The 120,657-nt window shown below is 40.9% G+C and overlaps 2 protein-coding genes across 5 annotated transcripts; one reads left to right on the top strand and one right to left on the bottom strand.

Moving 5' to 3' along the window:
* Window positions 1-14,721: 14,721 nt before the first annotated feature.
* Window positions 14,722-79,196, bottom strand: reck (reversion-inducing-cysteine-rich protein with kazal motifs; the record flags this gene model as incomplete). Its single annotated transcript, XM_083995234.1, has 21 exons — window positions 79,028-79,196; window positions 52,958-53,016; window positions 47,163-47,237; window positions 41,935-41,971; window positions 41,223-41,308; window positions 40,368-40,415; window positions 39,292-39,325; window positions 38,141-38,338; window positions 36,277-36,541; window positions 35,157-35,330; window positions 30,905-31,117; window positions 29,001-29,137; window positions 28,042-28,185; window positions 26,824-27,012; window positions 25,066-25,185; window positions 24,163-24,334; window positions 22,448-22,637; window positions 21,085-21,298; window positions 20,267-20,340; window positions 18,880-19,035; window positions 14,722-14,952 (listed from the first exon to the last, which is right to left on the bottom strand). The coding sequence occupies exons 1-21, from the start codon at window positions 79,098-79,100 to the stop codon at window positions 14,722-14,724; spliced, it is 2,889 nt and encodes a 962-aa protein (XP_083851360.1). The 5' UTR covers window positions 79,101-79,196.
* A 25,284-nt stretch (window positions 79,197-104,480) lies between these two features.
* On the top strand, window positions 104,481-112,003 carry hccsb (holocytochrome c synthase b). 4 transcript variants are annotated; one of them, XM_083995460.1, is made up of 8 exons: window positions 104,481-104,601; window positions 106,453-106,580; window positions 106,668-106,715; window positions 107,314-107,441; window positions 107,604-107,755; window positions 108,824-108,943; window positions 109,189-109,275; window positions 111,304-112,003. In XM_083995460.1, the coding sequence occupies exons 2-8, from the start codon at window positions 106,472-106,474 to the stop codon at window positions 111,500-111,502; spliced, it is 843 nt and encodes a 280-aa protein (XP_083851586.1). In that variant the 5' UTR covers window positions 104,481-104,601; window positions 106,453-106,471; the 3' UTR covers window positions 111,503-112,003. The 4 variants fall into 4 exon arrangements, with proteins under 4 accessions (XP_083851586.1, XP_083851588.1, XP_083851587.1 ...); XM_083995462.1 differs by having other exon boundaries at window positions 104,503-104,601; window positions 106,458-106,580; XM_083995461.1 differs by having other exon boundaries at window positions 104,503-104,601; window positions 106,448-106,580.
* Window positions 112,004-120,657: the final 8,654 nt, after the last annotated feature.

Raw genomic sequence — 120,657 nt, 5'->3', positions numbered from 1 at the left:
CACCTGGACAGGTCAGCTGCCCGTCACACGGAGGAAAAAACAAAACAACCGCTCACACCGACAGTCGACAATTAACCTGCATGTCTGTGGACGGCTTCATGCTGTGTAACCACTGCTCCACTGTGCCGCCATGAATTATTCATAAACTCAACTATTACATCTAAATGTTCTCATTTACATGAAAATATTTCTCTCTCTGTAAAAAGGACAAAAAATAAAGAGCTCCCTTGTCACTTCTGTGTAATTACAGACTGACACTAACGAGACGAGCAGCAGCGACGTGGCCTAAATGTCAGATTATCGTTATATATTCAGAATATTTACAGTTTATCACTGAAACAGCACTGAGTTTCACCTGAAGAGACGATCACGACCGGTCCCTCACTTTATTGTGACTGGTGAGCACGGCTGACATTGTAGCTGCTGCTGCTGTTTACCTGTTGTGGAAGTCCCACAAGCGCCGTACAACGTCAAGCCGGCTTTGCTCCGCCGGACCGGTGGAGCTGTATTACGTTTCCATGATTTCAGTAGTTGTCATAGTTATGTATAGATTACAGCAGCCAATCAGCGCTGAGCGACAAGCGACTGACGGCCAGAGAGTTGGGATTTCTCATCTCGAGCGACAGAGCGAAAAATCGCTCGGTCGCTGTCACTTGGAGCCCCAGTGATTTTTCGATTTTACATTGACTTAATATGTAAACTTATCGCCAGGGACAAAAATAAAAGGTCCAGTGTGAATGCACCTTTAGAAGGAGCATGTTGGGTCGGACCGGGTTGAGTCGGCTCCAACGACAGGAGCAGCTCCTGCCTGCAGGCGGAGCTCTGAGCTCTGAGCTCTGACTTGGCTCGTTACCAGCGAGAAAGAAAACTGGTTCTTTGGAGGCAACAGAGTTGGACCAGTTCAGAACTGGTACCAGCACCAGGTTCTTTTTGCTGGAAAAGAGTTTTTGACTGGTACTGGTGCCAGACCTGGTGGTGAAACAGAGGCTGGTCCTGGTCCTGGTCCTGGTACTGGTACTGGTTCTGGTGAACTTCTGACTAGTACTGATACTAGATCCATCTACCAGAAGCTTTGACTTGTAGTCCTGGTCCTGGTCCTGGGACTGAAATTGGTACTGGTGTTGGTTCTTGTGCTGGTACTGGTGTTGGTTCTTGTGCTGGTACTTGTGCTGGTACTTGTGCTGGTACTTGTGCTGGTTCTGCTGCTAGTGCTGGTTCTGGTACTGGTTCTGGTACCCACTTTGGTAATGGCACCAGTACTGGTACCGGTTCTGGTGCTAATTCTGGTACTCGGTTTGGTACTGGTACTGGTACTCGGTTTGGTACTGGTACTAGTACCGGTACCATAACTAGTACCATAACCATAAGGTACTAGTGCTGGTTCTGCTGCAGGGTACTGGTTCTGACAAGTCACGGGTGAAGCCTGTTGGTAGATGAAGCAGTTCTTCTCTGGTGCTAGTTATGGTACCGGTACTAGTACTGGTTCTGCTACTTCCTGTGTTGGTGAGCCAGACTAGTGCTGGTGCTGGTGCTGGTACAGGGGCTGGTGAACTCCAGACCGGTCCTTCTCTTTATCGTGTCCTGACAAACACTTCCTGTTGTGTTGAGAGTTTCTGTTATTTTCTGTATTTGTTCAGTGTTTTGTGCCTTCAGAGCCACCGTGACTCATAACCTTCTCTTTTCTCTAAATCATGAATATTGAATCATACTAAATTATACATTAAACACTTAAAGCTGATTTTAAAGCTCCTCCGTGTCCCTCTGTAAACAAAGAAAAGGACACCAGGAACTGATTCATCTCATCATAATCTTCTTATTTGCTACGACTCATTGATCATCATCAGCTTGTTGAGTCTCTGACATCATCTCTGCAGGAAACCGATGAAAACAACCGACAATAAAACAATAACCACAGTTTGTTCTGGTGGTTCATTGATAAGAAGTTCAGTCTCTGACTCTGACTCTGACTCATCCTGTCACTCACACGCTCTGTGTTGTTTCCTTGTTTCTATATTTAAGCTTCATTAACGCTGTTATCTGGTATCTCTGGTTGGTTGGTTGGTTGGTGTGGTTTCCTTCCTGTCAGGATCATCAGTGTTTGGACTCAGACTCAGACAGAGTTCATGTGAACAGAAGTAAAAACATTAAAGGGATAGTTCACCCAAAATTCATTATCTCCATAGTGCTCGTCTGTAATGTCCCTCTTGTATTGAAGCCCCAACATGAGAAACTGTTCCAAAAAGCATTTAATAAGTCTATATTTTAAGCTTGTTTGTAGCGGAAACTCCCAGTGTCTCAGTGCACTGCTCTTCCTGTGTCAGTGTAAATCTCGCGTGATTTGCACTGACCGGCGGAACAATTTCTCATGTCGGGGCTTCGATACAAGAGAGACATTACAGACGAGCAGTATGGAGGTATTTGGATGTTTTTTGGTGTGTCTTTTTGTTACAAAGAAAAGTGGTATCCATTCATAACCATTATATGGACAAATACTGCTGCTAACTCAGAGAAGCCACGGAGGACTCTGAAACTTCTCCCAGCCCTTAGTCGACATGAGGGGGAGGAGATAATGAGTGAAATTTGAACTTTGGGTGAACTATCCCTTTAAGGAACTAATTCAGTCGCAGCTCTAAACTCATCATGACTCATCAGACTTCGCACTTCGTTCTCTTTCTCTCTGTGTCGTGTTTTTATATTCTGATGATGATACAGAACAATATTCACTCTGCAGGTTTCCCTCGTTAAATATTTATCCTCAGAACAAACCTGAAGCAGCAGCAGCGTCTTCCTCTCAGAACTGATCCAGGGTCAGATCCTTTATTGATCCTCAGGGGGAATCGGGTCGAGCTGCAACTGTGAACGGGGTGAGAAAGATCAATATATACAGATATGAGAATTTATATACATATTTATGTACAGAGGGAGAGAGACAGATATTAGAGCTGCACAATATGTAATATTTATAGGTATTATTGTTCAGATATTGCGAATTCAGTCATAGTTTATTCATTTTCACCTACAAGAATATAAAGTTACTGAATATAAACAATATATAAATATTTATCAGCCTGTATCGGTGTATCTATGAACAAACTAAAGAAATGTTATTTGTTATCTTCTATACAACATTATTATGACTTTTATTAATAAAAGAGTTTCCAAACTACAGGAAAAAGTTTTTTACTGTGAAATATCAAAAGGTAAAATGTGAATTTTAAGTATTAATATAATAAAAGTGTAATAAAAACCTGTTTTCTCTGTCGTCACCTGAACTCCTCACCTGCTCCTCCTCCTCAACCTGTTTTATTCCTCTGTTTTCTGGTTTTTCCTCCATCTGACTCTTTGTTCTTCATTTTCCTGCATGGATTTAAAAAAATAAAATAAATCTGTTTTCTTGTTTTTGTGAAAAAGTCTCGTCACCTCTCGGCTCCTCCGCCTCCTCCTCCTGCTGCTGCACGTTCACCTGAAAGCAAAGTGCAGGTTTAGAAAATAAGATAATGTTCATACTGCAGAAAGAAAGAAAGAAAGAAAGAAAGAAAATATACAGAGAGGCAGAAACAGGTCGGTCCTGCAGCTCCACCTCACTGTAACACGGCCGTTATAAAGGATTTATAAAAGAGTTATGTCCAGTTTATTCATGAGGTTGGTAACAATTTCTGACAAATACAAGCAAAACATTAAAGCCATCCAATCCACCACACATTAATCATATCATATCATTATCATAATTAACCCTCATTATTAACTCTTAATTTGTCATTTATAAGCTCTTGGATGAAACACTTCACTTGCAAAATAGTGAGCCCTCATGTGTTTACACTGCTCCGCCTCATATCTGTGCGTCTGCCAAATTGTGAACTTGCACCATTTATGAAAACTGTTTATAAATGTTTTAGTTGTGATTAATAAAGTGAATTAATGACTCATTTATATAATCCTCAAAGAGTTTTCTCTCTTTATCTCCGTTACAGTTTGTTTGTTTTTATATGTTTAATAGAAACAGGAAGTCGTTATGAATTAATGAGCAGTTTTATTTTCAATGCAGAGTTTAAAATAATAGTTTATTTGCACATGAGCATCTGTGTGTGTGTGTTGTGATTGTATCTGCTGTGTCAACGCCTGAGGACAATGCAGCAGCTGTATTACAGTGTGTGTGTTTCTGTGTGTGTGTGTGTGGTATCTCGTGGCCTGAGCCTGCAGGTTTTTTTGTTTCTTTTTTCTACCCATAAATCATTGCAGCAGTTGATTGGAGAGGGAGGAATCGGCTGCTGTTGTGGGGTTTTTGGCAGGAAAAGCTGCTGAGTCATGTTTGCAGTCGCTGCCACGCTCATTGTTTCACATCCAGCGTCGTGTAGCAGCGAGACAGAAGCTCAGAGGAGAGAAGATGATACACAGACATCCCAGAGGTGATGGTGGAGAGGTTTCCATAGACGCTCTGCTACGGCGCCGATCGGCCCAAACGCAAAGAGATTCTTCACTACGGTCGATTTAAAGAGCTGATGAAGTGGTTCACTCACCTTCACAACATCATCATCTTTAGCTGCTGCTGGAAATAAAAGAGAAACTGTGACAGAGGTTTTTATCACTGAGGAGCAGAGGAGGTTATTGTGTCTTCTCTCTGGACTCTAAACCTTTGACCAGTCACCAGTTCATCACTGTGTTCACACATCGGTTTCTTGGAACGTTACCACACAGAGTTGTTTTAGAGGGAAATTCATGCAAAACCGCTGATGCACGTTGCCTTCAGGGACAGTTTTTCATCAACAGTCTCTGTATTTCCCTCTACAACAACTCTGTGTGGTAACGTTGTGTTATTATCTCATAGCGTGGTGAATGTGCAGCTCACAACTTGTCCACCAGAGCGTTGTGGAGTTGTTGGATTGTGTATTTGATGAGTTTGATGAGGGAAACCAACCGAGAAATCCCATAATGAGCCTCCGTAGCGTAGCTCTGAGCAGCTCACGGCTCTGCTCCGCCGTTCTAAAAACAGCTTGCACCGACAATTAAAGGTAACAAACCTACTGCTATGACTATAGGGATTATGGCAATGGGCCAGTTTGATAAAATGTTGAACTATCCCTTTAGACCCACTCACCTGTGTTTCCTGTCCGGGAGCTCAGAGTGTTTTCAGTTCAGGATCATTTCTGAACAAACAGCAACGTGCTGCAGCATCGTGTGTGTCCATGCTTTAGTTGTTGTGTTGCTGTAGGTGTTTTGTGTTTACCTGTGTGGCCCAGGTGTGTGTGTGTGTGTGTGTGTGTGTGTGTTGAACCGGCTGACTAATCAGTTTGTTTGATCAGTGTTTCCTGAAGCTTTAAAGGCCAAATAATTAATTGGATAAAATAATCAGGAGTTGCAGTCGAGTAGAAAATAATTAACCTGCCTCTGATCCTGGACCAGCAGCAGCGTTTCTACATCAGAGAGTAGAGGAATGACTGACAGCCGGTGGTCAATCCTGCACCCCTTCAAAGTAAAAGTCCCAAACAATATAAAAGCACACATTTCAAATTAAGTTTTATTAAGTCTTGCATTCAAAACAAAAAGAAACCCTGAATCTGAAAGAATCTGGTTAAGTTGAATTAACAACAAAAGAACCAGATGAATGTGTTCATGAGAGAGTTCAAACAGATTAAAACACTAAACATATGACAATATCTATAGTTATCTATAAAAAGTAAATATAGTTATAAATGACTAGATTAGACTGTATCAGCATCAGTTTAATCCAGTTTCCAGCTGAAGGTCCAAAGGGCGACAGGTCGACCTGAGATGATCAAAGGGACAAAGACAAGGAGGTTGATTTGATCTTTAACAACGTGTAAAAGATGTGAAAAGAACAAATTTTTATCTGCAGCTCCTCTGGTTCAGATTTTTAATCACATTTAGATGAATTGCTCAGTTTTATTTTCCGGCAAAGAGCAGAAACATTTGTTTTTATTTCAGTGACAAAACTGAAGCAACGACCCTGATGTTTTTCTTTCTTTTTAACGACGCTGCTTTAATTATGTAGAAGACGAAATGTGCAAACTTGGAAATGATAAAACTATAATAATCCACAGTGTGAATATAAAACGTCAGAGCAGCGTCGGCTTTCATCTGACAGATGAGTCAGGAAGAAGAAGAAGCTGCATTTAATTGGAAAAGAAAATGACACGTGGAGAGAATCAAGGTGTTTTGATCTTTAATATTTGTTTTCTTCCAACCTGCAGCTTTCAAAGGCTTTTAAAGGGATACGCCAACATTTTTTTCCCCGTGTCTTGCCTCATTCCCGAGTCCATGACCAGCAGATAGACACCATCCTTTCGACTGTGCTTGCAGTAACCATGGAGATAGAGCCGTATCGCCCATAATTAGCTTAGCTCAAACACTGGAAGTGTATGGGTAGTGTTAGCCTGCCTCCACCTAAAGTCGCTAATTAGCTTAGCTCAAACACTGGAAGTGTATAGGTAGTGTTAGCCTGCCTCCTCCTAAAGTCGCTAATTAGCTTAGCTCAAACACTGGAAGTGTATGGGTAGTGTTAGCCTGCCTCCACCTAAAGTCATCAGAGAAACTCTTCAGCAACTCTAAACAGAAACCGGTGGGCCGATCTTCGTCTCAGAGCTGACAAAACTCTCCGGTAAGGCATCTTGAACGGGACGAGATCGGTCAAAACGGAGGGTTCAAGCAAAGACGCTTTATTTTGGTTCAAGCTAGCTACATCGAGGGTAGGTTAGCTTCCTGTTTCAAAGTAAAAGCACAAATTCTATCGTCACGGTTTTCTGTATGTAAAGGGCAACGGGTGTTTTATTTTGAAGTGCGTTGGTCACAACAGCTAGCTTGAGTAGCGCCAAATTCGTCCGAACAAAATAGTAAACAGCTGGTATTTAGACAAATTAACGACACACTGCTGATCTAAACGGCTACTTTCTCACCTAAACATGTTTGAAATGTGGATAAAGTGAAATATTTACAGAGTTTAGAGCTAAAATGAAATCAGCTTCTGACTGCTGATTTCGGCTCGGGTAGGAGGCAGGCTAACACTACCAGAGGAGGCTGGTCCATTGAGGCAGAGGAGGTTGGTCCTCCTCTATTTTTGAGAGGCAAAAGGAAAATTTATTTTTTATTTAAGAAAGAGTAACTGGTTGAAATAAATCATTACCAAATCTCAGTATAATTTGTAAAATATTATATATGTATTTTATCATAAAAAAAGTTTGTTTTTTGGAAGAAAATCCACTTAAAACGGCTCAACTGCGCCGCCAGCAGGCTCAGGAGACAGAGCAGGCTGTGTGAGGAGCAGGGAGCAGGAAGGTGGGGGCTCTACGGAGGTGGCAAGATTTTTACTTCCCTAACTGGCCTCGGGGCGGGATCTTCTTCCATTGACTCAATGCATTTGGGATGTCTTCATCCTGACCTGTGATTGGCTAAGACACGTAAAATGACGTCATGACGGAGGAGGCTCTTCTGTACCAATCAGCAATCAGAACACAAGATTGACAGCAGGTTGGTCCAATGACAGTTCTCCAACCCCCCTTGGTTACTGTTGCTATGTGCGCCAAACTTTCACTCCCAGCCGTGCTGCTTATGCTGCTCCTAGCACAAGAAATACGGAGTTTTCAGAGATATTGGCATCGATTTGAAAGGAAATATCAGCAGATTTCTGGATAAACTGTTAGGAGATATCAGAGAGAAGCAGTCAGAGAGATTGTTAATAGTTCTCAGTTACGTGACCTGGGCAGCTGGAGGGTAAACAAAGACACGACCGGACTTTTTTTTTTTTTCTCCGCCATCAGCTCAGGTAAAAGTATAGCTATATCTAAGAGGTAAAAGCCAAATATGTATGTAATTTGAGTGGAACACTTTGTTTTGTTATTAATAATTACAGATTTTCATGGTTTTTGTTTTTCCTTTTTAAATCAGAGGGTGTAAATCCCCACTGTGGCATTTACAGGTGTTGAACACTGGCCTGCTTTTTTTTTTTTTTTACATCCCACATCCAAGATCATGGCTCTGTCTTTTTCATTAGGCCTGTGTTAATCTGAAAACAGTAAGATTTAATAAAATTATGTTGTTTTTAAGAAATCTTGTAAGACATTGTTTTACTGTTTAATTTTCATTGAATATAATAAAGTAGGGAGAAGTAGTGCTATAAAATAAAATGAGGCCGTGGACTGGTGTTCCTCCTGTCCTCCCTAATTTTTTCAGTCACCAGCCGCCACTGAACACTACCCATACACTTCCAGTGTTTGAGCTAAGCTAATTAGCGACTTTAGGTGGAGGCAGGCTAACACTACCCATACACTTCCAGTGTTTGAGCTAAGCTAATACGGCGATACGGCTCTATCTCCCTTGTTACTGCACGCACAGTGGAAAGGATGGTGTCTATCTGCTGGTCATGGACTCAGGAGTGAGGCAAGACACGGAAAAAAAAAAGTTGGCGTATCCATTTAAAGCTCCACCGCCGTTTACGAAGAAGCAGAAGAGGAAGAAGAAGCCTCCTGGGATCAGTTGCTCTTCAAAGACGAAGGAGTTGCACCGGCAGCAGTCGGGACGAGCAACGTGATCGGATGTCGGAGCGTCTGCCAGGGAAGTGATGTTGTGCCATAAAAAGGTGTTAACGCGCCGGCTGAAGTCTACTTTGGTCCAAGACCTTTTCCCGCCGCCCGATACAGGATCACACACTCTGTCAGAGCGGATTAAATACTGCAGCAGCTACTGTAACAGGAGCGGCGATAAAATCCTGTAAACAGCTTCTAATAATAATAATGAGAGGAAGAAGAAGAGGAGGAGGAGGAGGAGGGTAACAGAGAAGGGGCTAGGGAGATTAATCTGAGCAATAAAATAAAGAAACAGACATGAATCCATTACATCATATAAAACATTATATGAATTAGTGGATTATAATAACACAGCACGGTTTAGAAACAAGAGGAGTCAGTTTCCACTCTCTCCTACAGATACAACCTCCAAGTGACTCCTGAGGAATCTCCTGTCGTCATCGATGCCATCCCATCCGTCACCTTAACGCTCTTTAGGAACATACATCTGCCTTTAATAGCTGGACAGGTATCTCATCTCTCCCCCCGACTCAACTCAACTGAACTGCACAGATGGAAAAATCTGTTTCTCATCATCACATCCCCAAAAGAACAGTAGCCTAATAGAAAAATATGTGCTTTATTCCAAACTGTTTATTGGAGTCGCTTCACCAGTAATATGAATGGAAAAAAAGTTTGGATGTTCCCTCAAAACGCTCTGGTGGACAAGTTGTGACCTGCACATTCACCACGCTATGAGATAATAACACAACGTTACCACACAGAGATGTTTTAGAGGGAAATTCATGCAAAACCACTGATGCACGTTGCCTTCAGGGACAGTTTTTCATCAGCAGTCTCTGTATTTCCCTCTAAAACAACTCTGTGTGGTAACGTTGTGTTATTATCTCATAGCGTGGTGAAAGTTGATGGATTTGATGAGTTTGATGAGGGAAACCAACCGAGAAATCCCATAATGAGCCTCCGTAGCGTAGCTCTGAGCAGCTCACGGCTCTGCTCCGCCGTTCTAAAAATAGCTTGCACCGACAATTAAAGGTAACAAACCTACTGCTATGACTATAGGGATTATGGCAACGGGCCAATTTGACAAAATGTTGAACTATCCCTTTAAGATGAGGGAAATTGACTCTTCTACTCTTCACTCTGTGATTTTCAGCTCTTTGTGTTTGTCTCCTGTGACTCCGACTCTGCAGGAACTTCTCTGTTTGTTGTTGTTGCTGCTGCATTGATGAATATGAAATATGAAATATATGAAAATAAATTCCCAGTTTTCTGTCTCGGTGTCGAGCTTCTGAGACAAACAGGTAAAAACCCTTCAGGCTGCGAACTCACTGTTTTTATTTAGTTTTTGAAATCTCATTAAACATTCATCAACTCAACTTATTTCTCTGGTTCTTTTTTCTTTTTAAGTCGATGAGTCGATCAAAGATCAGTCAGTCGGAGAGGAAACTAAAATCTGCAGTTTGACGAGAAAATTAACGGTGAGAAAATCCTGTCAGCTGATTGGATGACTGGTTCAAACGCTCTTCTAGCCGAGACTGTAACATGCGGCCGGTCCCTGAACGCAGCACAGAGACAATATGGCAAACAGATTTAACATTTAAAAGCTAAGTTTGACTCTCTGGAATTAACACTGTAGATATCAACAACGTCTTTCTGACTGGTCGTAATTACATTTGATTACATAGTTGGATTTTTTATTCAAGATATCTGTAATTCAGTCCAAAAGAACATTTCAGATCCACAACTACGTTCTTCCTAGGACAAATGACGTCACTTTCTTTAACCATTCATGTGTATGGGGTTTGTAATTACAGATATCTACAATTCAGTTGCAGATATCCACTATGTGAATTACAGATATCTGTAACTGAATTACGACTAGTAGCAACTAATTCCAGTTACAGATATCTACAACATCATTTCGCCTATAGTCAAAACTTAATTACAGATATCCGAAAAGGGACATGTAGATATCTGTAATTGAGGTGAATAAAGATATCTTGAACTGGAATTATGACTAGTCAGAATCAAATTGTAGATATCTCAAACTGGAATTAGTACTAGTGGTAATTCAGTTACAGATATCTGTAATTCACATAGTGGATATCTGCAACTGAACTGTAGATATCTGTAATGACAAACCCCACACACATGAATGGTTAAACGACTGATCGCTTCCTTCCAACGACACTCAGAAGAGACTTCAGAGAAAAGAAATAATCCGTGTTTGATCTCCTCGTTTCGCTCCGACAAAGAAAACAAACCGTTCCCTGTGAAAATGTTCTTTATGAGCTGAGGAATAATTCATCAATAATCAATAATTCACCAGACGACACAGACACAAACATGTGAAACTCTTTTATCTTTAGTTTTGTTTCCCATCGTGACATCAAATCAAATCAAAATAACACTGAAAACTGGTTTTTGTTTTTAAAAAAAAGTAAAGAAATCCTTGTCGGCTCCAGAAAAAACACAAAAGTAACAATAAAATCATATGTAAAATAATATTAATAATAATAATAAAAATAATACTGATAGTAATAATGACATAATTACAATAAAAATATCCATAATATCAATAATAATAATAATACTACAGGTAATAGAGGAGCCGTGGTGAAGGTTCCCTGCTACAGAGCTGCCTAGCACAGTAATACTGTTAGACAATGGGACACGTGCTGTACAGGCAGACACACACACACACACGCACACACACACACACACACACACACACACACACACACACACACACACACACACACACACACACACACACACACACACACACACTTGTACATTCTGGAGTAAAAACACTTCATAATTGTCATCATGCAATAAAAAGATCAAAAACTATTGGTGTAAAAACATGGCGCCGGTCGTTTTCACCTCGATACAAAATATAGAAACATTTTAACAAAATATAAAGTTATTGCATTTTTTATTATTATAATTATTATTACGACTTCATATAAGACACTATATGTGAGGAGGCAGAGTGTGAAACTCGACTATAGCTGATTGTCCTGTAGGTATTTAAATGGCTTCTAGTTCATTTATATACAGAGAGAGGAAGCGCGTTCCCTTTTAATTACTGTAACACTGTTAACAGAGCTACTGGCCTCAGGAGGGGGGGTGATGGGGAGGGGGGGCCTGATGGGGCTTTACCAGACCTGGTGCTGCTGATTCCGATCAATAACCTGTCGATCCGTCTAATCGTTTCATTTCTAGTCAGGATTCGACAGAGAAAAGAAGAGAAATTTGATCTTCGGCGAATCGTAGCTCTGATTTCCGAGGCACTTGAACGCAGCACGAATGGAATGTGACGTAATGAAATGAAATGAAAAGGCCGATCGTGTTGCATTATGGGAAATGTAGGAAACCGAGGACTAAAATACGTAGTTGTCGTCGTTGTTTAGCGCCGAGCCGAGACAAGCGAACACGTTTCAGAGACTAAATCTAGTGGTGCGTTCGAGGACGCTCTGTGATTATCAATCATCCTCTTTCTGCTGCAAATTATAAAATAAAAAATATAATAAAAATAATAAAGAGAAAGTCTTTTTTTTCGACTTTCCAACAAAAATCCTTCAACTCCGGTCAATTTTCAAAATAAAACACCGCGATTGGCGAATACGAGAGGCCATGTGTGTGTTTGTAGCTTATTTAACTAAACAGAGAGAGATGAACACACACACACACTATTATTATAGATTTTGTGATGACTGCTCAAAGTGAGAATGTTAATGTGAAATATAAAACTACACATTGTTGTTTTCATTAAAAAACATTTGCACAAATCAAGCCTATTATCCACTTCTCCATGTTGATAAGAGGATTAAAATGATAATTCAAGGGACATTTAGGCTATAATAGATAAAAATGTGAGATTAATTTTTTAATTAATTAAGTTAAAGCAGATATCAGTGGAATGTTTTTGTTAATATAAGTCCTAAATAGTCCTATTTTCCGTCAGCAATCACTTACATGAAGTATTTCAGCCTAAACACGAGTCTCTCCGTCACTCTGCTCTGCTGTAACCCGAGGAGAAAATTTTCCTTGTGGGATACAAGTGTTATCCAATGAGGAGAGAGAACGGCATGAAGGGCTGTGTGTGCAGCCAAGGGATGCGCGTGAATGTGGTGACGTAGCACGAGGACCAATTGATGCCTGACAAGGGCGGGGGCTGCTAACTCATGGTGCGTTCAAAGAAACTCGTACTTTGTGTTTTTCCTTCCTGTGAAGTCATACCAGTTCGATCTGGTACGAGTTCACGGGTCGGAAGTTACGAGTGGCCGTTATAGGGAACTTTCACAGACAACAGGATGGTAAAAACACGAGCTACGGGTTACCTGGAACGCTACCAAGTCGTGTTGTGACTTGAAGCTGTAACTTACGGTTTCAAAAGCCTGCCTTGAACGCAGCATTAGCCAAAACGGCCGTGAAGCTGATATCTGCTTTAACTACGACATTCATGAGATTAATCACGATTAAATATTTTAATCGAATGACAGCACTAATATTTATATATATTGATGGTGTATTGATTCTGTATTGATTCTGTATTGATGGTGTATTGATGAGCACCAGGCCCGGTGAAGTGGATCAGGTTTAGTTTTGGTTTCTTCCTGGAGCTTCAGCTCTGATTGAGACTCAGTCGAGACTTTGGAGGCCCACGAGCAAGGCACTAACACTGCTGAGGTTTAACACTGCAGGTACACACACACACACACACACACACACACACACACACACACACACACACACACGATTGTGCATGTGTGTGTGTGTCTGAGGGAATTTGGGGTAATTTGTTGGACAGATGTGCTGCCAGACGAAGACGTTTTGTCCTTGTCTGTCTCCAAAGTCCAACTGAACACACACACACACACACACACACACACACACTGATACACGCACACACACACATGCACGCACACACACACACACACACACACACACGCCTCAGAACCAGGCAGTGAGTCATGAAGTGTGTGTTCTCTGCTCTGAGGCTGATGGAGCTGGAGACACGCCAAACACCTCTTAAAGGTCACACACACACACACACACACACACACACACACACACACACACACACACACACACACACACACACACACACACACACACACACACACACACACACTAAAGCTCACTCCATGGAGAGTTAACACTGTTCATCCGTTGATACTTTTCCTCCTGATTGTTTGACGCAGGTGAAGTTCATTGATTGTCAGAGGAAGACGACGTCATCATCATCATCATCATCATCGCCACCGTCACACACACTCACCTCGACACACCTCCGTCGTCCCGGGTAAAAAAAGGGGGCGGGGACTTTGGAGCTTCAGCAGCTGGTGAGGAAAAACTCTACATCTTACCAAGAATATTTGTCTTATTTCTTATCAAAATGTCTCATTTCTAGTCAAAACTAATCTCTTTCCACTTAAAACAAGACTTATTAGCTTGTTTTTAGACACTTTTTACTTCTTTCAAGCAGATTTTCACTTGAAATAAGTAGAAAAATCTGATAGTGGAGCAAGTTTTTGTTCCTTATTACAATAAGTACAGAAAACTTACTTTTACTATCAGATTTTCTACTTATTTCAAGTGAAAATCTGCTTGAAAGAAGTAAAAAGTGTCTAAAACAAGTTAATAAGTCTTATTTTAAGTGGAAAGAGATTGAAATTAGACATTTTGACAAGAAATGAGACAAATATTCTTGGAAAGATTTTGAGTTTTTGCAGTGTTCCTCCTCTTCCTCCTCCTCCTCCACTGCAAAAACACAATATCTTACCAAGAATATTTGTCTTATTTCTAGTTAAAATGTCATTTCCAGTCAAAACAAATCTCATTCTACTTAAAATCAGACTCATCACATAAAAAATAAATTGTTTTTAGATCATTTTCACTTTCACACTCAGTTTCAAACAAATTTTCACTTGAAATGAGTAGAAAAATCAGATAGTGGAGCAAGTTTTTCTTCCTTTTTTCGATTTTTCTACTTATTTCGAGTGAAAAGTGTCTAAAAACAAGCTACTTTTTAATGTGATGAGTCTTATTTTACGTAGAATGAGTTTAGTTTTGACTAGAAATGAGACATTTTGACAAGAAATAAGACAAATATTCTTGGAAAGATTTAGAGTTTTTGCAGTGTGAGGAGGAGGAGGAGGAAGGTGATGAAGACTTAGAGGCGGAGGATGACTGCGGGGGCGGTGGCGATGAGGAGGCCGAGCAGGAAGCAGGCGCCGGGGGGGAGGGGCGAGGCGGTTGCCATGGCGGCGGCGGAGGAGTGGATGGAGGAGGTCTGGATCTGGGAGGCGAGCAGCGCCGACAGAGGAACCTGGGAGAAGAGGGTCGGGCTGGCGTAGGTGATGAGGGCGTCGATCTTCTCCGCCTCTTTACTGCACGCTTCAATCTGGAGGAGACAAACACATGCTTAAAGGGATAGTTCAACATTCTGGCAAACTGGCCCATTGCCATAATCCCTATAGAACCTTCCTCCTGCTTATAGAATTAATCTCCTTGTTGTTTACAACTACTTTCTGGTAGAAAACCAGCATGAGAACAATAGTGACGGACGAGAGTTTCACTATATTTATCTCATTGTTCACGTCACTATATCACCGTTTAGACTAATCTGATGTTTGTAAAGTTTATAATTGGACAAACATTACTATTTATGTGTGCACGTTTTTGTAATTAGTCATGGTTATCATAGATTAGCAGGGCTAATGGTTAGCTACCTGTTTAACTTTAATAACTCAGTGACTCAATAAACGCTCCATGAAAAAATATTTTCTCCAGCGGATATCTGAGTTCCAACATGACTGAGCTAACTGGAGTAGTTTCATGTCGTGTCCCACAACGGGAGGGTTTTAACAGCTGACGTCCTGGTGTTAGCTTATGGCGCATTTCCACTAGCACGGCTCGGCTCGGCTCGGCACGGCTCGGCTCGGTTTGGTTGTGTTTCCATTACAACTGAGTATCACTAGTGCCGCCGTGACGTCATTTACACGTCGCCGAGCAACGCTCTAAACTCTGTAAATATATAACTTTAGCAACATTTGAAACATTTTCAGGCGAGAAAGTAGTCGTTTAGATCCCAAACATGTTGAAAATCTGACAAAATACCAGCTGTTTACAATTTTGTTTCAACGAAGTCGGCGTTACTAAAGCTAGCTGTAGTGAGCAACGCACTTCCGGTTATTTTCACAAAATAAAATACCCGTTGCCTTTTATCATAAGGAAAGCCATTACGATAGAATTGGTGCTTTTACTTTGAAAACAGGAAGTGAACCTACCCTCGCTGTAGCTAGCTTTAAACCGCCGTTTTGACTGCTCTCGTCCCGTTAACGGCATTTAACCGTTCAATATGCCTTACCGGAGAGTCTTGCCAGCTCTGAGATCGGCCTGGTTCATTGTAAAACATTTATTTATTGATGTAAATGTGGTGTTTTCTGTGCGTACAGACCCCAAGGCAGTGCTGCTCTTCTGTCTAACCACAAACAAACTTCTGCTACAGCCACAATTGTTAGATTTCATCAATGAGACCAACATTTAAGAGTTTAACCAGCCGGTGGTAAACCTCTAAAACAGTGATTCTCAAACTGTGGTACGCGTACCACTAGTGGTACGTGGGCTCCCTCTAGGTGGTACGCAAAAGACTCACCGAATTAAACATAAATAAAATGAAATAAATTTCAGATGCATCAAAAAATCAGGCAACCGCATATTTTCGGCCGAAAATGACCAAAAATGCATTTGCAGGATGTTGTGATGATACCATAGAATAGAGACTGTATAAATACAAGCAAAAACCTGCCGAAAATGCCGACATCATTATCAGCAAAGGAGTCCAGGCACCGCTCCGACCACACGTGTATCTGTTTACCTGTTAGCTCCGTTAGCTCTGTTAGCTCGGCTAGCTCCGTTAGCTCCGCTAGCTCCGTTAGCTCCGTTAGCTCCGTAGCTCCGTTAGCTCCGCTAGCGCTGTTAGCTCTGTTAGCTCCGTTAGCTCCGCTAGCTCTGTTAGCTCTGTTAGCTCTGTTAGCTCCGTAGCTCCGTTAGCTCCGCTAGCTCCGTTAGCTCGGCTACTGTCCAACTGGAGCGGCTCGTTGAGCAGCGCTTCAAATAACCTGCGTACTTGTGCACTGCGTACGTGTGTCTTTGATGTTAAAGTTTAGTGTTACTTCTCACTCAGAGTTTTATTTTTACGATCGGGGGTCATATAAACATGAGGCACTGCTAATCTTTTCCGGCCAGTCGTCATGGAAACATGACGCTCTGTCAGTGCTGTGGCTTTTGGACCCGACTGAAAACAAACGTGTATGAGCTGAAAAATGAAACGACGTATCATTGTATACCGCCATTATAATTAGTAATTAGTAGGCTAATTATTATTATTATTATTATTAGGGAAGACGGGGGATGGTTGTAACAGCATCACTTTCACCAATAAGGGATAACAGTGTGTAAATGTGCTCGAGAACTTCCTTCGGGATCAATAAAGTTAATTCAATTCAATTCAATTCAAATAATTACTGTACTAGCTAACCCTCTAACCCCCACTCTGAGGACAAGTTCTCATTTTAAAACCAAACTTCTGTGCTGAGTTTCACAGAGTTTTGTCACAGTTGTGTAATTTTGCACTTGAACGCATCGCAGAGATCAACATCAGAGGACACACACACACACACACACACACACACACACACACACACACACACACACACACACACACACACACACACACACACACACACACACACACACACACACCTGAACGAACTGAACGACCTGAGACGAAGCCTCAGCATCAACATCACATCACAGGTGAGGAGCTGTTGCTTAGTAACAGCTAAAACTAAAATCCTGCCAGAAATTAAGCACCAGAGCTGCCGAGTGTGTGTGTGTGTGTGTGTGTGTGTGTGTGTGTGTGTGTATGTGTGTGTGTGTGTGTGTGTGTGTGTGTGTGTGTGTATGTGTGTGTGTGTGTGTGTGTGTGTGTGTGTGTGTGTGTGTGTGTGTGTGTATGTGTGTGTGTGTGTGTGTGTGTGTGTGTGTGTGTGTGTGTGTGTGTGTGTGTGTGTTCGGCTGCTCTTCTCTCATTTCTCTGTTTGTATAAAAACCTTCATCCTCTGTTTCTCTGGTTTTTCCTTCACTCAGATGTTAAACAGTCTTATTCTCTCTTCCTTCCTCTTTTGATCCAGTTGACCTGATCTGTTCCCTCCCTCCATCTTTCTTTCCTTCCCTTTTCCCTTCCTTCCTTCTTGACCCAATCTGTTCCCTCCCTCCTTCTATCTTTCTTTCCTTTTTCCCTTCCTTCTTTCCTCCCATCTTTCCCTTTGTCCTTCCTTCCTTCCTTCCTTCCTTCCTTCTTGACCCAATTGACCCAATCTGTTCCCTCCCTCCCTCCATCTTTCTTTCCTTCCCTTTTCCCTTCCTTCTTGCATCTTTCCCTTTATCCTTCCTTCCTTCCTTCCTTCCTTGACTCAGGAGGAGCCCCTCCCCCCTCTGTTGCTACGGAGACGGACGCTCAGCTCTTCACTTCCTGTGGTGTTTTATTTTGAAAAGTGAGAATAAAGTTTTATTTATTTCAGTTAAAAAACATCTGGAGGTGAAACTTCTCTCTCTTTCTTCTTCTTTTTCATTCATTCGTTCGTTCGTTTGTGCATTTGTTCATTCGTTCGTTCATTCATTCATTTATTCGTTCATGCGTTTGTTCATTCATTCGTTCATTTGTTCGTGCGTTCATTCATTAATTTGTTCATTCATTCGTTCATTCATTAATTCGTTCGTTCATTCATTTGTTTATTCATTCATTCATTCGTTGATTCATTCATTTGTTTATTCATTCATTCATTCGTTCATTCATTCATTCGTTGATTCATTCATTCGTTCATTCATTCATTCATTCCTTTGTTCCTCTCTCTGTCTCAGACTCTGCTGCGAGGCGTTCAATGACCGTGGGAACAAACTGACTCTGATCTGCTGAATCAGAACCAGTCGGTGAGTTTCCTGTTGACTTTTCTGTCACCTACAGTAGTAAACAACTGGATATAAACAACTTCTCAACCGGACTGAAAACATCAACAAATGACTCTGGTGTGTGTGTGTGTGTGTGCGTGTGTGTGTGTGTGTGTGTGTGTGTGTGTGTGTGTGTGTGTGTGTGTGTGTGTGTGTGTGTGTGTGTGTCTGTGTGCGTGTGTGTGTGTGTGTGTGTGTGTGTGTCTGTGTGTGTGTGTGTGTGTGTGTGTGTGTGTGTGTCTGTGTGTGTGTGTGTGTGTGTGTGTGTGTGTGTGTGTGTGTGTGTGTGTGTGTGTGTGTGTGTGTGTGTGTTTACCTGCAGAGGTGTTGGCTGCTGGTCGACCGGCGCGATGAGCACGACGAGCTCGTGGTCGATGCTCAAGTAGCCGAAGACGTCGCACTGAGGCACCGAGACGTGAAGCCGAAGGATCTGCAGCACGTCGTGGACGGTGACCGGCTGGTTCCGGTTCAGCTGCACACACACACACACACACACACACACACACACACACACACACACACACACACACACACACACACACACACACACACACACACACACAGGTCAGAGGTCAAAGGTCACCTGCACACGACTCAGGAAACATCTGGAACATCTGTGTGAACACCTGCTGCTCTGTTTCTGCAGGTGAATGGAGTTAGTTTTGCTCTTCACAGGAAACAAACTGAGAAACTTCAGTGTCACAGCTCCACCCGGTGGCCGACGGCTGTAATTGCACCCCTCTAAAATCTAATTTAAACTGTTTTAAAACCCAAACTTTAACACTTCAGCAGCACTTACAGACACCAAACCTTCCACTTTGATCCCTTTCTATATTCTGAAGGTTTTTACAGAAGGGATTGTTGATATATCATTCACAGCCTCATTTATACAACATTTTATTACTAAAAACATGGACAAATTAGATTTCTTTTTTTTAGGGCTGGTGACAGTATTTTCTCATTTACAGAGTGATAAAAAGAGATATCCACAATCCTCCTCTGTAAAAACTAAAGACTCTAATATGTCAACACAATAAAACAAAGTAGATTTAGCCATTGTTCAGGTTTCTGTTCTGGAAATATATGCAAATTAGCGCATATTTAATTAGATATTGCCTCATTTACATGTTTAAACATAAAATTTGACAAATGTAAATCTGTTGTCAAAACCATCCGAGGTTTTTTATCCGAGACTAAATCTGTTTTATATTTTAATGATTGTTAGCGAGTGATTCTTTTTTAATGCTTTATTTGTTTGTTTTTAAAGCCTTAAACAGATCAGCAGCTCATCAATACATCAATATAATATAAATATCTCCACTCCCTCAGCTGATCTGCTCTTCTTCCTCGTTGTTCCCTAAAGTACTAAAGACTAAAAACAGGAGGTGATGGAACATTTTCTGTGTTTAGCTCCTAAATTGCGGAACGAATTACCACTAGAAATAAAATAAAAAAAATTAAATTACAGCTTAAAACTTCACTTTTATTCTTTGGCTTTTTAACTCAGCATGAGAGTCGTGTTACTGCTGCTCTTTTATGTCTTTTTTATTCTCATTTGAACTTGAATTTTTAATCTTTTCTTTTATGGCTCTTACCGGTACTGATGGTTCATTTTTATTTATTTTTAAATTCTTTTTTATTCTTATTTTTAATTCTCATATGGATGATCAATCAGTCAGTCAGTGTGATCAATGGGTTCGTACCTTGGAGAACGTGTTCATCTGCTCCTTGTTCCAGAGGATCTGCAGCATGCTGGCGCAGACGGGACAACACGCTCCTGAAATCAGAGAGAACACAGACGACGTCACCGTTAATGTTTCTACTTGAGAATTATATTTATGAGCGATTCCACCAAAAGAGTGCCATTTCTGTCCCCAGCATATTAAATGTATAAAAACATGTAATAATATAATATAAATTACATTTAATTAATTAACAAAGCACCATACACATGAATCACTGTAGAAATTAAAGATATATAATTTTTAATTACTCTAAAAAGGCTTTCAAAACACTGAAACATACAGTAGCCTTTGTTGCCGGTCCCCACAGCCAAACGCTATATTTTACCTCAATGCACATTGCATAATGATTAAAATCCTTCTAAAATCAAATTTTTTTTGCATATTAGTGTGACTTCATATTATATCTACACTTAAAAAACTTTAAAAAGTAAAATATTCAGTTAAATCCTAAGAATGTTCTATGTGTGCTCCAGCTATTAGTATAGATGCTGTGTGGCTAGATTTCACACAATTGCTGGTTTTATGCTAAAATCTCATCGCCGTTACTCATACTTCTAAAATGCAATGATAATAAACTTTTGAAAGTTGCAATAAATTATACAAAGTAGCCTGAGATTGACCAGAACTCATTTTGAATGAGTAAATGTGTATATTAAAAAATTCTATACTGAAATGGAATGAAAAATGAAGTTTAATTTTTAAGAGTTACAACGAGCAAATGGTGCTCTTTTGGTGGAATGACCCTTTTTTATTTATGATGTTTTAGCTCCGCCCACCTGGCGGCGTGACGGGCCGGCAGCCGGGCGTGGACAGCGGCGGACAGGGAATCGAACCGCAGGCCGACTCCAGCGCCACCACGTCCGACACGGCGCCCACGGCGTGACACGGGCCCTCGTAGTCCACGGCGACGCGGTCGGTGAAGGCGTCGCACACCGTGTTGTAGGTCTCTCCGTTGTGGCCGCACACCGGCTGCTGCTTCCTGCACGACTCCTAGCAACACACACACACACACAAGTTTTATGTTTAAATATGTAAATGAGGCTATATCTAATTAAATATGCGCTCATTTGCATATTTAATTAGATATTATATTAGATATAATCCCATACAGAAATTTCGTTGTATTCCTATTGTTTTTTACAGTGACAATAAAGCTTCTTAACAGGTAACTAGTAACTGTAATAGATTACATCCTGACCTGGCAGCGGCCCATGATTACTTTATACCAAGTAACTAGTAACTGTAATAGATTACTTGCTGACCTGGCAGCGTCCCATGATTACTTTTTAACATGTAACTAGTAACTGTAATGGATTACTTCCTGACCTGGCAGCGGCCCATGATTACTATTTCAACAGGTAACTAGTTACTGTAATAGATTACTTCCTGACCTGGCAGTGGCCCATGATTATAATTACGTTTTAACAGGTAACTAGTAACTGTTATAGATTACTTCCTGACCTGGCAGTGGCCCATGATTATGATTACCATTTCAACAGGTAACTAGTAACTGTAATAGATTACTTCCTGACCTGGCAGCGGCCCATGATTACTATTTCAACAGGTAACTAGTTACTGTAATAGATTACTTCCTGACCTGGCGGTGGCCCATGATTATAATTACGTTTCAACAGGTAACTAGTAACTGTAATAGATTACTTCCTGACCTGGCGGTGGCCCATGATTACTATTTCAAGAGGTAACTAGTAACTGTAATAGATTACTTTCCGAACTGGCTGTGGCCCATGATTATAATTACGTTTCAACAGGCAACTAGTAACTGTAATAGATTACTTCCTGACCTGGCAGTGGCCCATGATCAATATTTTAAAGGGATAGTTCAACATTTTGGCAAATTGGCCCATTGCCATAATCCCTATAGTTTTAGCAGTAGGTTCATTAGGTAACTAGTAACTGTAATAGATTACTTTCTACCTGGCAGTGGCCCATGATTACTTTATACCAGGTTACTAGTGACTGTAATAGATTACTCTCTGACCTGGCAGTGGCCCATGATTACTATTTTAAAGGGATAGTTCAACATTTTTGGCAAATTGGCCCATTGCCATAATTCCTATAGTTTTAGCCTTATAGGTTCGTTAGGTAACTACGTAGTAACTGTAATAGATTACTCCCTACCTGGCAGTGGCCCATGTAGGCCAGCGTTTTTCCCGCCTGCTGCAGGTGACACACGCTGAGGTGCACGAGGCCGTCGGTGTCGCACGCCGGCTCCACGCTGTTCTTGTCGCACGACGACGGACGACCGACGCACTCGAACTGAGGACAGTCGGAGGAGTCGCTCAGACACACACGGTACCGGGGCACGCACCTGGAGAGACACACACACACACACACAGAGAGACACACACACACACACACACACACACACACACACACACACACACACACACACACACACACACACACACACACACACAAAATAACACAGTGAATTAACAACATCAAACATCTGTCGCCACGGAGACAACAGGGAAACAGGAAACCTTCAGAATAAAAGCCTGATTCTGCAACGTCGAGGTAAACAGAGGAGGAGAGGAGGAGGAGGAGGGGAAAAAGTATATTTTTTGTTTTTTTTTCCTTTTTATTTGACAGCACATAGTGAGACAGACAGGAAAGGGGGAGGCAGAGAGAGGGGGAATGACGTGCAGGAAAGGTCTGCCCGACGCAGGACTCGAACCGGGGACGCCTGCATTGAGGACTGTAGCCTCTACATGGGGTGGCCGCTTTAACCACTGCGCCACGCACCGCCCCGGAGGAGAGAGAGAAGGAGAAGGAGGGGGGTGTAGAGCCAGTGCACTATTCGGATTCGGATTCGTATTCGGGAAGAAACCGGAAGTGGGCTCACTGACTTCAGCCGAGCTAGTGCTACACCGAGCTAGCCGGCTAACTTCCGCTTCAGCTCTCGGCTAACCATAGATATATATACTGACTAGATGCCGCGTTCTGCTTCTCAGCGTACGTCAACACGGCGGCCATCTTGGTCAGGGGTTTCTGACCATAGACATATAAACGTCTGACCAGCAGTCAGACCAGTCAGACCCTGTAGAACATGTTTCAGTGTATTTATGCATGTGGGTGTGTGTCTGAGTATCTAAGTGTATGTTTAATACATAAAAACAAAAATTATAAAAAAAATTCAAAATTTTTTGTTGTTGTTGTTGTATCATAAATATATGTCTGACATTTATAATAAACCAAACGGCTTGAAAATCGGTTGAATATTCGGTGAGTTATGGCGATTTTAATGGTTGATAGACGTCTGTCTCTGTTGACTAGTGCAGGAAGTAGACACGGCTTCCCCCTGACCAAGATGGCCGCCGAGTTGACGTATTCCACTCAATAGAGCTGCCTGGGAACGCGGCATCTAGTCAGTATATATATCTTGGGGAGGGGATTGCAGTTTTTTGAACGCGAAAGTGACTTCACTTCTCAAACAGACAACTGTCCCCTTGATCTCTACTGGTGTTGTGCTTCTATGGCGGCGGAAGCACCAACGTTACGGTGCGTTAGCGCCACCTACTGTATTGGAGTGTGAACCAGAACCACCTGGTTATGTTGCTGCTGCTGATCCAAACGTTTATTTTTCTTTAGGAAAAAGCTCCAGAATGATGAGGAGAAACTTCGGACAGAAATACTATTCGGGATCAAAGCTTTATTCGTGTACTTCTGAATAGCGTATTCGGGTTTGGGTTCACCGCTAGCAGGAGCAAGAGAGAAGGAGAGGAGGAGGACGGGAGAGGGAGCTGTAGGAGTTCTGTGGCTCCTCTGACAGGGTTTGGAGGAGCAGGAAGAGGAGGAGCAGTAAGAGGAGGAGCAGGAGGAGGAGGTGCTACCTGTGGCTGCGGGGGCAGGGCTTGGAGGAGCAGGCGTTGCCGAGGCGACACTGTCCGAAGACGAACTGATGATCCTTGAAGCCGAGGCAACGAGCGACGCACGCGCTCGGATACGTCCGACCGTTGGAGGAGCAGACCGGGATGAAGTGATCAGGACAGCTGCAGGGGAGGCCTGAGGAGGAGGAGGAGGAGGAGGAGGAGCAGGAGGAGGGGGGAGGAGGAGGAGGAGGAGGAGGAGGAGGAGGAGCAGGAGGAGGGGGGAGGAGGAGGAGGTGGTATTGATTATTGATTTTTGGATTGATTGATTATTAACACATCTGATGTGAAACTTTTCCACTTTAAACTTGTTTTACAAGAGAAAACAGGAAAATTTCAAAATAAAAGCCTGATTCTGCAACACAGAGGTAAACAGAGGAATAAAGGAGGAGAGAAGGATGAGGAGAGTAAGAAGAGAGAGAGAGAGAAGGAGGAGAGGAGAGAAGGAGAGGAGGAGAGAAAGAGTAAGAGGAGGAAGAAGAAGGAGAGACAGAGAGAAGGAGGAGAGATGGAGGACAGAAGGAGAAGATGAGGAGGAAGGAAGGAGGAGGAGGAGAGGAGATGAGATGGAGGACTGGAGGAGGTGAGGAGGAGATGAGGAGGACAGAAGGAGGAGAGATGGAGGAAGGAAGGAGGAGGAGGAGAGAAGGAGGAGACAGAGGAGAGAAGGAGAAGATAAGGAGGAGGAGGAGGAGATGAGGAGATGAGGAGGACAGAAGGAGGACAGAAGGAGGTGGTGGTGTGTTGTCTGTACCGGTGAAGTGGAGGACTGGAGGAGATGAGGAAGGAGGAGGAGGAGGAGGACAGAAGGAGGAGATAAGGAGGAAGGAAGGAGGAGAGAGAGGTGGAGGTGTGTGCTGTAGCTACCGGTGAAGTGCTTGTGTTCGTGGTCGTGGTCGGAGCTCAGACATTCCCTGGTGGAGCAGATGGTGTTTCCAGCAAAACAGGAGCAGGTGTGACAGTCGACTCTGAAGGAGGAGCCATGGTCTACACACACACACACACACACACACACACACACACACACACACACACACACACACACACACACACACACACACACACACACACACAGATGTTAACAGGTGACTGTGACCATGTTAACATGTTGAGTCTGTGGAGAATGACTCCCTCTAGTGGTCGTGAGAGGAACTGCAGCTTCTTTAAAGAGGTTTTTTTTTTTTTACTATTTCCACCTTAATTCTTTAGTATTTCCACCTTAAAGCAGAAGTAAGCGATATTTTTGTGTTAATCTAAGTCTTAAATAGTTGTATCTTCTGACAGCAATCACTTACATAGAGTGTTTGGACCGAAACACGGGTCTGTCAGTCACTCTGCTCTGCTCTGAGCCCAGGAGAAAACTTTTCTCGTATCCTACAAGTTTTATCCAATGAGGAGAGAGAACGGCATAAAGGGGCAGTCCTCTCTGTGTGTGCAGCCAAGGGACGCCGTGAATGTGGCGACGTAGGGACGAGGACCAATAGATCCATGACGAGGGCGGGGGCTGCTGACTCCATCAGCTGACAGGAAGTTATGGTGCGTTCAAGGCAACTCGTAACTCGTGTTTTTCTGACCTGTGAAGTCGTACCAGTTCGATCTGGTACGAGTTCACAGGTCAGAAGTTACGAGTGGCCGTTATAGTGACTTTCACAGGTAAAACAGGTCGGAAAAACACGAGTGGGTTGCCTGGAACGCTACAAAGTCGCAAGTCGTGACTTGAAGCTGTAATTTACGGTTTCAAAAGCCTGCCTGGAACGCAGCTTTAGCCAAAACCACCGGATCACTTACTTCTGCTTTAACTCTGCTCCAGTTGGTGTCTCAACTAATACGACTATACACATAGTATCAGTGGTTCTCAAAGTGTGGTCCAACGACCCACAGGGGTCCTCGAGAGGGTTCAAGGGGGTCCCCAACTTTTCTTGAAATTTGACCACTTTTTTCTAGAATTTTTTTTTTTTTTACCACTTAAAAAAAAACAAAAAAAAAACAACTTACCACTATTTTGCTAGAAAATGTAACTTTTGAGAAAACTTACCACTTTTTTCTAGATTTTTAAAAAACTTTTTTTTCTTTGAAAATTTTTACCACTTTTTTTTAGAATTTTTTTTAACCACTTTTATTATTATTAAAAAAAACAACCTTTTTCTTATTTTTAGAAATTTTACCATTTTCTTAGACATTATAAAAAACTTTTTGAGGAATTTTTACCACTTTTTTCTAGAAATTTTTTTTAACTTTTTTTTTTTTTTTTTTGAGAAATCTTACCACTTTTTTCTGTTTAAATGTTTTTGGAGAAATTGTACCACTTTTTTCCCAGAAATGTCTCTACAACATTTCCAAAAATTCACGCATTGGCCCTAATTTGAACGTACATTGACTAAAAAAGTAACATTCTTCAGTCTCAGTCTCAGAACATATATATTTGTGTATTTCTGGTGTTTGTTTCAAAATGTTGTCCAATGGAGGAGGGTCTGTGGCCTAATTGTGTCAATTTAGGGTCCTTGATGTAAAAAAGTTTGAGAACCACTGACTCAACAACTCAGTTTCATGTATTTCCTACACCAGTGAGTGTGTGTGTGTGTCTGTGTGTGTGTGTGTGTGTGTGTGTGTGTGTGTGTGTCGTACTCTTCCTCTGTCCCCCCACGCTGCAGCTCTTGCTGGTGTCGACACACGGCATCTCCACACAGTTCTCCAGGCGGCCGCTGGCGCCACAGCTGCAGACCTCGTAGCATCCCGACGGTCCGGTCCGCGTCGGCACCTGGATACGAGCGTCCAGCTGCACCAGGAACTCAGAGGCCTCGCCCAGCTTGCAGCCTGCACGCACACACACACACGGGTTATTACAGCTCACTAAGACTAAAACTAAAACTAGCAGTAAAAAAAAAGATAATAATCTAGTAAACTGAAATAAAAAAACAAAAAAGGAGAACTCCACTGCAAAAACTCTAAATCTTTCCAAGAATATTTGTCTTATTTCTTGTCAAAATGTCTCATTTCTAGTCAAAACTAATCTCTTTCCACTTAAAACAAGACTTGTCACCTAAAAATGAACTTGTTTTTAGATAATTTTCATTTGTTTCAAACAAATTTTCACTTGAAATAAGTAGAAAAATCTGCCAGTGAAAGTAAGTTTTTTGTGCTTGTTATAAGAAAGAAAAACTTGCTCCACTATCAGATTTTTCTACTTATTTCAAGTAAAAAAAATGCTTGAAAGAAGTAAAAAGTGTCTAAAAACCAGCTGCTTTTAATGTGATTTTACGTATAATGAGATTTGTTTTGACTAGAAATAAGACAAATATTCTTGGTAAGATTTTGAGTTTTTGCAGTGTAACTCCAAACTCCAGGTCTCAGTGCTAAACTGCAGTAAAGTAGAGTCAGATATAGACATATCTATCTATCTATCTATCTATCTATCTATCTATCTATCTATCTATCTATCTATCTATCTATCTATCTATCTATCTATCTATCTATCTATCTATCTATCTATCTATCTATCTATGCATGTTTCCTTCTTATATTGACTGTATAATAATCACTCTGCTTCTTTTTCCTTCTCATTCTTGTTATCATTTAATTGTTTCATATTTTTTGCCTTTATTTGTAACAAATTTGGTCTTTATTTCTGTTTTAATGGGTGAGGGTTTCATATGAGCCCTTTTAGGTTTCATGCACATTTGGAAGTTCATCTTCGGAGGTAAATTAAAAACTACTATACTAACTAATTCCTCAAAAATAAAAACTAAACTAAATCTTATTTTAACTCACTAAAACTAAACTGAAATAAAAATGCAAACTGAGAAAACTAAATAAAAAAAAGAAAAAGAAAAATGTTAAAACTACCTGGGACACAGAGGTGCGGCTGACAGTTGAGCTCGTCCAAACAGCCTCTCCTGTTCACCTGACACAGGTGGTTGCTAGGACACGGGTTGGGGTTACAGGGATGGATCACCTCCTCCACGATGCTGTTGCCAAGGGAACTGGGGGCTGGAGAAAGAAAGGATCAAACCCTCAGTTTGTGTTGTTCAGAACTTTTTAGTCGGATCAGGAAAACTTTGATCCAGAACATCTGGAATATTCTGATCCCAGATGTTTGGTGGATTCAGGAACAAAATGGGATTTAGATTCAATTCAAACTGGTCAAATAAACAACATTTATAATATAGTATAAATAGCCTACTATTTATACTATATATTTTGCACCTGATTTTTAAACCATAACAGTAACAAAGTCAATCAAGTTAATTTTTGATTATCCCACAAATTAAGAACTTTTCCCCAAATACTGGATAATTACATCAAATTTTAAGTTATATTATTAAATATTCACAATGTATTTGACTAATGTACTGTTTATTTGCTTGTTTAAAAAAAAAAATATCTACAGTATATAGCCAGACCGGATAAGAAGTCACACAGTCACATTAAACACTCACAATCCAACCTGGATAAAAGTAAAGATGGATTATTGATTATTGATCCTGGATGGGAAAAAAGGGCTTTCCAAATCCAGATCATTTTGATCCAGATTAAACCTTTTAAACACAGGCCAGATGATCAATAATCTATAATCACTGTGACCCACTGGACCTTCAGCCTGTGTGTTGTTCTGCCCCCTGGTGGCAGCAGATGAAACCACCTGCAGGTCCGACTCCATCATACATATATAAAGACGTTCATATGTAAAATATCTGTAAATTGTGGTTTTAATTTTCCCCATTCCAAGTTACAAGACAGAGTGAGTGAGCGCTGGTTTGTCCCGATGCCCCTGAACCCCCCACGGCGGCGTGGCGGCGACTCACTGAGGTATCGGTGCAGCGGGATGCAGCGCTCCGGGTCGTCGATGGGAGAAAGCAGCTCACAGATTCTCTCTGGAGTCTGACCCTCATGGAAACGCTTCCTGTCTCCACACTGAGTCAGGATGTCCACGCAGTCCGACCTGACACACACACACACACACACACACACACACACACACACACACACACACACACACACACACACACACAACAACACAATAACATATCAGTAACACACACACAGATATACACACACACACACACACACACACACACACACACAACAACAACACAATAACATATCAGTAACACACACACAGATATACACACTGGGGCAACAACACAACTCAACTAACTGAGACGAAGAGAAACGACTCAACAGTAAAAACACAAATTTGCTGAGTCACTGTTGAACTGATTTTCCAGCCGTTAGAGGCTCAACACAAATACAAACATGAACGATGCAACTTTAAGCTTCCCGATCTGATGCCAGACCATAATAAACAGCCAATATGAAAACATAAACTTTGAAAAATAAAAATAAAACTGGAGCTTTTTTAAAGATTAAAGTGAAAATCTGCTTCAGAAAGAAAACTTAATGAATCAGATCATTAATATCCATCGTGCTAATCCAGAACAACTCTACTAGAAATTAAATTAAAGTTTTGTAAAAGAGTTTTTATAGTGTAGATCTGCACCTTCAGTCTGTCTTCTCCCCTTTAATGAAACCAACTGGTGTTATGATTTAAATTACATGTAATTTAAATCATTGGAAAGTCTGAGTAGTGATTAGTCACCTTTACAACGAGGTTCAACTTGTAAGAATCGTGCGTTCGTGATATGAGCAACACAGTTAAACGTGTGGGTGGCGGCCTAAAAAAACGTGTTAAAATCTCCTGCTGGTGTTCACTCTTTTATATCTATAATAGATATGTAAATATGTAGATATATATAGGCTATGGGTCAGTGACAAATAAAAAAAATGTTGTAAATGATAAAAAACAGTTTTCAAAGCGCCAGATTTGTTAAAATGTAAATTTTGTGTCCATGTTTGTTTCATATTATGACATATAAAACTTGAATGCCCTGAAAACGTGAAATGGTGTAGCCACAAAAGCCATTGTATCCACCTACAGTGGATTTAAATAAAGTATACTTAAAACATTACATTGAAATAGATTACTTGCTGAACTTCTATATTTGAATTTTAATGCATTTTAGCAACTCTGAGCAGGACTTATTCTAAAGTCTATCTATCTATCTATCTATCTATCTATCTATCTATCTATCTATCTATCTATCTATCTATCTATCTATCTATCTATCTATCTATCTATCTATCTATCTATCTATCTATCTATCTATCTGTCTATCTATCTATCTATCTATCTATCTATCTATCTATCTATCTATCTATGGTATCTAGTTTTATTTTACTGTGCAGCACTTTAGAAACCTTAGTGTTTATTTAAAATTGCGATTTGTAATTAAAATGGATTGGATTGGATTAAAAACAACACTTTTCTTCTAAATAATGACTCAAATATTGTAAAATCTGTCAAGAAACTTAGTGTTAAATTGCAAAAGTGAATTACATTTATTCCACATTTGAGTCCAGATTTATTTCCCTGTATATAATTATCAAATTTATAAAAAAAAATACCGGTTACACCATTTAACACTGGGTTGCATCACGTCATTAAGCTATATATTCATCTGTTTTGTCTTTGTCTAACTGTAATTTGCTTTGTGGAGATGGAAATAAGCCCTTGACCTAAATCTGGCATATCATTACATAACAAATCAGTATTTTTGTATGTTCATGGATATGCAAAGTCCCATTAAAAATAAACTAATAAATGAAAAATTAAATGAAATCTATATCTCGGTGTGGTAGTTAGACGTACTTGCAGATGACGCTGCCTCTGAACTTGCTGTGGCAGGGTTTGATCTGCAGCGAGCAGGCCACGGCCTTCCACATGTCGGGAAGACACTTGCGGATGTCGAGCACCGGGATGTTCATGAACGGCATCTTGATGGTGCCGTTGGACCACAGCTTGATGTCGTTCATCGCTCCCTGGTCCGACTGCACGTTGCAGCTGCGGAACAACTCCGTGGGCCTGAGGACGCACAGCACACATCTGGTTAACGCTTTCAAAATAAAAGACTTGTAAAGGAATACATTGACGCTTTCAAAATAAAAGACTTGTAAAGGAATACATTGACGCTTTCAAAATAAAAGACTTAAAGGAATATATTAGAGAAGTGTTGAACCTTATTTTGTACATTGAACCAGTTTGTTTCTGTGTTTATTCCTCGGATTTAAAGATGTGTAGTCTGTGGCTCTTTAATTTATCTATGAAATAATCTCTTACAGGCTTAGAAATTATGATAATTTATCATAGAAGAACACTAAAACATGTTTTTTTTTGTTTTTAAACCACACACAAACTAGCTCTCTGTCACTCAGCAGAGGAAACAAAAGGTCCAACACTGGAAACACTCAACCAGGGTTTCTGCAGCTTCACCAACTCAAATTTTAGAGCTTTTTGGATGAAATTAAAGACCTATATCAAACAAATGTACAAAAGAAATGCGGAGTCACTAAATTACTTGCAAATTAAATTGGCTGCAATATATAATTTGTGCATTGGGCTCGTTTGTAGTTGAAAATACATTCAATAAAGTACAATGAAGTGTCGCAGCAGCATTTGAGGTAAGAAAATTAAGACCTGTCTAAAATTATTGAAGACTTGAACACAATACTTTTATACACAATACAAATTTAAGACTTTTTAAAGGGATAGGCAGAGTTGTTTTAGAGGTAAATTCATGCAAAACCTCTGATGCACGTTGCCTTCAGGGACAGTTTTTCATCAACAGTCTCTGTATTTCCCTCTAAAACAACTCTGTGTGGTAACGTTGTGTTATTATCTCATAGCGTGGTGAATGTGCAGCTCACAACTTGTCCACCAGAGCGTTGTGGAGTTGTTGGATTGTGTATTTGATGAGTTTGATGAGGGAAACCAACCAAGAAATCCCATAATGAGCCTCCGTAGCGTAGCTCTGAGCAGCTCACGGCTCTGCTCTGCCGTTCTAAAAACAGCTTGCACCGACAATTAAAGGTAACGAACCTACTGCTATGACTATAGGGATTATGGCAATAGCCAATTTGCCAAAATGTTGAACTATCCCTTTAAGGCCTAAATTTTAGACTGTTTTTAGGCTTTGACCCTGCGGGAAAAACCTGTGGAATCTGTGGAAAATAAATCCTCAGATGTCTGATTGGTGGGCTCGGTCTCTGGCGGTGACTCAGCTAATTGGTGGTTTAACAGGAAGAGAAGCTGCAGGGTGTGGCTCTTCATCATCATCATCATCATCATCACACTGGCTGCTCTGTTTATCCTGCGTGTGTGTGTGTGTGTGTGTGTGTGTGTGAAACCCTGGATTCCTGAGTGGTCAACAGCAATTTAAAAAAAACAAACTTAAAATTCAAACCAGCTCTTGGTCGTGTTGCAATCAGCTGCTGATTCGTATTAAAAACCACTTCCTGTGTTCGGTAACAACAGAGAAATAACGTTTTTTTTTTTTTTAATTTGTGTATGTTTTTATTTTCCGCCTCAGAAGAAAGAAAAAGGAAAACAAACGAGGAACGAACGAGAATCAGACTGAAACTTGTTTGTCACATCAGCTGTTATGAACCGGCTGCAGTGCGTCGTCACGGCAACCAGGGGGCAGAGCAGAGCAGTTAAAGGACGGATTCACTGCAAAAACTCAAAATCTTTCCAAGAATATTTGTCTTATTTCTTGTCAAAACGAATCTCATTATACTTCAAATAAGACTCATCACATTAAAAGCAGCTTGTTTTTAGACACTTTTAACTTCTTTCAAGCAGATTTTCACTTGAAATAAGTAGAAAAATCTGATAGTGGAGCAAGTTTTTCTTTCTTATTACAAGCACAAAAAACAGATTTTTCTACTTATTTCAAGTGAAAATTGGTTTGAAACAAGTGAAAATGATCTAAAAACAAGTTCATTTTTAGGTGATGAGTCTTATTTTAAGTGGAAAGAGATTAGTTTTGACTAGAAATGAGACATTTTGACAAGAAATAAGACAAATATTCTTGGAAAGATCTTTATCACCCTCCACCTCCTCCTCTTCCACTGCAAAAACTCAAAATCTTTCCAAGAATATTTGTCTTATTTCTTGTCAAAATGTCTCATTTCTAATCAAAACTAATCTCTTTCCACTTAAAATAAGACTCATCACCTAAGATTTTGAGTGTTTTTTGCAGTGTTCATGTGTGTGTGTGTGTGTTTGTGTTTGCCTGAACTCCAACTCCCACAATGCCGCAGTGTGAGCTCCATCCATGACATCATCACCATCTGTAGTTTCTTAGTGACCAATAAAACAACAGCTACGTCGTCGTCGTCATGACACCTGAACCCGACAGGAAGTGGACGGTGTGACGACGTAAAACAAACTGCTGAGTGTTTGATCATGTTCAGTCTCAGCAGGACACACACACACACACACACACACACACACACACACACACACACACACACACACACACATGAAAACAAACTTCACACACACCACCGCTGTGTGTGTGTGTGTGCGTGTGTGTGTGTGTGTCAGCGACGCCTTTGAAGCCCGTTGAGCTCCGTTTGACCTTCGTCCTCGAGCGTCGACAGCGAGTGAAACACCGTCGGTCGCCGTCACTCTGAGTCTGAGGCTCTTTGTGTTTTCACAGGAAGATTAAAACTGAGAAACGTTCAAGTGCTGCTGCTTTAAACTGTTTTAAACCGGTTTAAACTAAAATTAAACCTTAATAAAGTTACTGTTTTGGGCAGTATTCTTCTTCTTCCTCCTAACAAACCAACCATACGTGCCACAGTTTTGCAACTTTAGAAACTTTTGTCTAATTAAATCCAGCACAAATGATGAACTCATCACTTATTATCACTTATTAAAACGTATTAAATCTTTCTTCTCCAACAATTTTTGCTCAATTGTCACAAAATTTGCTGCGACTGCATCTTCAGACCGTCCTCCACAAAGTTAACACCCAGATTTTTTATATGAGCCTACAGTGCATGAAAACGTTTGACTGTAAACATAAACCAGACAATTCTTGATAAATACATTTTCAATCTTCCTGAAAAAATAAAAATAAACTGACAATATTTCGGAGTCATGGTTGATGACGTTTGGCAAATATCAGAATTTTATCTCAAAAACTGAATTGTTGAAAACATTTTGAATTCTTCTCTCATGGGAACAACTGCAGTCAATGTGAGAGTGGTATTTTTAAAGATTCTATCCACCACTTTCAGGAGAATGACGCTGGGTGTCGCCATGACACTCCATTCCACCTTTACTGTATTGTTGATAGCATAGACTGGTTGATAGACATTGATAATTTTAATGAGAACAATACGGACAAGGTTTTAGCTTTATGTCACAAGTTAAGTTAGCTGGGCTAACCGTTAGCCGTTAGCAGTGTCTTAAATAACTCAATAAACGGACCATGAATAACAATATTTTCTCCAGCGGATATCTGAGTTCCAACATGACTGAGCTAACTGGAGTAGTTTCATGTCGTGTCCCACAACGGGAGGGTTTTAACAGCTGACGTCCTGATGTTAGCTTAGCTGCTGCTGTTAGCTGTCAGCAGTAGCAAAGCTAACAACTATGACAACCATGACTAATTACAAAAACGTGCACACAGGAATAGTAATGTTTGTTCAATAATTCGTTTTATAGACTTAACAAACATCAGATTTAGTCAAAACGGTTTTGGCAGCCCGGAGCCCCCACATTTGGTACCTACACCGGTGGCTAACGCTACCAATTAGCCGCTAACGCTACCAATTAGCCGCTAACGCTACCAGTTACCCGCTCGCTAGAATGCTACTAAAACCCACTTCCGTTGTGGTCTGATGCAATGGATCATGGGAAAATAAAGTGGTGGATAAAGCAAAACACTGATTGTTAAAAACAAATCACCAACATCTCCATGCTGTTGGATGTTCTTGTTGTTTTCCTATTTTGTCTCTTGTTCCTCAGAATAATAATAATAATTATTAGATAGAATAGAAACATTGTGTGGTTGATGCGTCTGCAGCGGTGTCGGCGGTGTAACCGTGGTTACCTGTTGTTGAAGTTGGTGCAGTATCCGAGGTCTTTGCAGCCGAGCTGACACGGCTCGCGGACGTCGGCCAGACAGTTGATGAGCTCGGCCTCCACCGGGTTGTACTCACACAGCTGGTCGAAGTCCTGCCAGGTCTGGCTGCCCCAGTTGGTGCTGATCTCCTGACACATGTCCCTGCACACACACACACACACACACACACACACACACACAGTAACTGACCTACTGCATTATAAAAGTAACCAATTACCAGGAAAAGTAACTATTGCGGTACTTTTTTTTTTTAGATAAAATGCTCAAATATGTCAAATTACTTGGATTTCACCCCTTGTCATGTTCTGTGTGAGCTTTGCCTGTATTTGTGTTGTTTTTCTCCGCCCATTGGCGTTTGGGAGTGGCTCATTACCTTATATTTAATTTAAGCTTTTATTTTGAAAGGTAGTTTTAGTCACATGACAGTGTGCAGAGTATGATCAGGAAATGCATAGCTTCTACACATGCGGTCTGCTTGCAGCTCCAGCTATTATCTTTTTCCCTCCTGCTGCTTGTGTCTATGAAATTATCGTTTGTGAGTATTGTTCACGATTTTAGTTAATTATGTCCTTACACAGATTCCTGTAGTGCGTATGATGATGTACGACATCATTGAGGCAAGTCCGGTCACGTCCGCAGCGTGCAAAAACTCAAATATCTTACCAAGAATATTTGTCTTATTTCGAGTCAAAATGTCATTTCAAGTCAAAACAAATCTCATTCTACTTAAAATAAGACTCATCACATTAAAAGCAGCTTGTTTTTAGACACTTTTTACTTCTTTCAAGCAGATTTTCACTTGAAACAAGTAGAAAAATCTGATAGTGGAGCAAGTTTTTCTTCCTTATTACAAGCACAAAAAACTTATTTCAAGTGAAAATATGTTTGAAACAGTGAAAATGATCTAAAAACAAGTTCATTTTTAGGTGATGAGTCTTATTTAAAGTGAAAAGAGATTAGTTTTGACTAGAAATGAGACATTTTGACAAGAAATAAGACAAATATTCTTAGAAAGATTTTGAGTTTTTGGAGTGTACGTCTCATTTACGTTCCACCAGCGTTTCCATCCCATAGCTGTTGGCCGTACCTGCAGAGCGAGGTGTTGGCCTTGGCGCAGCAGTGCAGCTTGGCGCAGTCCATCTTGGCGGGGTGGGGGGGGTCCTCCTCGGGGGGCGAGGGGGGGTGGGCGCTGCCCAGGAAGCACTGCCACATGGGCTCCTGGGGGAGCGGCTGGGAGCCACACTCCTGGATCAGACCCTCCATGATCTCGTGCTCCGTGCTCATGGTGCGGAGAATCCTCCGGCACGCCGCCTGGCAGTGGGGGGCCTCGGCCCGGTCGCAGCAGTACAGACCTGGGGGGGGGTTAACATGTTCAACACACAGGTTTTAACTATAGTTTAGATTCTCCTTCATCCATCGACCATGACATCTGTCGTTTTTGTTTCTTCATGTTTCACTTATTTATTGTTTTAATCAACTGCACTGATCTGGAAGAAGTGGACGTGTTTTTATCTACTCATCCATCCATCCATCCCTCCCTCCCTCCATCCATCCATCTATCCATCCATCCATCCAACCATCCATCCATCCATCCATCCATCCATCCATCCATCCATCCATCCATCCATCCATCCATCCATCCATCCTCCATCAATCCATCTATCCATCCAGCCATCCCTCAATCTTCTATCCTTCCATCCATCCTCTATCCATCCTCTATTCATCCATCCATCTATCTATCCTCTATCCATCCATCCATCCCTCCCTCCATCCATCCATCCATCCATCCATCTATCCATCCATCCATCCATCCATCCATCCATCCATCCTTCCTTCAATCCATCCATCCTCTATCCATCCATCCATCCATCTATCTATCCTCCATCCATCCATCCATCCATCCATCCATCCATCCATCCATCCATCCATCCATCCATCCATCCATCCATCCTTCCTTCAATCCATCCATCCTCTATCCATCCATCCATCCATCTATCTATCATCCATCCATCCATCCATCCATCCATCCATCCATCCATCCATCCATCCATCCATCATCAATCCATCCATCCATCCTTCCTTCAATCCATCCATCCTCTATCCATCCATCCATCCATCTATATATCCTCTATCCATCCATCAATCAATCCTCTATCCATCCATCCATCCATCCATCCATCTATCTATCTATCTATCTATCTATCTATCTATCTATCTATCTATCTATCTATCTATCTATCTATCTATCTATCTATCTATCTATCTATCTATCTATCTATCTATCTATCTATCTATCCATCCATCCATCCATCCATCCATCCATCCATCCATCCATCCATCCATCCCCATCCATCCATCCATCCATCCATCCATCCATCCATCCATCCTGGTTGAACCCGTTGTTTTCATGTAATCAAAGTCTAAGTTATTCACAATGTCAGAACATACTGTCTCTCTCACAACATGAATGCATCTTGTCCCTAATCAAAGGCTTTGATCCACCATTCCATCAATAAAAAACAAGATTATTATTCAGTTCATTTGAGAGAGAGACAGTCAGACAGAGACAGAGAGAATCATCACAAAGTCAAAAATAGTCAAAAATAAGAGGTTCAAAAGAGAGTTCTGTCTCCTTCACTTTAAACCTGCTTTTCTCAGAATCGTCCTCTCGCAATGCTGAATTTGGAGAAAACACGTCGTATTCAAATGAGGATAACTAAAAAGTGGAACATGCTACTAACTCACTTTTCTTCCTGGTGAAAGTGGAGAGTCTCCTCTTTCATTTGAGACATTCTGTGTCATTTTAGTCCTAGCACAACATATCTTGGGGCTGTTTGAAAAGTCGTATAAATCCTCAAAAGTGCCGGCACTGGACCAGGACTAGTTAAATCATCGTATTCAGACGACACACGCTTGAGGATGTGGATGTGTTGCTGTTTGTTGAGACTCACTGTCGATGGGGCTGCGTATGGGGTAGGACTTGGTGAAGTTGGACACGCAGCCGAGCAGCTGGGGGCTGTGGCTCTGGCAGTACTCTTTGACGGCGTTGATCTGGGACACGGTCGGCGTGGAGTCGGTCCTGAAGATGGCCTGGCAGTATTCCCTGCAGGTGGTGTGGCGGCCGGCGTAGCTGCAGCACGTGGAGCCCACTGAGCACACACACACACACACACACACACACACACACACACACACACACACACACACACACACACACACACACACACACACACACACACACACACACACACACACACACACACACACACACACACACACACACACACACACACACACACAAACACACACTTAGTTTTATCTGACTGAACCGTTCAGTTTAACTTATTGTGTTTCATCCTGCCATCTGGACCTCGAAGGGTTAAAGGGATAGTTCAACATTTAGTCAAATTGGCCCATTGCCATAATCCCTATAGTCATAGCAGTAGGTTCGTTACCTTTAATTGTCGGTGCAAGCTGTTTTTAGAACGGCGGAGCAGAGCCGTGAGCTGCTCAGAGCTACGCTACAGAGGCTCATTATGGGATTTCTTGGTTTCCCTCATCATCAAACTCATCAAATACACAATCCAACAACTCCACAACGCTCTGGTGGACAAGTTGTGACCTGCACATTCACCACGCTATGAGATAATAACACAACGTTACCACACAGAGTTGTTTTAGAGGGAAATTCATGCAAAACCGCCGATGCACGTTGCCTTCAGGGACAGTTTTTCATCAACAGTCTCTGTATTTCCCTCTAAAACAACTCTGTCTGGTAACGTTGTGTTATTATCTCATAGCGTGGTGAATGTGCAGCTCACAACTTGTCCACCAGAGCGTTGTGGAGTTGTTGGATTGTGTATTTGATGAGTTTGATGAGGGAAACCAAGAAATCCCATAATGAGCCTCCGTAGCGTAGCTCTGAGCAGCTCACGGCTCTGCTCCGCCGTTCTAAAAACAGCTTGCACCGACAATTAAAGGTAACGAACCTACTGCTATGACTATAGGGATTATGGTAATGGGCCGATTTGCCAAAATGTTGAACTATCTCTTTAAATGACCTGTTCACATGAAGCTTAATAAAAAATCTGTAAAAACTCACTTTCATTTTTGGTGATGCATTTGTAGAGAGAATTCTGGAAGGAGAAGAAGAGACCAACGTCAACACACATGAAACCACAGAAAAGAAGAAGAGTCACAGCTCAGTTTGTTTGTTTTGGCGATAGCAGATGATGATGATGATGATGATGATGATGACACAGGAAATGGAGCTAAATTAACTAAAAGGCCTTTTCGTTTCATTTCTATTTATTTTGTTTTATCTCCAAACGTCCAGAGACTCAGGAATCTGTTTCATCTCCTCATCAGGAGGAGGAGGAGGAAGAGGAAGTTTCTCCTTCACTTTCAACCTTTTTTCAATTTAAGATGTTTTTCAATGACATAGTTTATTTTATTTTGAATTAACCAAACCTATAAAATACTCTGTGATTATTTTCCTCACTAGCAGCACGAGAGAAACGAAGATGAGCAGGTGTTGGGAAACGTGTGATGAGTGTTTAAACAATATAATATAATTTAATTAATTTCTTCTTGTGTGACTATGTACTTTGATAATCTTGATGCTGTATGTTGATATTCTGTGTGCAGCATTTTGAATGACTCTGAGTCTGAAATGTGCTACATAAATAAATTTGCCATATAATGCACTGCAAAAAGAATATTTGTCTTATTTCTTGTCAAAATGTCTAATTTCTAGTCAAAACTAATCTCTTTCCACTTAAAATAAGACTCATCACCTAAAAATTAACTTGTTTTTAGATCATTTTCACTTGTTTCAAACTAATTTTTAACTTGAAATAAGTAGAAAAATCTGCCAGTGAAAGTAAGTTTTTTGTGCTTGTAATAAGAAAGAAAAACTTGCTCCACTATCAGATTTTTCTACTTATTTCAAGTGAAAATCTGTTTGAAAGAAGTAAAAAGTGTCTAAAAACAAGCTGCTTTTTATGTGATGAGTCTTATTTTAAGTAGAATGAGATGTGTTTTGACTAGAAATAAGACAAATATTCTTGGTAAGATATTGAGTTTTTGCAGTGTACAATATAATATAATATAATATTCACAGCAGTTATTATCTATATGTTGAGAAATAAACAGGTGACTCTTCTTCTCTTGACTCACCTCTGTAACTTTTTTGCAAACTTTTGTTATGTCATTTTTGGACGAAGCCTGAGGAGAGAGAGGAGAGGAGAGGAGGTGAGTGTTTGTTTCTAATGTACAGTATATAGTGACAATAAAAGAATACACATTCACATTCACACTACAAGTAAATATAACAGACATCGACAACACATGCATGGTTTAAAAGTAAAATAACTGACAAGACAAGACAAGACAGCTCCGATTAATATCATCATATCATCTTATAAATATAAATATTAATATTAATATTAATATAATAACACAGGTGCATCTCAATAAATCAGAATATCATGGAAAAGTTTATTTATGTCAGTAATTCAGTTCAAAAAGACACACATACAGATGCATTAAACACAGACTGAAACATTTCATGTCTCTAATTGTCATTATTATAGCTTCACATTTAATGAAGCCTAAAATTCAGGATCTCAAAACAATTGAATATTACAAAAGACCTATTTAAAAAAGTGTTTTTATTATGGAAATGTTGCCTTTCTGAAAGGTAAATATGTCGATCTATATGAACTCTATACTTGGTTGTTGCTATTTGACTTCAACTACTAGAAATGGACTTTCCCATGATATTTATTGAGATGCAGCTGTGCAAACACAAACAGAGAACTCAAACACCTCTCATGTGTCAATGAATATGAGTGAATAAAGTTAAATAAAGTGTTTTTTTTTAAGCATATATATATATATATATATATATATATATATATATATATATATATATATATATATATATATATATATATATATATATATATATATATATATATATATATATATATATATATTATATAATGTAGTGTTTTGCTGGCGGTCTCTCACCAGTTTGCATTCCCGGCGACACTCGGCTGAGATGGCGAGCTCGCAGCAGCCTAACCCCACCCAGCCCTCAGACTTCCTGGAAACACCTGAGGACGAAGCAAACGCCACATGTTGAGTCTCTCTCATCATCAGTCTCAGTCTCTCTCTCTCTCTATCTCTCTCTCTCTCTCTCTCTCTCTCTCTCTCTCTCTCTCTCTCTCTCTCTCTCCCGCAGACTCCTCTGGCCGTCGGCACGGCAACCACAACACAAGGTAACAACAACAGTCTGGAGCGGATCACCACCAGTCTGACAGGTAGATCTGTTCCCTCACGGCTTTAACCAGTTCCTGCTGCTGCTTCATGCAACTGCAAAAACTCTAATATCTTACCAAGAATATAACATTTTGTCTTATTTCTAGTCAAAACAAATCTCATTCTACTTAAAATAAGACTCATCACATACAAAGCAGCTTGTTTTTAGACACTTTTTACTTCTTTCATGCAGATTTTCACTTGAAATAAGTAGAAAAATCTGACAGTGGAGCAAGTTTTTCTTTCTTATTACAAGCACAAAAAACTTGCTTTCACTGGCAGATTTTTCTACTTATTTCAAGTGAAAATTAGTTTGAAACAAGTGAAAATGATCTAAAACAAGTTAATTTTTAGTTTATTTCACGTAAACATTAAACATTAAATGAGAGGATTTAAAGCTGCTGCTACTGCTGCTTCTCACCTGGAAGAGTGGAGTTGATGCACATCCACAGCTCATTCTGCAGGACAGAGGAGAGGAAAGGGTTAACGATGACGTTTTAATAATGAACGTAACGAAACTAAAACTCAACCTGCTGCTACAGAGGAACAGGGAAGAGACGATACTCATCCACATGTTGGACTAAGCTGCTGTTGTTCCTGTTTATCATTATTATGACTATTATTATTATTAGTAGTAGTAGTTGCACTCTGACCAATGGGACAAGGGATAGGGACATATATGACATCTTGCTGAGAGATGGATATGAAGACCGTTATTATAACAAAGAGAAAGTTGAGATGAACGTATTAAAAGACATTATTTTTCAACAAAGTAAAGATAGATGGGCATTAGATATTTGGGGTTAAACCAAAGCTGCTACTTACTGTGAAATAAAACAGGTATTTGGCCCAGAAAACTATGTTTTGTATAATTTGTCTAAAAAGAAAAGATCCCTGTGTGCTGAATGTAGTAGAGCTGGTGTTCTTGGCAGATATGTCGGCACAGCAGAAGACAATAGAATTTGTCATTTATGTGACATCCAAGAGGTGGAGAATGAAACTCATTTTAGATTAGATTAGATGAGTTTATTTGTCCTTTCAAGGAAAATTGCTTTCACCATTTCGTACAAAGCGGCCTTGAGAAGTGCAAATTACATTAATTTACATACATTCCCACATTTCATACACCAAAATTACATAGAGACATAAGAACATAAAACATAAGACATAAGACCCTGTACCCCTACTGTCCTTTCTATGACTCTATAAGACTAAAACTGTTTAGTGAGGTAGATCGATTAGAGAGAATACGGTAACTAATTTGTGTGTTTTTTAGATGATGCTGAGAAGCTAAAACATCTTTTTCAGTTGATTATATTTGCATTTTCTTTATTTATTTCATGAAAAGGCTTGGGCAACGAGACGAAGAGCGATATATAGTTTTGTCATTTGTTCTTGCTGCAATCGTGTTATATAACACTTCTTAAAATGTGTTTTGTGTTCATCTTTCTTTCTTTTTTGTGTCATTGTTGTGTGAGCTACTGGACTAATTAGAATTTCCCTGCTAGGGATGAATAAAGTATTCTCTATTCTATTCTAGTTGAGTACTGAAAGTAATCTGAAACTGTTTATTTATGTGTCACACCTGTGGCAGGTAAAGGAAGGACTGTCTAGTCTTTGTTTTCTTGTATTTCTCATTAAATGTGTCTTGTAATCCCATATGGGATTAATTCATTCATTGTAGTAGTATTGGCAGTTTTTTATAACTTACTTTAGGGATAGTTGAGGGGATAGTTGAACCTGACTGTGTTGTAGGTGCTGTACTATATGCACTGCTTCTCCGTGTGTGTATGTGTGTGTGTGAATGCCAATAACAGAGAAACAGCTATGCTGAGAAAAATGAACGGAACGATATCGCGTTGGTCGAGCCAAAAGCTGAAAAATCTACTGGTGGCGGATGTAATTTATTTGTGGCAGGAAGCCGCGAATAAATGAATGTGTGGGAAATATAATGATGTGTCTGTAGATGAATGTTGTCATCGTCTAAAATCCCACACACACACACATGGGAAACTTGGTTGTTACAGTAGCGTTGTAACAAAACGTAGAAAAATATGCAAATATAAAACAAAAGAGAGAGATAAAGACATTCTGTAGAGTTATGTGCTGAATTATTTCACGAGTTTATACAGTTATTTACAAAATAGAATACAAATTATATATATACACACAGTGTTGATAGTTGGACATAAATAAAATGAATAAATAAAACTGTAAACTATATAAAACACAGTCTGTTGTAGAATCTGCAGCTGGAATAAATAAATTCTAATACTGATGTTGAGTCACGTGTCTGTTCAGTGTTTTTCATACAAACGTTCAAGTTCAAGTTCATGTGGGAAAAAAAGGAGAAAAAAAACATAAAGAAGAAAAAGAAACATGAACTTTTCTTCCTCTGCAACTGAATTATTGGTTTGTAAAATTAAAACCAGGCCCTTTGATGTTACATATTGAACCATTTTACACAGATTCAATAAAGTTTTCCCAATTTATGACCTTTATATATAAACTGTCTGTCGGTTGTAATTTCCATCCATATGTTTACAGTACGAGGCCTTTAAACTGTGTGTTATTATTAATATTATTATCATTATATTTCATATTTCAGGTGAAGTTGATGCTGAACTCGGTGTTGTTACAGATTAAATATCTGTATGATGGGATATCGTGGGAATATAAAGTAATATAACAACATTCATCTCCAGCTCTGCTTCACATTAAAACCGCTCCATATAAATTCTTCTGTAATTAAAACATCTCATATCTGAGGCTGTTGTTGTCGTCGTCGTCCTCGGCGACGGGGACGGACGGTGGCAAATCATTTCCTGGTATGAGACTAATTGTCCGGCGGTTCGTTGGTTCGTCGGTTTGGAGAAACATCTGTCGAGAAGCGAGAGAACGAAACGAAACGAAACGAACGGACGAAGAGGAAGAGGAAGAGGAAGTGCACTGCAAAAACCCCAAATCTTACCAAGAATATTTGTCTTATTTCTTGTCTAAACTAATCTGTTTCCACTTAAAATAAGACTCATCACCTAAAAATGAACTTGTTTTTAGACACTTTTTACTTCTTTCAAGCAGATTTTCACTTGAAATAAGTAGAAAAATCTGCCAGTGAAGTAAGTTTTTCTTTCTTATTACGATTTTTCTACTTATTTCAAGTGAAAATTAGTTTGAAACAAGTGAAAATGATCTAAAAACAAGTTAATTTTTAGGTGATGAGTCTTATTTTAAGTGAAAAGAGTTTAGTTTTGACTAGAAATGAGACATTTTGACAAGAAATAAGACAAATGTTCTTGGTAAGATTTTGAGTTTTTGCAGTGAGGAGGAGGAGGTGGAGGATGAAAAAGATCTTTCCAAGAATATTTGTCTTATTTCTTACCAAAATGTCTCATTTCTAGTCAAAACTAAACTCTTTCCACTTAAAATAAGACTCATCACCTAAAAATTAACTTGTTTTTAGATCATTTTCACTTGTTTCAAACTAATTTTCACTTGAAATAAGTAGAAAAATCTGCCAGTGAAAGCAAGTTTTTAGTGCTTGTAATAAGAAAGAAAAACTTGCTCCACTATCAGATTTTTCTACTTATTTCAAGTGAAAATCTGCTTGAAAGAAGTAAAAAGTGTCTAAAAACAAGCTGCTTTTTATGTGATGAGTCTTATTTTAAGTAGAATGAGATTTGTTTTGACTAGAAATGAGACAAATATTCTTGGTGAGATATTGAGTTTTTGCAGTGAAAACAACCAAGTCTGTGGTTCATCATCATCTTCATCATCTTCCTCACACGTCGGAGCGTCCTGTGTGTGTGAATCCGTGTCGTGTTGCGTAAGAGACCGACACATGTTCACATGATGGGATGGAAGGGAAACAGTCGCCGGCTGCGTCTAATTACTGGAGGAGCCGCTCTGACAGACGAGCATCCAACCACCAGAACCTCTGCTGTGTAATTAACCACCGTGTGTGTGTTTGTGTGTGTGTGTGTGTGTGTGTGGTTGGACCAGGTGCTGCAGTATATTCTGGTAACCACGACGACCACCGACCACCGACCACCACTTCCTGTCAAAGTCTAATGAGAGAGTTGGTAAAGTGGGTTTAATAAGTCGGACACACAGATACGATCACTGGGCGTGTGTGTGTGTGTGTGTGTGTGTGTGTGTGTGTTGGGCGGGGTGACACACATTCATTCATTCAACCATTAAAGGAATAGTTCACCCCCCCCAAAAAAATGAAATTAACCCTCATGCTGATGAATACTCTGGAGTAGGCTACACTGCAAAAACTCAAAATCTTACCAAGAATATTTGTCTTATTTCTAGTCAAAACTAATCTCTTTGCACTTAAAATCAGACTCATCACATAAAAAGCAGCTTGTTTTTAGACACTTTTTACTTCTTTCAAGCAGATTTTCACTTGAAATAAGTAGAAAAATCTGATAGTGGAGCAAGTTTTTCTTTCTTATTACAAACACAAAAAACTTGCTTTCACTGGCAGATTTTTATACTTATTTCAAGTGAAAATCTGTTTGAAACAAGTGAAAATGATCTAAAAACAAGTTCATTTTTTGGTGACGAGTCTTATTTTAAGTGGAAAGTTTTGCCAAGAAATAAGACAAGTATTCTTGGAAAGATTTTGAGTTTTTGCAGAATTGTTTTTTATTCCTTAAACCTTAAACTTCCTAAACTTTACATGAGAGTAATAGGGACCGACACAAAAACGTCCATAAAACTACACAACAACCATTTAATATTCCTCCACACTGCTCGTCCACTGCAATCCAAGTGTCCTGAAGGGAGATAGTCCAGAGTTTGGACTGTTGAGGCTGTAAAAATGTCCTAAATGAGGTCGTTTCCAGTAAACTCTGGACTATCTCCCTTCAGGACACTTGGATTGCAGTGGACGAGCAGTGTGGAGGAATATTAAATGGTTGTTGTGTAGTTTTATGGACGATTTTGTGTTATTATTCATCTATTACTCTCATATAAAGTTTTGCTTGGACTAGGAACCGGCCTCCCGGGTCTCCAGATGACCTTTGAGGAATAAAAAACTACTCCGGAGTATTCATCATCATGAGGGAGAGGCAACAATGACTGAATTTCATTTCATTTTTTGGTGAACTATTCCTTTAAAACACAACCATTTCAACATTTTTACTCCCACACATCTACCACTTCCTGTCTGTGATTGACGGTGTTTTAACAACCTGAAAAAATATATTTATTGTTTCACTGATCCTGATGTTTGACGACGTCTTTGTTTTTATCCAACAAACCAAAAACTCACTGTTTAGTAAAGATTTATAACACTTCTGTCAGTCCTTATCTTTCATTTTGTATGTGAATTACTAAACTAATTTCTCTTATTTTTTATGTTTTTAATGTTTAATTTCTGTATTATCATCTTTTTCTTTTTACTTTGAAGACCACTGCTGATGTTTTTACATAAGGGAAGTATTTTCATAAACCTAATTGGACTTAATTTCATTATTTCCATTGTTTTGTTGGTTTTATAACGTGCAAACTCAAATTTCAACATCGTTCAACAGGAAAAAAACAACAAAACAGCCAGAAAGAGGAAAAAAAAAGCATTAATAATCAATACAACAGGTGAAGCTGGTGTTTACAGGTGAAGCTAGAGGTCAGTGAACTCACCATGGACTCTGGACAGTAGCTGGGTAACCGCTGGAGGAGATGCTTCAGACGAGACTCACTCTTTATAGTGGCGAGCTGCAACACACACACAGTCAGGGTTAACACACACACTTTAAGCCCACAGACTGAGAGTGTGTATTTTGTGTGTGCGTTCAGTGTGTGTGTGTGTGTGGGATGAGACTCTGGAAGTGTCGTCTAATTCCAATTAACTGATCAAATATGACAGAGATTTAGAGGGAAGTGATTAAAAAGGAGTTCCTGGTTTCATGTTGAAGAGAAAAATGTGTCTCACACACACACACACACACACACACACACACACACACACACACACACACACACACACACACACACACACACACACACACACACACACACACACACACTCAGTGACTCATCAGACTGTTTGTAGTCGAGTTAAATGGAATCAGATCATTGACATAAATAAAATCTGAATAACTTCACGTCTCACGAGTCGAAGCCACGTCCACACGACTAAAACTGAAACTAAAACCATCCAGACTCACACACCTGGAACACACACACACACACCTGAGTGATTCATCTGCACTGAGCATGTGCAAGCTGGTGTAAACAGAAACAGGAAGTAGACTGACCCTAACCCCCCCCAGATGTGTCACTCGCTGTGTTTTTTCAAAATAAAACGCCTTCAGCAGCGCCAGAAGGACTCGACAACCAGAACCCAAAACCATCTGGTCCACGGACTTGTTGCCAGAAATCACTGAATCATTTCAACATTAATTCAATCAGCCTTTAGATTTAAACAGAAACTAAAACTAACCACTAGGGGTGGAGGGAAATAATTGATTAATGTAAGAATCGCGATTCTTATCCTCTACGGTTCTGGATCGATCCATAAACTTTAAATAATCGTTTTTTTATTAAGGTCTCCTCCGTCTCTCTGCGCCCTCACAGGCTTCCGTACTCGGCGTTGCAGCGAGCGAAGATAACCGACGCTCGTTAACCGACGCTCGTTAACTGACGCTCATTAACCGATTATTAACCGTTAACTGCAGCCAAACACCAGGCTGAAGAGAGAGGAAGAGTTACAGGCCTTTTCACTTTCAATGCACATCGATCGAGAATCGATTTTGAATCAAATCGTGACCCTAAGAATCGGAATCGAATCTCTGTCCTCTGTCCTGCAGCATCTACAGGTATCTACAGTCACATTGTTTACGTTATGTGTTTTAATCCGTCCTTAACACACACACAGAGAGACAGGCTCATAGTTAATGTGCAGAGGGACGAGATCACAGCTGTTTCTTTCATCCTGACACCTGAGCTGCTTCTATACTGAAAAACTCTGACCAGTCAAACTGTAGCATGTTAGAGACTGATTCATCTGTTTAACCATCAGAACTATGACACATGAAACAGTAAACACAGCTGATCGATTGAAAGAAATGACAGCTCGAGTGAATTTACTTTCCGTCATTGAAAACAGGTTCTTGAATGTAACTCGGTCAAAGTAAAAAGATGAAGGTAACACTTTACTTGAATAGGTATTCATAAGATCGACATAACACTGTCATAACCATGACATAACAGCTGTCATAAACATCAATGAATACTTATGACAGCTGTGGTTAAGTGTCATTCGGTAAGTTATGTCACTTTTGATGCAAAGTTGACATTGTTTGAGATGTTTTTGTTCTGACAACTTGACATAAAGACAATTTAAACTGTCATAGCAGACCTTATGGCCAAACTTTAAAAATTATGTCAAGTTCTCATAACAAGGAACATCTCAAACAATGTCAACTTTGCATCAAAAGTGACATAACTTACCGAATGACACTTAACCACAGCTGTCAGAAGTATTCATTGATGTTTATGACAGTTTTATGTCAATCTTATGAATACCTAAGTAAAGTGTTACCAAGACGAATCCTCCAGATGTGTTGTAGTTCTGTTAGTTCATGCTGCTGTAGATTTTAAACTTTGCCGTCTCTGCCCCTCGTCTTTTTGCCACTCAGTGGGCGTAACCGCAGCGACGTCCGTGTACGGTGACGTCATGTGCAAACAACCCTCTGTTTACATTGTTGTACTCCTGTTTCATACTATTTCCAAGAACCCAAGAGGTGAAAACCTCAGTGGAATAAAACTTCCCAGCTTCTCCAGGTGAACTCCACCTCATCACTTACAGATCTGCTCTTTGAAGTCGTTCCTCCCCCCTCCTCCCCCTCCCCCATCACCCCCCCCCCCTCTGAGCTGTGAGTCACTGGCAGTGATTATTGGCAGTGATCAGCATCAGCAGATGAAATCGATCGTTTTCACTTTGAAGAGGCCGAAGCTCTTTTTTTTTATTGTCTCATGGATCAGTGTGTGAGCTGCTCTCCAGCTCCGAGGAATGTGCTCCGGCCCTGGGAAACACAGTCCCTCCCAACACCCCACACACACACACACACACACACACACACTCAGCCAACACACACACACACAGAGACACACACACACACACACACACACACACACACACACACACACACACACACACACACACACACACACACACACACACACACACACACACACTCAGCCATAACACTTCTCAGCGTGGTGTGAACCAACAGTCTCTGGCTGCAGAGTGAAGTCATGAAACCCACTGACTGAGATTTACAGCCTCACACGCTGCCACTGGCTCCGCCCCCTCGTTTCCTCCTCTGCAGCGATTGGACGTCGTCGCTGCACCGACTTCACACATTCTGAACATTAATGATCCCAGAGAAGCTGGAAGCTGGAAGAAGAGATCATAAACCTGACTGTTTAACTGAATATCAAAAGTTTGATTTTTATGTCAGGATCTAGTTCTGCTGCAACTTCCTGTTTCTGTTTCCTTAGGTCCATCGGTCCTTATGTCCATCGTCGTTAGGTCCATCATCCTCAGGTCCATCGGTCCTTCGGCCCATCGGTCCTTATGTCCATCGGTCCTTATGTCCATCGGTCCTTATGTCCATCGGTCCTTTGGTCCATCGGCCCTTTGGTCCATCGGCCCTTATGTCCATCGGCCCTTTGGTCCATCGGCCCTTTGGTCCATCGGTCCTTATGTCCATCGGTCCTTTGGTCCATCGGCCCTTTGGTCCATCGGCCCTTATGTCCATCGGTCCTTATGTCCATCGGTCCTTTGGTCCATCGGCCCTTTGGTCCATCGGCCCTTTGGTCCATCGGTCCTTTGGTCCATCGGCCCTTTGGTCCATCGGCCCTTATGTCCATCGGTCCTTATGTCCATCGGCCCTTTGGTCCATCGGCCCTTTGGTCCATCGGCCCTTATGTCCATCGGTCCTTATGTCCATCGGCCCTTTGGTCCATCGGCCCTTTGGTCCATCGGCCCTTATGTCCATCGGCCCTTTGGTCCATCGGCCCTTTGGTCCATCGGCCCTTATGTCCATCGGTCCTTATGTCCATCGGTCCTTATGTCCATCGGTCCTTAGGTCCATCGGTCCTTATGTCCATCGGTCCTTAGGTCCATCATCCTTAGGTCCATCGGTCCTTAGGTCCATCGTCCTTATGTCCATCGGTCCTTATGTCTATCGGTCCATCGGTCCTTCATTCCATCGGCCCTTAAATCCATCGGTCCTTTAGTTCATCAGTCCACCAGTCCATCGGTCCATCAGTCCATAATTCAATCAGTCCATTAGTCCTTCAGTCCATTGTTCCTTTAGTCCTTCAGTCCTTCATTTCTTAATCCATCCGTCCCTCAGTCCATCTGGACTCTGTCCTCCTTCAGGCTGCAGATGGTCATGATGTGTTTGTGATGTCCTGTTCTTGTTCTGGTTCTTTATCAGACAAACTGAACCAGAGGAATTCAGACTTCACCCCCCCCCCCCCCTCATCCCTCCCCCTCTCTGAAGTGACAGGAAGACACAACGCCAAGCCGAGCGACGCTGATTCACTGGCACATCATCAAAGAGGAAATCTCAGCGTGGCAACAAAAGCAGAGCGGGTTGTTGGTCCGTCTGTGTGAGAGGTGAATAGAAGCTGCTGCAGACGGACTGACGGACTCACAGGAGGACTCAACGTCAACGTCAGCACCAACACAACCTTCAGGTTCAGGTTCTGTTGTAATCATCATCACTTTTTAAACTGGAAACTACAGATTATGTCTGATCTCATTACAGTCTATTAAAAACATTATAATTATATCAAACTCCTGGACTCAGAGTCATTGATCACATTGTGACCTTCAGTCTGATTCATTCAAGTATCAAAATAAAGAAATAAAGATTATTCTAGGGATGCACAATAACTTCTTTTTTAAACCGATAACCAATAACATATCTGGAGATAAGAAAGACTAGTAACAGCGGACAGTGGACCGAAGATATATTATGACATCACTAAAACCACAAACAGTTTTGAGTCTTTGAATGAAGATATTCTATTAGCCAGCCTTTCAAACATTTGCTAAAAAGTATCAAACAAAACTATTTGATATCTATGTCAAATAGTTGACATGATATTTGATGAACATCTATTTAAATAAGATAGATAGATAGATGGATAGAATTAATGCACTGACACAAGTTAGATTCAAACATTTCTATGTAAACAAACTGATAAAGTGCTTCCAAAATAAAGTTAAAGGATCTTGGCTGGTTTTATACAAATGAAGAACTTTTCACTAAAGTAAATGAGGTTATTCGTTATGTTATCAGACTCATCATTTGTCCAGGTCATCGTTATCCCCAAAGGAATTTTAAATCAAAAGCAACTGGACTTGGTTATTTGTCTAGGAAGACGTTTCACCTCAGTTCATGTAGCATCTGACCAGGCTGGGACTGGTCCTCCAACTGATGAAGCCTCTTGGATGAGAGGTGAAACGTCTTCCTAGACAAATAACCAAGTCCAGTTGCTTTCGATTTTAAACTTCCTTTGGAGATGACGTCATAACTTCCTGATATCGTGCACCCCTCGATTATTCTTCTATATTTAACCTCCTGGCTCTTTATCCGGGGTGGAACCAGAACCAGGACCAGAACCAGGTCGTTAGAGTCTAAACCATCCTGCTCATTACACCCCACTCCCCAACACACACACACACACACACACACACACACACACACACACACACACACACACACACACACACACACACACACACACACACACACACACACACACACCCCCCAACATTAAACCACGCTGCAGCTTTAACCACCACCTCTAAAGGGGCAGGGGGGTGTTTAGAGCTCATTACATCTCTCCTCCTCCTCCTCCTCCTCCTCCATCTTCATCCGTCACTAAACGTCTTTCATTTGGCAGAATGATGATGTCAACCAATAAGAGGACAACCGCCCTCTTCAATGCTCCCCCCCCCCCCCCTCCTCCTCCGTTCCTTCCCTCCGTCCTCTTCCCACTTCAAAAGCAGGAATAAGGTTTGAACTCTGCCTGTCTGTCGCTGGCAGAGAAAAGACTCTTTCACATCTTCTTTATGTCGGTAGAGAAGGACGAGAGAGGGAGATGAGGGGGTTGGGGAGGGAGAGATAGAAAGGGGGGGGGGGGGGGGGGGGGTTGGGGGGCGTCACCTGCTCCCAACCGGGCGAAGCTGAACTTTTTATTCTGCACTTCAAAGCAACAAGAGACAAAAAAACTTTTTACACTCGTCTCCTTCAAAAAACCTCCATTCATGGATTCAGACCCATGAATGTAATGGGCTGATGAGTGTGTGTGTGTGTGTGTGTGTGTGTGTGTGCACGTGTGTGTGTGTGTGTGTGTGTGCATGTGTGCATGTGTGTGTATGTGCATGTGTGTGTGTGTGTGTGTTCTCCTACCTGGTCACAAGCTTCTTTACAAGATGAAAACTCGGCAGCATGGTGGCAGCAGGCAGGATCTGCAGAGACACAGAGAGGTTAGAAAACAATAGAAACATCAGCTAGTCCATAATAATTCATGCAGACTTGTTGCCAAGTGACAACAGCATCCGTTTGTAACCGCTGTGATAAAAAAAGAAAAAAGAAAAATGGTGCAGGGCTTAATTTGTATCATTCAAGCTGCAGTTCCACCTTCCACCACAGCGTCAGAGCGGCGCTGTCTGGGTTTTTACTGCAACTAACGATTATTATTATTATCGATTAAAGTGTTGATTATTTAAACGATTAATCGATTAGTTGTTTGGTCAATAAAATGTTAAAAAATGTCTAAAAACATCAATCAGTGTTTCTCAAACCACCAGACGACATCGTCCTCAAATGTCTTGTTTTGTCCACAAACCAAAGAGAGACTCAGTTTATTGTCATAAAGGAACAAAGAAACCAGAAATATTCACATTGAAGAAGCTGGAATCAGAGAATCTGGACTTTTTTCCCCTTAAAAAACTACTCAACTGATTATTAGATTATCAAAATAGTTGACGATGATCGATTATTATTTGATTAATCGATTAATTTTTGCAGCTCTAAACAAATGTACTATAAACACTTTGTTCCTGCACTTTAGAAGAATTTATTCACTGCAAAAACTCAAAATCTTTCCAAGACTATTTATCTTATTTCTTGTCGAAATGTCTCATTTCTAGTCAAAACTAAACTCTTTCCACTTAAAATAAGACTCATCACCTAAACAAATTAACTTGTTTTTAGATCATTTTCACTTGTTTCAATCAAAATTTTCACTTGAAATAAGTAGAAAAATCTGCCAGTGAAAGGAAGTGTTTTGTGTTTGTAATAAGAAAGAAAAACTTGCTCCACTATCAGATTTTTCTACTTATTTCAAGTGAAAATATCCTTGAAAGAAGTAAAAAGTGTCTAAAAACAAGCTGCTTTTTAATGTGATGAGTCTTATTTTAAGTAGAATGAGATTTGTTTTGACTAGAAATGACATTTTGACAAAAAATTAGACAAATATTCTTGGTAAGATTTTGAGTTTTTGCAGTGTTTACTTCTCATTTATGTTTGTGGAAACTTTCTCTTTTACTGCGCTTTATTTCCTGAATGAATTAAATAAGGGAGTTGTTCCTGGAAAAGTCTCAAGAAGCTGTGGGAGAATGTTATTATGCTTTAATATAAAGTTCATTATCTGCTTGAGATGATGGATGTTGATTTGAAATGTTTAATTAGTGACAGTGAATATTGAGGTTTCTGGTTGGTTTCTTGTGCAGCTCCAAGTGGAAATGTTGTGAGCTCAGAGTCTAAACACTGAAACACTGAGCGACTGTGTGAAGGAAGAAGCTGTGGCAAAGACACAACCATCCTGTGTACATGCACACACACACACACACACACACACACCAACACACACACACTGGCTGGCATCACAGCGACAAACCACAACCCCCCCCCCTCTGGTTCCAGTAAGTGACTTGGCTCAGTTTGTTGTCAGCAAACTGCTCTTCCTCCTCCTCCTCCTCCTCCTCCTCCTCCTCCTCCTCCTCCTCCATCACAACAACAACACACTGTCATGAGGTCAAATATTAACTACTGCAGTTAGTACCAGTCAGTTTTAAATCTACTGCAGTATCCATGAGTAGATATTTTATGACTTTTATGTTATTTAAAGGGATAGTCCAAGAAATCCCATAATGAGCCTCCGTAGCGTAGCTCTGAGCACCGCTGCTCCACCGTTCTAAAAATAGCTTGCACCGACAATTAAAGGTAACAAACCTACTGCTATGACTATAGGGATTATGGCAATGGGCCAATTTGCCAAAAATGTTGAACTATCTCTTTAACTGTAAATCATTTTAATGATTTTATTTTCAATATTTACATTTTGCTGCCTCGTGTCTTTGTCGACTCCTAAAAGTTTAATCTTGTTATTAGTGAAGCTTTTATTTGTATTTTACCTTTTTATTGTCTTAACTTCTATTGGTGATCTATGTTAGTAATTTATGTTCTTTTCCCATTGTTATTATATATTGCTGATATTGGATTGTATTTCAATTTCAACTTCAATTTTATTTTATCTAAAAGGGCCAGTGTACAGTTCAAACATAAATGTTGCCATTTGATGAACAGTACCAGATTAGAGCTTTAAAGCAGAAGTAAGGTGAATGTTTGTGTTAATATAAGTCTTAAATAGTTGTATCTTCCGACAGCAATCACTTCTATAGAGTGTTTGGTCTGAAACACGGGTCTGTCAGTCACTCTGCTCTGCTCTGAGCCCAGGAGAAAACTTTCCTTGTATCCTACAACCTTTATCCAATGAGGAGAGAGAACGGCATAAAGGGGCAGTCCTCTCTGTGTGTGCAGCCAAGGGATGCGCCTGAATGTGGTGACGTAGGGACGAGGACCAATAGATCCATGACGAGGGCGGGGACTGCTAACTCCATCTGCTGACAAGACGTTATGGTGCGTTCAAGGCAACCCGTAACTCGTGTTTTTCCGACCTGTGAAGTCGTACCAGTTCGATCTGGTACGAGTTCACGGGTCAGAAGTTACGAGTGGCCGTTATAGTGACTTTCACAGGTAAAACAGGTCGGAGAAACACGAGTGGGTTGCCTGGAACGCTACAAAGTCGTAAGTCGTGACTTGAAGCTGTAATTTACGGTTTCAAAAGCCTGCCTGGAACGCAGCATTAGCCAAAACCACCGGATCACTCACTTCTGCTTTAAGTTGAGTTGTGTTTTTGTATAGAACAAACAGCTCGTATTATACAAAGCTGAAAGTGCTATAAAAAGTAGCATCACAGTAGAATCTCTTGTGTATGAAACGTAAAATATAAGAGAGAAACATCATGTACGAACTCTTTTCTATTCTTCTATTCTATTTCTATCTAAATATTCTAAAAAACAACAACAAAAAGAGTCAAAACAAAGCAAAAGGAGCCTTGTTTGTCATCTCTGATTGGTCCGTCTTCTGTGTGTGTGGTCTTTCAAAATAAAAGACATTCCATTCCCTTATGACTAAAAAGCTGTTTCACAGTAAGAGTGATGAGGCTGACTGGTGTGTGTGTGTGTGTGTGTGTGTGTGTGTGTGTGTGTGTGTGTGTGTGTGTGTGTGTGTGTGTGTGTGTACATGGAGAGTGACTGTCTGGATAAACTGTTGTGACTGATGACGCTCTCAGCGCCGCTAAGCCCCGCCCACTCCCTTTGATCACCTCCACACTGTTTAAGTAAAACCACACGGTGAAGGTGTCGTCACCGACTGAGTCACACACAGGTCAAACACAGGAGAGGAGGAGAGAACAGAACAGAATAGAATGGAATAGAATATAACAGAACACAATATAATAGAACAGAATATAATAGAATACAACAGAATAGGATACAATAGAACAGAATAGAAAATGATATAATAGAACAGAATATAACAGAATACAATAGATTGGAACAGAATATAATACAAAAGAATAGGATATAATAGAATAGAATAGAATAAAACAGAGATCTCTTAATGTCATTGCATGAAATACAGCACAGAGCTCCAGATCAGATGTGAAAGACGGAGTTGTGTGTAGTGACGTCACTATGGTCTTGACCTTTGACCTCTCTTTGCTCTCATTCGTCTGAATGAAAGTTTGGACAAAGTCTCCCAGGACGTTAGTGAAACATCACATAACTCCGCCTCCACGCTGGTGACATCATCACCGACCTTAAAGGCCCCATGGCATGAAAAATGTGATTGTGGTTATTTTTTGGTGCTTGGGGAGGTCTCTGGGCCACGTATATAGATGATATAGATGTATATAGATAGACGTATATAGATGATAAAGATGTATATAGATAGACGAATATACTGCCCCATGCATCAAACTGGTCATAAACGGAGAAACACACACCGCCCATTTGTAGGAACTGTCCCTTTAAGACGAGCAGATAGCACTTCCTCCTTTCTGTGATGTCACACACAAGGTAACTCCGCCCACCGTGACCAGTTTTTTTTTTTTTTTCAATTTTTATGAATGCAGCTTAGGTTTCAGTTACTTGCCTGTGATTGGCCCGACCACATGCCACTCAAAAACAGTCAGCCAATCAGAGGAGAGGTTCTTATTCTCTGTGTTCTGATTGGCCAAATGACCTGTGCCTGCTAGAGCTCCAGAAAGAGGCAACAGAAAGGGGCAGTAGGAACAATATTAAGCAGATCACAGGTACTCAAAACCAATGATACATCTTGTTAGGGAAATAAACCCAGAGAAAAGTGCACAACATGGGCCTTTAAAGAGGAAGTGACTCAGCAGCAGCAACAGGTGAGAAGAAGAAACCTTCAGGTGTAAAAACCCACATCAACCTACAACATCATCATCCTGTTGGTTCTGTTTCCTCTCTGACTGATTCATCCTGAATGAGTCGTTCAGGTTTTAACTGTTTCCATCTGGTCTGGTCTGGTCTGGTGTTCACATTGAGCCTACATTTATTCTCAACAGTCGGTTTACACCAGAGTGTTGTTACGGGGCCGACCCACCAGAACAACCTGGTTCAGACTGAACTTTGAGAAAAATGACTTTTTCTTCTACGGAGCAGGTTCATTCAGTTTGAACAGGGCTGTCAATCTTCCCTCAAATTAGATTAGAATTTCTAACGTTAAATATTCAAATTGTATTCAATTTTCAATGTTTTTTTTTTTAGCTTATTATATCCACCTATACCAGATTATTATTTTGCCTGCATCCACTAAAGGGCATTCCAACCAAATCTGTTATGTAACATTTGCAACAGACTGAAGTTTTACCGACTCAATATAAAACTTTAAGACGGGAAATCTAAATATTATAAGTAGTGGAGCAACGGATCACAGTTGATCCATGAGCGAAACCAAGTGGTTCACGGATTGCTTGATTAAAAAAAAAAGAAAGAAAAGAAGGTGTGTGTGTACTGTGGGAACACGTAGGCACCGCTCCAGCTGAATAAACGGACAATTAAAAAAAACTCTGCTCGTACTGTATATCTGAAGCTGCAGCTCTACGTCGCACAACAACAACAACAGAATAGTTGAACCACGAATGTCACGACGCACAACATTAATTTACGTCGTTGCAGAAGGAACACGTTGGAACGTCGGTTTCACCTTCAAATGTTTTCATTTCTAAAATAATTTGACTTCTGTTTGATTAACAGAGTTCGTTCTGATGGCTCTACCTTAGGGGCCGTCCACACGAACGCGGGTATTTGTGAAACCGTGTGTTTCTCTTCACGGTTTGTTCTTTCATCCACTCGTAACTGTAGTTATGGGCTCCTGAAACCAGAGTTTTTTGTAACCGAGTCCAGGGTGAACTGTTTCAATAGTCTGGTTTCAGCTTCATGTGTGGACAGGAAAACCGAGGAAAAACGCAATTTCTTGTCGACATTGTTCGGCGTCACACTGTGTGAGGGTTAACAGTAAGTTGTATCCATGGAGACTTGTGGAGCTCTAGACGTGACCAGCTGACGGAGCTGCTGTTACTGGCGCTATTTAGCATTTAGCATAGCCATTGTTGTTGTTCCGGTATGACTTTTTCCAGCCTTGTGATTGGATAAAATGGCCTTCCTGTTAGGAGTGCTATTGCCACCTACTGCTTTGGCATGTGCATGACATTGTTTGAGGCGGATTTTGCGATTTCATGTGGACGGAGATATTTTTTTATCACACTGGTGGTGTGGACGCAATTTTTTTTAAAACCGGGGTCCATAAAAGTTTGGTTTCAAAAATGCCCGTGTTGGTGTGGACTATAGGCCTCAGTCTCTAAACTGATTCTAATCTGAACTCAGCTGTTGTGAATCTGGGTCGTTGTGTGTCTGTCTGTTCTGCTGCAGGACGATGCTCTGTTCTTCACCTCCTCCATGTTGTGTTGTCATGTTGTTGTGTTGTTATGTTGTTGTGTTGTCATGTTGTTATGTTATATTGTGTTGAAGTGAACTGAGTTTCCCTCCACAGTGAAACCAGAACCTCCATGTTGTTCAGTTTGTCTGTCGCTGAACTTTCTGCTGCACCGACTGAACTGAGAACAGATGAACCCTCCCCCCTCACACACACACACACACACACACACACACACACACACACACACTGAGAGCCTTTCCAACTAATGGCAGGTGACATAATAACTCCAGTGGGGGGGTTTGGGGGGGTTGAGGGGGGTCGGGGTAGAGTATGAAGCTGCTAATGAGCTCCGGCCGTCGTCCTTCAGCTGCTGCCTTCACGGCGCTCCGGGTCTGAGGCTCTGAGCGGCGTTCCGGGGCCTCGACCGGCCGGCCACATCCCAGCGGCCTGGTTTCCTGGTTTCCTGAGGGGCCCTGAACTACACACGGCCTCTTTTATAACCGGACCTCTCTCCCTCCTCCTGGTTCTCAGAGTCTCAGTCCTACAGGTTCTCTACAGAAACCGGGTCAGAACCAGAGCAGCAGCTGAAACACGACTTCATATCCACAACGTCGACAAACAACGACCAACGAGTTCACTCCATCACTCACTCAGTCAGTCAGTCAGTCAGTCAGTCACTCAGTCACTCAGTCAGTCACTCAGTCAGTCAGCATCACCACAAACACAACAACTGTATTTTAATACGTCACTTCACTCTAACAGCTGAGACCTGAGAGGAGATAAAGCATGTTGTGCTCAGTGACGTCTTTTAAATCACTTCTTAAAACCCACTTAAGACTTTTACAGACTTGTTTTTATGTGACGCCATCCTCTTTTTTTTTTTTAAATATTTGATTGTTTTCCTTTTGTTTCTCATAATTTTTATACCCCGTTGCCTCTTTACTGACCATATTCACAGCGTCGCCATCTTTGCCTACGTCGTCACTCGGGGTGGGAAGATTCAACGCCGTCACATAACGTTACCGTTAACGTTAGCAGTTGCAGCTAATGCCGGCTAACTTAATTCAAATGTATAATAAATGTCATGTCATGTCAGACCTCCTGTAACTCAGAGAAGCCACGGAGGACTCTGAAACTTCTCCCAGCCCTTAGTCCACATGAGTGTAGAGTATGAGTGCAATTTGAATTTTGGGTGAACTATCCCTTTAACTCTGTATCAACCAGGAAGCGATGAAGTGAAATCAATTTATCAGACTCCCGACGTTTGCACAACGTCTTTATGAACCGATTGTCGGGAGAATTTGACTCTTAACACCTCACACCACAGGATCATCTCATAATGATCCTGTGAAGCAAAAGGCTCATCTCCCTGACCTGCAGAACAGAAAGATTTAAGAGATCATTTGTTCCTGCTGCAATCGTTTTATATAACACTTGTTAAAATGTATTTTTGTGTTCATCTTTTTTGTCATTGTTGTATGAGCTACTGGACTAACGTGAATTTCCCTGCTAGGGATGAATAAAGTATTCTCTACTCTACTCTATTCTCTAATCGTCATTTTATCTGCTTTTGTCAAGCACTTTGTAAACTTGTGGTTTTAAACATACGTATATGAAATTTTATATTGTTGAGCTGTGATAGTGAGTTTGCAGGTGTCTTTGAGCCCTCAGGGCCACCGTACCGTACCGTAGTAACAACATCTGATATGTGAGGTTCTCTTCTCTGTGTCGTGCGTCTGGTTTGTTCTCGACACTGAACAAAAAGCTTTGTTTGCAGCTTGTGGTTTGTTGTGTCTCTGTTCTTCGTCTTCTTCTTCCTCTTTGTCTGTTTCTTGTTGTAATAAATGTTTTGCCCTTTCCGTTTTTTTTCTTTCTTTCTTTCTTTCATTCTTTTTTTTTGTGAGTGTGGAATATTTGTATATTTTACAAGTGTATTGTGATGGTGTCGTCTATAAAAACAGCCAACCATACACTCATCCTCTCACACACACACACACACACAGACAGATTAAACACTTGTTGTTGGGAACATGGAGAAACTCATCAGTGTAATAAACCACAACACAGTGGATGAGCTCATCTCTCAGCGTCTTCACTGTAACACAACAACAACACAACATGCTGTATATGTGTGTTCACAAAACATCATCTGAATCTGAACTACTGTGAAAACTTTTGTCCAACTCTCACACTTTCCCAACCCCCCAGGGTCAAATGAAAGGTCACTGAGATCGGATATTTGGCGAGGAGGTTTATCTCTGGGTAAACTCTGGATGTCCCAAATTTCAGAATGAAAGTCCTTTTTTTGGACCCGTAATGAATTTTTAACAACACCCATGACCCTTCAAGTGGACAAAAATGTCAAACCTCCGCCTATGGGGTTTTTAATGTAAAAATAAAGTAAGAATTTTAACTAACAGATTTCACCATGAAACTTCCCAAGTTTATTACTCACATTAAAAGAAATATTTTTTGTATTACAAGTTTTGTCAAATTCCTGTTGTCCTCCTGGGTCAAGGAAGAAAGGAAGGAAGGAAGGACGAAGCGAAGGAAGGAAGGAAGGGAAAAAGGATTGTGGAAAGAAGGAAGGGAAAAAGGAAGGAAAGATAGAAGGAGGGAGGGAACAGATTAGGTCAATTAGGTCAAAAAGTAAGGAAGAAGTAAGGACAAAGGGAAGGTAGGAAGGAAGGAAGGAAGGAAGGAAGGAAGGAAGGAAGGAAGGGAGTGAAAAAGGATTGTGGAAAGAAGGAAGGGAAAAAGGAAGGAAAGAAAGAAAGAAAGAAAGAAAGAAAGAAAGAAAGAAAGAAAGAAAGAAAGAAAGAAAGAAAGAAAGAAAGAAAGAAAGAAAAAAGGATTGTGGAAAGAAGGAAGGATGGAGGAAGGAAACAGATTGGGTCAATTTGACCCAGAAGGACGACAGGAGGAACAGGAGGGTTAAATATGTACAGTAAATGAGGTGATATCTAATGAAATATACGCTAATTTCCAGAACAGAAATCTAACAAACAATGGATAAAGCCCCTTCCAAAAGTCTTGTTTTATCTTGTTGACATATTAAAGTCAGAGGTTTTCACCGAGGGGATTTTGGATATCTCTCTTTTTATCACTCTGTAAATGAGAAAACACTGTCACCAGCCCTAAACCCCAAAGAGCCCCATAGAAATGTTGTGTTTTTGCAGCAAAAACAACTGGCCAGGAAGGGGTTAAACATGTTGAAACCGATGTCAGAAGTGGTTTTCATGTTTAGTCGAGACCCAGCCCGATATGTATCACTAATATTTTAGGAGTAACCGATGACTAAATGTTGTCCAGGGGTCATGGAAGTGGTAGAAACTGAAGGATCATCGGAGCGTTGAGGAATGAAGTCACACACAGAAGAGATAACACATCAACATGAGTCTGAAGAGGAACATGTGGCTCGACCACGGGGGGGTTCACAAAACACTATTATCTGGGAGAAAAAACAAAGCTGTGTTGGGGGGGGGTCCTGAAACAACACTGAGAAAAGCTGCCACTCACAGCATGATGCGTTCAATGTCCCTCCTGTAAATCACATTAGCATCTTTTTTCATCAGCAGCTGCCCTGAATAAACAGACGTCAGAAGGCTGAAGAAGCCCCACTAATCTATTTATTTAAGAACCTTTAACCCTTCACATGGTGGGATTTTGACATTTTCATTTTTTTGATATTTCCATTAACTAGAAGTTTTCAGTCATTCATAACTGTTTGAATAACTGATATATTCCTCTCAGATCAAAAGTTATGGGGCATTTTAATCTATTATGACCAAAAAAACTGAGAAAAATGGCTTTAACGTTGCTGCTTTAACCCTCTAAAGACGAGTGTTTTACAAAACATTAAACAGCTTCTGAACCGTTTATGATAGAGACGAGCTGTAAACTGTATCTGAATCGTGTGATGTTCTGCTTTCCGAGGGTCCTTGAACGGTAGTAGCTATGGTTGAATGAAAAGTACCAGAATTACACAAAATATAAAAATCGTGGAAATAGTAGCTACTTTTCCACCTATTTTGGCTATTTGCCACATTAGAACGTCAGCGACTTCCAACGGGTTTTCCCAGGCCGCCACACAATGGTGATGTTTAATTAATTAAAGTGCGATTAATTGTGAAATCAAGTACCGTACTTTCCAGACTATAGAGCGCACATGAGTTTAAGCTGCACCAGCTAAATGTTAAAAGAAAATACATATAGACCTATAGGCCGCACTTGAATAGCGTCAGGTTTTCATGTTGTAACATGAGTAGAGTTGCAAAGGGGTGCAAAATTTCCAGTAAATTTCCGGAAAATTTCCAGAAACTTTCCATGGGAAGTTAAGCTGGGGAATTTTGGAAATATTCCAAATTGGAAACTTTCCATGGGAATTATGGGAATTTATGGGAATTATTGGGAATTAACTGGAAATTGGGGGTAATTAATTCAAACAAACTGTATCATATCCAAACATAAATGTAAATATTTTGTTTTGTCATAAGCAGACATCCATGCAAAATAATATAATTAAAAAACATTTCAACAGATTTATTTGTGAGTAGAACTTTATCAAGTTTTAATTCTTGTATGAACAATCAATTCTTTTACAAAAACATGAATGTTGAGTAAAATATTACTCACCCTCACCAATCAATTTTGTAAATTTCGGATTTATTCCCATTTATTCCCATATATTCCGGTTAATTCCCATGGAAAGTTTCCAACTTTGAAAATTCCCGGAATTGAAAAAAATGTAACGGGATAAACAAGCGTCTATGTAAACAAGTGGTCCACCAGCAGGAGGCAAAACAATACAGGCCTGACAACATGTTGTCATGGTGATGTGGTATTGTTTTAGTAAAATGACATCCGGTCGGTTTGCCGACGGCCGTCTGCCTGACTGCACCTGAATGCAACACCAGTGCCTCCGTCCTTCCTCACACTACACAGTGGTGACAGTTTTAACAGGCCGTTTCCGTGGTTACACTGCAAAAACCCAAATCTTACCAAGAATATTTGTCTTATTTCTAGTCAAAACTAATCTCATTCTACTTAAAATAAGACTCATCACATTAAAAAGCAGCTTGTTTTTAGACACTTTTTACTTCTTTCAAGCAGATTTTCACTTGAAATAAGTAGAAAAATCTGACAGTGGAGCACAAAAAACTTTTCTACTTATTTCAAGTGTAAATTTGTTTGAAACAAGTGAAAACTTTCTAAAAACAAGTTGTTTTAAGTGGGAAGAGATTAGTTTTGACTAGAAATGAGACATTTTGACAAGAAATAAGACAAATATGCTTGGAAAGATTTTGAGTTTTTGCAGTGTACCTACGGTCACGCTGCCACTCGACGTAAAAAATGGCGATGCAACATGGCCGCCTCGGTTCGGTGCGTCGCCCACTTATGTATTTGTAACGACTTGTAACAACTCATTCTAAGGAACCAGAAAGCTTCATTTGTAGCAGCTGTGATTCACCTTCAGTGAAATACGGATTTATGAAAGACATGTTTGATTTTTGATCATAAAAAGCCAAATAAGTTACATACTGGGGCTTTAAAGTACAGTTCCTTTCTAACATATGAGTCCAAGTGAACTCTCCTCTCCTCCATGTGTTTGTGTCTCTGCTCTCAGGCCGTTAGTATGAACCAGTTATTAAATCCGCTCCGAGCTGCAGTGATTAATGACAACAGCTCAGCTCCGTGTTGTTTCAGATGAACAATCAGAGGCCACAGAGTCTTTTTTCTTTTTTCTTCAACTTCGCTGGCTGGCTGTCGGCCGCCGGCTCTCGCTGAGCAGCTCGGCTCAGCTCATTGTTGTGCAAAAGCTCAATTGACCTCGAACACACTGAGGCGGCATTTAGAGATTTAGACTCTGGAAACTATTACGGAGAAGAAAAAAGAAAAAAAAAGAAGCTGCGTTTGTTCTGGATGCAGAGAAACACACAGAGGAGGAGAAAGATGCATCTAGGAAAGAAAGACTGTAGAGACTTTAAACCCCCCCACACCTGTTGAAGGGATAGTTAAACATTTTGGCAAATTGGCCCATCACCATAATCCCTATAGTCGTAGCAGTAGGTTCGTTACCTTTAATTGTCGGTGCAAGCTGTTTTTAGAACGGCGGAGCAGAGCCGTGAGCTGCTCAGAGCTATACGCTACGGAGGCTCATTATGGGATTTCTTGGTTTCCCTCATCAAACTCATCAAATACACAATCCAACAACTCCACAACGCTCTGGTGGACAAGTTGTGAGCTGCACATTCACCACGCTATGAGATAATAACACAACGTTACCAGACAGAGTTGTTTTAGAGGGAAATACAGAGACTGTTGATGAAAAACTGTCCCTGAAGGCAACGTGCATCAGCTGGTTTTACATGAATTTCCCTCTACAACAACTCTGTGTGGTAACGTTGTGTTATTATCTCATAGCGTGGTGAATGTGCAGCTCACAACTTGTCCACCAGAGCGTTGTTGAGTTGTTGGATTGTGTATTTGATGAGTTTGATGAGGGAAACCAAGAAATCCCATAATGAGCCTCCTCGCCACTCTGCACCGACAATTAAAGGTAACGAACCTACTGCTATGACTATAGGGATTATGGCAATGGGCCAATTTGACTAAATGTTGAACTATCCCTTTAAACATGGGTGTGGAGCTGCACGACTACATGAACCAGAACCAGAACCAGAGCTCGGTATAAAGCAGATTATGGATGTAATTCAACTTGCAACCTGCTCGGTGTCTGTTCTGTCAGGATGAAAAGCTCCAGTTCTACGACGACAAACATCAGGACTGATCCAGCTGCTGCACGATAAGAGCAGGAATTTCACTGCAACTGCCCCCCCCCCCCAACCCCCTCCTCCTATGTTAATGTAACATTACTCTGGGTTTCCTGCCAGCCAGTTTCCTGTCCAACTGTGTGTGTGTGTGTGTGTGTGTGTGTGTGTGTGAGTGTGTAGCGGTGTGTGTGACTTGGCCCTCTCTCTTCCAGGATGTTTGCAGGTTTCAGAAAACATTTAAGTTGAGGAAAATGATTTATATGAAGATGATGATGATGATGATGATTCAAAGATGTTTCCAGGTTTAACAGCCATAACAGACATAAGACTGTTTATTCTAACAACACATGGAAAATATGGTTGTTAGAGTTAAAAAAGTAGAAACATATGCAAATATAAATTATAAAATAAGACAAAACTAACACATAAAAAAACAAAAGAGAGAGAGATAAAGCCGTCTGTACAGTTTTGTATTGAGTTGAGTATTATGTTCTCAAGTTGTTAAAGGTTGATGTACTCCATATATTATATTATATTTGTGCTTTTAAGAATTGATAAATCCATATCAATAAGTGAGGGAGCCAATCAGGTCGGCTGGGTGAAACTGAAAGCAGCGTAGGGATACAGTGGTTCATCGGCTGAAAGTAGTGCCAATGGAACGTGAAGCAAACATTTAAAGCAGAAGTAAGCGATCCGGTGGTTTTGGCTAATGCTGCGTTCCAGGCAGGCTTTTGAAACCGTAAATTACAGCTTCAAGTCACAACTTACGACTTTGTAGCGTTCCAGGCAACACACTCGTGTTTCTCCGACCTGTTTTACCTGTGAAAGTCACTATAACGGCCACTCGTAACTTCTGACCCGTGATCGAACTGGTACGACTTCACAGGTCGGAAAAACACGAGTTACGAGTTGCCTTGAACGCACCATAACGTCTTGTCAGCAGATGGAGTTAGCAGCCCCCGCCCTCGTCATGGATCTATTGGTCCTCGTCCCTACGTCACCACATTCAGGCGCATCCCTTGGCTGCACACACAGAGAGGACTGCCCCTTTATGCCGTTCTCTCTCCTGATTGGATAAAGGTTGTAGGATACAAGGAAAGTTTTCTCCTGGGCTCAGAGCAGAGCAGAGTGACTGACAGACCCGTGTTTCAGACCAAACACTCTATAGAAGTGATTGCTGTCGGAAGATACAACTATTTAAGAATTATATTAACACAAAAATATCGCTTACTTCTGCTTTAAAAACAGATATTGCATTCAGTTAAACCTGGACTGTCCCTTTAAGGCTCAAACCAGCGATCAGTTATTTATGTGCTGCAATAATAATTGAATTGCAAAAGCAGCGAGACGACAAACAAAATAAAAATAAGTTAATGTGATAAAATAAGATGCCACACACACACACACACACACACACACACACTGAGCAGTGCAGCTCTCTTCTGCCACTCTCCTTCCTGCATTCCTGCGAGCGGCTGCAGACTCTCTGGGGGGGAGGGGGTTAATGGATGGAGGTGAAAGGTCACTTCCTGTGCATGGATTAATTGGGATGTGCCATACAGAGCTGAGCATTAAGGAAGCAGCAGAGCATGATGGGTAACGAACGCACCGGAGAGGGAGATGTGCTGCTTTTATTCATTTTATTTTGTATTGTGTAGAGTTTATGATGGTCCACTTCCTGTCTCTGTGGATTTTCACAATAAAAGGGATGAACGTCAGACAGTAAAACTATGTCGTTAGGTTATGTAACGATGAGATCTGACTGGTCTTTGTCAGAGATAGAGACAGAGACACTGTGAACATGTTTCCATCTGCACAGTAACAACTAGAGACGTCAGAACAAACTTCACTATTCAAAACAGAATTTAAATTATTTTAAAGGGATGCGCCAAATTTTTTTTTACGTGTCTTGCCTCACTCCCGAGTCCATGACCAGCAGATAGACACCATCCTTTCGACTGTGTGTGCAGTAACAAGGGAGATAGAGCCGTATCGCCGTAATTAGCTTAGCTCAAACACTGGAAGTGTATGGGTAACTAACTGTTAGAGCCGCAACAATTAATCAATTAATCGCACAATAATCTATTATTAAATGAATCATCAACTATTCTGATAATCTAATAATCAGTTTGAGTCGTTTTTTGAAGAAAAAAAGTCAAAATTTTCTGATTTCAGCTTCTTAAATGTGAATATTTCTGGTTTCTTTGTTCCTTTATGACAATAAACTGAGTCTCTCTTTGGTTTGTGGACAAAACAAGACATTTGAGGACGATGTCGTCTGGTGGTTTGAGAAACACTGGTTGATGTTTTTAACATTATATTGACCAAACAACTAATCGATCAACAAATTAATCAATAATGAAAATAATCGTTACACTGCAAAAACTACTTACTTCTACTTATTTCTAGTGAAAACAATCTCATTCTACTTAAAATAAGTCTCATCACATAAAATGTAGCTTGTTTTTAGACACTTTTTACTTTTTTCAAGGATATTTTCACTTGAAATAAGTTGAAATATCTCATAGTTTTTCTTTCTTATTACAAGCACAAAAAACTTGCTTTCACTGGCAGATTTTTCTACTTATTTCAAGTGAAAATTAGTTTGAAACAAGAGAAAATGATCTAAAAACAAGTTCATTTTTATGTGATGAGTCTTATTTTAAGTGGAAAGAGTTTAGTTTTGACTAGAAATGAGACAAATATTCTTGGAAAGATTTTGAGTTTTTGCAGTGTAGTTGCAGCTCTACAGCTGACGATCCCCTCCTCATCAACCACACACCTGTCGAGTCGCTCCGCCCCCTCGTTCAGTGATGGACGTTCAAAGTGTGTGTGTTGCAGTGTGTGTGTGTGTGTGTGTGTGTGTGTGTGTGTGTGTGTGTGTTGCAGTGTGTGTTTGTGTGTGTGTGTGTTGTTATGTAAGGAGATGGAGTGAGCAGCCCGGGCAGATGTTGACCAGGTGTGGACTGACTGAGTAAAACGTCACACACACACTAAATAAAATCCTTCACACACCTGAATCCTATCAGAGAAAGAACAGATGTCTGACACACACACACACACACTGCAACACACACACATACACACACACACACACACACACACACACACACACACACACACACACACACACACTCACTCACACACACACACACACACACACACACACACACACACACACACACACACACACACACACACACACACACACACACACACACACACACACACACACACACACACACACACACACACACACACACTCACACACACACACACAGCATCACTTCTCCCCTCATTTCATATTCAATTACCAGAATCAAAGGCAGACACAAACCTGACCTGCAGTGTGTGTGTGTGTGTGTGTGTGTGTGTGTGTGTGTGTGATGTGAAATGACATAATGAGATGCATGTGGTCGTGTGGAGGAGGGGGAGGGGCCTGAACCGACAGGAAAACTGTTCAATGCTACCGTCACCATGGAAACAGATGCAACAGTTTACCTGTCACACACCTGAAGCTCCGCCCACCTGATATATAATAATAATAAAAAGACAGCGTTTCCTGAAGAAAATGCGTGTGAATGCTGAAAGCAGCTGAAGAAGGAAGCAAAAATACAGAGAAAGGGGGTAGAAAGAAAGAACGAAAAAGACAGAAAGAGAGGAATAGAAAGAAAGAAAGAAAGAAAGAAAGAAAGAAAGAAAGAAAGAAAGAAAGAAAGAAAGGAGTAAAAAGACAGAGAGAGAGGGATAGAAAGAAAGAATGAACGAAAGAAAGAAAGAAAGAAAGAAAAAGACAGAGAAAGGGAGTAGAAAGAAAGAAAGAAAGAAAGAAAGAAAGAAAGAAAGAAAGAAAGAAGAGACTCAGTTTATTGTCATTTCAAACCGATTATTAGATTATCAGAATAGTTGACGATTAATTTAATAATCTATTATTGGTCGATTAATCGATTAATTGTCGCAGCTCTAACCATGACCTTATACATAAATGATTAACATATGAATCATGATTCTTATCTTTTACAAATCAGTTTCTGCACGTATTGTATCTTGGTCCTGTTTTGTTTTCCAGAGTTTGTTCTTCATTTTGAACATTTTGTATTTTACAACATGAAAAAAAAAAAAAAAAAACTTTATGAAGACAGAGATAAAAGTGTATAAGTGCTGACAGACGGCTGGAGACTAATTGCAGCCAAGTGGAGTCTGAACTGGGTCCAGAGAATAATAATAATCTGCTTTCCCTCAGCGCAGAGTCACAGTCAGAGTCAGACAGCTGTGGATCCAGATGCTGAGTCACTGTGTTCACTGATAATCCTGCTTCACTGAACGTTTCAACACAGGGCCGGCTCTACGCAGGGGCAAGAGGGGGCAGTGCCCCCTCAAATAGATGTCTTGCCCCCTCAAATCCAAATTTTAGAAGTTGAGAAAGCACATTTTAATATAGGTTACAAGTTGACAAAATTATCTGCAGTAGCACAAAAATCCACCTTCTTACTGTCGTAATGCAAAGAGCCACATTATATGGGGGGTTAGGGGTGCATATACCTGAAGATGCATTGTAAACCCAGTGGGGGTGAAAAGGTGAGTATAGCTGAACCCCTGTAGGGGGGTCTGGGGGCACCCCCCCCCCCAGAAAATTTTTGTGATTTTAAAATGTGAGTGAAGCATTCTGGTGTACTCTGAGAAGTAGAGACTATGGTAGAGACTATGGTCAAGATTTACAAAACTGAAAGGTCTGAAGAGGCCTGACAAAGTGCAATCCACTTCTCCAGGTTGGGGTTGGACACATAGTCAACAACCCAATTCAATGAAGTTACTATATAAGCACAGAGAAAAGAAAGTGCTGGAGCTTGATGTGTTCACATGATGCCCCCTTCACATTTCTGACTGCCCCCTCATGCCTGCCTAGAACCGGCCACACCGTCCTAATGGTTTAACCTACTGGGTCAAGGAAGGAAGGAAGGAAAGATAGATGGAGGAAGGGAACAGATTGGGTCAAAAAGGAAGGAAGAAGTAAGGACGAAGGGAAGGAAGGGAGGGAAAAAGGATTGTAGAAAGAAGGAAGAGAGAAAGGAAGGAAAGATAGATGGAGGAAGGGAACATATTTGTTCAAGGAAGGAAGGAAGGGAAAAGGGAAGGAAAGAAAGAAAGATGGAGGGAGGGAACGGATCAGGTCAATTGGATCAAAAGAGGAAGGAAGAAGAAGTAACTACCTTCAACAAAGTACAAAGTACCTTCATCTACGGAGGTTAATTTTATGCGAACTGTTGAAATCCACGTTGTTTATTCAATATTTATGTTTTCATGTTATTTCCCATCAGGCCTCGGTGTCCGCGGGGCCGAACGCTACGACGCTGCTGCAACAGAGAACTTCTTTGTCCCGGCTAGAAGATTTCACATGGCTGCAGAGTGTTGGAGAGTTTTATGGAGCTGTCAGGATGACACGCTGTAGATTTACTGCTGATAAACGTTCATGTTCATGGGAGCAGCAGCCGATCCTCCGGCTCACAGAGCTGCTGCTGTTCCTCCAGGCTCACAACACCGAGAATAAACAAGACGTTTGTCAGAAAGAAAAACTGACTTCACATATCTGGATGTTTCCGCTAAAACCCGTGTGATAAGGAACATAAATCCGTTGACTCCCCATATCCTTGGATTTAACTCAAACTGAGTGATTTATTTCACTATTTTATTCGCATGTTGTGCTATTTTTATGAACCTAAGACTTTGGTGAACCAACATTAAAGCAGAAGGAAGCGATCTGGTCGTTTTCTCCTGGGCTCAGAGCAGAGCAGAGTGACTGACAGACCCGTGTTTCAGACCAAACACTCTATAGAAGTGATTGCTGTCGGAAGATACAACTATTTAAGACTTAGATTAACACAAAAATATCACTTGCTTCTGCTTTAAGCTCCAAAACAATTAATCTGTATCAGTAAAGTCTGTTTTCACAAGAGATTAGAACATTTTCCACAAACTCAGCCTCAACACATTGTATGACCACATTTAACACAACTGTAATAGTAGGCTAATGAGTCCTTTAGTATCCGCAGACAACTATGCAGGCGGAAATACACCTTCGAGGCTCGCTGCGGTTTCCAAAACAAACTATAGCCTGGTGGACAGCGACTGCGTTTCTTTTTTAATTTACACGCGTAAATAGGATATGTGATCAGATCTCAAACAGATCTCAATGTGGACACTGGAGATGCTAACAAGGTGTAAAGAGAGATGTGAACAGACGGGTTTCATCTTATCTTGAGGTGAAAATAATGAAAAATTAAAACTAGTGAAATAGGAGTGATTCCAATATTTCATAGATATCTTCAGAGCCGTCGTTTAGTAAAAACCATAAAACTAAAACAGGATTTCCAATCCCAGGACCCTGCACCGGTCTTTAAACTAACACCACAAACAAACACTCAACATTCAACATTTTGGCAAATTCGCCTGAAATAATCATGTCAATCACCTCTAAAAACCTGCGGGTAAGTTAATTAGTGATCGTTTTCTCCCCCCGGGATGACGACGGAGGTTGGCCGGCTGAGCAGCTCTGCAGACCGGCTGCTGTCCCGGTCGCTACGGAGCTTCACTCCTCCGAAAAACATCGGAGCAACTTCTAAACAGCCGTCGTTTGGATAAACTGGACGTATATTTGGGATCTAAACAGTTACTTTCTCGCATTAAAAAATATTAAAACGTAATAAAGTTACATAATAACAGCGCTAGAGCGAGAAATAAAACAGCTTTTTGCCTGTTTTACAGCTACCGCTACCGGTTGCCGCGAAATGCATTCTGGGAAACTTGTATACTGTTACTGTATCAGTAGGCCTACTTTAAGCTTTCTATTTAATCCTATTCTTACTTGACTTTGTTCATGTATCTGTGTTACTTTTTTGATTATTACATCTAATTTTAATATTTTCAATTAAATATATTGATAAATAAATGATAAAAACATTTAAAAACAGAGAAGACGTCTTTGTTTCCTGTCGTCTTTTCCTCGTCTCCTTCAAAACTAAACAATGGACCATGTTCTTCATGGTTCTCTGTGGTTCTGACTGGTCGAGTCTACAAATAACCAGCTGCAGCCCATTAAAAAAATCAAATGGAAAATAAAGTTTGATTGTGCAGAGTCACAGTTTAATTGCATTTGTAGCAGAGGAGCTTCTGGGAAAGCTTTTGTTTCAGAGATAAATATACTGAAGCATGTCTGTCTGTCATAACATGAAGAGGAGCAGAGGAGCTCCAGGAAATGAGCAGAAAATGTAATTATCCTGGAATAGCCCTTTATTTATTTCTAATATGGTCAGTAGCTACAGGGGGACGAGACCCGAGCCCTGGACGCCTGGACATCGTGTCCTCTCCGTCTATACGTTAAAACACACTGAGATCATTTTGTTCATTAAGTTACTGTGAGAAAATAATCACTAAGAAATGAAAATGCTCTTTCTTTTTGAAATCCAGGAGAAAAAGTTCATTCATGGACATTTTTCATTAGTGTGGTGGTTTATAAAGCAAGATATTAAAGCTCCATACAGTATAAAGGTAGATGTTTGTATTAAAGCTCCATACAGTATAAAGGTAGATGTTTGTGTTAAAGCTCCATACGGTATAAAGGTAGATGTTTGTATTAAAGCTCCATACAGTATAAAGGTAGATGTTTGTGTTAAAGCTCCATACGGTATAAAGGTAGATGTTTGTATTAAAGCTCCATACAGTATAAAGGTAGATGTTTGTGTTAAAGCTCCATACAGTATAAAGGTAGATGTTTGTGTTAAAGCTCCATACGGTATAAAGGTAGATGTTTGTGTTAAAGCTCCATACGGTATAAAGGTAGATGTTTGTGTTAAAGCTCCATACAGTATAAAGGTAGATGTTTGTATTAAAGCTCCATACAGTATAAAGGTAGATGTTTGTGTTAAAGCTCCATACAGTATAAAGGTAGATGTCCATGTGTAGTATGATTATAAAGCAGCTCTAGGTTCTATATTAATACTGTGAAAGTATCAAAGCCTCAGTCCACAGAGAAATGCACACAGCCTGTATTCAGAAACTGAGCCTTTAAAAACCAGCCGTCAGGACTTCCTGTCACTTTGTGATGTCACAACAACAAAGCTGACACCGACCTGTTGTAAAACTCCAGAGAGAAGCCATGAATATAGCCTAAAACAGAGGATATTCAAATCACAACTTCAGCTGTAACGAACCGTCATGAACGTTTTTCATCTTGTAACGACATAAAGTTAAACAACGTTACGGTGATTTAACGTCACTCAAACAAGAAGATGCTTCATGTTCTTGGTTTTTCCTAAAGATGAACAAATAAACAGAAGGAAAAACTGTGTTTTCTTCACACTCCAGCTGCATTAAAGTGGAACTAAACCACCGTTGGACGCTGTGGTGAAGGCTCAGTGATGCTGTGGTTGAAGGGATAGTTCACTCAAAATTCAAATTGCACTCATCATCTACTCCCCCTCATGTGGACTAAGGGCTGGGAGAAGTTTCAGAGTCCTCCGTGGCTTCTCTGAGTTACAGGGGGTCTCGGCGTAGCAGTGCATGTCCATATGACGGTTGCAAATGGATACCAACTGTCTTCGTAACAAAAAGACACACCAAAAAACATCCAAATACCTCCATGCTGCTCGTATGTAATGTCCCTCTGGTATTGAAGCCCCGACATGAGAAATTGTCCAGAAAAAAATGAAATAAGTCTATATTTCAAGCTTGTTTTGTAGCGGAAGCTCCTCTTCCTGGTCCGTAATTTTTTCTCATGTTGAGGCTTCAATACAAGAGGGACATTACATACGAGCAGCATGGAGGTATTTGGATGTTTTGTGGTGTGTCTTTTTGTTATGAAGACAGTTGGTATCCATTTGCAACCGTCATATGGACATGCACTGCTACGCCGAGACCCCCTGTAACTCAGAGAAGCCACGGAGGACTCTGAAACTTCTCCCAGCCCTTAGTCCACATGAGGGTAGTGGAGGAGATAATGAGAATGAAATTTGAATTTTGGGTGAACTATCCCGTTAACACACCGGTTTCACCTGGACTCAGGTTGGTGCTCAGAGCCGAGAGCTGCAGCAGGTGCTTCATGCAGATCTGAGACCAGCGCAGCAGCTGCAGCTTAATGATAAGCTCCCAGCTCGTCCAGCGCATCTGCAGCTGAACGCTGAAACCTTCCTGTGGCTCTGAGACATGTCGGCTGTGTTTACCAGCATGTAAACCTCCAGTGTGATTCCTGCCGCTGATAGCAACAGGCTTTGAACTCGGCGTCTCTCCGGGGGAACGGAGGAGGGCAGAGCTGCTGTAGTTGTTGGGAAACAATTAAAGTCTCCTCCTCATTCTGGAGTAAAAATAGCTCTAATTTCACCATTTTTTTTCAGGCGGTGGCGACGCGTGTTGTTGTTGTTTCCTTTCATAATGTCACTGGGTGTATTTCTCCATCTTTATATTTAGCTTCGCTGGTTGGAAAAACATTATATTTCATGGTCAATTCAACAATCACTACATGCACCGAGCTGCACGGCCACCAAACTCTCCAAACTCAACTCCAGAGGCTGCACTTTAATCTTGTGTTCACTAAACTGTAATTACGTTTGCGGGGCTGCAGCCTGTTCCCTCGCTCGCAGTGGACGAGAGGGAGAGGGAGAGAAAAGGGAAAAGGGCTGCCGTTCACTTCCCTCCTTCCCCTCCTTCTTCCCCTTTCTGCTTTGAGGAGTCAAATTGGTTCCAGATGCATTCTCTCACGGCTGCAGCTCCACCACCAAAAAAAAAAAATCGCAACATGAAAGAAAAACGAAGGAGAGAAGTTTTTGCAAAAACTCGATAGAAAAAAATGCGAGGAATTTCTACACGGAGGAGGAAGCAGGAGAAGAAGCAGCGGTGGATGGTTTTTCCACATGGCGCTGTTATTCATCATCACACCGACCTGGTTCTAGATTTTCCCTAAGACCTTTATTGCTGTCGTAGCAGCGCAGCAAGGCCCCGTTTGGAGACAATGTGCGGCCCAAATGAGGATCTGAGAGCCGTGTTGCTTTCATGTTCCAGGCAGATGTGCCAGAAAGAAAGAAAAAAAAAAGAAGTGTACAAAGTGATATTTAGCCAGAGCAAATCCACATCCTGCACCCATGTGGACTTCGACATCAAAGACCGACCCACCAGCATGTTAGACCAATTTATAACCCCACCATGCCCACGGAGGCTCCACAGCAGAGCGTGATAACAGCTGAAGCTCTGAGGAGAAGAAGCCAAATTATAGCAACAAGACATTTTAACATTTAAAAGCCATGAAGACTGGATATGTGTTGTAGTTTTGCCTCTAGTCAAAAGGAACATTTCAGATATCTGCAACTATATTCTTCCTATCCACTATGTCATGTCAGATATCCACAACTACGTTCTTCCTATAGGACAAATTACATCACTTTAACCATTCATGTGTATGGGGTTTGTCATTACAGATATCTATAATTCAGTTGCAGATATCCACTATGTGAATTACAGATATCTGGAACCGAATTACAACTAGTACTAATTCCAGTTACAGATATCTACAACTTGATTCTGACTAGTCATAATTCCAGTTCTAGATATCTTTAATTCACCTCAATTAAAGATATCTACATGTCCCTTTTCGGATATCTGTAATTAAGTTTTGACTAGGAGAAATGACGTTGTAGATATCTCAAACTGGAATTAGTACTAGTGGTAATTCAGTTACATATATCTGTAATTCACATAGTGGATATCTGCAACTGAACTGTAGATATCTGTAATGACAAACCCCATACACATGAATGGCAAAAGTGACGTCATTTGTCCTAGGAAGAACGTAGTTGTGGATCTGAAATGTTCTTTTTGACGAAGCAAAACTGAATTACAGATATCTTGAATAAAAAATCCAACTATTCAAAATGTAGTTAGGACCAGTCAGAAAGACGTTGTTGATATCTACAATGTTAACTCCGGAGAGTCAAACTTAGCTTTTAAATGTTAAATCTGCTTGCCATAGTAGCCAAATGGCTCAGAAATGTTGCAGCAGACTAGCAGAAAGAAGAAGTGGCAGCTCCATGTTGACTCAGCCAATTAACACGTGAAAGCAAAGATTCAAGGACACACACACACAACACAACACACACCTCTGTGTTTGTGTAACAGCCTTAACAAGTCCCTGTGAACTCATTAGCACCGTGAATCAAAAAGAAAAAGAAAAAGAGCTAATACACATTTTTGCAAACATGCTGTGTGTTTTTTTTACTTTCTCAGTTTCTCACCGTGGCAGCTTCACAGACGCTGAGCCGACTACATCACTCAGCAGCAGCACCTGGCTTCAATTAACATAGCTTTCTGCATGCTAAGGTGGATTTTCTTTTTTTTGGTAGGTGAAGGGGTAAAGGAGAATAATGTGTTTGTGTCCTGAATGTATAACAACATGTCAGGTTCTGTTATGGACGCTAATGTTTCATTTTATGTGTCTGAAAACACCATAATAACAGCCCTGATCGGTTCACATCCAGGTTACCAAAGCACTGGCATTTAGTTAGCTTGACCAGTTCTTAAAGCAGATATCAGCTTCACGGCCGTTTCGGCTAATGCTGCGTTCAAGGCAGGCTTTTGAAACCGTAAGTTACAGCTTCAAGTCACAACTACGACTTGGTAGCGTTCCAGGTAACCCGTAGCTCGTGTTTTTACCATCCTGTTGTCTGTGAAAGTTCCCTATAACGGCCACTCGTAACTTCCAACCCGTGAACTCGTACCAGATCGAACTGGTATGACTTCACAGGAAGGAAAAACACAAAGTACGAGTTTCTTTGAACGCACCATGAGTTAGCAGCCCCCGCCCTTGTCAGGCATCAATTGGTCCTCGTGCTACGTCACCACATTCACGCGCATCCCTTGGCTGCACACACAGCCCTTCATGCCGTTCTCTCTCCTCATTGGATAACACTTGTATCCCACAAGGAAAATTTTCTCCTCGGGTTACAGCAGAGCAGAGTGACGGAGAGACTCGTGTTTAGGCTGAAATACTTCATGTAAGTGATTGCTGACGGAAAATAGGACTATTTAGGACTTATATTAACAAAAACATTCCACTGATATCTGCTTTAAGTTAATCTATATGTAGCCTATGGTTTGTGTAGGCTATATATTTAGCTATATTAAATGTAGGCCTATTTCCAATGGCAAAAGTAACTTACAGTTAAGTAGCTAGTGGACAATGAACTAGTTTCTCGCATTCTTTGTCTGTCTTTTAATTATCAAATGGCCTATGTGTCTGAAATAACGCATTATATAATAACGAGTGAACCAGTTAGCCTATAAAACATGAGGTAGCCTATTTAATGGGAGTATCGCGTGTTTTTTATTGGTAGCTAGGCCTAATACGAGATTGATGCCGAATTGAGTTATCGAATTAAGTTTTAAAACACAGGACGACTCAACGAAGCGCGGTGTGTTAGCCAAAAGCTAATGAGCCGTTAAAATGCTAAATTATCCGCGAAGTCTGTCACCATGGTAATAGTAACGGTAACGCCCCCCCCCCCCCCCCCCCCCTCTTTTTTTTCTCTCTCTCCCCAGTCCTCTATGTCAGCTCCGTTTCCTTCCTATCCCCGGCTTCTGAGAGGGAAAGACTTTAATCACTGTTAAACTCAAACACAAACTCACCAAAAACAACAGATAAAAGTTTTAATTATTATTTTTATGATTATTTTAATTACCTACTTTTGTCTCCAAAACGTTAAACTTGTCGTTCCCAGAAAACGGACGCGTTCTTCGAGGAGAAATCCCAACAACGACTGTTTATGTTTGATTCACTTTAAAACCAAGTTAAACAGCAGAAAACCACCGGTTAAAGTCTGAAAGTCCATGTCAGGACCAATCTGGTTAATTCGGCTCATAATAAAAACACTAATGTTCAACTTTTACTGTCGTTTTTTCTACTTTTTTTCCCCAACAAGTGACTTCCTTCGCAGCGAGCTGCTCCGCGGTGGGCGGTAGCCGGCGATGGGAACAACTTACATTTCGTTGTTTTTTATTAAAAAGAGAGCAGATTGTTGGGTTTTTACTGCAGCCGAATTAACAACACAACCTTCATTAATCAGATTACATCTTAATATTTCCTCTTTGGAGATCTACAGGGTCAAAAACACGCAGTAGAAAGTAGAAGTGTTGAGTTTGTGAATGGAAGTTTGGCGCCACATTTTCCCGGGAATAAATAAACTCCGCTGCTGCTGCTGCTGCTGCTGTCACACTCACTGCATCAACAAGTTAGTTCCTATCATCATCAGAGCTGCTTCCATCCCAGCGGCTCTTTAACATCATGCCAGCGGGCAGCGCCGGGGGTCTGGACCCGGGGAAAGGGACCTGAGACACGGACTCAGAGAGGCGGACTTACCCTGAGCGCGGAGCGGCTGGCAGTGGAAGCTGAAGGCGAAGAGGAAAGGGATTATCTGGAAACACACACGCATCTTATTATTATTGAAAGTCTGTGGAGCATCGTGGACAAGAAGACGTGGAAAACACCGGTTCTGTGACACGCTCCATGGATCCCTGTTACCTCTCTACCTCCCTCTCTCTCTCTCTTTTCCTCTCTCTCTCTCTCCCCACTGCCCCCAGTTTTGTGAGTGGACCACACGGCGCATGCGCAGAACAGAACAGAATCGGTACCAAACCAGACCCGGTCCAACCCAGAGAGAGACAGTCATAATCATTATAATAATCATTATAACGGTGTCACTAACTAACTCCACTGTTGCATGTAGAGTGTAACACACACACTGAAATAAAACTCTGATACAAACATTTTATTTAAAGGGATACTTCACCCAAAATCGATCATTCACCCTACTCCAAGGAAGGGTATGAGAACTTTTGGAGTTATCCAACCCAGAGAGAGAGACAGTCATAATCATTATAATAATCATTATAACGGTGTCAATTAACTCTACTGTTGCATAGAGTGGAACACACACTGTCTGAAACAAACCTCTAATACAAACATTTTATTTAAAGGGATACCTCACCCAAAATTGATACATTTTCTACTCACCGTCATGAAAAAAAAGTATCAAAAAGTCTTTTCACGACTTTATAAAGTCTTAAAGCAGAAGTAAGAGGAATGTTTGTGTTAATATAAGTCTTAAATAGTTGTATCTTCCGACAGCAATCACTTCTATAGAGTGTTTGGTCTGAAACACGGGTCTGTCAGTCACTCTGCTCTGCTCTGAGCCGAGGAGAAAACTTTCCTTGTATCCTACAACCTTTATCCAATGAGAAGAGAGAACGGCATAAAGGGGCAGTCCTCTCTGTGTGTGCAGCCAAGGGATGCGCCTGAATGTGGTGACATAGGGACGAGGACGGGGACTGCTAACTCCATCTGCTGACAACCACCAGATCGCTTACTTCTGCTTTTAATATCCCTTCTTTCTAAGTTTATCTTGCTCTTCTTTGAAAATAATGGATATAAAGTTGCTATTTGATAGGTACGACAAGGATGTTAATGATGTCAATGATCAATTATTCAATCAATGATTTCTGGACGAGGATATCGTACATTTTCTCTTATTATTTAGTGTCTGACTTTTTTTGTAGTAGTTGTAGCAGTATTGTTATAATCTGCCATCCCCTGTGTGTAACATATTCAAATGAATCCTGTATTTATTAATCTATTTAAAGGGATAAAATATGTTGTACATGATGTTTAGATCAGATCAGATTTACATTTTACATTTCCTCCCAGTCATTTATCATGTTTAATAACACGCTGACACGCAGGATGTTGTGATGGTCGACGCTGCAGCTCAGATTTAAAATGTGGGAATGTTTTTAATTCCCTTTAACATCTGCAAAGCTTCACCCAGATCACACCGGGTAAATAAACAAACACTCAGTGGAAACACGTGTGTGTGTGTGTGTGTGTTTACCTCCAGTGACGTGTGGAGCATGATTCATGTTGTCACGGTCCACACACACACACACACACACACACACACACACACTGATGCTCATACTCATCATGAGCAGCTTCAGTCTAATAAATTCAGTCAAACGATAATTCAACTTCACTTCACTTTAATCTACATTTTTATCATATAAATTACATATATTTTATATTTTTAACACATAGATTTGTGTTAAATCTTGTCCTTGTTGCTGTGTGCAGGTACAGTGGTGTGTTTGTTGTGGTAACCATGACAACCAGGGTCTATTACACGTGGCGCCGTTGTTGGAAACGTTCAAAAAAAAAGAAAGAAAGAAAGAAAGAAAGAGGGTTGAAAAACGACCTGTTTCAGAGGAGCTGATGATGCGTTCAAGAACAAAAACATGACGTCATTGTTTAAATAATATAAAACAAAACAATGAGGTTTTCCTGAAAAACAGAGTTACAGATACAGAAAACTTTATTAATCCCATCGGGGGCAACTGGTTTGAACAACTTGCATACTGACATATAAAGACAGAGCTGCAACAATTAATCAAACAATAATCGATTATTAAATTAATTGTCAACTATCATGATAATCTAATAATCAGTTTGAGTAGTTTTTAGAGAAAAAAAAAAGTCCAAATTCTCTGATTTCAGCTCCTTCAATGTGAATATTTCTGGTTTCTTTGTTCCTTTATGACAATAAACTGAGTCTCTCTTTGGTTTGTGGACAAAACAAGACATTTGAGGACGTACTGATTGATATTTTTAAACATTTTATTGACCAAACAACTAAACTTAATTGTTTAAATAATCGATAGATGAATCGATAATGAAAATAATCGTTAGTTGCAGCCCTAAAAGACACAAGAAGGCTACACAATAAGATAGATAAGGTAGAATAAATAAATAGAATGCAGAGGAATAATGTGGAATCAAGGCTCAACAATCAATAAATAGAATTAATAAATAGATGAGTTTCAATGTTTATCACTTGCTATTAGATATAATAAAGAAATAATGAATAATAAAAGGTTAATTTACTGTTTTCTGAATGTTGGATGTTTGAGGAATGAAATAAAAACCTGTAATGTGATAGTTTTGTGTGTTTGAGTGGGTCAGATGTTTCTAACTCAGCATGAAGACATGACTCATCCATTCATCCCTTCACCGTCGACAGACAGCGTGATGGAGCTACACACACGGGGCCAAAGTGCTGACGCCGCCGGCCCCCCACATCCTCCTCGCCCCCCCCCGACCTCTGACCCCTCACTAAAGGGGGCGTGTCCCTGAACACAGATCTCCTGCTGTTCGCCGGCCGGCCGCACAAAAAGCCGCCCGGGCCTGTTGACACGGGCATTAACGGGGACAAAGAGGGACAATGAGGGACAGACTGGAACAGCACTTCCTGTCAGAGGGACGGCTTCATTGGAGAAAAAAAAAACGCTATCTGTCTTTTCTGGACAGTTTTTGACTCGTGGTGAAACGACAGTTCTTCTGTTAGATGTATGTTGTGACTCTCCTCTGAAATAAAACTGTGGTTTCATATCTGAAGGTCACGGCTACGGTGGCCCAGAATAAAGGAGAAATGGCCCAGATTAGAGGAGAAATGGCCCAGAATAAAGGAGAAATGGCCCAGAATAAAGGAGAAATGGCCCAGATTAAAGGAGAAATGGTCCAGAATAAAGGAGAAATGGCCCAGAATAAAGGAGAAATGGCCTAGAATAAAGGAGAATGGCCAAGATTAAAGGAGAAATGGCCCAGTATAAAGGAGAAATGGCCCAGATTAAAGGAGAAATGGCCCAGATTAAAGGAGAAATGGCCCAGAATGAAGGAGAAATGGCCCAGAATAAAGGAGAAATGGTCCAGAATAAAGGAGAAATGGCCCAGAATAAAGGAGAAATGGCCTAGAATAAAGGAGAATGGCCAAGATTAAAGGAGAAATGGCCCAGAATAAAGGAGAAATGGCCCAGATTAAAGGAGAAATGGCCCAGAATAAAGGAGAAATGGCCCAGATTAAAGGAGAAATGGCCCAGAATAAAGGAGAAATGGCCCAGATTAAAGGAGAAATGGCCCAGAATAAAGGAGAAATGGCCCAGATTAAAGGAGAAATGGAAATGAAATGAAATGAAATGAAAGGCTCAACGCACTGCACACAGACACACAACAAATGACTGGTCCTTCACTTTATTGACCGGTCCTTCACTTTATTAACCAGTCCTTCACTTTATTGATCAGTCCTTTACTTTATTGTGACTGGTCCCTCACTTTATTGTGACTGGTCCCTCATTTTATTGTGACCGGTCCCTCACTTTATTGACTGGTCCCTCACTTTTTTGTGACTGGTCCTTCACTTTATTGACCGATCCTTCACTTTATTGACTGGTCCCTCTCTTTATTGACTGGTCCCTCTCTTTATTGACTGGTCCCTCACTTTATTGTGACTGGTCCCTCATTTTATTGTGACCGGTCCTTCATTTTATTGTGACTGGTCCTTCACTTTATTGACTGGTCCTTCATTTTATTGACTGGTCCTTCACTTTATTGACTGGTCCCTCTCTTTATTGACTGGTCCCTCTCTTTATTGACTGGTCCTTCTCTTTATTGACTGGTCCCTCTCTTTATTGACTGGTCCTTCTCTTTATTGACTGGTCCCTCTCTTTATTGACTGGTCCTTCACTTTATTGACTGGTCCCTCTCTTTATTGACTGGTCCTTCTCTTTATTGACTGGTCCATCTCTTTATTGTGACCGGTCCTTCACTTTATTAACTGTTCCCTCACTTTATTGACCAGTACTTCACTTTATTGACTGGTCCCTCATTTTATTGTGACTGGGCCTTCACTTTATCGTGTCCCCAAACCGGTCCGTCAAAAGTCAGTGTGACGTCATAATACACTTTTAAATTTTTTTTTTAGCAGTAACTCAACTTCACATGAGAATTACGACAACATTTCCCACAACATATCTAACATCAGATAAACAGGAAGTGACTGGAACTAGTTTCCGTGGCGTAGGGATACGTTACAGAGAGACACCAGACAGATCACAGCACCGTGAGCAGCAGCTGGTGACAGGAAGAGGCCGACAGTGGAACCAGACTCACAGTGTGTGTGTGTGTGTGTCACTAGAAACAGTAGTAGTAAGCACACACACAGACACACACACATGTCCACAGCAGTGTGTGTGTGTGTGTGTGTGTGTGTGTGTGTGTGTGTGTGTGTGTGTGTGTGTGTGTGTGTTGAAGACAGAGGCTGTTGTTCGGTCGACGCCCCGAGGCTCCTCGCTCTCTGACAGATGTAACTGTGATGAATTCACTGTTGTTGTTTTCTATTAGTGCCGTCGCTGCTGCAGCAGATGTTACACAACTCACTTATTACTACACAGGCTCACAGCTGTGTGTGTGTGTGTGTGTGTCTGTGTGTGTGTGTGTGTGTGTGTGTGTGTGTGTGTGTGTGTGTGTGTGTGTGTGGGCCGATCCGTCAGTGTTAATGTTATGAACTGTTGTGTATACGTTGGACAATGAAGCAGGAAAACATCCACAGGATTTTTTAGTGGTTCAGATAAGTTCTTCTTCCTCCTCATTGGACTCATCTCCGTTGTCGTGGTAACAATGTGGTTCCACATGATGGGAATCGAACACTGACCAACCAACTCCGTCCACCGCCACGACCTCCTCTGCTCCCGTCGTCATCACTACGACCACTAGGTGTCGCCTGAAAACACAGAGGAAGTAGTGAAGCTTTTACTTTATTTCATATTTTAACGTTAGAATTAAAAATAGAAGATGTTAAAATAATTAATTAATAATAAAAACTGTACTCATAGTTGATTTTCCTTTCTTCACAAAACAAAGAATGATCGAGACTTTGTATTCCAGCTCCGTTTACAAACATGTCGTCTTCCTAGAAGTGACCAAACCCCTCGGTGTCTGTTTGAAGACATCTGACGTTGTCTATTTTATGGGATGTAAACAGCCTAAACAGCCTAAGATCTGTCTGCTCCCATTCTACGTTGCCGTGGCGATGCAGCGACAGACAGAACTACTGCAGGACAGGAGAAAATCTAAACATTCATTCTGTTAGAGCTGAAATATTAGAAACTAGAGCCCCAGGTTGGATTTGACTGGAATTGTCCTTTAACTCATCAACCAGATTTAAAGGTGATTAACAAAAATGGTCTGAATCTCATTAAATTAACATTAAATGAACTTCCTTTGCTCCTGTCATCATCACTATGACCTCTATAGATGTTGAAACCAGAGCTTAAATAAAAGACAAATGTTTCTTTTCTTTCTTTTCTTTTCTTTTCTTTCTTTACTTTCCTTTCTTTTCTTACCGTTTGATAATTAGTGACAATTAGAGGTTTTTGAACTGTGGAAAATTATTCATAATTCATGATTTTGGATGTTGACTGGATGTTGAAACCAGAGCTTAAATAAAAGACAAATGTTTCTTTTCTTTCTTTTCTTTTCTTTTCTTTCTTTTCTTTCTTTTCCTTTCTTTTCTTTTCTTTTCTTTCTTTTCCTTTCTTTTCTTTTCTTACAGTTTGATGATTAGTGATAATTAGAGGTTTTTGAACTGTGGATAATTCATAATTTTGGTGTAAAGACCGAATTCATAGAAGCTGAGCTTTAAGAGAACAAGTTTAAACTCAACACACACACACACACGCACACACACACACACACACACACACACACACACACACACACACACACACACACACACACACACACACACACACACACACACACACACACACACACGTCTCACTTATATAATAACAAACAATAAATTCCATTGGCAGCAGTCAGGAGTGTGTGTGTCTGCTGCGGCATTCACGGTTGATCCACACACACACACACACACACACACACATACACACACACACACACACACACACAGCGTCCCTTCATGAAACAGTCAGTCTTGTGATTTGGTTCATCAGGCTTTTAATTTGGCGGGACTCGTCCTCTTTCATGTGACACGTTGAGGGGGCGGAGCTTCAACTCCAGGTGACTGAGAGCACAGCTGTGTGTGTGTGTGTGTGTGTGTGTGTGTGTGTGTGTGTGTGTGTGTGTGTGTGTGTGTGTGTGTGTCAGTGTCGTTTCAGGCAGCGCTGCATGGCTTTTCACCACCTGTCAGTAACACACACAGTGAAGGTGTGAATGGAAACCCAAAGCAAACAACATCTGTCAAGTTCACACTGTGTTAAAGCTCCTTCAGAATAAAGGTAGATGTTTGTGTTAAAGCTCCTTCAGTATAAAGGTAGATGTTTGTGTTAAAGCTCCTTCAGAATAAAGGTAGATGTTTGTGTTAAAGCTCCTTCAAAATAAAGGTAGATGTTTGTGTTAAAGCTCCTTCAGTATAAAGGTAGATGTTTGTGTTAAAGCTCCTTCAAAATAAAGGTAGATGTTCGTGTTAAAGCTCCATACAGTATAAAGGTAGATGTTTGTATTAAAGCTCCTTCAGAATAAAGGTAGATGTTTGTGTTAAAGCTCCTTCAAAATAAAGGTAGATGTTTGTGTTAAAGCTCCTTCAGAATAAAGGTAGATGTTTGTGTTAAACCTCCTTCAAAATAAAGGTAGATGTTTGTGTTAAAGCTCCTTCAGAATAAAGGTAGATGTTTGTGTTAAACCTCCTTCAAAATAAAGGTAGATGTTTGTGTTAAAGCTCCTTCAAAATAAAGGTAGATGTTTGTGTTAAAGCTCCTTCAAAATAAAGGTAGATGTTTGTGTTAAAGCTCCTTCAGAATAAAGGTAGATGTTTGTGTTAAAGCTCCTTCAAAATAAAGGTAGATGTTTGTGTTAAAGCTCCTTCAAAATAAAGGTAGATGTTTGTGTTAAAGCTCCTTCAGAATAAAGCTAGATGTTTGTGTTAAAGCTCCTTCAGAATAAAGGTAGATGTTTGCGTTAAAGCTCCTTCAAAATAAAGCTAGATGTTTGCGTTAAAGCTCCTTCAGAATAAAGGTAGATGTTTGTGTTAAAGCTCCTTCAAAATAAAGGTAGATGTTTGCGTTAAAGCTCCTTCAAAATAAAGCTAGATGTTTGTGTTAAAGCTCCTTCAAAATAAAGGTAGACGTTTGTTTTAAAGCTCCTTCAAAATAAAGGTAGATGTTTGCGTTAAAGCTCCTTCAGAATAAAGCTAGATGTTTGTGTTAAAGCTCCTTCAAAATAAAGGTAGATGTTTGCGTTAAAGCTCCTTCAAAATAAAGGTAGATGTTTGCGTTAAAGCTCCTTCAGAATAAAGCTAGATGTTTGTGTTAAAGCTCCTTCAGAATAAAGGTAGATGTTTGCGTTAAAGCTCCTTCAAAATAAAGGTAGATGTTTGCGTTAAAGCTCCTTCAAAATAAAGGTAGATGTTTGCGTTAAAGCTCCTTCAAAATAAAGGTAGATGTTTGCGTTAAAGCTCCTTCAAAATAAAGGTAGATGTTTGTATTAAAGCTCCTTCAGAATAAAGGTACATGTTTGTGTTAAAGCTCCTTCAAAATAAAGGTTGATGTTTGTATTAAAGCTCCATACGGTATATAGTAAATGTTCCAGGAAGCGTCTCAGCTCTGAACATGATGTCCACATCCTCATGTGTGTGTGTGTGTGTGCGTGATGTGTGTGTGTGTGTGTGTGTGTGTGTGTGTGTGTGTGTGTGTGTGTGTGTGTGTGTGTGTGTGTGTGTGTGTGTGTGTGTGTGTGTGTGTGTGGTATGCATGTTTAATAAATACCTTCTTATATGTGTGTGTGCAGCACAGATGTATATACACATGGCTTCATTTTGGGATCACAGAGAGAAAAACTGTGTTTGATTCTCAGCTGTTACACAACGACAGAACTGAGGCTGCAGCTCCATAGTAGGAGGATATAGTATATGTTACATGTGTGTGATGTATGGATTTATGTCCCATATATGACTTCTGCACCAACTCAAACCAAACTCCAAACCAGACTGGACGTGATGCTGGTCTCGAATCAGAACCACTAACCACCGAGCCGCCGAGCCGATGGTGCAACACACAGTCTGAAATACACAGTCACAAATAAACAAGAGCAAAAATAAAATCATGTTAAAATAGAAAATGTTTTTCATATGTGGTGCACAGAGCGGTGGAGTCGGTCTACGGTGTCCCCCCGAGGGTTCAACGTCTATAGTTTTATGGTCATACAGTCCTGCACAGGTCTCAGATAATGACTTTATGTTACAACCAGTCCCAGAACAGAGAGTTAGAGGGAGATGAAGATAAAATAAAGATGAATAAAGAGAAATAACAACATGAACATTCACATAAATATAATGAATGAACTTGTTACTACAGGAACTGATTGTGTGAATGAAAGTTTCAGTTTTTAAATCTGAGTTTTCAGACTAAAACACAAGTTTAAGGTGTTGCAATCTTAAGAAGGTATTTGGCAGCTCCAGGCTCCTGTAGTTCGGTCACAGCCAAAACTAACAGGACACTGAGAACTGGTCTGGTCCAAAACCTGGTCCAGTATCTAGTCCAATATCTAGTCCACTATCTAGTCCATTATCTAGTCCAGTATCTGGTCCAATATCTAGTCCACTATCTAGTCCATTATCTAGTCCAGTATCTGGTCCATTATCTAGTCCAGTATCTAGTCCATTATCTAGTCTAGTATCTGGTCCAGTATCTTGTCCATTATCTAGTCTGGTCCATTAGTCCATTATCTAGTCCATTATCTGGTCCAGTATCTGGTCCATTATCTAGTCCATTATCTGGTCCATTATCTAGTCCATTATCTAGTCCACTATCTAGTCCATTATCTAGTCCATTATCTGGTCCATTATCTAGTCCACTATCTGGTCCATTATCTAGTCCATTATCTGGTCCATTATCTGGTCCATTATCTAGTCCACTATCTAGTCCATTATCTAGTCCATTATCTAGTCCATTATCTGGTCCATTATCTAGTCCACTATCTAGTCCATTATCTAGTCCATTATCTGGTCCATTATCTAGTCCAGTATCTAGTCCAGTATCTGGTCCATTATCTAGTCCAGTATCTGGTCTAGTATCTGGTCCATTATCTAGTCCAGTATCTGGTCCATTATCTAGTCCATTATCTAGTCCAGTATCTAGTCCATTATCTAGTCCAGTATCTGGTCCATTATCTAGTCCATTATCTGGTCCATTATCTGGTCCATTATCTAGTCCATTATCTGGTCCATTATCTAGTCCATTATCTAGTCCATTATCTGGTCCATTATCTAGTCCACTATCTAGTCCATTATCTAGTCCATTATCTAGTCCATTATCTAGTCCATTATCTGGTCCATTATCTAGTCCACTATCTAGTCCATTATCTAGTCCATTATCTAGTCCATTATCTGGTCCATTATCTAGTCCATTATCTAGTCCAGTATCTAGTCCATTATCTGGTCCATTATCTAGTCCAGTATCTGGTCCATTATCTGGTCCATTATCTAGTCCATTATCTGGTCCATTATCTAGTCCAGTATCTAGTCCAGTATCTGGTCCATTATCTAGTCCAGTATCTGGTCTAGTATCTGGTCCATTATCTAGTCCAGTATCTGGTCCATTATCTAGTCCATTATCTAGTCCAGTATCTAGTCCATTATCTAGTCCAGTATCTGGTCCATTATCTAGTCCATTATCTGGTCCATTATCTGGTCCATTATCTAGTCCATTATCTGGTCCATTATCTAGTCCATTATCTAGTCCATTATCTGGTCCATTATCTAGTCCACTATCTAGTCCATTATCTAGTCCATTATCTAGTCCATTATCTAGTCCATTATCTGGTCCATTATCTAGTCCACTATCTAGTCCATTATCTAGTCCATTATCTAGTCCATTATCTGGTCCATTATCTAGTCCATTATCTAGTCCAGTATCTAGTCCATTATCTGGTCCATTATCTAGTCCAGTATCTGGTCCATTATCTGGTCCATTATCTAGTCCATTATCTGGTCCATTATCTAGTCCATTATCTAGTCCATTATCTGGTCCATTATCTAGTCCAGTAACTAGTCCATTATCTGGTCCATTATCTAGTCCATTATCTGGTCCATTATCTAGTCCAGTATCTAGTCCAGTATCTGGTCCATTATCTAGTCCAGTATCTGGTCCAGTATCTGGTCCATTATCTAGTCCAGTATCTGGTCCATTATCTAGTCCATTATCTAGTCCAGTATCTAGTCCATTATCTAGTCCAGTATCTGGTCCATTATCTAGTCCATTATCTGGTCCATTATCTAGTCCATTATCTAGTCCATTATCTAGTCCATTATCTAGTCCATTATCTGGTCCATTATCTAGTCCAGTATCTAGTCCAGTATCTGGTCCATTATCTAGTCCAGTATCTGGTCCATTATCTAGTCCAGTATCTGGTCCATTATCTAGTCCATTATCTAGTCCAGTATTTAGTCCATTATCTGGTCCAGTTACTGATCCACTACCTGCCAACACCTTTACAGTGTGTCTGTGCTCTGCTGCCCCCCAGTGGAATAGATAAATAAATAAACCTATATAATCTATACATTACATTACAACATTAATCAATCAGTTTTATTGATTGGAGTTGTGGTTCGATCCTCAGAGTGAAGCAGCTGTAACATCCAGATGTTTCCACCTCTGTCAGTCTCTGCTGTATGTAACTATCTACTGTATCTGCTGCTGCTGCTGCTGCTGCTCTGTTTGGAAAACATCTATAAAAAGAGACTTAAAGCCACAATTACCAGTTCTCTCTCTCTCTCTCTCTCTCTGTGTGTGTGTGTGTGTGTGTGTGTGTCTATATTTAACCCACTGCTGTATAAATATGGTGAATCCAGCTGCTGCTGGGAAACATCCAGACTCACTGAGTGTGTGTTTATCTGCTGCTGCTGCTGTGATGACAAACTGTTGTTATTTACCAACACACACACACACACACACACACACACACACACACACACACACACACACACACACACACACACACACACACACACACACACACACACACACACACACACACACACACACACACACACACTCCAGCTACAAAACTAACACCACAGAGCTGATTAAACTTTTTTTTAAATTGAAAATGAATCATTTACAGAATATGAAGGCATACAAGCGCCTCTCAGCACGGCACATTTAAAGGGTTAAAACTAAAATGATGTAGGCTAAATAATATAGATAAATAATATAATAAAATAACATAAATAATGAAGAAAAAATATATTAATAAAAAAGAAAGATAAAATAAAGCAGAAATAATACTGAATCCGCCCACTAACTCCCTGCTAATCCAAATATGGTCAACGAGGAAGAACTGATAGTTTTAGCTGCAGACATCCAGCTGTCAGTCAAAGAGGCTCCGCCCCCTCAGTCCTGTGTGTGTGTGTGTCTGTGTGTGTGTGTGTGTGTGTGTGTGTGTGTGTGTGTGTGTGTGTGTGTGTGTGTGTGTGTGTGTGTGTGTGTGTGTGTGTGTGTGTGTGTGTGTGTGGTTTGAGGGCGTCTCGTTGTGTTTTCTTCTGTATCAACAGTAATAAACGTCGGCGTCGTGTCGTTGTTGGAACGTGACGCTGCAGCGGCGGCTCAGGCTGTAATTACCTGCTAAAACCGTTCAACCTCAGAGGAGAACAGTGTGTGTGTGTGTGTGTGTGGTGTGGCCCAGACCTCAGACCAGAAATAACCAGAGACTCCATTTATACAAATGGGTTTGTTTCCTGCTTTGTTTGTCAGCAGTGTATATACAGTAGGCTATATATATATAAAGGGACATTGTAAATAGTTAAGTTTAATTCTGTTGTTGCTTCTTTCTTTTCTGTTTCTGTTCTGCTTGTTTTTACCTTTGTTCATATTCTGACTTCCTGTTTACTGTATTTTGAACCAAACACAAAACTACAATTCCTCATTATGTGAAAATCTACACAGTAATTATATCAAATCTGATTCTGAAAACTACGTTCTCTTTTCTTCTTTTCTTAGAGGTTTTGTGTGAAGAAGCTGCACCAGTCACATCAGAACGACACATTAAGTCCCACAGTTATTCATTTAAAAACACTTTATGTATAATAATATATAAGTTTATTCCTTATGGTGTTGCCAATCAGAAGAGAGACTCAGAGTATCCTCTGTTTTGATTGGCTGACACCGACCTGAGAAAGGAGATGGAAAACTACACTGAGATGTTTTTTTGTTTTGATCTTCTCATGGATCAACCCTTCAAAATAAAAGCACAGGAGAATCCAATCCAACTGTTTTTGTTGAGCACTTTAAGCCTCCACAGTGACCAAAGTCAGACATAACAGCTCAAAACATGAGGCATAAATTTACATACAATACAAATACAATAAATTAAAAAGGTAAAAAATAATAGCTGTACAAGAAAAACGATAAAATAAGATGAAAATAAAATAAAGAAGAAGGAACATGGAGGTTTAAATGGTGAAGCAGCTGAAGGAGTTCAACAGGAGGAAGAAGTGGGAAGAGAAGGTAAAACTTAACTTTGTCTTTACAGCGTGAGGCCGGACGCTGCTGAGAAGAGTCAAGACATCCAGACGCCTCGGAGCAAAACACAGGAGGAGGAAGGAAATTAGAAATGAAGATATAATGAAAAACCCCTCGAGAGAAATTAACGTGTTAATTAAAAGTTGTAAAAATCTCATTATGACTTGAAATAGGCTACTTACAAAGAAGAGAAAATAATCTATTTGAGTTCAGATAAAGCAAATAACTTTATAATGATATAATAAAGATGAAAACTGATATTTAAAACTTGGTATAGAATAATGTTCATGTGTCCCAGGTCACTATGACACTGATGACATCCCATAATAACGAGTCTGAATCATTGAGGGGACAAGACGAATACCTTTAATTTAACCTCCTGGTTATAAATACTTTATGTTCTCACTGTTTAATGAGGGAAATGTCAGATAACACCGGATTTAGTCTTTTAGGCAGAGGCGTTAAAGGGATAGTTCAACATTTTGGCAAACTGGCCCATTGCCATAATCCCTATAGTCATAGCAGTAGGTTCGTTACCTTTAATTGTCGGTGCAAGCTATTTTTAGAACGGTGGAGCAGAGCCGTGAGCTGCTCAGAGCTACGCTACGGAGGCTCATTATGGGATTTCTTGGTTTCCCTCATCAAACTCATCAAATACACAATCCAACAACTCCACAACGCTCTGGTGGACAAGTTGTGAGCTGCACATTCACCACGCTATGAGATAATAACACAACGTTACCACACAGAGTTGTTTTAGAGGGAAATTCATGCAAAACCACTGATGCACGTTGCCTTCAGGGACAGTTTTTCATCAACAGTCTCTGCATTTCCCTCTAAAACAACTCTGTGTGGTAACGTTGTGTTATTATCTCATAGCGTGGTGAATGTGCAGCTCACAACTTGTCCACCAGAGCGTTGTGGAGTTGTTGGATTGTGTATTTGATGAGTTTGATGAGGGAAACCAAGAAATTCCATAATGAGCCTCCGTAGCGTAGCTCTGAGCAGCTCACGGCTCTGCTCCGCCGTTCTAAAAATAGCTTGCACCGACAATTAAAGGTAACGAACCTACTGCTATGACTATAGGGATTATGGCAATGGGCCGATTTGCCAAAATGTTGATGACTATCCCTTTAAATCCTGCAGGTGTTGGTGGTGCTCCCTCTACAGGTCTGGAAGTAGAGCTTCTTCCTCCTCCTCCTCCTCCTGGTTCCTGTCGCCTCATGTGTCGGATCAAAGAGAGAAAAGAGAAACAAAAACAGATAAAAAGACGAAGGGAACGAGGGATTCGTCTCCAAAAACCAGCGGGATGAAAATAACTCGTTCATCATCGTCTGAGTCTCCAGCTGTGAACGCACTGGAATCAATCAGGAGAACAAAGACATGAAGAAACATGAAGAGAGAGAGTGTGTGTGTGTGTGTGTGTGTGTGTGTGTGTGTGTGTGTGTGTGTGTGTGCTGCAGGCTGCTGCTCCTCACACACATCCAACTGTGTGTGTGTTTACAGGACGGTGTCACACACTTTCACCTGCACAGGCTGAAACTCCGAGGCTCCGCCCACAAACTCCTCAGTTTTTAAATCGGATCAAAGAGGAGCAGATGTTTGTAAATGTTTACCTGATGACAGATTCTTCTTTCTTTCTCTTTCTCTTGTTGAACCAAATGTTTTGTTTCAATGTGTTTCTATGTTTCAAGACCTACAAGTCGAGTCTCTGATCAAAATCTATTGAGTCAAGTCAAGTTCTTAGTCAGAACCAACAAGTCAACTATATCTGATATAGACCAACAAGAAAGTCAAGCTCCAAGTTAAAGGAGAATTACCTTTTTTTTTTTTTACAATCTGGACCTTATTTCTAGCATAAAATCCGATCATTTACTCACCTAGATAACTTTGGTATCATTACAAGTCGTTGTGATGAAATGAGTCTACAGGGCAGCAGAATGCAGCCTCTAAATAACACATTATCTGCAGAGAAACTCCTTCATTTCACCAATATTTAGTTCTGATAGGCTAGTGCTAAGCTAGTGCTAGTGCGTAAAGGCGCGGCTTGTTGCTAATGCTAATGCTACGGTTTGTTTCCGCGTGTTTCCGACTTGTCAGAACAAAATGAGCAGCTGGATGAAGTTCAGCTTCCACAGGCTTCCTCTCCTCAACCTGGACTCACTAAAGCTCCGGCTAGTTGAGATAAAAATGGACCCGAATGCCGAAGCAGAATGATTATTATCAGAATGAGCCGCGCGGCGCTCAGAGATGACATCATCCAGGTCAGAGGTCAGTAGGTCAACCTACAGACCCCGGATGTTGATAACAGCTAACCCCGGACTCAGAGGGGAATAGCACTAGCCTATCAGAACTAAATATTGGTGAAATGAAGGAGTTTCTCTGCAGATAATGTGTTATTTAGAGGCTGCATTCTGCTGCCCTGTAGACTCCATTATACGGATATACGCGCCTCTCGGCTGGAGCTCATTTCATCACAACCACTTGGAATGACACCAAAGTTATCTGGGGGAGGAAATTGTTATGTTTGTTGCTCTGAATGAACACACCGGCATAGGTTTCATGCAGCTTTACTGACCAACTTCAAGTAGACATAATGAACACTGACGTCACCAACATGTGACTGCATATATGGCATTGTGGGTAATGTAGTTCAACCACTACTATCAACACATCTCCCCTTCTTAAAGAAAAGAAACATAACACATATCTGTTTTCTTCTGCCATGTTACCAACCTGAAAAATCTGCATAACACATTAAACCAGCATTAGAAAAATATCTTATGCAAAAACATGTAACCAATAATCAGTGAATATTACCACACACATTCACCAGCAAAATCCCTCTTTTTTTTCCTTTTTTTTTTTTTCTTTTTGTTTTAAAGAACACAACCCATTACATGCTATCAATCAGTCTGTCGGGTTTCTTAACAGTCCGTCTTGGTCTACTGGATATCCCAGGCACAGCAGGTCTGCTGGACACTTCAGGCACAGTAGATGCTGTAACTCCAGTGCCTGCAACATCCAAATGAGTCTGCTTGTCTGAACAAACCTGCTGCTGGTTGTCATGTCTTTCTGCTTGCTTGGGTGAAGACCCAGGAGTGTCCATGGCTTGATGTGACTCGTATGGACAAAGATCATACATGTCCACATTTTGACCTGGCTCGTGTGGACGAAGATCCACACGATTTCTCCTCCGAGACAGTCCATCCTCAGTCTGCACCTGGTAAGAACGTGGAGCAACTTCCCTCTGTACACGTCCTTGTACACTCCAAGTGCTTGTCAGATGATCCCATACACGGACCTGATCTCCGGGCCTCAGGACTGGTAAGTCTTTCACACTTTTATCATGTTGCTGTTTTTGTTTCTGTTTACCTCTTTCCTTGTCAGCCTTGATCTTATGTGCACCTCTGGGTGTCAACAGCTCCTCCATCACAGGAAGGTTTGTGCGCAGGCGCCGGCCCATTAGCATCTGAGCTGGAGACAAACCGTTCTGCAGAGGCGCGCTGCGGTAGATCATGAGGCACTTGTGGAAATCCTCATGTCCATCTTGTGCTTTCCTCATAAGATTTTTCACCACCTTCACTGAACTTTCTGCCAGACCATTGGATCTAGGGTAATGCGGGCTTGAAGTGATGTGATGAAAACCCCATTCCCTTGCAAACGAGGCAAACTCACCACTGGAGAACTGGGGACCGTTGTCTGACACCACTTCACATGGAACCCCGTGTCTGGCAAATGCAGCTTTCAGGAAAGTGATTACTGCTTTACTGGTCGTTGACTGTAATGTGGCGACCTCCGGATAATTTGAAAAATAGTCTGTGAGAACAATATTACTTTTTCCATTACAGTCAAACAAATCTACTCCCACCTTGTAGAAGGGCCTATCAGGCACGACGTGTGGCATGAGTGGCTCCGCTTGCTGCTTGGGCCTGTAGGTGAGACATATTTCACAGGAAGCCGTGGTCTGACTGATGTCTTGATTCATTCTTGGCCAATACATGACTTCACGGGCTCTGCACTTGCACTTTTCCTCCCCTAGATGTCCTTCATGTATTTTGCCAAGCATCTCTTTGCGCAGCGCCACTGGAATGACGAACTTGTTTCCCTTGAACACAACATTATTTACAACAGACAGTTCGGCTCTGCATGCCCAGTAGTCCTGAATCTGTCTGGGGCAGTCATTTTTCTGTGCTGGCCAACCTGACAATATTGCTTGCTTGAGCTTTTCCATTGTGTCGTCCAACTCTGTCGCTTGTTTGACGCGCTCCATCCTGTCATCAGAAACAGGCAGGGAAGTGACGATCATGTTGACATAAGCCTCGATGTCTGCATTCGTCCTGTCATCTGCTCTTTCACTCTTGTCTACTGCCCGTGACAGAGCGTCAGCAGCGAACATATACTTCCCAGGTGTATAGATCATCTTGAAGTCGTATCTCTGCAGCCGTATCAACATTCTCTGTATGCGCATGGGGCAGTCAATAAGCGGCTTTGACATGATGGAGACCAGCGGCTTGTGGTCAGTCTCCACTTCAAATGCTTGTCCATAGACATATTGGTGGAAACGCTCACACCCGTATGTGCTAGCCAAGAGTTCTTTTTCTATTTGAGCGTAATTACGCTCTGCACTGCTCAGGGCTCTAGAGGCATAAGCCACTGGCTGCCATGCTGCCTCATGCTGCTGCAGAAGAACTGCTCCGAGTCCATACTGGGATGCATCAGCTGAAATTCTGACTTGCTTGTCTGGATCAAAGAACTTCAGCACTGGCTCCTCAGTTAAGAGTCTTTTGAGAGCCAGGAAACTATCTTCCTGTTCATGTGACCACACCCACTCATTTTTCTGCTCTAGAAGACATCTGAGCGGTGCAGATTGAGTGGACAACATTGGGACGAACTTGGCCAAATATGTTACCATGCCCAGAAAACGTCTGACCTCTTCTTTGTTTTTGGGTCTGTCCATGTTCACAATAGCAGACGTCTTTCTGGGGTCTGGCTGCACCCCGTCCTCCGAAAGGACATCGCCTACGAAGGTCAGCCTCTTTACTCCTAGTTCACACTTATCTCTGTTCAGTTTCAGGTTTACTTTTCTGGTGGTGTCCAGTACCTGTTTCAGCCTGATGTCGTGTTCCTCCTTGGTGGACCCCCAAACAATGATGTCGTCCATCATGGTGTCAACTCCAGGTATGTGTTCATATAACATGTGGATCGTTTTGTGATATACCTCTGGAGCCGACAGGATCCCATATGGCAGGCGTAGAAAGCGATAACGCCCCTCTGGAGTGTTAAACGTACAGAGCTTTGAGCTGGCCTCATCAAGCTTCATCTGCCAGAACCCTGACGACGCATCAAGCTTGCTGAACCACTTGGCACCTGCAAACTGAGACATGATTTCGTCCCTCGTGGGCAACTTAAAGTGCTCCCTCTTAATAGCTTTATTCAAGTCTTTTGGGTCTAAGCAAGTTCTCAGTGATCCATTTTTCTTTTGAACGACCACTAGTGAGCTTACCCAGTCTGTTGGCTCGTCCACTTTTTGTATAACTTTGAGTTTTTCCATACGGGCAAGTTCTTCCTTTAATTTTTCCCTTAGTGCGAATGGCACTTTTCTGCACGCATGGACAACAGGAGCCACAGTTTCATCAATATGGATTTTGTGCTCCCCCGGCAAGCATCCAAGTCCTTCAAAAACATCCTTGTATTCCTCCATGAAAGAATGCTGATCCCTGGGAGGCTGTGATGCTACCACATAGACTCTCTTGACCAGGTTGAGTTTTTCACAAGCTTTCAGGCCTAATATGGGCTGTACCGCCTGTGCCACGACCAACAGCTGAGCCATAAGACGTCGTCCCCCATGCTCAAATGTTGCCACACAGTGCCCTTTAACTGGAACCGTCTCTCCAGTGTAGCCTCGCACTCTAGTCCTGGCAGGATAAATTTTGCTTTTAACTGTGAGTTGTCTGTAATCAGCTTCAGACATCAGATTTGCTTGTGCTCCCGTATCAAGCTTAAACGGCATAATTGTGTCATTCACAGTTATTGGCACTATCCATTCATCATCTCCTGTATCCTCTGACAGTTCCAACACATCATCTTCTTTGAGCAAGCAGTCCACAAATAATTCCTCTGACTCTTCCTCAAGTGTGTGCACTTTCTTTTTCATAGTCACAGTGGCTCTGCAGCACTTTGCATAATGGTTCATTTTGCCACAATTATTGCAAGTCTTACCAAATGCTGGACATTTGTTTGGCAGGTGTGCACCTCCACATCTTTTACAGGCGCCGCTCTCTTTTTTCTCTGTGTGAGATTCTGCGTGTCTTTGTCTTGGGAATCTTTTTGCCGGCCGGCCATCTGCTTTTACAGCGTGCACAGCCGCGCCGTCCCTCCGCAGCTCCTTCGCCTGCGCCCGTGTGGTCTCTGCAGCTCTGCACATTTGCACTGCCTTCTCCAGGTTTAAGTCTTTTTCACGCAGCAGCCGTTCCCTCAGTGCGATGTCTGGTATTCCCGTGACTATTTTATCCTTAATGAGTTGGTCTTTTAAATCGCCGAATTCACATGACTTGGCCAATGTAAGCAGCTCCGCATAATACTGATCAAAACTCACTCCTTGTTTCTGATCACAGATAAAAAACTTGTATCTCTCGTATGTGACGTTTGTGCTTGGTACAAAGTACTCCTCAAACTTCGTCATTAAGACATCTAGTTCCAGCTCACCGTCACTTATGTGGAAACTGTTGTATATTTCCAGAGCCTCTTCGCCGATCACATGGAGGAGAATGGACGCTTTTTTCTTCTCGTCGTCTCCGCCCGCTCCACTTGCATCCAGGTAAATGTTGAATCTCTGCTTAAACTGTTTCCAATTTTCAGCGAGATTGCCATCAAACCTCATCGATGACGGTGGAGTGAGTAAGTTATCCATGGCGTTGCTCTGTCTTTTTCAGGTGAACTCGCGTCGACCGCTACCCGCTGTGATGCCGTTAGCTGTAACGTTAGCCTGCTGCTAACAGCGCTTCCGGCTTGTCCAACTGCTGCTTTTCCGTCTCGCTCTTCGGCGAAGCTCTCCCTCTGTCCGCTAATCTCAGCGCGGACCGTGAGAGTCCATTTCTGACACCATGTTATGTTTGTTGCTCTGAATGAACACACCGGCATAGGTTTCATGCAGCTTTACTGACCAACTTCAAGTAGACATAATGAACACTGACGTCACCAACATGTGACTGCATATATGGCATTGTGGGTAATGTAGTTCAACCACTACTATCAACACAGAAATGATCGGAGTTTATACTAGAAATAAGGTCCAGATTGAAAAAAAAAAACGGCAATTCCCCTTTAAGACCAACAAGTTGCAACCCTAATGGAAATGCAGGTGAAGTCCCATGTGGAGACCAACATGTGAACACGGTCTTCAACATCTTTTCTCCTCTGGACGGATGTTGTTGTCGTCCTCGTCGTTGTAGTTGTAGTTGTTGTTGTGGGTCCATGTGGTTCAGATTTGTGTGTAACAATCTGGTTGTGAGTCTGTGCAGCAACACATGAGCAGCTGTTTGTTGTCTGTGAGTGAACACTTATTAATTATAAAACTTTTTATAACGGCATTATCACAGCTAATATGAATCAGCTGCAGGGGAATCACAACAGTCATGCAACGAAAACACACACACACACACAGACACACAAATACATTTAATGAGCTCTTCTACCTCCACCTCAGATCTCCGTCGGCTTCGTGTAAGTGTGTGTGTGTAAATGTGTGTGTGTGTGTATCTGGAAGACATTAGGAACTCCTCTGTCTCAATATGTTTTACCATGAGTGAACCTGTGTTGAGCCGCCAGGTTTTAATTAGTGAGCGACGACGTGGTGTCGGGTTTCAGGGATTTGGCCCGAGACCGAGGCCGAGGTTCAGTTGAGCTGCAGCTTTTTATCAAATACGTTCAAATCTAAAAAAAAAAAAAAAAGTAAAAAAAAAAAATAAAAAACAGTTTTAAAAGCCTTTTATCTTTGGGGGGAGAAACTGAAACCCTGTGACTTCGCTGGTGTGAGAGATTTTCAGAGCGTTTGTTCTCAATCCAGACTCTCTTCTCTTTCTCTCTCCCATTAATTAATTAATTAACTGCACATAAAAACAGCTGATGGAGCCAAACCCAGAGCGTTAAATCTGCCGTCAGCCAGCGAGTGGTGGGCGTCGGCGTCGTGGACACCAGAGCAGAGAAACCCAGAGGAAGAGGAGGAGGAGGAGGAGGAGGAGGAGGAGGAGGAGGAGGAGGAGGAGGAGATGAAAAGTTGTTGGCCAAAAACATTTGGACCAAAACAACGGTGGAATGTGTCGACTGATCCGTTCACTCTGTGATCCCTGTGGTCGCCTCGTTCTGTTCAAATATCTGTGTGGGAACAATATCCAGTAATAATAATAATAATAAGAGACTTTTTTTTAACCCTTTAATGGGCTCATGACAACAGAAAAATAATGTCAGCATCGTTAGTTAGATTTACTGACTGTAATTTAAGTTTATAAAGGATATGTATTTAAGCAATATCACACGAGAGGGAGTGCTGTTGTACTGTATATCAGCACGGCTGTGATTCGGTCGTAGGCACGAGGCCGCAGGCCGAGTGCCGCAGATAATCACTTTATACAACAGTGCTACGAGCGCATTTTAGAACAGTAATAAACTACAAGAGATTATGATTTGTTTGTTTATTTAATCATTTATTTGGCTCCGCCAACAGAAATAGTTCTGCAACTGGAAGGGAGACAAGGCTGTTGCCAGGCAACACATAAACATTTCATACTAGCTTGCTACTAGCTACGAGCTTCTCCACCGAGCTGCTTCCAGTGCTGGTTCTGGTTCTGAGCCCGTGTCTGATTAGCACCGCAGCAACAGGACCAGCGTGAAGACACAGAGACGTTATTGACACCGTATTACATTTGTTTATCTGCTATGTAATCAATATAAACACAGTTGAAGCTAAGTAGCTGAGCTACGTGGCTAACAACAGCTAATGCTAATATCAAAACACATCACCGTCAAAACGTAGTTGCCCCCGCGGCGATTTTTTCCCCAGCCGGGTTTAGTAGAGATTTATCTCCAATTAGACGGACCAGGTCAGGTCCAGGTTTTAATGTTCAGGTCCGTTTCTAACTGTAGCAGCAGCAGCAGCAGCAGCAGCAGCAGCAGCAGCAGCAGAGAGATGGAGCAGCTCCTGTATGGGGAGCGTAGCTCTGACTTAGCTTCTGTCCAGCTGAACAGCGGAGTGATTATGTCTGTGAAAAGTCCCAGTGCTGTTATACTGTATATCAGCACTATGGAATGTCTCGTTGTCCAATCAAATTGCTCGGTTGGGACCGGTCGGAACTAACTGTTGTATAAACGACTTTATCATCATTTCTCAGTGGGAAAACAAATGTACATGAGTCGAAAAAGAGAAAATGATAAACTACAGGGAAAAACATGTGTCTATTTAAAAGACAAAATGAAGAAAACTGTTGATTTTATATCCACAAATCTTAAACAATATAGTAAGGCATGTTATGTTATGTTTCTTTACACTTTACAGAACACACAATACTGTAATAAAATATGATGAAAGCTAAAAGTTAATAACATTCATATAATAAAAGTTACTAAAATTATAGTCACTGCAGTGAGAAAAAAGTAAATATAAGTATATTTAAAGCTCATATCCTGACATATTTCTTATATAATAATATAAGGACACATTTATTTCATGTACTCAATGTTTATCTTGAATGTTGTGAATGTATATTCTCTGTTCTTTGTTAAAGGGATAGTTCAACATTTTGGCAAATTGGCCCATTGCCATAATCGCTATAGTCATAGCAGTAGGTTCATTACCTTTAATTGTAGGTGTAAGCTATTTTCAGTACGGCGGAGCGCAGCAGCTGGCTGCTCAGAGCTACGCTATGGAGGCTAATGGAATTTCTTGGTTTCCCTCATTAAACTCATCAAATTCAACATCCCAAAACTCCACAGCGCTTTTGTAGACAAGTTGTGACCTGCACAACCACCACGCTATGAGATAATGACGGAACGATACGAAACGGAGCCGTTTTCGAGGTAAATACAGGGTAAATACGGAGACTGCTTGCTGAAAAACTGTCCCTGAACGCAACGCGCATCAGCGGTTTTGTATGAATTTACCTCGAAAACGGCTCCGTTTCGTATCGTTCCGTCATTATCTCATAGCGTGGTGGTTGTGCAGCTCACAACTTGTCTACAAAAGCGCTGTGGAGTTTTGGGATTTTGTATTTGATGAGTTTGATGAGGGAAACCAAGAAATTCCCTTAGCCTCCATAGCGTAGCTCTGAGCAGCCTGCTGCTGCGCTCCGCTGTACTAAAAATAGCTTACACCTACAATTAAAGGTAACGAACCTACTGCTATGACTATAGCAATTATGGCAATGGGCCAATTTGCCAAAATGTTGAACTATCCCTTTAAGGGAGCAGCTGTAACTCAACCTCATTTCCCTCTGGAGCTCAATAAAATATCTGTTTCTGATAATGATATTAGTAATCTTAAGGGATAGTTCAACATTTTGGCAAATTGGCCCATTGCCATAATCCCTATAGTCTTAGCAGACATGAGATAATAACAGAGCGTTACCACACAGAGTTGTTTTAGAAGTAAATTCATGCAAAACCACTGATGGATTTATCAACAGTCTCTGAATTTCCCTCTAAAACAACTCTGTGTGGTAACGTTGTGTTATTATCTCATAGCGTGGTGAATGTGCAGCTCACAACTTGTCCACCAGAGCGTTGTGGAGTTGTTGGATTGTGTATTTGATGAGTTTGATGAGTTAGAAACCAAGAAATCCCATAATGAGCCTCCGTAGCGTAGCTCTGAGCAGCTCACGGCTCTGCTCCGCCGTTCTAAAAATAGCTTGCACCGACAATTAAAGGTAACGAACCTACTGCTAAAACTATAGGGATTATGGCAATGGGCCAATTTGACAAAATGTTGAACTATCCCTTTAACCAATATAATATTAAACTTTACCAGCTGACTTCAATTCATGGCAACATTCAGTTTTAATTGGAGACAAAAGCACACACAGAAAACGTAAACAACTGGACGGAGAGTTGGAGGAAGTCGAGGTCGCTGAGGGTCTCGGCTCATTTACACCCCGGGGGCCGTTGGCATGTTAATCCAGTCAGAGCTGCCTGGTGTCAGATTAAACGGTTTTAAAGTTTAATTAATAAAATAAAATAAAATAAAATAAAATAAAATCAGACTTTTAAAAAATCTGTAGGATGAGACAAACAGAAACAAATATAAAGTGACTCTTCGTTCAATAAATATCAGTAAATCTGAGTTGTTCAACATCATGAACACAGAATTGGAGTTATAATTAGTATCACAGTTCTAAATTATATAAATTATATAAATTCATAGTTTATAAGGTTTGACTCTGACTGAGATTTGACCTGGATCTTGTTTCAGGAATTTCAGGGTCAAAGGTCACAGCGGAGACAAAACACAGCAGCAGAACTTCAGACACAAACTCAGAGATACAGGTTTATATCTTTATTATGCACTTTACAATTTAAACTCACCTCAGTTTTCTGCAGCATTTCTTTGTTTTTGTTTTGTGTTATAAAAATTTTAAATTATATATTTACATGACAAACTTAAGAGGACAGAAGACAGTGTTTTAGTGCCACCCAGTGGTCAGACATGGCCACTACAGGATGAATTGGGTTTTGTAATAATTTTACTGTGGACTGCACTGCAGCACTGGGAAATTTCTACGTAACAGGGTTACACAAGCACATTTAAAAAATATATGTAACTGCACGATTTTACAGTTTAGAGAGAAAAATGTAATAAAATCACAGTTACTCATCAAAATGGTGGCGATTGTTGAGAGTTGCATCAGAATATATATTTTTATATGGGTGGGATAGGATATTTGACTTTTATTTGACTTTATTTCACAGGATTATGGAAGTGCTTATGGAAAGCACTAGTGTTGCATTTTAACTGCATGAAAAGTACTATGGAAATAAAGTTTGTTTGCTTGATTGATTGATTGATTGATTGATTGATATATGAACTGCTGTTTGTAGCTGAACAGAAAAGTCAGTGGATGAGATAATAGAGACAACGACTGATGTCATTCAGCATAATTTTCTATCAATATCGAGTAAGAGAGATGACGAGGTTGTGAAACTCAAATTACATCACTTGAAAATGTGTGAATATTATATTAGATACTAAGTAATATTTTTAAAAAAGTAGGAAATTAAAACGTTAAATTAAAATCAATCAAATTTAATTACACGTTTTAGTCCACACAGGAATATTACTAAAATTGAATGCTAATCTAACAATCAGAGCCCTTTGTAGATCAAACAGTGTTTTCCGCCCGACGTGATGACGTATGTGTCTTACGTACGGCACATGTAACCCACGTTGCGCAACTCCTTGTGGGTAACTGCACGTTGACATTGGGTTTGTAACCGGACAGAAGAGAGGAACTGGTCGGTGGTTCTGAGCCGCTGCTGGTCCCGCTGCTGGTTCTGGACTTTATTACAACAGACAGAGACGTAGTGGTGAGTTTGTTAAATTATTATTAATAATATTAACGAACTATCATCGAATGACGTGAGAATTAAAGAGGGAAGAAGACAGTTTTAACGTGCTGGCTAACGTTAGCTGCTAGTTAGCACGCTAGCCTGGTTTAGCGTTAAAATGAATACAGAACAGTGCTAATTGGTGTTAGCTCCATCTCCATCACACTAAACCATGGTTTCTGTTCGACTTTACTCTGTTTACTCTGTTTTAATCTGAGGATTTAATGACGACATGTTATATTTAACAGGTCTGGGTCCAGGTTGTAGTAGTTTAACGACGCTAACTGTAGTTAAATGTAGATCTGGATGCTAACTGCTAACGTTAGCCTCGAGGTTAACCAAGGATAACCTGACACAGTCTGACGAATAACCTTCATATTTTAGGTTATTTGACCCCTAAAATGTCACGATACAGATGGATATATATGTATTTATATATAGTGTAACTTAGACCAGACTGTCAGCCACCGCCCTGCTCTGTTGGAGGTCATTATTGGATGTTCTGGTGGTTTCCTTCGCTGTGTTTAACAGCTGTAATCTCTAACCTGCACACACACTTGACTGCAGTCGCCTTGTAAAAGTGTGAAACGTGCAAACAGCTGAAGTGATAAACCAGGTTAGTAAATATTAGTGTTAGTTATCTGTCATAGGTCTGTAAGGTGGAGAATTACTCCTTTAAATTGATGTTATTACAAGGAGCTGATGTAAAGACAGTGTAGATATGGATTTTAGTTTAGTTTTATCTGCACACTACATAAAAACAATGAAAATAATGAAATTAAACATTGTGCATGAGAGGTGGAAGCCAAAAAAGGCTTTTAAAACACCTCCCAATGTATGTTTTTTTTCAGCAATTTACATATAAAATTAAAGATAAAGATTGACAGATACAGAAGTGCTACAAATCTTTGCTAAAGAGTGATTTTTTTCATTTCTTTTTAGATATTGATTCTAGTGTTGCAGGTAAATTGCTCCGTAGAGAAGCTCCTCTGTGTTTTAAAGTGCGTTGATTCAGAGAACTGGGAAGATGAAAGTCCTTTGAACGTCTTGTATGATGTGATGTGAGTGGATGTCTGAGGAAAACTTAAAAAAAGACTGGAAACTAAACTAGATGGCAAGTCATGAGATAGATAGACATACTTATACAGAAACCACAGGTTTCATATGTTCACATTAAATACTGATGACGGATTCAATTTTCTAAAAAGAGGAACAGAGGATTTGTTTTTAGCAAAATTAACTATTCTCAAAAATGTCTTTTGGATCAGCAGAATCTTGTTGAGAAAGGTACCAAAAAGATGCCAAAATAGTGTTAGAATAAATGTATTATTGTACAGGAAAGAGCTGCAACTAACGATTATTTTCATTATCAATTAATTCGTCAATTATTTATACGATTAATCGAATAATAGTTGTTTGGTCAATAAAATGTTTTTAAAAAGTTGAAAAACATCAACCAGTGTTTCTCAAACCACCAGACATCGTCCTCAAATGTCTTGTTTTGTCCACAAACCAAAGAGAGACTCAGTTTATTGTCATAAAGGAACAAAGAAGCCAGAAATATTCACATTGAAGAAGCTGGAATCAGAGAATTTTGACTTTTTTTTAAATAAAAAAAACTACTTAAACTGATTATTAGATTATCAAAATAGCTGACGGTTAATTTAATTATAATCGTGATTAATTGATGAACTGTTGCAGCTCTAGTGCAGGATGTCAGACTAACCTTCAGCACGCTGCTCAGGGATGGAGGAAATAAAACCAGTACTGTGTATATGTATAGTATAATAAAAATAAAAAGCTTGTTGTGTGTTTCCGTGTCTCCATCAGATCAGATAGAAGGGACAGGATGGGAGCGTCCATGTCTTCGCTTGCTGCTCCGACAGTGAGGGCCGAGGCCATGATGGCCGCCCCCCCCCAGGGCTGCCCCATGCACCAGGAGCCCAAACCTGTAGCAGGTGAGGAATTACATGGTGTTATGTAACTATTAATGATCATGTTTAATTTGTTCCATCAGCTTCTAACTGGTTTCTCTCTGTCTCCAGTGTCTCCTCCTGCAGAGTGTCCCATGCACCAAGCTCAGCCTGCAGCCGGTAGGTGAACCGGACCGCCGTCACATGATTCCTGCCGGGAAGTGATCAATTATTCAGAACCAGATAGAATAGATAGCATGCCTTTATTGTCACTTATACACATGTACAATGAGATTAAGATTCTCCTTCACTGCAAACACATGCATAGAATAAAACAAAACACTATAACTAATACGTTTACACTGACTTATGGACCGTCTGAAAGGTTTCCTCTGCTACGGCTGATTGAGGGCCGGGGATCGCTACTGTTTTACTGAATCGATTTGATTCAGATTAAATTTGATATTGATTCATTTGGAGATATTTAAGTTTTAACACCAATTCACTTGGTTATGAAAGAGATTTTGACAAAACTAATATTGCAAATTGTACAAAGGTGGTACTCACTAACCTGGTGTTCTATTAAAAATATTAATGTTTATATTAAATTGACTGAAAAGCAGCTACATTAATGCACATTTACGGTGCAATGCATTAAAGAATGCGAAAGATCGATATAAATTGGAAAATTGATTTTTTAAGTTGTTGAGTTGTTTTTGGTCTTCGGGGTCGTTGTCGTGGTGATTCATGTGTCTCATGTGTCTCATGTTTCCTGCAGCGTCTCCTCCCTCCGAGTGTCCGATGCACAAAGCAGAACCAGGTCCGGCTCACCAGGACCGAGCCTACGAGTTCGTGGAGTGTCCCATGAAGGCCGGCGCCAAGAGCGACATCGACCCTGCCAACATGGTGCGTTCACTGTCACCGTGCCACAGTCAGACTTTACGTCTTTATTTTAATAATAATCAACCAACATCGAGTCTCTAGGAGGTTTTTAAACCAACAAACACTTTGATTGTTGAGTTTTTATTCTTATTATTTATGTATTTAACTCTGCGTCCTCGTGTCCAGATGCCCCCTCCCAACCAGACGCCCGCTCCAGACCAGCCCTTCGACCTGTCCATCAACAGGGAGGAGTCGACCATCCCTCGCCACGGCCCCGAGAACAAGAACTGGGTCTACCCGTCGGAGCAGATGTTCTGGAACGCCATGCTGAGGAAGGGGTGCGTCGTCCACTCACCGCCGCCACACGGACATGTGCTTTCACAAAAACAAAACAAAGCACAACATTATACATAAGGAATACACGAAAAATACATATATAAGACAAAAAGAAGGAAATGTTGCAAATTAAAAACTAAAATCTTGTGAGAAAAGAAACGTTTTTAGTGCTTTTAAAAGATGAAACAGTTGTAGCCTGTAGACCTGAGTTCGTGAGGTCGGGAATTCCAAAGAGTATAGGACCATAATGACTAAAAGCACCATGAGATGAGTTTAAATATTCTTGGAATAGTGAGTAGAACTTTAAAAACAATAAGTACAACTTTAAAATCAATTCTTTGCTTCACTGGGAGCCAGAGAAGAGATGCTAAAGTCGGAGTGATGTGTTGTTTGCGTTGCAGTAGTCCAGCCTACTTGAAATAAAAGCATGAACCAACTTTTCAGAATCGGGTATAAAAGGATAAAATGGGTCTAACTTTAGATATGTTTCTAATTAGGGCTGTCCCAAACGATTATTTTTCTCCCGATTAATCTATCGACTATTTTTTCGATTAGTTGATTAGTTTAACGATTCATTTTTTGACTAATCTAACAATTATTTAACAAATTGGTTGACGATTAGTCATTTACAAAAAAACACTTCTGAACACTTCTCTTATTTAAATTCTTCAGATACTCTTTCTGGTGTGCATTCCTCTTCATAATCTTTTTTTTTTGGATGGGAAAAACTGTGCCACATCAGTTTGCTTTAACCTGGAAAATAGACAGATAAAGCAGAGTGCACACTGAAATATTAGCACAATGATTTTGTGATTGATTTTTGATTTTTAGCGATGAAAGAGAGATGCTTGTGAAAATTGAGATCAGCATAGGGAGTCACACCAAGGTTTCTTACTCACTAGGTTTCACAGGACATGGAGTTCATAAGGAACAGATTTGGTGCCTCAGAGTCTTCGGACCTACTACGAGAATTTCTGATTTTCAGACGGCGAGCTGCAGCACCGAGGAAACTCTGTGGAAATGTCTCAACGTGTTGTTTTTTCTTTTTGTTTCCTACCGACCTCCTCCAGGTGGCGCTGGCGAGAGGACGACCTCGCCGCCCCGGACATGACCAACATCATCAAGATCCACAACACGAACAACGAGCAGGCCTGGCACGAGATCCTCAAGTGGGAGGCCATGCACGCAACGTGAGTCCTCGTCGTCGCCGTGACATCACTGTGACATCACTGTGACATCACTGTGACATCACTGTGACATCGCCGTCCAGTCAGGGTTACTGTATGTAAACGTGTGTGTGTGTGTGTGTGTGTGTGTGTGTGTGTGTGTGTGTGTGTGTGTGTGTGTGTGTGTGTGTGTGTGTGTGTGTGTGTGTGTGTGTGTGTGTGTGTGTGTGTGTGTGTGTGTGTGTGTGTGTGTGTGTGTGTCTCCACAGCGAGTGTCCGTGCGGACCGACCCTGAAGCGGTTCGGCGGTAAAGCCAAGGAGTTCTCGCCCCGAGCGCGGGTCCGCCACTGGATGGGGTGAGTTCAGGGCTTCGCTTTTATGTTTGTTAATGTTTTTGTTATTTTAACTTGTTCTGTAAAGTTATAGTTTTTTTATTTTACACCTTTTAAGTAAATAAAATTAACTTGTGATTATTCCATGAATGAAGAACTTTTCCCCAAATACTGGATATTTAAATGATTATTACACAATTGAAGACCTTTCCACAACTACTGGATAATTTAATCAAATTTTAAAGGGATAGTTCAACATTTTGGCAAATTGGCCCATTGCCATAATCCCTATAGTCATAGCAGTAGGTTCGTTACCTTTAATTGTCGGTGCATGTTGTTTTTAGAACGGCGGAGCAGAGCCGTGAGCTGCTCAGAGCTACGCTACGGAGGCTCATTATGGGATTTCTTGGTTTCCCTCATCAAACTCATCAAATACACAATCCAACAACTCCACAACGCTCTGGTGGACAAGTTGTGAGCTGCACATTCACCACGCTATGAGATAATAACACAACGTTACCACACAGAGTTGTTGTAGAGGGAAATTCATGCAAAACCGCTGATGAGCGGTCCCAGCGAGGGCAGTTTTTCATCAAGCAGTCTCTGCATTTCCCTCACAGCTCACGGCTCTGCTCCGCCGTTCTAAAAATAGCTTGCACCGACAATTAAAGGTAACAAACTACAAAACAAAAACTACTGCTATGACTATAGGGATTATGGCAATGGGCCAGTTTGACTAAATGTTGAACTATCCCTTTAAGTTTGAATTTGAAACACATGGGAAAATGTTCACAGATTTTATATATATTTAGCAGGGATGCAAACAGCGCGCCGAAAAGCGAAACTCGCTTTTTTCATGACCAATTAGGTGACTTGTGTGAATCGTTCAGATCCGAAGAGTTTTGGATTTTGAGGGGGGGGGCTCAGCGTCTCAGCTGGGGTCAGTAAAATGTTTTTCTAACAGGCTGACAGTGACAATCACGTGAAACTGAGGCGAACTCATTCATGGTTGTCTCTGATTATACTGATAACAGCCGACCTCCAATGTAGACGCGCGACATGCGCGCCGCGCTCGTACCCAAAGCGGCGCGTATCCGCGTGCAGTCGGTGCGACGGCGACGCCGTTTTCCCCCCGTGCATGTCCGTGGAGCTGTGGCCGCGGACATGCACGGTTCCCTACGTTGCTGTGTCAGGCAGGTGTTTCCACGGAGCTCTGCCCCGTTTCAGAGGTGAAGGAAGCCCTGAGTGGAAAGATGTCGCCTCCGCGATGTGGAATGTGTTCAATTAAAGTGAAACTAACACATTAGGCTATATCCATTACACACGGAAACATCCCATGTCTTTATTTATTCAGTTTATTTTAATAGTAATAATTATGACTAACATTCAGGGAAGGCCTTCAGTATCTCCAAAATTGAAATATTGCAAAGGATTTTTAAAAAAAGCATTTTTAATATAGAAATGTTGGCCTTCTGAAAACTATGTCCACTATATGCACTCAATACTTGGTTGGGGTTGAACTACTGGAAATGGACTTTTCCATGATATTGTAATGTACTTATTTGTTAATGGTGAGCACCCCCTCACCCCCACGCCAGACAATTCCTCTCTTTTTTGGTCCTGACCCGTTTGCATCCCTGATTTAAACAGTCTGATCAGATGAGATCAGGTCTGACTGTCTAAAAGACACTGAAGAAACAACAAACAGCTCAGCTGAAGCTAACTGTCGAGCGGAGATGCTATGTTCGTCACCCATCTATGTTTAAACTCATTTTGTTATTACAGTCTGATAAAACAAAAGTTATTTATAAGCTAGGTGCTTTTCTGAAACGTGTTCTTCCTCTGTTTAAGTGATAGTTGTTGCTCTGTCCTGGTCAGAGATGGATGTACAAAGTATGTACAGCTCCACTGCCTCTTGCTATGTCTGATTATTTGTACTGTTTTATTGTTTGTACTGGTGGTCGTGAGAAAATAAAGTAAAAAGTGAAAGTGAAGAAAACAACTCAAATCTGGATAATTGTCTGACCCGTGTTTGGCTCCGCCCCCCCTCAGGTACGAGCTGCCGTTCGACCGCCACGACTGGATCATCGACCGCTGTGGGAAGGAGGTCCGTTACGTCATCGACTACTACGACGGAGAGATCGACCAGAGCACCTACAAGTTCTCCATCCTGGACGTGCGCCCGGCCTTCGACTCGCTGGACGCCGTGTGGGACCGGATGAAGGTGGCCTGGTGGCGCTGGACGTCCTAGAGAGGCTCTGATTGGTCGATTGATTGGTCGCCGTGTCAACACATCACACACACACACACACACAGACACACACACACATTAAGACTGTGGATACGGCGTTTCCTCTTCTTTCTTTTCAACGTGTGACGACTGGACGACGACGGTGGTAGAGTTTTTAGTTCTTCAGCTTCGTTTTCAACGGTTTTAATCTCGCATCTCGCATCAGAGCAGGTGGAGGTCACCAGGTGCATTATGGGAGTTGTAGTCTGTAATGGACTCGCTGCAGTTTGGGTTAAAGGTTCCTACGTAGAAACGTTTCAATCGGCTGAGACGTCACGGTTCATTTCATTCATGTTCAGATTATGACGATGTTGTAGAAATATATAAAAAGTCTAGAGGCTCAACTTTATTTTTTTCTAATGTAAATGATGTATAAAGGATGTGATTTGATTTTGTTTCTGAGCCTCACAAGTCTCAGCGTCGACGTCTTTACACACACAGAGATCAGTAACTTCATAAGTAATTATAACCAGGGTTCCCACGCGTCCTGGAAAACCGGGAAAATGGTTGACCAATTATCCAGTCATGGAAAACACATGGAAATCGAGAAAAAGGGTCAAAATTCACTTTTTCAGACCCTGCTAAGGATTTCTTTTCCAAAGATGTGCCCAGCGAGAAAAGAGAGCTGTTTTAGGTGCGGTTTAAATAAAAAACATGTTTTTGTGGTGTTCTATGATAAATTTGTCATAATTTCTAAGCACGTAAGCTATTATTTCATAGATAAGTTAGAGCCATAGACTGCACACCGTTAAATCAAACTTCTGGGGGTGAGAGAAAAGAAATAAATATAGAAACAAATTGGTTGAATGTACAAAATAACGTACAACAGTCGAACTACAACTTCTCCAAAGCATGAATGGGACGGGGCGATAATAACAAGTCTGTCAGACTGAAGCAGCTGGAAAAGTCCTGGAAAAGTATTTCAAGAAAAGAGTGGGAACCCTGATAATAATAACACATATAATAAATAACACATTACACAGTTTTACATTGAACCACAGTGTGCGTGTCTTAAAAAAAGAAAGAAAATCATCAATAACTGATCAATAAGCTGCAGTATTGGCTCCTCCAGACTGAGGCTTGTTCAGTCATGTGACCTCCACCTGTCTCCATCTTCATCTGCCTGTAGGAAACTGTAAATATGACTGAGACAGGTGATTGATAAATGATTGATAGGTTATTGATAAGGATTGACAGGTGAGCTGGTTGTGGTTGTGGACATAAAGTCATATTTTTCTAAAGGACTCATTTCACCTTCTGACATCGTGGATCTCTTCTCTCTTTCTCTTCGTTGGATTTCTCAGCCCAGATGTTTTTTTGTGCTGTTGCCACGGTTACAGGCCGGTTTCAGCTCTCCGGTCAGCGACTGTGTGTTTACGCCGATGGTAGTTTGTGTTTTTATTTATTGCTCGATCGATTGTTTGAACGGACGGATGTCGGTTTCTCTCTGTGTCTCTTGTCTCCGACTCAAAACGTTCTTGTGTCTTTTAAAAAAAAACTTTGATTTTCTGACTCTGCAATAAAAAGCTGCTGCTGCTTCTTCCTCTGTCTCCAACGGCAACGTCTGTTTGTGTCCTGAAACTGTAGATCTAAACAATGTTAATTAACAAAACAATGATTACATAAGTTAACACACAGAGAAGACAGTGATTCAGTCTATACAGAGAAACTTGATAACTGCTGCACTATTAAACATTTAACCGGTAAAATAGTTAAACTGATCGAGAATCTCATCTGTAATCTGTTAAATGTTTATATTTTCATGATTTATCAAGAATATCAGTCACAAAGCAGTTATTGATGAGACGTCAGTGGTTCATGATGTCGTTTATAAAGTTGAGTTGTTCAGATTTACTGTTGTGGAAACTAGAGAGAAGTTAATGTGATGAGTTTTCAGCTCCATCTGCTGGACACGATGAACTGCTGCTGGTTCTGTCTACAGGTTCATATCAAGTTTTTCATGGAGAAGAAAAAAGAGGAAACTGATAAAATTATAAATGAAAAACAACCAATAACACAGCAAAACAGTTTTATCTTTCACTTACATTTTACCACCTGTACATTAATTTATATTTGAAGTGATAAAAGACTGAATCTGAGCCTCAAAGAAATGGAAACAAAAGGGTTTCTAGAAGCATCTTCGAGATTAAAAAATAGAGGAAATACTGAAGATTAAAGTTTTTAAAGAGATAAGGATGATATGTATATGATGTTTTTAAAAATCCTTGCAGCAGATTTTCTTTTAACAGTGCAGCGTTAAAGCTGAACAGCAGAGGGCGAAGTTTCACTGATTCACAGGAAGTGAACAAGAATCATCAATGAGTTCTCTGTGTTGTTCACACTAGGTACAAAGGTTTGCAATCTTAATATAGAGATATAATAGTAATATAATTAAGTCACATATAATCTGATGTATCCTTTATGTTACAGTTTTTATTTATGAGATAATAACACAACGTTACCAGACAGAGTTGTTTTAGAGGGAAATACAGAGACTGTTGATGAAAAACTGTCCCTGAAGGCAACGTGCATCGGTGGTTTTGCCTGAATTTCCCTCTAAAACAACTCTGTGTGGTAACGTTGTGTTATTATCTCATAGCGTGGTGAATGTGCAGGTCACAACTTGTCCACCAGAGCGCCAATTTGATAAAATGTTGAACTATCCCTTTAACATTTTCCTTTTTTTTTGCATGTTTATTTCAGCCTGTTCTGATGTTACGGCCTCTCTGAGCCGTTTTATTTATCGTGTATCTGTGACACCTCGTCGATGGAGAAGTTTCTTCCCACTGTAAAAACTTTTTGCCTAAAAACTTTAATCTCAGAACCTTTTAGACGACTTCAGATGAACACACACACACACACACACACACACACACACACACACACACACACACACACACACACACACACACACACACACGCACACACACAGACACACACACATGCTGTGGGTTGATCATGTAGGTGGCTGCTGCAATGCATTCTGGTCCGTTGCAGCTGCTGTCTTCGAGCATCACACCTGATATTTCCGTGGAGCGAGGACAACATGGCGCCCGGTTGGCTGCACGTGATTGGCCGGTGATCCGTAAGGAAGAGGGGAACGCTCTTCTCTTTTTGTTTTGTTTTGCGTTTCTCCTTTAAACACACAGTGAGTGAGTGAGTGAGTGAGTGTGTGTGAGTGAGTGTGTGTGTGTGTGTGGGTCGAGCGTCTATGTTGCCTAGAATAATGTGCATGTTGATTTCCCATGTGTCCGGCTGAGGCCAGATCGCCGCGGCGCCGCACACAGCAGATGTCCAAACAGCCGCCGGCGCTCCGAGGGAAAAGGAGGAGAGTTTATCATCTCTGCTCTACGCACCGCACATCTCCATACCAAAGAAGAGGAGAAGGGCATTTCTCTCTCTCTATCTCTGTCAGGATGACGGTGTGTTCACTGACCGGTCAGATAATCAGTCATTCATGTGTCTGAGGCCTCGTCCATGGAAACAAGCTTCATCCAAAACGTGAAAACACCCAAAAAAATCTCTGTAAACACGACATCGTTTCCACACTGCAAAACCTCAAATATCTTACCAAGACTATTGGTCTTATTTCTTGTCAAAATGTCTCATTTCTAGTCAAAACTAATCTCTTTTCACTTCAAATAAGACTCATCACCTAAAAATGAACTTGTTTTTAGATCATTTTCACTTGTTTCAAACAAATCAGATTTTTCTACTTATTTCAAGTGAAAATCTCCTTGAAAGAAGTAAAAAGTGTCTAAAAACAAGCTGCTTTTTAATGTGATGAGTCTTATTTTAAGTAGAATGAGATTTGTTTTGACTAGAAATGACATTTTGACTAGAAATAAGACCAATAGTCTTGGTAAGATATTTGAGGTTTTTGCAGTGTGTGTCTGAGGCCTCGTCCACATGGAAACAAGCTTCACCCAAAAAATCTCCGTAAACATGACATCGTTTCCAGAAATATCTGCGTCCACACGGATCCAAAACGAAAACATGAGACTCTAAACGCTGCAGTTCATCCTCCAAGCCTGTGTGTGGCGTAGTAACCAAGGGGGGAGTTGTGGGTTCTACAAGTGAAGACCACTTCCACGCCTGGTGCCTTTTATTTTTTTGGTCTCTACCGATAGTTTCCACCTCCGTCAACACTGTCAAGGGGTGAATTTTTTTTTTTACCACAACTGTTTTAGTATTGTGTAGGCTAGAGCACTGGAATAAGAGAGTAACGACACCACCATTGACTCCCGTGGTAAGGGTTTAAGGGTTTTGTGCCCCTAGTGGCAGGATATGGGTGTTGCAAAAGCGCCCAGAAAACCCATTCACTCCAATGTATGTGTGTTGCCCACTTGCTTGTAAATTGATGAAAACGGCCGTGTTTTTGTTTTTAGGTGTCTTGGTCATATCAAATTATACTTAGAATTAGTTTATTACAAAATGTAGATTGAAACATTCATGTAGAAAACAGTTATATTTACTCGCCTATGTGTTAAAGCAGAAGTGAGTGATATATTTGTGTTAATATAAGTCTTAAATAGTTGTATCTTCCGACAGCAATCACTTCTATAGAGTGTTTGGTCTGAAACACGGGTCTCTCAGTCACTCTGCTCTGCTCTGAGCCCAGGAGAAAACATTTATTGTATCCTACAGTTTTTATCCAATGAGGAGAGAGAACGGCATGCAGGGCTGTGTGTGCAGCCAAGGAACGCCGTGAATGTGGTGACGTAGCGACGAGGACTGTTATGGTGCGTTCAAGGCAACTCGTAACTCGTGTTTTTCCGACCTGTGAAGTCGTACCAGTTCGATCTGGTACGAGTTCACGGGTCAGAAGTTACGAGTGGCCGTTATAGTGACTTTCACCGGTAAAACAGGTCGGAGAAACACGAGTGGGTTGCCTGGAACGCTACAAAGTCGTAAGTTGTGACTTGAAGCTGTAATTTACGATTTCAAAAGCCTGCCTGGAACGCAGCATTAGCCAAAACCACCGGATCGCTTACTTCTGCTTTAATGTTTATCTGTAAAGGATCCTCAATGATGATATTAACGTGGGTGATCTATAAATGTCCTTAAATTATTGAAAACACCACACTGCTCATTCACCAACAATGCAGAGATGTCAGTTCTTGGGCGCTTTTGTAAAACCCATATTCCTCCACCAGGAGGCGCTTCCATTGGACCGATGCTGTCCTTACTCTCTTTTACACTGCTCTAGTATAGGCTTCATAAATGGGGGGGTGGTTACGTTGTTTACCGGCCGTTAATTGGTTGCTTCGAGTTCAGTGGGCGGGTTCTCAGCCGGCTAACCGCCGCACCTCTCCAAATATGGAAAGTAGACTCCACCTAAAATCCAAGATGGCGCTGTAGTAGAGGCACAAAACAGACTCCCCCAAACCAATGGGTGATGTCACGGTGCTACGTCTATGAAAAATATTTTTACAGTCTATGATTCAAACTCCAAACATTATAAGTGGATTAAATGTTGAATGGGAGTCGTGTCGGAGCAAATATGACGATGATGATTTAACACAGATACAGGAAACTGACTCGTAGTGGAGCGTCTTGGTTTTTAAACCACATGTGTCAAACATGTTACCACATGTGGAAAATGGGTTCACATGGGAATTCACATTTATTCCTACAACATCTGTAAAATTAATCATATGGAATTTTTAATGAACAAATGTTATGTTTATTTTAAAGATGTTATATGTCCTATATCCAGAGGATGTAAACACTGTACATCTCATTAACAGGTGTCATCTTCAGAACACACTCTATATGTTGTGTATCCTATCTGTGTGTGTGTGTGTGTGTGTGTGTGTGTGTGTGTGTGTGTGTGTGTGTGTGTGTGTGTGTGCGTGCGTGCAGCTCCGTGCCCGGCGGCCATGTTTTGTTATGAAGGTGAACAACACGTGTGAGTTAAAGCTCAGATACAAAAGACATGAGACGACTCTTCTTGTTTAATTCATTCTCTCACCTGAAGCGCCCGGGGCGACACACACACACACACACACACACACACACGCACGCACGCACGCACGCACGCACACACACACACACACACACACACACACACACACACACACACACACACACAGCTGTTTGACAGGGGAGGGGCTGGTACACTTTTGTGTAAAGCTCCTTCAAAATAAAGGTAGATGCTTGTATTAAAGCTCCTTCAAAATAAAGGTAAATGTTTGTGTTAAAGCTCCTTCAAAATAAAGGTAAATGTTTGTGTTAAAGCTCCTTCAAAATAAAGGTAAATGTTTGTGTTAAAGCTCCTTCAAAATAAAGGTAGATGTTTGTGTTAAAGCTCCTTCAAAATAAAGGTAGATGTTTGCGTTAAAACTCCTTCAAAATAAAGGTAGATGTTTGTGTTAAAGCTCTTTCAAAATAAAGGTAGATGTTTGTATTAAAGCTCCTTCAAAATAAAGGTAGATGTTTGTATTAAAGCTCCTTCAAAATAAAGGTAGATGTTTGTATTAAAGCTCCATTACTGCCGGCTGCTTAGCTACTGTACTGGATTTGGTTTCTCTAAGGTGTTTTATTCTGAAAATCTGCTCTGTTTTCATTGGATCTGAGCTCAGCAGCTGCACTACAAGACTGAAAAAAAAATAAAAATAAAAAATAAAACCCCCCAAAGCAAATGGAAAAAGAAAAACATTCGCAGCCAGCGACTGTTTGCTCTGCGCCTCGTTCCAAAATGACTAAAGTAGAAAAGCATTACTGACAATTACGGCTGCAACTCGGCTGTTTGTCAGCTTCCAGTGTGTGTGTGTCTCTCTCTCTGCACTCAAAGAGACACACACACAATAACACACACATACACACACACAGAAACACAGAAAGGATTAAATGGGGGAAGTTGGCCACCTGGATGAATGCAGCGACTGAACAATTAAAAATCAATTTACCGTCAAAAAGCTTTGCCTTCTAATTAGGACCGCCTGCAGGCCAGAGGGGCTTTTCTGTTGAAGGGCACCAACGCTTTTTTGTTTTTTGTGTGTTTTTTTTTCTCTCTCTCTGCTCGCTCGCACATTTTTTCATATTTGTGTTAATGCCCCCCCCTCCTCCCCCTCCTCCTCTAACCATCTCATTGTTTTTCCTCCTCTGCTTACAGCCTCTACATAATGATAATGCTGCAGTAAATGGAGAATTATTCAGACAATGGCTGTGGATGTTTCTGCTGCCAGAGAGCGACAGACAGACAGACGTGTGTTTGATTCCCAGCAGGTGTCCCACGCTGCTGCGTTTTGGACCGGCCTTTTAATTCTGATGGAGATGACAATGTCCCACAGAGAAATGAAGCTCTGAAGCTCCGCGCCGACACACACAGCTACACACACACACACACTCGTATACACACATGTATAAATGCTGCAGGAAACAAATGGAGGCACTCAGAGGAAACCTGATCCAGCTCTGAGGAGGCAGCGTTACAGTCTCCATCTTTATACGATGATGATGCTTATATTTGAAATCTTTATTTCATGGAAAAAAAGTATATATATATATATATAAAAAAAAACACATCCTTATTATATTTTGATTTCCCTTTTTGACGTTTTATGTTGAGTTGGTAAAACTAAAGCTTAAGGGATAGTTCAACATTTAGTCAAATTGGCCCATTGCCATAATCCCTATAGTCATAGCAGTAGGTTCGTTACCTTTAATTGTCGGTGCAAGCTGTTTTTAGAACGGCGGAGCAGAGCCGTGAGCTGCTCAGAGCTACGCTACGGAGGCTCATTATGGGATTTCTTGGTTTTTCCCTCATCAAACTCATCAAATACACAATCCAACAACTCCACAACGCTCTGGTGGACAAGTTGTGAGCTGCACATTCGCCACGCTATGAGATAATAACACAACGTTACCACACAGAGTTGTTTTAGAGGGAAATGCAGAGACTGATGATGAAAAACTGTCCCTGAAGGCAACGTGCATCAGCGGTTTTGCATGAATTTACCTCTGAGCAGCTCGCGTCATAATAGCAGTGTGAAAGCGAACTTTACTGGACTATATGGAAACAATGTAACAAAAAAAAAAATTAAGTCCGGACCTTGGTCCGGACTATTAGGTGTGAAAGCGCCCTAAAGCAGAAATCCTCGTGTCGACGTTCAGGCTCAGAACTAAATCCTCCGTCCAGCAGCAGCAGCAGCAGCGGATGGACAGAGAGTAAAGACGAGAGCTGTCAATCAATCACACAATATATATTATATTGTATTTCAGACTAGTGTTGTAGTTCAGGGACAGTTTTTCATCATCAGTCTCTGTATTTCCCTCTAAAACAACTCTGTGTGGTAACGTTGTGTTATTATCTCATAGCGTGGTGAATGTGCAGCTCACAACTTGTCCACCAGAGCGTTGTGGAGTTGTTGGATTGTGTATTTGATGAGTTTGATGAGGGAAACCAAGAAATCCCATAATGAGCCTCCGTAGCGTAGCTCTGAGCAGCTCACGGCTCTGCTCCGCCGTTCTAAAAACAGCTTGCACCGACAATTAAAGGTAACGAACCTACTGCTATGACTATAGGGATTATGGCAATGGGCCAATTTGCCAAAATGCTGAACTATCCCTTTACTCCCCTTACTTATGAAACGTAAAGGTGAAATCCGGCAATCTGATTGGTTGTTAACCGTGGTATAATGAGCATATACCACACGGCCTGGAGTGATATATTGCTTAAATAACAGATTTGGTTGGAAATTTGAATATTTAACACAAGAAGCGAAGATTGACAGCCCTATTTCTGATGTTGGCGCCATTTTGGCTCTAATCCAGACGGCGTGTGCTGGTCGCCGTCATCACAACTTCCTGTTTCGGTGTCAAAAGTCTTTCGGCCAAAAAACCGAAAATGCATTTTCTCAGGGATGAACCTGGTTGACCTTTGCCCTGCAGCGTGTGCAGCTCTTTTCCCTGACGGAGCTCAGCGATTGGTCGGTCGTTTTCCTTCATGTGCGGCGGCGGCGCTGAGAAGAGCATCGGCTCCGTCCGTCGCTCCGAGCCGCCCACGAGCTGCATGTTGGAGAGCAGCGCGGCCGCCGAATAGATTAGCACAAATTGAAATAATTTTCCCAACCAGAGATCTGTGTGTGTGTGTGTGTGTGTGTGTGTGTGTG

Source organism: Trachurus trachurus (assembly GCF_905171665.1).
Source record: "Trachurus trachurus genome assembly, chromosome: 20".
NCBI lineage: Eukaryota > Metazoa > Chordata > Actinopteri > Carangiformes > Carangidae > Trachurus > Trachurus trachurus.
This window is presented reverse-complemented; position numbering and strand designations above follow the sequence as displayed.

Excerpts from the sequence above, each read along its gene's own strand:
- hccsb (XM_083995460.1), top strand. The coding sequence starts at position 106,472 with ATGGGAGCGTCCATGTCTTCGCTTGCTGCTCCGACAGTGAGGGCCGAG. Across the intron at positions 107,756-108,823 it reads AACGCCATGCTGAGGAAGGG|GTGGCGCTGGCGAGAGGACG; the intron begins GTGCGTCGTCCA and ends GACCTCCTCCAG. Across the intron at positions 109,276-111,303 it reads CGGGTCCGCCACTGGATGGG|GTACGAGCTGCCGTTCGACC; the intron begins GTGAGTTCAGGG and ends GCCCCCCCTCAG.